Below are 144,179 nucleotides of genomic sequence, written 5' to 3'. Positions count from 1 at the left end.
AGAAGAAAGTTTGTGGTTATTCCCTACGTACACGGCCTGTCCCACAACCTAAAACGCATTGCTGGCAGGTGTGACGTCGACGTTTTATTCTCTGCCCCGGACAAGCTGTCCAGGTTGTGCAGAGCTGTTAACCCTTCTTCGAGGGCGGCCACGGCTTGCAGTACGAGGCATCGAGATCGCTTCGTCCCGTGTTCGGAGGGGGTTGTTTATTCTCTCCCTCTGACGTGTGGCAGGCGCTACGTTGGCCAGACGGGCCGCTGTCTCAACGACAGGTTGAGAGAGCACGCTTACAGTGTCTCCACAACCGTGTCTGGTCACCTGGGCATTCATTGCCGCGACTGTGGTTGCCTTCCCGACTTCCAACGGTGTGAGGTTGTTAAGCGTCATAGGGACCAGCTTACTCGGGAAATTCTAGAGGCTGTTGAGATAGCGAGGCTGGGTGCAGCATGTGTAAGCAGTCCTTCTGTGGCCCTATTAGGCAAAGAGATGAATTTTCTAGTTCCGTGACTTGCTCGATTTTTAGCACATACTCTGTACGGCTGTGTCATGGCGCATTTCATTATTATTTTTTTTCAATGTTTTTTTTCAATGTTGTTTTATCATTGTTTTATTTTTATTGGTGATACATCACATGGGCTGAATTTTTTATGTTCTTTTGTTCGTGACACCGCAAATAAATATTGCGAGTTTGCGTTCAATAAACTCAGTTGTAAGTCAGCGCTACGTCCGTGTCACTTCTTTGTCTGGTCCTCGTCTTTCCGCGCTGTTTTTAATTTCCGAAGTATGTACCAACTCGCCCAAGCCTCAACTTTAGCATCATTCATTTCTAGTACAATGGGCCCTTTTAATTGTTTCACTGTTCAGCCTTGTTTCATCGTCGCCGTCTACGCCATCGCCGTCTGCAACGCACGAAGATTCTCATTTCACGTTCGCCACCGGCAGCTTCCTCCAGAGATCATCCTACTCTTCGGCGGCTTCAAACCCTCGCAGGGGCACGGAGTCAGGATGTGCAAGGTCCTCAGTTCGGAATGGCATCGACAGGCCCGCTTCTACAAGGAGTGCCTTTTTCTCATGCTTCAAGGCACGACTTCCAACGGTCACGGAGGCAGGAGGTGGCGTGAGTACCGCGAACTCGCTGATGCTACTGCTGAGTTCCATTGGCGACGCATGCTTTCGGAGCTACGTGCTTCGGCTCCCAAGAGGGCTGCGCCAAGCAGGTCCACCGTCCACACGCTGGGTCAGGTCTCCCTGCCTGAGAGCATCCGTCGTGTTTTGGACCGGGGTCCAAAGTTTGCCGTGGAGCCGAAGAAATCGCGGGCGGAACTTCTGAGCCTCGTCCGGGATGTTGCCAGGAAAGTTCCGGAAGCGGAGGCCGAGAGGTGCGTCTCTGAGGGACTGGATGTGTTGACCAGACGCACGCCTGGCGCTAGCAAGATCCCGGTTAAGAAGGTGTCAACCTTTTTGAAAGATAACTCTTTGTCTTTATTAGCCTCAGATAAAGAAGGGGGGTTCCTTGTCCTTCCAGTTGACCTTTATAAATCCAAGGCACTTGTGGCTATTTCGTCTGTGTTCCTGCCTAAGGACAGCGTTTCCCTAACTAAACAAAAATCTGAGGCGAAAAAACTTTGTAAGAGGCTGAACCTCGAACAGCTGGTTAAGAAAATTGACGCTGGGAAACAGCTTAGTTTGGAGCTTTTCTTCGCAGCAAAGACGCACAAGGTAGATTGCCCTTTGCGTGTCATTGTTTCGGAGGCCGGTACTTGGCAGAAGTCGGTTGCCTTGTTCCTGCAAAAGAGTTTGAAGCTGTTTGAGATTCACGATCCTTTTCTCGTGAAGAGTTCCGATAATGTCATTTCTTTTCTTAAAGACAACCAGCGCACTAGCTTTACGGCCTGTTCATTCGATATTAAGGATTTGTATTGCTCCTTGCCACATAATGGACTCCTTACCTGCATTCGTGACTGCATCGACGTGTTCGGTGTAGTTGCCTTTCAAAATGCTGCGGGAATTTCAGTTGAAGGCTTCATGGAACTCCTTGATATGTATCTGAGGTCGACCTTTGCGACTTGGGAGGGTAACATCTATTTGCAACGGCAAGGGGTATGTATTGGTTCTTGCATTGCCCCCGTACTTAGCGACTTGTTGTTAGCGAGCCTTGACCGCCTCATCTTTGAACGGCTTGGGGGAACCAAAGTTGCAAAGGTCTTCCGGTACGTAGATGATTTTCTGATTTTGTTTCATGCCGATGCCGTATCCTTTCTTTCGTCAGTGACTGACGTTTTAGGCATTTTTAGTCATTGCCTTTCGCCACTTGTTCTGACTCATGAAGTGCCTGAGGCAGGATGCATCCGGTTTTTGGATTTGAATTTAACTATATGTCCAGGTCATCTTTGTTGGAGCTATGAACCCCGTGCTGGAAAGCCATTGTTGCCATTCGAGTCCGCTCACTCAAAAACTGTCAAGCGGGCGATTGCAAGGACTTGCTATACACATGCGCTGCGTAGGTCTTGTTATCATAAAATTAAACATAGCTTTGACAGGCAAACTGAACGCCTCGCAGATGCTGGGTTTCCCTCTCACGTGTTAACAACGGTCGCCGAGTCTTTGCTGAAAGATATCAAGAGCAGCCCTATGAGAAGTGAAGAAGAGGCCAACAATAGAAAGGGAAGGGAAAGAAGAAAGTTTGTGGTTATTCCCTACGTACACGGCCTGTCCCACAACCTAAAACGCATTGCTGGCAGGTGTGACGTCGACGTTTTATTCTCTGCCCCGGACAAGCTGTCCAGGTTGTGCAGAGCTGTTAACCCTTCTTCGAGGGCGGCCACGGCTTGCAGTGCGAGGCATCGAGATCGCTTCGTCCCGTGTTCGGAGGGGGTTGTTTATTCTCTCCCTCTGACGTGTGGCAGGCGCTACGTTGGCCAGACGGGCCGCTGTCTCAACGACAGGTTGAGAGAGCACGCTTACAGTGTCTCCACAACCGTGTCTGGTCACCTGGGCATTCATTGCCGCGACTGTGGTTGCCTTCCCGACTTCCAACGGTGTGAGGTTGTTAAGCGTCATAGGGACCAGCTTACTCGGGAAATTCTAGAGGCTGTTGAGATAGCGAGGCTGGGTGCAGCATGTGTAAGCAGTCCTTCTGTGGCCCTATCAGGCAAAGAGATGAATTTTCTAGTTCCGTGACTTGCTCGATTTTTAGCACATACTCTGTACGGCTGTGTCATGGCGCATTTCATTATTATTTTTTTTTCAATGTTTTTTTTCAATGTTGTTTTATCATTGTTTTATTTTTATTGGTGATACATCATATGGGCTGAATTTTTTATGTTCTTTTGTTCGTGACACCGCAAATAAATATTGCGAGTTTGCGTTCAATAAACTCAGTTGTAAGTCAGCGCTACGTCCGTGTCACTTCTTTGTCTGGTCCTCGTCTTTCCGCGCTGTTTTTAATTTCCGAAGTATGTACCAACTCGCCCAAGCCTCAACTTTAGCAAAACTTAACACTGGATGGTAACTCGTGATCCGGTTTAGTCACTGGGCTTTCGCTTTTTATTATGGCACCGATATTACTTATGCCGTTACTTGATGCGGTAGTCAGTAGGCAATTAGTGATATGGACATGTTTAATATGCCATTACAGGTTATGCATCTTAGGCTATGCAAAATTATTGTTCGCGTTTGATGAACCTACCTGTCATAAATATACTTAATCTTGGCATATTTATACTTTTTGTACATTTCAGGATGATACACGACCTGATCGAGATCATGACGTCGCGGTTCAAAGGTGAAGCGCTTTGGTCAGGGTCAGACGCTGAAGATACGCTCGTTGCATTCCTTGCTTACCTGGCCGACTGGGAGCTGCACGCCGGTGGACAGGGCGGCTTTCTCTCAACGTCAACTCCTACGAGCCTCAGGGTCACCATTTCCAACGTACTCTCCCTCTTGGAATATCTGAACACTCATGTGGGCTTTGACTACCTCATGACATCAAGGTTAAAAAACCTTTGACACGCAAAAAAAAAAAAAAAAAATTATGCTAGGCGTTGAAATGGCATGTCAGGACATTACAAAAAAATTGTTTCACTACAGAGGTGCGTAGTTTTTTTTTTTATAAAAATAGAAATACGAGGCCCATTTCAAAGTTCCCGCCAGTGAATTGTGACGTAACAGTGTACCGCAAGGTGTCGGGGCGGTCAGAAGGGAGGCATCGGCGGAAGTCACGTGAGTTGCATCCCTCCTCGTGGTTACCGCGAGCGCGTGTAATATTTTTTTTAAAAATATTTTTGCTGTTCTCCGCATTTCCACGAGCGATCCAAGCAGACAAGGTTTCCTCTACCTGCTTTTCAACGTTTAATGTTGCTGTAAAAGTAGAAGAGAGTCAGTGAATTGACGAGATCAACTACAATGCCTAGAAGGTTCTGTGTGAGGGACTGTCCCGTTATTTCAGCAACGGAAGAAGAGATCACACTGCATGCATTTTTGAGGGACGGCAGGCATCTGAAGCCTGGAGAGTGTACAATGATTCGACGACAAAGGTGTCCGAACCTTCAGCAATGCAATTGCGCGTGTCGTACGCAAACAATCCTAATTTCTGCGAGCGTTCTAAATTTTTTTGTCAAGACTTGATAGCTTCTTTTGCGCCCAGTATAGCTCTGTATCATCGGACTGATCGCATGCACTCGTACACTGGCTTGTACTCGCAACGCTTTCATCGCTGACCTTACTGACTCTTCGTCCTCAACTTTTACAGCACGCAAACTAATCAACGGTGCAGCGATAAAGAGCTAGTGGAACTGAAACTTCGTTTTCTACAATCGCTCGTACAAAGAGCAGAAAAAAAAAAGTCTTAGGCAGGGTCGCGGAGAGCACGAGGAGTGAAACTCACGTGACATCCTGCGAACCCACTTTTAGTGACGTAGGTCGATGCCTCCCTTCTGACCGCCCCGACACCTTGCGGTACACTGTTTTGTCACAGTGCACTGGCGGAAACTTTGAATTCGGCCTCCTATTTCTATTTTTATAAAAAAAAAAAAAAAAAAAACTACGCAACTCTTTAATGAAACAATTTTTTTGTAATGTACTGACATGCCATTTCAACGCCTAGTATGAAATTTTTTTTATTTTTTTATTTTTGCGTGTCAGAGGCTCTTTAAGCCAGGACCCTGTGGAACACTTCTTCGCCATCGCCCGCCAGTCATCCGGATGCAACAGTCACCCAACACCCCAACAGTTCCTCGTTACTGTCAGCTGCCTGAGTTTTTATAATCTCGCTAGGTCAGTGTCTAACGGGAATCCAGAACCAGGAGTATTTAATGTACTCGTTGAGCCAGACTCCCAACAACCGTCAATGCTCAGTGACAAGCAACTCCTGGTTGACAACCTCATCTCCGGTGGTGACTTGGACAATGCAGACCGTGATTTGCAGCTTATTGAACCGGCATCTACAGAGCACAGGTTGCAATCATCTGCAAGAAGTCACAGCAGGTTAATTTACTACATCGCCGGCTACGTGGCTCGGAAGTCAGTGCTCAAGACAGGTTGTGATGACTGTAAGCAAATGCTGCTCATGCGAAGAGAGTGCACTGAAAATGTTCCCATTGCAGCATTCACCAAACTGCGAGACAATGGGGGTCTGCTCTATACCCATCTGGCTCCCTCTACCGGTTTGTGAAGAACCTCGAGAATCTCTTCATCAGCTTCTTCAGCTCCAAGCAGCTGCACAAAGAAAGCATCCTGGACGTTGTGACTCTTATCAGGTCAAGGCCGCAGCAGTCTGTTGGCTGCTCGATTCACAAGGAAAGGTTGACGGCAGAAGTTACTGCATTTTACCTAATAACGCGTCTTCATTCCTTTGTGAAATCAGTCAACAAAAGTCGTGCTACCAAACGCGATGCAGCAAAGTATATTAAGCTGAGCCGATGCATATGACTGCATTTTGTTCGTAGACCATGGTCACGCAGTTTAAAAAGCCTTCTGAGTGTAGTGACAATTTTGCTCTCTATGCCGCAATATATTTTGAGTATTTTGTAGTCTTTTCACATAGTACGCTGCTGGGTATCTGTCATGTGCTTGCTGTGTATGTTAATTAAGTGTCTTGCCACTTTTGAGAGATCATGAACCAGTGTGCTGAGAATACATATTTGTTTCATATTAAGGTTTGTTTAAGTTTGTGTTCATATTGCATTTTAATGCTTCATGTACTCCCAATCGAGGTATTTGTCTTTATAGACTGCCTTCCACAATAGACAATTTGCTATATGTTTGCCAGGTGCAGTGGCACCTTGGCCGTTCCCTAACGCATTCGGCCCTGCACCTTCCACAACGCTGGTCCCCCCGCATTAGCAACACGATGACAAAAAACAATACACCAGTTTATTTTTTTCGCTCACCATTGAAAGTCTGCGAGATTTATTGAGATTTATTATTCTATATTTTCTTGATGTATCACCATCGCATTGTTTGTTTCGCAGCTATTAAGCCTGCAGCCCAAGTGATAGCGTTGCTGAACGATCTGTCAGTACTGGGGAAAGGGGGGGGGGAAGTCGATATTAATTAAATAATCTCCCTCAAAACACGCGAATATTTCAAGTCGAGCATAGCACACACTCTAGAGGCACTAGTCCAAAGGCAGAACTACAATTTACTACAGAACTACATTAGCAGTTGTTTCGTACCGCGAAAAGCTGCAGTCAAACCACAGTAGTAAGCGCCGAACAGTGCTGATGATGGGGCTGTCGGGGGCGCGCTCCTAGGGCACAGGCACGGAACAGCAGCGCCATGTTGTCGTCTACGCGCAAAATCTTCACAAAGCGGCCGCCGCTCTTGCCACTGCAACCCCCTCTAGAACACTGTACTTCCTATAAATGAAGGATTTTAAACTGAGTAACGGTTAAGTTAAGTCACGCCCCAAACAACAACAGCACGAGCTTGTGGCGGGTTAGTTCAAAAACAATAATTTGCTAGGAATACTGTGCAAATGATTTGTACATATTTTTGTATAAGTGTAAATATCGGGAGTGATCTTTATTAGTGGAATAGGGTAATTTATATAATAGGTTATCGTGCTCCACTTGGGACTCAAAAGGAAGGAGCAAAAGCGCAAGGACGAAGTTTACACTAAAACATCGTCGGTAGTCAGCTGTGTGTCATATTCTGTCCTTTCTGTCTTTGTGTTCTAGATATTTCTAAAGTTCAAGCTGATATAATTGCAAGCTTTTAAACTTTTAATAATTTGTTTTCGAAAGCCCACTTTCGCTCCGGGTTCGTGCTTCAAAGCGTGCTTCAAACGTGCAGCACGCATTTCCGCTACCAAGAGCGGAGCAGCAAAATATGATCTACTGGAACTCCTAATGTTGAATATTGTTAATGCTCGGTTTACCTTTTTTGCATAGTATTGCCAAAAAAAAACTGAAAAAAAAAAACATTCCGCTTGCGAGCCCTCTCGTCAAAAAATATGCAATTTGAGACGAATTTATTATTACTAGACCGATACGCTACACTCTCAACAAAAGGGTTGTCGTGGGGTACTAGCTTCGGGGTAGTCAGAAGCCGTCACAGATATTGCTACCCCACCTTCGTTATACTGACAACCCCACGGGTAATCACACGGCACGCAATCAACAGGTTGCCAAAGTGAGCACCCCCAAAAGCAACATGGCGGCTGGCAAGCGACAGTGGAGCAGTACGAGTAAGGCCTAGCGAGCTGGACTGCTTTTTGCGAAAATACGATTCTCAAGTGCGTGCGCCCGTTCGCGGCCTTCCGTGCGCACTGAAGCACTCCAAAACGCGCCTCGAACCACGGACACCGCACGTATTACGAGTAGAGGCGACGATGTGAAAGGAAGGGGGTGGGGGTGGGGGGTGGGGGGGGGGGGGGGGGGGGGGGTTATTTGAGGGGGTTGTCCGCGACTGCTTTCGCGCGGCCGGCTGCATTTCCTTCGCGACCAGAAAACATTCAAGAAAGGAATCGTATAGCGACAAATGGAATGATAACTTTATTGAACAGAGCGTCTCCTTGCTGTGCTTGCCGCAAGTGATCCGGCGGTTTCGGTTGACAGCGGCGAGGCGAAGCATCACCGATTTAAGCGGCGTCGGTTCCGATCGTTCAATGCTCCTGCTCACCTGTTAGCATTCGTTATCCACTTCCAAGTCCCTGGTAATCCTCACCGCGTTTGTGCACGCACTTCGCGCTATTCACCGCACGGAACACCCATTCAACTGGCTATGAGACTGATCCCACTGGGACGAGAGGCTGAGAACCGAACCCTTTGGGGCTGCCCCGTCAGCTCCGTAGAGCCATGGAACGCCTCCATGTTTTTCACTCAAATAAGTAGACACATAAACGCGCGACTCCTTGAATTGGGCGGCGCCACGCGCCACCTAACGGACAGGGCTCAAACTAGAAAAAAACGAAACCAACAGTCTTTTGTGTTCTGCGCTTCGCCAGACATTCACGTATGTACATATCCTACTACACACTTCACACATACCCGACATACAGACACCATAGCATTCTACACAGGAACGCGTTCAGACGCAGCACAAGGTACTATATGAGACATTGACACTCTACATTCCTATACACACGTCTAGTCGACACCGCCACCTTATATACTGCTGTATTTTCTGTGACCGATTAGGATGGTGACCACTGTCATATTTTGCATAAATACGAAAAGACTGTGCAAGGTTTACGCGTATATAATATTTTCCTCTACTGCCCTTAGGAAAGCGCTCGTATCTCTAATGTAATCCATTGCAAAAGTGAACTGCAGGTTATAAATAAATTTGAATAGTTGCTACACGTCACGTTTTGATTAGTTTCGTTTTCTCGCTAGCCTACACTTTAAGTATACAGAAGCCTGTTTAATTAATTGTATTAATTATTGAAAACAATTTCTGCAATCACAACTTTCTGAACACGCTGATGCATTTTCTTTTCTCTTTTTACATATCCGAATGACTTCAGCGGCGGTTGAGTAAATGTTGAGTACACTGAGCGCGCGCAGGTGATTCTAGCGAAGCCCGTCCGCCGGTCCTCCCCCAAGCGTTGTTTCAGTTTTCTTCTTTTCGCTACAATTGTTTCTGCTCAAGCGTGTGTCTTTCAAATATGCGTTCTATGCGCTCGCGCTCGCGCCAAGAGGACAGTGCAGAATTGTCGCTTTCGGGCCCGTGCCTTCACCTGCAACGAACGCGAAATACAGTGGCGTTTGACTGCGTCTGACTGCGTTGCGGCAGCGAGAAACCAGGGCATCCCTGCTGCTTACATCGCGTGCGAAGATGATTCCTTGAATTGGATTCCACGCTTCATACGAAGCACAGTCGTGCCGGTGAGTCGCTTTCGGTTCTCGACGCAAAGCTGTCAAACTCATTCAAACGCAAGTGTCTGAACCGGCCTTACCGCTCATTCACACTGGAAGCGGATCCGCGTTTGCAAAGCGGTTGCGAACGCGGTTGTATAAATATCCAGTACGATTGCACGCGCACTCCATGACATCAAGTGCGCGTGCAATTGGACTGGGTCTTTATACAACCGCGCTCACAACCGCTTTGCGAATGCGGAGCCGCTTCCAGTGTGAATGAGCTGTTGAGCATCAAAGAACGCCGAGAACATAGTTCTCTGCGCTGCACCTGCTGTCGTCTCCAGCAATACTTTTTCTAAAAAAAAAAAAAAAAATCTAAAACAAATAGCACGTTTATGTTCGTCAATGCCTTATTTTTGGAAATTTACTTGGAATCTTTTATATAGATAAAAGGAACGCGTGCTGGAAGGCCTGAAATCCTAGTCCCTTTCGAAGTACTCCGCCTTGGATGACACATACTTGTTTGAGCATTTTTTTTTTATCGAGAATGCTCGATGAAATCATGTATCCCGAGACATGCAATGCAAATCATGTATCCCGAGACAGAGAAATAGTGAAATACACGAACATGATCGCAGATATCTGTGTAGGTTCGTCCCGTTCGGCCTGAGTCGTGGTGTGCAATGCTTCATACTTCACTGCACTTGCAAGCAAAAAAATTGGGTACGACAGGAGCGCAAGTTCGGCGGAACGGGCGGAACCGAGGAGGCCACTTGCAACTGAACTGCACGCAGAACTGACCGATCACACCTTTATTGAGAGCACGCTCTTTACTGAACCGCACAATAAAAGACAAGAGTATCTCGTCCGACGAACATTCAAGTCAACTCACGCCTGTGCGTAGCTTTCTGTGCTTTTCTAGGGATTTGGTTAAATTCCTCGAGCACGACGCCAGCTGCCAGCTGTTGTTTACTGTTGTACATCGTAAAACCCGCGACGGAACCAAAAAGGACAACCGCGATACTTTTTATCTGCCTCGGGTTTTAGTAGGTGCGTACCAATGTTGCCTGTACTTATTTGTTTTCTGCCAGTTTAGGCGAAATGAGCCACACGCTTGTTTCGAGCGGTTTAAATTTAAATAAATAATAACCAACGCACAAAGAAAACAAGTTTTAAGTACTTTTTGAGATTTTTGAAGTGACTTTTACTATTAAACGACTGCATGCACTTGAATGTTCAATTCAAGAGTTTATAAAACGTGACTACCCCATGCTTGTCACCTTCCAACAGGGTGCTAACTCTCAATGGCTCGAGCCCAGTGGGTCGTTAGGTAAGCCTGTGGGGTAGTTACAGCCGTCAAAACGCACGATGACTAGGGGGGTGCTCACTTTTTCTTAGAGTGTAGCGAAGGGTTCGCAGCGGAGTCCGCAGGCACATGCAGGTGCAGCAGTCGACGCGGAAAAACCGATCGTGCGTCGACAACTGCGCCGCCGCTTCGCCCGCTACCGCAGCGGACCGCGCTCCCCCGGCAGAGGCTGCCTCAGTTACCAAACTGAGCCCCTCCAGTAGCGTTGCCTCAGAGGAGCAGATATTGAAGTTTTCAACCCGAATTTCGCAGTTTTTAAAACTTTTGTAACTAACGTGTGAACATTTTGCAGTGCATCATCACCAAGGCATCAAGCTGTTCACGAGCACAGAAAAGAAACAAAGGAATGAATGAAAATGAATGAATAGCGGGAACATTGGTTTCGGTTCCAGATTATGACCGAAATAGGCATGCTTGGTGCACGTGGAAATACAAGCGCATGTTTTCATCGCCACAAGAGATCGATGCCGTACGTGCTGTCCGGTACAGACATATTTCGTGCCCATAATTATGGTCATAGTGGCACACACTACAAAAGTGAGTATGTTCGATTCGATTATTTTCAGCGTGTGTCCGACAAAACACGGGAAACAATCAAACTCCTTGCGCCTTGCTATTACAGTCTCCTGTACTGGATTTGTACCTTTCTGGCTAACAATAATAATAACAATCATCTTTATTTGCAAGAGTCATGTTACCTCCAGTGGCTTGCGAGGCAAAGACAGAAAAAACAATAAAATTGCGTTGGACACCTCTGTGTTGTGTTTCTTTTTCATCAAATAAAGTTCACGTACAAAAAAATTGCTTGATTGATTGATTGATTTTGGGTTTTAATGGCACAGCGGCTGCTAAGGCCATAGTGCGCCAGACGAATGGTAGAAGAAAAAACTGCGGTGCTATTTAGTTAAAGGTGAGGCATGATATGAGAGTTTAATATATTTCATGAAATGTAGACAATACAAAGAAAATTCACTAACTTAAATGTGCTGTAATAGGCCAATGCTGTTTAGGAAGTTAAAAACTTGGTTATGAGGAACAAGAGGCTCCTCTCCCAGCAAAAGGGCTGGGTGGAATGGGATCTCTTTTTTTAAAAAACCGTGAAAAGTTGGTGCGACGCTCCTCATAATATTTCGGACATTGAATGAGAATGTGCAAGACGGAGAGTGTTTCACCACATTCTTCACACATTGGAGCATCCTCTGCTCGCAGAAGGAAGCCATGTGTGAGTTGAGTGTGACTAATTCTCAGGCGACAAAGAAGAACTTCATAAAAACGCTCGTTATGTCGGCAACTGGCCCACTCAGAAAGAACAGGTTTCACGCAATGGAGTTTATTATGGACTTCAGTGTCCCATTCCTCCTGCCATTTCGTTTTAATCGACTTTTTCAATGATGCCCTGTAATCCAGGTATGGGATGCAGGTAACCTCTGTGTCCATGTCCTGACATGTTCTAGCAGCCTTATCGGCTTCCTCATTTCCGACTATACCGACGTGGCTAGGGACCCAACAGAAATTAATGGTGATGTTGGAGTTTGTGCCAGCTACAATCTTGTTACGTATTTGCAGAATTAAAGCATATTTTGATCTATCTAGGGATGCAAGTGCACGGAGTGCACTGCGAGAATCTGAGAAAATTATGGCGGCCTTGATATTTCTTTTGATGATAGTATCCACAGCTACCAGTAGGCCATATGACTCTACAGAAAAGATAGTGGCTTGGCTGCTGAGCCGCGTTACAATACTGCATGATGACCCGACTACAGCACACCGTACACTGCTGCTCCCCTTCGTTCAATTCGTGTAAAACTGTACAAAGTTTTTGTAGTTTTCGGAGATTTGGAAGAACTTTTGCCTAAGATCTTCGGTTGGTACATTCTTCTTGTCATTCTTGGAAAAACAAAAATTAATCGGAATAGGTGTGATGTTCCAGGGTGCAACTGGGCTCGGCAACACTGCTACCGGACTCGATAAGTCTATTGCAAAATGCTTGGCCTCGGATTTAAGGCGCAGAGGAAAAGGAGGTATAACAGAAGGTTTGTTCTGGTACGTCCTTTCATACCGCGTGTCCAGAAACACTTCAAGTGCAGGATGTCTAGGCATAGAGCGAACTCTTAAGTGATATTGAAAGCCCAAGAACAGACGTCTTTTTCCGAGAGAGTATTCATTAGATTCAGCGTAGAGACTGGGAACTGGAGAGGTCCGGAAAGCCCCCGTTGTAAGTCGTAGTCCTAGGTGGTGGACAGAATCCAAGATCCGAAGAAGAGACGGCCGTGCCGAGCTGTACACCATGCAACCGTAATCTAATTTCGATCGAACAAGGCACTGATAGAAACGCAGCAGGCACGTTCTGTCACTACCCCAGGACTTGTGCGAAAGAACTTTTAAAATATTCAATGCTAGCAGGCATTTCTTTTTTAGTTGCAAGATGTGACTACGGAAGCTAAGTTTCTTATAATAAATAACCCCTAAAAATTTATGCTCAGGATGTACGTTTAGGGTCTGACCTCACAAAGTTAGAGTGGGTTCTGTAATGATACCCTTTCGAAGAGAAAACAGAACGCAAACTGTTTTTTCTGCTGAAAAACGGAAACCATTCTCATCTGCCCAACGTGTCATTCCATTAATACCTAGTTGAACTTGGCGTTCACAGATAGCACGAAGAGCAGGATATTTGCACATCATCAACATAAAGTGCATAGGAGAGAGATCGGGGAAGAACCTGTCTAAGAGAGTTCATTTTGATCAGAAACAAAATAACACTCAGCACCGACCCTTGGGGAACACCATTCTCCTGGACAAACGTTTCAGAAAGTGTCGTGCCCAACCTCACCTGGAACGAGCGCTCATCGAGGAAGCTCTTGATAAGAGCTAGCATTTTCCCACGAATTCCAGCTGAAACTAAATCACTTAAAATTCCGTACCGCCATGTGGTATCATATGCCTTCTCAATATCGAAAAACACAGATAGACAATGTTGTCTGTTAACAAAGGCATCCCTGACCGTTTTTCCTAGGCGAACAAGGTGATCAACAGTTGATCGCCCTGTCCTATACCCACTTTGAAATTTGTCGAAGAAGTTTTCCTGCTCTAAAAAATACACCAATCTAGAGGTCACCATTCGTTCAAACGTTTTTTCCCAGGGAACTGGTGAGTGCGATCGGTCTGTAGCTGGAGGGTAATGATGGATCCTTTCCAGGTTTTAGCAAAGGAATTACAATTGCCTTTTTCCGGAAAATGGGATAAGCTCCACTGCTCCATACAGAGTTAAAAAAGAATAGGATGGTATCTAATATTGCAGGATGTAAATGCTGAAGCATACTGTAATGAATAAGGTCTGGCCCCGGGGACGAGTTTTTTCCCTTGTCAAGGGCAATCATCAGTTCCACAAGGGTAAATGGTTGATTATAAGCCTCGTTAGAACCACCGGTACATTTTATTGGTACTTTCTCTTTGGCAGCCTTGTATTTTAGAAAGGTGTCTGTATAATGCTCAGATCCCAAAACAGACTTCAAGTGTTCACCGAGAATATTTGCCTGCTGTTTTAGTGTGGGAACACTGCAGCCATCCAATGTGAAGAGAGGAATAGTAAATGCACGGTAATCCCCTCCGATTTTATGAACCCTGTCCCATACGACTTTTATGTCCGTGGAACTGTTGACTGAAGAAGCATACGACATCCACGTGGTTTTTTTAGAATGGCGTCTTACATTGCGGGCCTTAGCACGTAGCTTTTTAAACTGAATGACATTTTCAACTGTTGGGTAACGGCGCACTATTGTCCACGCACAGTTTTGCCGCTTACGAGCTAGGCTACACTCCGCATTCCACCAAGGCTTCCGTTTTGATGGTAAGCGTCCTGACGCTTTTGGAATAGCGAGCTGTGGTGCTTGGACAATTACATTAGTCACGACTTCACAGGCTTCATTAACATCTAAGCTAACTAATGTATCTGGATGCAACTCTGACTCCTTTTTAAAAGTGGCCCAGTCAGCCATTTCCAACTTCCAACGCGGAGTTGGAGTTTGTAATGACTTAAAAGAGATTGTGCTTTTTAAAACAATGGGAAAGTGATCGCTACCATAGGGATTCTGATCTACACTCCATGAGAAGTCAGGCAGCAACGAGGGACTACCAATGGAGAGGTCGATGGAGGTGGATGATAAGGTTGAGGTGCTAAAATAAGTTGAAGTACCAGTATTAAAAAGGCAAAGGCTTCGAGAAGTTAAAACTGATTCAATTATTTTCCCGCGAACATCAGTTAGATTCCCACCCCAAAGGGTATTGTGGGCATTAAAATCCCCCATCAAAAGAAAAGACTTTGGAAGTTGATCTAAAAGAGAGTGAATTTCTGCACTTGTTACAGCTTGTGAGGGTGATAAATATATTGAACAAACAGAAATGTCTTTATGTACTAGAACACGCACTGCCATTGTTTCTAAAGGAGTGTGCAGGGGTATGGCCATACAAGCAGCCAGTCTTGGAACTACTATCGCTACTCCTCCAGATGAAATGGTAGCAATTAGGCGGTCCTTCCGAAAGACAGTAAAATTTCGGAGGAAGTTGGTATGTGTGGCATTTAAATGTGATTCTTGTAAACACAGGGCTGCAGGTTTGTGTTCCTGCAGAAGATATTCAACATCGTCGAGGTTAGTAAGTAATCCCCTGCAATTCCATTGAGGATGTGTTGCACCCATGTGTTGGAGATTCTTACTTCGGGGGTGTTACTTGTTTTTTTACTTTTATGGCGGGCCTTGGGGGTCTGCCACTTCATGTCGTCTGTGTCAGACGTGCCTTCTTCATGGCGCCATGAAAGACCCTCTTGAAGCAATGAACCTTTTCCGAGAAGCGTTCTGCGCACGCGCGAGCGCCCGATGCCAAGCGGCGGAAATCGGTACGAAAAATCGAGGAAATTCGGAAGGAGGCTGTTGATCAGCGAGTAGAACACGTAATTGTAGCATATATATAATTGTGTTACACAAACAAAGAAAGTGGACGGAAAGAAAAACACGACGTTTGCGTCCTGTTTTTCTTTCCGCTCTTTAAAGTCCCGTTAGGCACGCGCCGCAGCTCAGAGAGCGAAGAAACTGGTAGCGTAGCTCCCATTATCGATTCGTAGCGCAGGTAGGTCACTTCCTCGATTTTTAGTTCGTGCAGCCACCGCCTGGTGCCGTCGGTATGTGGACAAGGTCCATTAATTTACTTCAGCGCGTTGGCGTGCTCCTGGCTCCTGGGTTTTCGTGCGTGTCCCCCCGCAGGGGGCACCTGTGAGAGCAGGTGTTTGGAGAGTGGCGTCTCCACGGACCCCGAGCTCCGCAGGGGGCGCCTACACCTTAGGTGCTAGGTGCTTGGTGAGTAGCGTCACCACGGACCCTAGCCACTTTGACAACACCACAGACCCTGAGTAAAAGTGGCTAAGACCCACCCACGTCTGGCTGTGCGTGGCGAGCCCGTGTCCAGGGAAAAGGGCATCCTGGTGGTTGAGCTGAGCCCGGGGTAGGTTTGGACCCTTCGGGGCCCTCCGGGCGAGGCAACACACCACTTTGGCCCCTGCTTCCTGTAGACGGGTGTCCTGGCTTGGCCCGACCAGGATGATTCAGTCAGTCGCCACATCTTCTACTATCCCCTCTTATCTTTCTCTTTTCTCTGCTCTTCTTTTATTCCTTTTCACCTTCTTTGGCGGCAAGGGCTAACCTTGGGTGGCGATAGACCCCTTGTCCGGATCCACACTAGGTTATAGTGCCTGGGCAGCACTGGTAGTGTAATGTTGTCAGCAAAGCCATATTTGTTATGGCACATTGCCTACCCCCGCGTTGGGCTCCGTGGTGGGTGGTGCACCCGGGGCACCGAAATTCTCTCCCATCTCTATGGGTACTAAACAAAAAACATTTCTTGATCGGCCCCCCAAAAGGGGCCGCACCGAAGTACATGCGATTAATACTACTAGGACTGCAGAAAAATTTCCAAGATTCCTTGTGATGCACTCTGAGAGTGAGAAACCTTTGGCGAAACTGTCACCATTCCTTGTTTCCAAAACACTTGAGTCCATTGTTGGAAAGAACTTCTCTGCCAAAAAAATGACATCCGGAGATCTGCTCGTTGAGATTAAAACCAGTGAACAGAGTTCAGCACTCCTATCACTAAATCCAGTTTCTGAATATAAAGTGACAGTCACTCCCCACCGTACATTGAACACAGTAAAAGGTGTGATTTCTGAAGATGACCTCCTCGAAAGTACAGAAGATGAACTCGTAGATGGCCTCAGTGACCAAGGAGTTGTCGCTGCAAAGCGAATCTCCCTTCGTCGAGAGGGGCAAGAGATCAAAACAAAACATGTCATTTTGACTTTCGAGTTGAGCAAAGTTCCCGAGTCAATCAAGGCTGGGTACTTGAACTGTAGAGTACGGCCATATGTGCCGAACCCCAGGAGATGTTTCCATTGCCAGAGGTTCGGCCATAGTGCCCAGAGCTGCAGGGGCAAGACCACGTGCGCCAAGTGCGGTCAGAATGATCACCCGTCAGACAACTGCTCAAACCCACCACACTGCGTCAACTGCGGCGAACCACACGCGGCTTACTCCCGTTCTTGTAAAAAATGGAAAGAAGAGGAGGAAGTAATTACCCTCAATGTAAAAGAAAACATCTCGTTTCCTGAGGCCAGGAAGCGACTTTCTTTTCTACAGAAAGGATCCTTCGCTACGGTAACACGCACAGGGGGCGTGTCACCGAAAACCTCGGTGGGAACCCAGGTCTGTCCCAAAGACCTGGCAGCCCCACCGACACCCCCTGCCCCCCCAAGGTCGGCTCCACGACCACGTTTGTCGTTGGAGCCAAAAGGTTCACAGTGCCTGAATGGTGCTGCCGCGCCTCTCTTAAAGGAGGCAATGGACACCATGGCACCAAAGGAGGTATCCCCTCCAAAGGCATCAGGGGTGGTGCCTCTCGCACCACCCTCAGTCCTTAAAGAGGGTCCGTCGCGGACCACCTCCTCTAAGGAGCTGGAGCGGACACCCTCGTCGTCTGCTCGCTCTTCAGGCCGAGGCAGGGCTTTGCCCACTCCCGCCTCGACCAGCTCTCGAAAGCCTGGCCAGCTGGACGAGGCATACTCGACCGCAAGCCAGCAGTCAGTAGATGAAATGATGGATGAGAGCATACCACCCTCTGACGACGACCTGGTCCCTTCAGGTGCTGAGTCATCAGTACCTTTTCAGGTCGTAGAAAAGAAAAAGAAAAATAAACTTCCTACAATTTTGCACCCCAAAGGGATCGTAGTCCCTTTAGAAATGAATCATAAGCAAGTGTCCACTTAGTTATCTTGCGGTGTCCTAAAGGCCAGTTATAATTTTAATTTTAACCTCCAGTTTTAATCTTCACCATGTCTGTTTTTACAGTGGAACTGTCGTGGGCTTTTTTGTAATTATGATGATGTCACTTTTTTATTAGACGAACACCGCCCTGCTGCCTTCTGTCTGCAGGAGACGCATCTTAAAGAAACTAGGTCAAATGTACTCCGCCATTATCAAGTGTTTAGACAAGATAGGTTGCACTCCTCTGTGGCGTCTGGTGGTGTTGCTGTAGTTGCCCAGCGCACAACCCCATCTGCCGAAGTGGCTCTTTACACCACTCTCGAGGCTGTGGCTGCCCGAATACTGCTAGACCGGGTGATTACTGTTTGTTCAGTGTACATATCACCGGGATACCAGCTGCAGTACGAAGAGCTAGAGGATCTTGTTAGTCAGCTCCCGGCTCCATACTTAATTTTAGGTGATTTTAATGCACACAACCCATTGTGGGGGAGTGGTAAACGGGATGCTAGAGGAGCACTTGTTGAACGTTTTCTTCTTTCCACGGGACTGTGCCAGACATGTACAAATTACTCAAAAAAGGTAGTTAAGTTAAGTTAGTGAGTATCGGCGCCAAAAGTAATTGGAGTAGAGTAGAAATTACGCATTCGTAATAGTAATTGAGTAAACTACTAACTACTGTAAAACGTAACGAGTTACTTTGAGGTTACTTTCGAAGTTACTTTTTTATATATTTGTGGTAGCAAAATGAACAGCAGTTTTGATCAATGAAAAACCCTGCGAGCCTAAAATAAATGCAGTCTGTTTATGGCTTGCGTTTTCGCCAAAATAGTTTACTCGCTCGCAGAAGCAATTGACTTTCAAAGTTCTTGATAGGAAAGTTTTCCCCTTTTCCTTCTCAAGACGTCCCCAGCCCAGCTAAATAGACGTTCCGCCGACGGGCTGGATGGAACGGCAGCGTTGAATTTGTGAAACAGGCCGTGTGGGGTCGGGTAAGCGAGTGTCGGCATCTTAGGAGTCCATGACGAAACTTGTGAGGTTTGCCTCGGGTAGAGGGTCTTTAATAACAAACTTACCTCCTTTTTTTCTTCTTCGTCAAGTTGAGATTGTTATGACTGGCCCCTTTTCATTCCGACGTCGTTCTGAGAGTACGCTGGGCGAGTGCACCAGACCGTCAAGGGTTCAAGTCTCGCGCCACGACGATGAGATCATCCGGACGACTGCGCGTCACGTCCTAGTGCTAGTGCTACGCTACTGAAAAAAAAAATTGGGTCCAACAAAAGGATCTCCCAAGGGTAACTCGCAATCCTCGCCGGCGACTACAACATTCTGACTCGCCTGAATCATTTTTAACAAAGAGGAGGTCTCCCAGGCATGGATGGTCGGAAGGACGCGAAGGATTACGTGAACAAGCATCGTCGCTCGTATACAGTTGCAGCTGTAAGCGGGAACGTGCTCCCATGAACGGATTATCCGTACCAGGGTTTGTGCGCGGGAGATTCCGGCTTTGCAAAGGCGTATGCGCTGACGACAAGGCGCCCAGCTGCGAGGTCATTCCAGTGGCGCCTCCCGTGGAACCTACCGCTTGAGTCAGAACTCACTAAAGACAGACAGCATGAAAACAACAACTCTCAGAGTGTCCCTGTCTTTCACGGTTGCAGCTGGAAAGCAGCGCTTGCGTGCATTACCGGATTAGGTCATTACCCGACCAAGGCTTGTTCAGCAAGCATCTCTTCCTGCGTTCGTGCGTGCCGGTGTTATGTTTTGGCTGCTCGTCGCCACCTTGGCCCAAGGACGCCTTCCCGAACAAGGGGGCCCCTTGTTCGAGAATGCCACTTCATCTGCCGGCGTCTTATTCATTTCTGCGCTCAAACTTTCGTGATGGGCAAAATTAGCATTATATAATTTCGAAAGTAGTTAGTAATTTGAGTAGAAGTTACCTAAAAAAGTAGTTAAATTAAACTACCAATTACCCAAATCAAGTTGTAATTGAAAGTTACCAAGTTACTCGAAAAAGTAGTTAAACTAATGTAGTTTGAGTAGAGTAGTTGAACTACGTCCAAGTCTGGACTGTGCTTACTTAACACTAAAGAAGCCACACACTTTAGTTCAGCGACCAGGACTTTTACTTCCATCGACCTTTCTATCTGCCATCCTTCACTATACTCGCTTTTTTCATGGAGGGTCATCCCAAACCCATATGGAAGTGACCATTTTCCAATTATTTTAGAGTTTAACAGTCCTCCTGCTGGTCTTCAAACGCGTACCCCTCGTTGGAAGTTTGAGAGGGCTGACTGGGCAACTTTTAGCAGCTCTTCAGTTTTAGCTTGTTCATCACTTGATGATCTTTCCATCGATGATGTCACTCTGCATATCACTCGACACATATTACAGGCCGCAATCATCGCCATTCCCATGACGTCCTCTCATCTCCCAAAAACGCCGAAGGCATGGTGGAATAAAGACTGCCGCCAGGCAAAAAAAGAACAGAATCGTGCATGGGGTATCTTTAGGCGTTACCCTACTCCAAGTAATCTGATTGGTTTTAAAAGAAAAAGGGCCCAGGCAAGGTTTATTCGAAGACAAGCCAAGCGGCAAAGCTTTAGAGGATATGCCTCTTCAATCAATAGCAGTGCATCTATAAAGGAAGTTTGGGACCGCGTGCATAAAATTCAGGGTTCCTACGGCGCTTTCTCTGTCCCACTCTTGTGCCGGAATGGAATATGTCCTGCAAGCCTTGACGAACAGGCTGACATTCTTGGTGAGCACTTCGAATTTGTTTCTAGTTCCGAACACTATACGCAATCATTTAGGCGGCATAAGCTACATGCAGAAAAAAAGATTGTGCCTACGACCGGTGGTTTGCAAGAGCCTCATAACTCTCTTTTCATGCTGCACGAACTGCAGATGGCTCTCGATTCGTCCGGACAGACTGCCCCTGGACCGGACGGTATCCACTATCAAATGCTTCAGCACCTTCATCCATCTACACTAGAGCTCATCTTGTATCTTTTCAACCGAGTTTGGGTCGAGGGTCTTTTCCCATTGACCTGGAAGGCTGCCGTCATTATCCCCCTTTTAAAGCCAGGAAAAGATCCTGCCTGTGCCTCCAGCTTCAGGCCTATAGCTCTAACTAGCTGTCTTTCGAAGACATTAGAAAGGATGATCAACAGAAGGCTGATGTTTTATTTGGAGAGTAATAATCTTCTTGACAGGTACCAATGTGGCTTTCGTTCAGGACGATCCACAGTCGACCACCTAGTTCGCTTTGAGACTGTTGTGCGAGAGGCATTTGTAAATAAGCAGCATTGTGTCTCTGTCTTTTTTGACCTGGAAAAGGCATTTGATACAACCTGGCGCCATGGCATACTGCAGGATCTGTTCAGCTTAGGAGTACAGGGCCGAATGTTAAGTGGCATTCAGAGTTATCTCAAAAACTGGACTTTTCGCGTGAAGCTTGGGACAACTTTTTCTAGAGAATTTTCGCAGCAAAATGGAGTACCTCAAGGTGGTGTACTTAGCGTCACTCTTTTTAGTGTGAAGATGAACTCAATTGTCCGCGCAATAGCTCCATCTGTTCAGTACTCACTGTACGTCGATGATCTGCAGATTTCTGTATCGTCTTGTAATCCATCCATATGTGAACGTCGGCTCCAGCTCACAATCAACAACTTGGTCAAATGGGCTGATGTCAACGGTTTTAAATTTTCTCCTGAGAAGACCGTCTGTGTGAGTTTCTCACGTCGCCGCGGAGTTTTGCACGAACCTTCTTTGACTATGTGTGATGTTCCTATCCCAGTGAAAACTGAACACAAGTTTTTAGGTCTTATATTTTATTCCAAATTGACTTTTGTTCCGCATGTCAAGAGCCTTAAGATGAAGTGTTTTAAATCGCTTAATATACTCAAGGTCCTGTCGCATGTGTCCTGGGGTGCTGACCGTCTTTGTCTCTTGCGTATCTATCGGTCGGTCGTTCGATCCCGACTTGATTACGGTTGTATTGTGTATGGTTCTTCTCGGACATCGGTTCTCAAAATGCTGGACCCTGGTCATCATCGGGGGTTGCGGCTTGCTACCGGTGCTTTTCGCACATCTCCTGTTCTCAGTCTATACGCAGAAGCAAACGAGCTCTCTCTGGAGAAAAGAAGATCTGAACTGGGCTTCACATATTTTATGCGAATTAGATCGGTTCCTAACCATCCAACCTTACACTGTATGGAACGAATACGCTACGAACGAACCTTCAGTAACAAGCCTTCAGTTGTTCCACCTCTTGCTATGAGGGTTCGCAATTTTGCGGAGTCTGTAGGACTGAACGTGTTGCCTCCAGTTGTACAGTGTTTGAGTTCGGCAGCCCCTTGGGACCTAGTTCCCATTCAGTGCGAACTGGAGCTAACGAAATTCAACAAAAAAGACACTCCTCGCGAAGTCCTGAGACAAGAATTCCTTGAGCTCCAAGTACAGTATCACGACTTTATAAGTTTTTACACTGATGGTAGTAAAACTGATTCCTCTGTGGGTTGCGCAGTGATCGGGCCTGGGATGCAGCTTGTCCGGAGAATAAATGACAGTGCCTGTAGTTTTACGGCAGAGCTCTATGGCTTACTCCTTGCCACAGATAAGATCCTCAAACAAAAGCTTCACAAGTCAATTGTTTACACCGACTCACTTAGTGCTTTACGAGCTCTTGCCAGAGTGGGAAATGATCGCAATCCACTTGTAATAGAAATAAGGAACAGGCTAATTTCAGCCGCAAAACGGAAGAAGAAAATAATACTATGCTGGGTTCCTTCACATGTCGGAATTGCCGGAAATGAGGATGCTGACAGAGCAGCAAGTACTGCTAAGGATCGAGAAGTCGACCTGTGGAAAATACCTTACAGAGACTATAGGCATGTTCTGAAATTTTCCATAAGACGCAAGTCACAAGAGGAAGCGGACCGAGAAATAAACAATAAGTTGCGTGCAGTAAAACCACTACTTCAGGAATGGGAGAGTGCACGACACCGCGAGCGTTTTTATGAGGTGGTTTTGTGCCGACTGCGAATTGGTCATACCCGTCTTACCCATGGGCATCTTTTGCGTGGGGAGGATGCTCCGGAGTGTGAACACTGCTGCATTCCGTTAAGCATCCTACATATCTTACTTGTATGCCCTTTGTATGACCAAGAACGCCACAGACACTTTGCTAAGGTTTACCAAGAGCATACACCATTACATCTCGCCCTTTTACTCAGCGATGAGCCGTTGATTCCACACAAGTGTGTTTTCAACTTTCTTAAGGATATAAGACTCCTGGACCAGCTATAATTTTAATAGTTCATCGTATTCATTGCCACATCTTATGCGCTTGTACTTTCATGATCATTGTTTTATTAAATTACTAGCTACTATAGCTCTTTCTTCTCTTTAACCTTGATTTCAGCAATAGTCCTAGTTGTTGGCGCATTATAGCCTTGGTCGCTGCTGCGCCATTAAACCACAATCAATCAATCAATCAATCAATTCGTGCGTGTCCAGAGTGCGAAGCTGCGATGACAAGCTGCAAGCCCGCGCTAGATCTGCGGATGGCTATACGGTGGGGGGGGGGGGGGGGGGTAGGTGCGGTGTGTGGATGACTCGTGAGGTGCACAGGAGGAAGCCGGTCAATGTTCAGTGCCGGGGCGAGGTCTCTATACCGAGCGGTTCCTTTTTCGAAGGATCGCACCTGACGCTTCTCCAACTCGTGAAAATCATCCTCCGGATGCCGGAACCTACCGTGCGCCGTCGTTCAGCGGGAGGCTGATATCGCAAGTAAGACAATAACTGATTGGGCGAGCCTTTGTCGGGAGATTGTGGTAAATGCCGTCTTTAAGCATTCAGACATGATTGGTGGCGAAGGCGTGACTGTAGAACTAGACGAGAGCATGTTCGGTCGGCACAAGTACCATCGCGGGTATTTAAGGCCTGGCCAGTTGGTTTTCGGCGGTGTGGCGCGTTGCAGCGGGTGCTGCTTTCTTGTTCCCGTGGAGGCCCGTGACGCTAAAACCGTGCAAAGGCTAATAGCCGAGTGGGTCCGCCCTGGAACAAGAATAATCACTGATTGTTGGGCTGGCTATCGCAAGCTTGCAGATGACGCTCGCTTCACGCACCTCACAGTCAACCACAAGCTGCACTTTGTCGACGCGAACACTGGTGCGCACACCAATACGGTGGATTGCACCTGGGCCCACGTCAAATACTCTCTTCCATCTGGACGGCGCGAGAGCCACCATTTCACTGGTCATCTTGCAAAGTTCATATTTTGGAGGAGAGACAAGGCGCGCGGAAACACTGATAGATTCCAGTCGTTCGTCGCCGCGGCCGCCAAAATCTAGAGCCCCGACGCAGACAGGGCGAGGATTCTGACGGCCCCGGTGACTTAGAGTGATCCGCTGCGCTGAGCCCGTCACCTACCTGCATGCATAAAGACGACTTATGCGCCAACCGCTCGTCAAGTGCTTGTTACGTCAGTTATAGGTTCTGGTAGCGGTCTAAACGGTCCTTTTCAGGGCCCCCCTATTTTGCAAACGGAGCTGTGTTTTGAATGCGGCACCCCGTGTCTCTGTAAAAAGTTCACAGGAAAGACCCAGCAAAGGTATGTGGTCCCCAACTTGGATATCGGGTGTTACGATTCAAATAAAAATTGTTCTTGCTTATTTCGTGCCTTTGATCCGAATAAATGCCGCAGTTGCAGTCGTCCCGCGGTGCTGTTGCTCGCCCATTCGCCGTCGGCGTGCCTCAGCTTCGTCGTCTTTGCTAGCACCGCGCCGGCGAAGGCGGCCTTTGATCCGAATAAATGCCGCCGCTGCAGGGGGGATCGGTGGCCGAGTGGGCTAAAGCGCACACCCAGCTCGACGCGCGTGGAGCGAAAGCTTGCGCTGCCGAACCCAGGGATCCTGGGTTCGAGCCCCACCCCTGCCCGTTTCGATCTGGATGAGCATCGTACCGGCGTGCGGTCGTGTATCGCTACTGCGTGGTGCACGTTAAAGACCCCAGGCTAGCGGCTGTACCGCGCTGGCTAAATTGCTCATCTACAGTGGGTAACAATGTCTCCATGTTCTGGCAGACTAAACTCCTGCTGTATAAACAACTAACGACCAATTTGTTTTGTTTTGCCGCCGCTGCAGTCATCCCGCGGTGTTGTTGCTTGCTCGATCGCCGTCGGCGTGTCTCAGCTTCGTCGTCTTTGCTAGCGGCGCACCGGCGGAGGCGGTTGATCTGACACACCGCGTTCGGCTTTGGCTAGCAGACGGCGTTCGTGAAATGGCGTCAGCTGTTGCTGGCTTCACGCGGCGGTACCGTGCGTGCTTCTATTCATTCGGCGTTCGTTGCCATGGTGACGGCGAGGAAAGCAGACGAACTTTTTGATGCGGAAGAACGCTGCGGCGCAGCGATACCAGGTGCGTTCTAAGGCCCTTCCCGCATGCTTTTCAATGGGCGGAAGGCGAACAAAGAGTTCAAAATAAGGACTTAACGCAGAATGCTGCATTTCTCCAGCGCCTCATTATTTGACGAGCCTTGCACGAAAAGCATGTTTTTAGACCGGAGTTTGGAGATAGTTTTTTTTACAACAACATGGGTCTAAAGTATCAATGTGCCGGCATCATGTAAGTAAGAACTTAAAGTCATGGGTGTTTGAAATCTTCTAACAGAGCATGAGGGCACTATAGTAACTTACCACCCTATGATGATTTGTGGCTACCTGCTACTTTGGAACTTCCATGCTGAAATCCATCCTAGTTGCACGTGAAGGAAATCGAGCACCTCAGATTCTCCTTTCAGAATGGCATGCCGCAACTTCTGCCTATGTCTTCTTCGATTGTGAGCTATTTAGACAATCAAAAAGACTGCCCATCACAGTGGCGTACCAACTTGTTCTTGAGTGGGGGGGGGGGGGGGCAAACAAACCCCCCCCCCGGTCCGGGGGGCGGTGCCCTTGGTATCCCTTGGGCGCCGCCGGCCATGCAGTGTTTGCCCTGCGCAGTGGCGGCTGTTTCAGGGGGGCCAAATACATGCCTTACACCCCCGCTCTGAGAACTGGGGGGCAGACGCCCCCCTTGCCCCCCCACCCGGTTAGTACGCCCATGGTCCATCCTATCGCAGAAATAAGCTGTATATAGCCATGGCTGCCTCAGGAAGCTCCTTGGCATAAACAAAGGATAGGACTGCGAGACAGACTGAGGCACTCAGTACCTGTACGGCACGTTTTACTTTCATGTTACTCAAAGGGTTTTGAAAAATGTGTCTCTCAGTAAGTTTCGGGGCCAATCGCAACCTCATCTCATGGGTAGAACGATGAATTTCAACAATATGGGACTGCTCAATGACCTCATTTTCAATGCGAAATTTGCGCGCTTGGAGATGGTTCCTGGTTGTTTTGATGAGATGCGGAACATCAAAGGTAAAGTAAACACGTTTGTTGTCACTTTCAAAAATGGCTTTTTTGAATTTGGTTGGCCAAGCTTACGTTTGAAGCCCCCTGATCACAGACCACAGCCTTTACTGTGAAGCCAACAGTCTTAAGCTCCCGCAATGAGAGGAATGAGGAGACTGCGGATAACAGAAGACGGTGTTGAAGTGTGCACAACAGTGTATGCAAGGAACTGAACCCACCTCCTGGAAATTTCAGAGAGCACAACAACCACGGCTCTATCTGCAACACCATTCAACACCGTTATCTGTAAATCCATAGACAATGTCGTGCGCAGGGTCATAAGTCAAGTTCTTTTACAAGGCGATCTCACCGAAAATCGAGGTGCACACACGATTGCAGCCCGACAGCCCGACGGAAGCAACAGAGCTAGAAGCTTAAGTCGCATCGGCTCCACAAACTCACTCTAAGCATGCGAGCACGCGGGCGGTAATGCGTCACCTTGGTTGATACAAAGCCGATCGAACACGCTGCAGGAGAAAGCAGAGACGGACGGCACGCACGGCACGGACGAACGACGCACGGACGAGCAGAGGCCATGCAGAATGATGCAGAGGCGACGGCGTGCAGGCAAGCAGGCGGGCAGACCCATGGCCGGCCATGGCAGGCACCATTCACCACGTGGTTTTTGTGATGTGTTAGATTAAAACCATTTAGTCGTTTTAAGTACTTTACATAATTCTAAAGCATAACAATTTAAAAAAATTAATACTTCTCACAGAAAGAGTTTTCTGTCGTCTATCGACCGCCATCTGGGAATGTTGCGACCTTCCTTGAATTTCTTGAAAATTTTTTAAAGGTTGTTGGTGAAAATAAATCATGTCTTTATCTTGGCGGTGATTTTAATATAGACATGCTAACCTCCTCTAAACATCAGCTTGATTTACTGTCACTGTATCAGTCATATGGATTGTCTAATGTTATTTCACTGCCTACTCGTATAGCGCCTCTACATGACACGTTGCTTGATTTATTTTTAACGAACGTTCCCACCACAGAGATACTTGCTGGCGTGATCGGGGTAACGATTAGCGATCACCTGCCGATCTTTATGTTTAGTCATGTAAATTTCAACAGCAAAAAAACTAATGTTGCTCAGTCTTTTTTTAGAAATATCAGCACAAAAAACTTGCAACATTTTGAAGAACAGATATTTTCTGCGAACTGGAGTGCGGTGTTGTCTAGCGTATCAGCTGACGAAGCATTTGATTACTTTCTCGATAAGTTTATTATGATATACGACCGTTGCTTCCCCTATCAACAGCGAAATATTTCCCGCAAATCACGTAAACCATGGGTTACGTCAGAAATAAGAAAAATGATAAATAAGAAAAATACTCTTTACCATCAATTCGTACGTAGCAGAGACGTTAGCGTGTTGGCTAAATTTAAGGAACAAAGAAATCAGTGTACCAGAGATTTTGGGGGTTAATGGCGCAAAAGCTACGAGGCCATCTGAGCCAAACTAATTGTAAGGATCATTGTATTAAAGGAAAAGTTTTACAAAAGATTGACCAAAAGGCTAGAGTCGGTGTAAAAGGCCAATACTGCTAAGAAATTCCATTACCCGTTCAAAAGAGACTAGAGGATTCTCTCCCACAAGGAGAGCAGGATGAAATGGGATATGCTTATGGAAAAATTCAGGGAAATGAATGCGGCGCTTAGACTGAAGGCCGGGACACTGCCACAAGATATGCAAAACAGTGAGCCTGTCACCACACTGATCACACACAGGTGGATCTTCTCCCGAAAGCAGATACCTATGAGTTATAAATGAGTGTCCAATTCTCAGGCGGCACAACAACGTTTCATGAAGTCGGCTCTTGCATGAAGAACTTTCCCAGACTCCCAATGCAGGTTTGGTAACATGAAGCTTGTTATCGCACTCCATGTCCCATTCCAATTGCCAAGAATGAAGAATTGAGGACTTCACCAAGGGTTTAATATCTTGATAGGGTAGACAGGAGAGCGATTGTGGAAGGTTCCCGGCAGACCCTGCAAGTTTGTCGGCTTCTTCATTGCCATGAATGCCAGTATGACTGGGCACCCAACAAAATTTTATATTTTGACCCCCATGCAAAGCAGAGTTAAGTTTATATTGAATTTGTTGTACAAGCATATTTTTAGTATCTTTAAGAGAGCAAACTGCAAGAATCACACTTTGAGAGTCAACAAACAGGACTGCCCTCAGTATTTTACTATTGATAATATATTCAATCGCTATTGATACTGCATAGAGCTCCGCAGTAAAAATGCTGGCGATACAATCAAGTAGTTGAACCTTGGAGAAGCTTTCAGAGTATACGGCGCAACCGACGAAAGATGAAGTCTTGGCACCATCTGTATAAACATGAAGATAACCATCATACTTATTTTGCAGTTCTCCAAACTCTTGCTTAATTACAGCATGGGAAATGCCGTGCTTGTTGAACTTTGCGAGAGACCAGTCGGATTCAACTCGCTGTGCTTTCCAAGGTGGAATACCGTTCACTTTCCGAACGAGGCTGACCTGATCCAGAGAAAGATGCAGCGAGGAGCGAAGATGTTCAATGCGGAAGCTCAACGGTGTTACAATGCTTGATTTTTTTTCAAAAAGGCGATAGAACCTTGACCTTGTGAGTGAAGAGTAAGTCGGATGCTGGGGATCGGCCAGAATCTTGTAAGCATATGTTAGACTAAGATATGTACGTCGTTTGTTCAGGGACAGCTCATTGGATTCTGCATACAAACTAAGGACGGGGGATGTCCGGAAAGCTCCTGTTGCCAGTCGCAAGCCAAGATGATGAACCGAGTCCAACATCTTAAGGGCAGATGGCCGAGCCGACCCATACACTACTGCACCATAGTCAAGACGGGATCGTACAAGGGCATTGTATAGCTGTAGGATACATTTTCTATCAGACCCCCAAGACTTGTGAGATAAAACTTTCAGAAGGTTTGTTGACTGAAGGCATTTTTGCTTGAGCGCTTTAAGGTGGGAAATAAAATTAAGCTTTCTATCAAATATTAAATCAGTGTACCAGGGCCTTAAGGCAGTCAAAGCGTTCTTATTTTAACAATTAATTTCAAGGTGTAAACAGATCTGATGTTATATGGAAAAAATTGAACGGTATACTTAAGAATGGGCCGCACAAGGAGATAATCACGAAAATCAAAATTGAAGGCACCGATATAGAGGGGGAAGCTTTAGCTGAGAAATTTAATGAACATTTTGTTAAGCCTGCTCAAAGTGTGTGTTCTATGAGTGCCTCTAAATACATGCTTAGTGTTTCTGACAGCTTATTTCTTACACCAACCGACGAAGAGGAAGTATTCTCAGCGTTTCAAAACTTAAAAAAACAGTAAAAGCTTCGATATATACGACATTCAAATAAAACCAATTAAACATGTATTGCGGGCGATTTTACCCTATTTAACGCACATATTCAATTTAGCACTTAAGTATGGTACCTTTCCAAAAAAAATGCAGATAGCAAAGGTGACTGTAATATATAAAACCGGTGATAAGAATGACTTAGGAAATTATCGACCTATTTCGGTTTTACCCATATTTTCCAAGGGATTAGAGAAAATCATACATCAAAGGCTTAATAATTTTTGTGACAAATTTTCAATCTTTACGCCCTGTCAATATGGATTTATGAAAGGTCGCTCGACTGAGATTGCACTTTTAAAACAAAAAGAACTACTTTTAGGCAACATCGAAGCGAAGCTGATAACACTCGGCATATTCATTGATTTCACAAAAGCCTTCGACCGCATAAATCATAAAACGTTACTTAAGAAACTGTTCATTTATGGTGTTCGCGGGGTCGCTTTACAAATGATTACTAGTTACCTTCAAAACCGCCATCAGTGTGTTGAAATAAATAAGAAACGATCAAATTTCAGACCACTAACCGCCGGTGTACCACAGGGCAGTATATTGGGGCCACTCCTCTTCAACTTGTATATTAATGACCTTGTAAATATTAATGGTAATGTGAACTGCATTATTTATGCGGACGATACGAGTATATTTTTTTCCGGCGTTAACATAGATACAATTATAAGCAATGCGAACCATTATCTTTATCAATTAAATGCTTGGGCACTATCGAATTCCCTGCAAATAAATGTAAGTAAAACAAAGGCCGTGGTATTTAGATCTCGGAATACAAATTGTAGTCCTAGGTCTGTACTTTTGCTTGGTACAGGCACTATTGATATAGTTGAGAGTGTAAAAGTCCTGGGGGTAATCTTTAATCAGTACATGACTTGGAACGATTTGGTGCAATACACATGTAAAAAGCTATCGAAGGCTGTGGGTATAATATACAGATATCGCCATATGATTCCTAGTTCGGCCATGATACTCGTTTACAACTCTATTTTCTACGCTCAATATAACTATTGCTTTCTGGTATGGGGAAATGCGACCTTGACTAATATAAATCAAATGCATATTCTTCAGAAGAGAGTGATTCATATAATATGTTATACTAGCCATGACAGTCATACGAAACCATTGTTTAAAAAATTTAATATTGTGCAAATTACAAGTCACTATAGTTACAAATTAGCCCTTGCCTATAAAAAGTCGTTTTGTACCAACCGTTTACTTTTATCGATCTCAAATCTTCAGTTCAGGGAAACGCTCTACAACACTCGTTCTGAAGATGCGTGGGCAGTACCGCACTCCAGGACCAATTACGGCGATCAAATGCTGAGATATGCACTACTGCGCCTTTTAAATTGTTGCAGTGAATTGGATATAAATATTTTAAGTGGAACTCGGAAGGACGTGCTTTCTGTATTTGTTAATGATTTTCTTAAACACGTTCTGGAATAGTTAAAGTATAAATCGATTGTACGATTTACCTCACTTTTTTTCTTCTTTTTTTTTAGTGGTGTAGAGATTGTGAATTTGTATGAGTTTGTGTACGTGTATATATTTTTTCTCTCTCTGCTGCGGTAGGGAGGGGATTTAGCTGACTTATTTTCGTTTTATTGGTGTAGAGATTGTCAATTTGTATGAGTTTGTGTACGTGTACATATTTTTTTTTTCTGCTGCTGTAGGGAGGGGGGCAGAGGCTCGTCAAGCAACACTGAGTTGCTTTTTTCTCTGCCTCCCCTCTCCAAACGGAGAGAAAATAAAGACTTTTGACTTGACTTGACTTGAACTAATTTTAACCAAATTACAGAAAGCGCCACGTAGCGGAGGGCATTAAACGCACTATCTGGGCCGCGAATCGGCTTCTGTGTCCTCTCTTTACGTTGACTATATTACTCTATGGTAGTAGTTGGTGTAAAATCGCTTTTGATGGCGCGAATCTTTATCCGAATCGAGATTCGGAGCCAAATCTGAAGCGATTCGGAAAACTTCGAAAAGATTCGGAGAGTTGCCATGGTTGCCAGATCACGTTGATGAGTGTTTCAACATTTTGTGATATTAAATTCACAAAACTCAACAAAGTGCACAAAATTATATGGTGATATAATATCACAGTAATAAATAAAATGTTCCGCTGTGTTTATATTATTTTGGATGTTTGTCGAGAGCACTAGCTAGACATAGCGGAAAAATTAGTTTCGGTTCCGGATTACGACCAAAATAGGCATGCTTGGTGCACGTGGAAATACAAGCTCATGTTTTCATCGCCACAAGAGATCGATGCCGTACGTGCTGCTCGGTACAGACACATTTCGTGCCCATAATTATGGTCACAGTGGCACACACCACAAAAGTGAGTATGTGCGATTGGATTATCTTCAACGTGTGTCCAACGGAACACGGCTTTCTGGCTAATATTAATCATCATCATCATCATCATCATCTTTATTTGGAAGAGTAATGTTACCTCGAGTGGCTTGCGAGGCAAAAACAGAAAGAACAACAAAGTTGCGTTGGACACCTCTGTGTTGTGTTTCTTTTTCATCAAATAAAGTTCACGCGCACAAAACTTGCTGCCGAGAACCGAGAAACGAGAGTGCGGCGTTTCCCTTCGCCGTCGGTACGCGGTCGAAGTTGAGACGAGCAACATTCATCTTGCCCTCGCGCCTTACACGTACAGACATACGCAGCTCTAGAGAAGGAGACGAATCATTTCCTTGGCTGAATATATTTATTGCGCGCTGCGCCACATTATGTATAATACATAGCATTTCGCTACATTTTACCGATTACTGCAAAAACGCACAGAAACCGAGACCGTGCATAGCTCAGGCCTACGTGAACCACACCGATCAGCTCAGCTGGACATGGGCGCGTGCCATGGTTTAGAATGACAGTACAGTACATACCATACGTTAAAATAAACAAGACGGAATCTGGTGATACGCGGTAACAGTTCCTAAAAAAAAAAAAAACAAAAAAAAAACAGAACTGACGGCATTCGCAGGGTTTACGACAAGGTTCCTGCTGCCATCTGCAACCAGCGACGAATCTCAAAATCTGCCGAATATTCGTCGCGGGAAGTTCGGAAATTTCCGAATCTGTCCGAATCCTAATCTCCGGTGATTCGTCCCATCACTAGCTAAGATCGAAGTTCGAGCTTGTCGACAGTTGCTGCGCCAGAACCGTCTCCCTGTGGCCCGCGTCCCTCAGTCGCGCATCACGGGGCCCCTAACCTGCTGCCACGCTGTCTCGCTATCTCGATCAGTTTACGTTCACCCCCTCTTGCGTCTCCGGGACCGCGTTTGTACGTGGTCCTCGGTTTTCCATCCATGGCGTCCACGGTGCTACCAGGCAAGGGTATGTGTTTCTCATTCAGCGTCCCTTGCCGACACCGCCGTCGACGAGATTATGGACGCTTTCCAAGTAACCGCCGGTTCCAGAGGTTTGAAGTCCCTGCAACATTAAGGTGGAACAAGGTTTATTTGTCAGTTACCAGCGTCGGTGCGGCGAACCGCCTTGTAGCCCAAGGGAACTTGGTGCTCCGTGACATTGCGGTGCCACTCGAAGCAGTCGGCGTCCACGTCCTTCATGTCTCCATTTATCGTCTCCCGCCGTGTGTCACGGAGGAAGCCGTCGTGCAAGCCATCGCCCCGTTCGGAAAAGTAAAGTCCACCACGTACGTGTCACACCAAGACCGTTCCAACATTCTGACAGGAACGAGGGTGGTAAAGGTAGAAATGACGAGGCCGATACCAAACTTTATCACCGTCCAAGGGCACCGAGTAATGGTGGATTATCGTGGCCTGCGACGTGTATGCAGCCGGTGCGGACAGGACATCGGGCCAGCCTGCAAGACGGCACGCTGTGAACGTTGCGCTTTTTTCGGGCATCCAACAGCGGACTGCACCGCCCCTTGTTTGCGGTGCGGTCACGCCCACGCTACAGCGGACTGTACGCAGCCTAGGTCCTACGCCGCTGTGGCCCACCCAGCGGGAGCCTCTCGACCCCACCAGCCATCGCAGGGTGCCGCAGGCAAGAACCCCCCTGTTTCTGAAGAGCTCAATGACGATTTGGAGCCCTCCATCCGTCCGCGGGATCGTCCACTGGCCCCAAGTGACACGCCCTCCGGTGATTCGTCGAATGAGCTTTCCTCTGTCACCTCTACCGCTGTCAAGTCACCCGATGTGTTTTCTATGGAAACCCCTGTGCAAGCCATCGTCAAAACGCAAGTCACAGCAGCGACGCTCCCCATCGTATCAGAACAAGTCGCGGCCTTGACGCCCTCCATCGTCCCAGCGCAAGCCACCGCCGCGACGCCCACCATCGCCCCAGCGCAAGTTGCCGCCGCGACGCCCCCCACCGTCCCAGCGCAAGTCACCGCCTTGACGCCCACCATCGCCCCAGCGCAAGTTGCCGCCGCGGCGCTCCCCGTCGCTTCGACGTAAAGTATAGAGGTACCTTATCCCGACGCCCTCGACTACCAGGAGACGTGGCCAACTCGAGTCATAGCCCCGGTCGTCTGGTCATCTCCGACGACACGGACCTAACCCCAGGCCAACGAGAGCCTTCCACCCGTTCTGAGCTGTCGCCGTCAACACAGCGTGAGTCGTCCAAGTTTTCTCCTTCTGACGAAGGCGAGGACGGGCCCATCGCGTGTCCACCGTCAAAAAAAAAAAAGCGTTCCGAGGCTTATGACTTGGACTACAGCCTCACGTTTTAGCTATCCCGCAACCATGCTGCTTTGTCTCTATTGATTACTTTTTATGGGCCTGAACGTGATTACTCTGAATGTTCAGGGTTTTCGCTCCTCGAACAAACAACGCGAGGTTGCGCATTTTGCCCAGGCGCAACATTGGGATCTGCTTTTTCTTCAGGAATGATGATGACAACAACATTTAATTTGCCCATAGATGGGGTCAAGGAAGGGGGAGTGTTGAGAGAGCCTCCCCCTCTCCCCCCTCAGTCGGCGGCCAGGAGTTCTTGTTCCTTGGCGGCGGCCTCGGCCATCTGGACCAGACGGACCTGTTCACCCGGGTCCGAGCTGAGCAGCACGGTCTCCCACTGCTCGGAGGTTCTAATGTTTAGCATTAAAGTTTGAGCTCTATTTCTGTTGTTTCTATGTTTTTTAAAGGGGCAGGCCCAGACCATATGTTGCAGGTCGGCACTGTCCCCGCAATGCTTACATGCGCTGGAGTAAAGCCCCGGATAGCAGTGACTGTACGCCACGGGGTTTGGAAATGTATTAGTTTGAAGAAGGCGCCACGCCACTGCCTGCCATTTGGACAGAGTCCTGTCTGCTGCGGGGTATTTAGCCCTTCCCAGCCTGTAGTGGTTAATCACGTGCCGATAGGCAACCAGTCTGTCTCTGTCCGACCGGCGGAACGAGTGTGCGTCAAAGATGTTGGTGACGTCGGCCCGGTCGGTTAAGCCTCGAGCCGCGTCGTGCGCCTTCTCATTCCCCGGGAGGCCAGAGTGAGCTGGCGCCCACACGATGTGAACTCCCCTAACTCGATCTCCGTGGAAACCGGTCCGTAGAATTTTGAGTGCCTCGGACGATATGCGTCCCCTCGTGTAATTTAAAATTGTCGGCTTGGAGTCGCTTACTATGAATTTGATCCGGGAGGACGAGGTCATTGCCAGTGCAATGGCTGCCTCCTCCCCAACCTCGGATGAAGTCGTGAAGACCGTGCCAGAATTAATTAACTTGCCCTCTCGATCAACTACCGATGTGGCCATGGCGTCGCGACTACTGTAATCTGCGGCGTCCACGTAAACCACGTCCTCGAGGTGTGCGAACCTTTTATCTAGTGCTTGTGCTCTGGCCTGCCTGCGTTCCGTATTGTGTTCGGGGTGCATGTTTCTTGGTAATGGTGGGATATGTATATGCCCCCTGATATCGGGCGGAATGTCGTGTTTTTCCCCGAGTCTTCCTTCGTAGTTGATATATAGCGTCTGGAGGATGTGTCTGCCAGTCGGACTCCTGGTGAGCCTTTCCATCTGCGCTATCCTCTGTGCTTCTACTAGCTCGTCTAGCGTGTTGTGCAATCCTAGTGCTTCAAAGCGCTCGTTGGAGGCCGTGATTGGTATGCCAATTGCCTGCTTGTAAGCCCTTTTTATTAAAGCGTTGATTTTATTGCGCTCATCTGCCTTGAGGTCAAGGAAGGGAGCGACGTAGGTTACTCGACTCAGGACGAATGCCTGGATCAGCCTGATTAAGTTGCCCTCCTTCATTCCGTGATGCCTATTGGCTATCCGCGAAATGAGGCGGGTGGTTTGACACACACTTTTTTGGAGTGTTCGGATTGTCTCGATGTTGTGGCCGTTCTCCTGAATTTTCAAGCCTAAGACCCTAATGCTGTGTACTACCGGGATGGGCAGCCCCCCGCAAGCGTATAGATGAATTCGTGGTTTTTCGGTGGTTTCTTCCTTTTTCTGCCCTCTCCGGGTTGGCCGATAAAGGAGCAGCTCCGATTTTTGTGGGGAGCAGCTTAAGCCTTTCGGTTCCACGTACCCTTCCACCGCGTTTATTGCCTGCTGCAGTGTGTCCTGCACGTGCCCGTCGCTGCCGCCAGCCACCCAGAGTGTGACGTCGTCAGCATACAGGCTGTGATTTAGGCCGTGTATTTTCTCTAAGAGGCTGGGTAGGCCGATCATAGCGACGTTGAAGAGGAAAGGCGAGAGGACAGAGCCTTGCGGCGTGCCTCTGCTCCCCAACTCCAGCTCGCCAGACTCAACCCCCCCTACTGTCAGGGTGACCGTCCTGTCAGATAAAAAATCCCTGATGTAGTATTAGGTCCTTTGACCTACCTCCAACTGTTCTAAGTTCTCTAGAATTGCTGCGTGTTTTACATTATCAAACGCCTTTGTGAGGTCGAGCCCCACAATGGCCCTGGTGTCTAGCGGGGAACATTCCTCCCCATCTATAATTTGATGTTGGAGCCTCCGCATCACGTCTTGAGTCGAGAGCCTGTGCCGAAAACCCATCATGGTATGAGGAAAGAGTCCCTTCTCATCCATATACTTGTTTAGTCTGTTTAACACTATGTGCTCCATCAGCTTCCCCACGCATGAGGTGAGCGAGATGGGCCGCAAGGTCTCCAGATTTAGCTTTTTGCCCGGTTTCGGTATCATGATAACCTTAGCGGTCTTCCATTGTGTGGGGATTTTACCGTCCTTCCAGCACTTGTTCATGTACTTGGTGAGAGCCTCGATGGAGTCGTCATCTAGATTCCTCAGCATTGTGTTTGTTACCCCGTCCGGACCCGGAACGGATTTGGTGCGGAGACCTAGTATGGCTCCTCGCACCTCCGCCGTCGTAAACGTATGGTCAAGAGTCTCATTCGAGGCTCCAGCGTATGTTCTAAGTTGTTCTTTTGGATTGGTCCCGATGTATCTGTTGAGGACTTCCTTGATTAGGTCGTCGTTCGTGCCCTGGTAGGTGTGCAAAATCTTACTTAGATTGTTATTTCTGCGTGGTCTTACTTTTATCTGGGTCGATTAAGTACCTAAGGATATTCCAGGTTCTTGCAAGGCCCATCTGTAGTTCCATACCGTCGCACGTGCTGTGCCAGTTTTGGCGCGACAGCTGGTTTGCGTAGTCCTCTATTGTTTTATTAAGGATCGCTAGACGTCGACGAAGTGCGCGGTTTAGTTTTTGTTTGTTTAACCTTTTCTGCAAGCCTTGCTTCGCTTCCCACATGTGCAGAAGCTTAGCGTCGGCTTGTGTTAGTTCGGCTTCCTCCGGAATGGTCTTTGTTGCTTTCTGTACGCATGTGTGAAGCTGTTCGACCCACGACTCGATGTCCTCAATCTCGTGCGTCCCTGTTTTGTCCTCGCATGAATAACGTTCGGCTGCTCTTAGTTCCCTGAACTCGTCCCACTCGACGATCTTAAGCTGCGTGCCCTTTTCTGGTATGTGGGGGCCCGCTTCTAGTTTTGTGGCCACTATATAGTGGTCACTTCCTAGATTTTCCTGCGTGTTTAGCCACTCGGCTTCCTTTTTAGCGTTCTTTGTGAATGTTAGGTCCGGTGTGGTGTCCGCACATACGCTGTTTCCCAACCTAGTGGGGTACGCGGGGTCGGTGACTAGAGACAGCCTCTCCTGCTGGGCATCCAGCCAAAGATTCCGTCCTTTGATCATTTCCCGCTTGTATCCCCAGGCTGGGTGGTGTGCGTTGAAATCACCTACTATCACTAGCGTTTTTATCGCTTTGCAATGTCTAATGTCTTGCGAAACAGGTTCGCGAATCTATGTTGCTTGCGTGGGTTGCTGTATACGTTTAATACAAATAGGCTTCCCATGCCCCTTTTTTGGCTTGAGATGATCTCTACGAGGACGTGGTCCACGGTAGTTATGCCGGTATCGCGCCGTATAACCGGTAGATTACGTCTAACGAGGGTCGCTACTGTTATACGTTTATCGTCCGAGGCCGGTTCATCCTCACTGTAGTACGGTTTGTACCCCGAAAGTTTAGCCAAAGCTCCCGTTTCTTGCAGGCATATGACGTCTGGCGCCTCCCTATTGAAAAAACCAGCTTAAGCTGGTCCCAGCTTCAAGCTGGGTTATTGCCCCAGCATGCCCAGCTTGGCATGCTGGTCATGCTGGTTGATCTGGTCCCAGCTTCAAGCTGGGTTATTGCCCCAGCATGCCCAACTTGGCATGCTGGTTAATCTGGTCCCAGCTTCAAGCTGGGTTATTGCCCCAGCATGCCCAGTTTGGCATGCTGGTCATAGTGGTTGATCTGGTCCCAGCTTCTTGCCCCAGCAAGGCCAGTTTGGCATGCTGGTCATGCTAGTTATACTGGTCATGCTGGTGGACTTCCCAACCAGTTTAACCTGTTTAAATTAATACACAGGATAAACAAGCCAAGCTCTTCAGAAAAGTCAACTCGGCATCCAATTTATTATTTTCGTACTTGCAGCCGCCTCACATGAACTCAGATGCTACATATCCTCGGCGCTGACACAGTACTAACCGGCGCACAGACAGTGGTTCTCGGTGCAAAGCCAACAATGTTAATAAAACCATATTGTTTATCTTTCAACACGAAAATACTAGACACACGCCAAAACCAGGCAATAGCTAAAGAAAAAACTACTCGGATGAGAAGCGAACCTGGGTACCGCCAGCGATGGGGGCGAAGCGGCAACTTGCGTGGTCGGCAGAGGCGAGGAAATCCGCGTGGCTTGGATGGCATTGGCGATACTCCTCGGCACCTCCGTCATTCACGAGCACAGACACGTTCGAAGACACGAAGTGACGCCTCAGTCGGGGCGTCCGACATCTTCCCGCACCGAACGGAGTGCTGCTCGCTGTCTCCTCAAAACCCACTTCGCTTGCATCGTCGTTCAACTAGTCTCCAAACAACGCGCACACAGCCGTCCCTTCGAAAGTCTGCCTAAGATAGCCAAACGCGTCCTAAAATTCTCCGTTCCTACCACTCTCTCTCTCTCTTTTCTCACACACAAAGGTAGCTTGCAGTGCGCCTGACACGCCCTGTCGTCTACCAAAAACGAGAGGACAAAGAACAGGACGTGGCCTCGCTCTATCCTAAGCCGACCTTGGCGCGCGCGCTCCCAGCAATGCCAGTTCGGCTATCTCTAGCCGACCTTGGCGTCCGCGCTCCCAGCGTGACCAGCTTGACCACCACGCTTATTAGTTCCGCCAGATTCACCAGCTCGTCTCCCAACATGACCACCTTGTCTCCCAGCTTGACCACATTGGCTCCATGGAAAACCAGTTTGACCAGTTAGGACCAGACTGGCTCCCATCTACACCAGATTGAATCTAAAACCAGATTCTAGTTAGTCCATGCTGGTTTTTACTTAAGCCAGACTGACCACCTAAAATTCTACCTTGCCCAGCTTAAACCAGCTTGATTTCCAGTTAAACCAGTTTGATTACCACATTGACCAGATTGACCAGCTTAGTTACCAGCTTGGCCAGTTTGATTTTCATGCTGGTTTTTCCAATAGGGCTCCCCTGCTATTTTATTGTCTATGAATTGCTGTAGGTTCCCCCTTTTGCGGCAGTACCCGCGGCAATTCCACTGCCAAATTATGTATTTGTGATTATTCGGTGCCATAATCCTTAAGCTGTGTACTTTCTAGGCTTGTTCTAGCGCTTTCCAATGATACGGGTCTGGCGTAAGGCTTGGTGGATTTCATCGGCCCTGCTCCTCCTCCCCCGCCGGTGAAGCGCGGTGAGGTGGCCTCAATCGCCGCTACCCTAGCGTTAAGTGCTGCGATTTGCGTGCCTATGCTCTCGGCAAATTTCGCCAGCATGGCTTCGAATTTTGTGGTGAGCATTTCGCTCAGCTTCTCCCCGAAATGCTGCAGTGTCTCTGCGTCCCGTTTTTCTGCTCTCTTTGGGAGCCTTGGGATGTTTGTTATTGTTGGGTCTTTCGCCTTACGCTTCGGGGGAGGAGACTCGGGCTCTGAGTTTTCCGTCTCGTCACTGGACGAGTCCTCAGCTAGCAGGACCTGTGTGGGTCGTGGTGTGTTTGCCTTGCCCTGGTCTGGCGGTGGGGCCTGCGATTTCGAGGGACCCTGCGTTTCGGGGACTACTTTGTCGGCGTTTTCGCTTCCTCTTAGTTTTGCCACTTCAGCCTTTAGCCTTGTATTCTCGGCGACTACCATCTCTAGCATTTGCTTGATTTTGGTGAGTTCCCCCTGTTGCTGCCTGTCTGCCTGTTGCGCGCTAGTTTGGTTGCTAATCGTTTTCTTTGCATTCTGCGGAGCCGAGCTGTGGGAGACCGTGCTAGCCCAGCTCACCTTGTTCTGCTTGGTTCCTCCCGGACTCTCGTGTCGGCCGCCTCGGGATGTCGATCTTGACTCATGTCGGCCTTGGGTGTTAGGGCTCCGGCATCTTGACTTAGATCTTGACCGGCGCTGCTGCCGCTGTCCCGCGTCGTTGTCGCTCCCTGATCCGCGGTGGGGTAGACGTGGGAAGGAGCCCGAACGATCTCTCGTCCCCCTTTCTTTCGTTCTCCCGCCACCCTCGCTGCCACCCAGAACGGACGTCGACTCTGCGTTTTGGTGCCCGCCATATTGACCAGCACCATTCAGACGTTCTTTTTCTCGCTGTCTCTTCCGTAGTAGGTACGGCGTTTGGAACCGGTTCTCACAGTTTTTGTCTCCAGTGGGGTGATCCCCACAACACAGGGCACGCTTGGGGTCACATTTATGCCCTTCTCGTGGATTCTTTGCACCGCAAGAGCGGCATATTTTGTCTTCGGGCGTCGGGCAGACGTCCATGCGGTGTCCCACTTTTCCGCAGGTGGAGCACACTCCGTGCTTTTTTTATGTAAGAAACACCGGTACTCCGCTCCACGGTAATATACATAATAGGGCACTTTGTTGCCCTCAAAGACGATGACCGCCGAGTTGGTTTTTCCCATTCTTTGTGCCTGAAGGATGGTAGGGTTCTTGTTGTAGACAAGGCTGCGCGTAATGTCTTCCACGGTGTCATAATCTGGGATATTATGTATAACCCCCGCAGTATCCTCTGGCGGCGCCGCGTACGCGGTGACTTCATAGGTCTTGCCTGCGATGCAGATTTTTGAAATGGAGTTATATTTCTCAGCTCGTTCCATGCTTGGTGTGCTTGTCACGATGATGTTCTTCTCCGGGTTGACCCGTAGCAGGTCTCCCTCGGCTTCCTGCTCTTTGAGATCGATGGCGCAAAATACGCCGTCGCGTAGCCTCGCGGAGCTCACCTTGGTAACATCGAGGCCCTCTCGTGGCCGCAGGATGATTTTTATGTCCTCGCGTGGGAGGGCTGGTTGCTGACGCTGTTTCCTGTGTCTCTGACGTGGTTTTCGGTTTCCTGTCCGGCCACCTGCGTCGTTTTTGGCTGTGCTCGTCGCCGTGAGGCCTAGCTTGTTGAGGGCTCGTGTGCCCCGTTGTCGGTGGCTCACGAGCCAGCCGGCCTCTGCTGTACACTCTTCCGGTGAGATGTCCTCACCTGCCACTTCGACGTAATCCATCTCGGGTCTCGGTGCCTTGAGGAGGGCTCCGCCCCCGCCGCTGGCCTGCAGCAGGTGCCGTATTCCTCGCTAGGGTTAGTGGGGCGCCGGCCCGTCGGTAGGAGGAATTGGCTGAACAAGGCCAGGCGGTGGTCCGATTTCCATAAACGTGGTGTCCTCGGGTAGCAAATACCTTTAGGCACCCGGTGTTGTGGTTCTTACTGGAAGGTTTGGGGTATTTTTCGCCTTTGAAGCTGATTGTTCGCAGAGCGCCGATCGAAGCTGTGCACGCTCGCGCCCTTCGCTTCTTCTTCCTTCTTCAGGAAACACTTTTTTTTTTCGCAAGAGATGTAACCGAGTTTAAGACGAGATTTTCTATCCCCTGTTGCTTTTTTTTTTTTTTGCTGTGTCACGCTCATGCCGCGTGGGCGTTTTAATTTTTTTGTAGTTGTTTCCTTAGAGGCGCATTTCCTCTTTGTGATCCTGACGGCCGCGTCTTGTATACTCCTTTTTTGTGGGCCATGCTAAGTTTCGGGTTGTGAGTGTTTATGCGGATGCGCGTTCTTCGGCGTCTAACAGTTTTTTTAGTAGTCTTTTTCAATATGTCCCCGACGACGGTTCCTTTTTGCTTTGCGGGGACTTCAATTGTGTAGAAGATTCTGTTCGAGATGTTCGCGGCCCTGGACGCGGACGTCCCACTTCGAATGCCCGTGAGCTTGTACGAACACTTACCCTCTACAATTTGCGAGATGGCTGGCTGGAGTTGAATGGAACGGCGTACATGCCCACGGTGGTCGCGAGACCCCTCGTCGAGCCGTCTAGATCGCGTATATGTTCCTTCTGTTTATTAGTTTGGGGTTCAACAACTAAAGCAAATATTGATAGGTTGTTTCTTTTGCAAAAAAAAAAAGCGATACGTTGTGTAGAAAAACTTCAGCCAACTGACCACACAGCACAGATATTTTTTTAAATACGGTTTTCTTACCATTAGTCAGCTATTCCTTCTTAAACTTTCAATGCATATCTATAACGAAATAATAAGTGACCCCACCCGCGTTTTTGACGCACTTCTTCCTAGCAACACACGATACAATCTTCGTCATGGCTCCTATAGAATACCTTGGTCTAGAACAAATTATGGACATCACCAATTCGCATACTTAATTCGTGATTTCTTAAATAAACATCCCGCTGTTAGGGAAATAATTTCAGATTGTGTATCAAAACACAGCTTTAAAATTAGTATAAAGCGGTACCTTCTGTCATGTCACGTTGAGCAAATACTTTTAGATCGTATTTTCATTGCATATGAGTTGTATTATCTGTTTCATTTATTTCCAAAGTGTTAAGTGGATTAACGATTGTATGGGCTGTGTAGAAAATCTGCTGTATTGATTGATTTTGGTGTGCAACTGTATGTTTTCGTGCTTCTTTAATATTTATTGTTTTTGTTTTCGCCTGCTGGGCATTGTAAACGGGTGATAGGACCACGTCAGGCAGAGATAATCTGCCTTTTGTCCTGTTACCCTTGACTTAGTGTCTAAATAAAACCAATTCAATTCAATTCAATTCTTGCCTAGCTACTCACATTGAAACCTGCACGGTGCTTTCTTTTCCGACAGCCCCTGGCTACATTTCGGACCATTGCCCAGTGTCCATTGTTTTCGACGTCTCCAGCTTTTTGCAACCGCGAGGCGACACATGGAGAATGGACGTCTCCCTTCTGCGAGATGACCAAGCCCTTTCGAGCCTGCGACGATCTATAGGGGTGTCACTGACGGTCGTTCCCCTGTCTCACACTTGGTGGGATGGGATCAAGGCTGACTGCCGTTTCCTTGCAACAGCAGCGGGGAAGATGCTTCGACGCAGGACGACCGACGCCCTCAACGAGGTTGTAAACCGCATCCGCGCAGTGCATCGTTAAGGCGCGCGCACACACCTGATGTCGGAATACCTGGCGGTCCTCCATGATCGTCACCAGCGTCTTTTACGCTTGTCCTCCCCAACGGTTGTCGAGCAGCGACTGCAAGACCGGCCTGTGAATGCTCTCGCCGTGCACGCCGTGCACGGCGATAGCAAAGTTGGAAGCACAAATAAATTTTAGTTGCCAGTTAGCGCTTGTCCTGTGTTCTTATTCTTCTTTTTGTCCCGTCTTTTTTGCGCTATTTTTAGTATGAATGCCCAGTACCAACTTGCCCAGCAGACCAAGCTTTTACAATATGTCCCTGTCTCTCACGCGCGATCTGTTTTCGTACGCCAATTTTACAGACTTGTCAGGGTGCTTCGTCTCTCTCGATCAAGCCAAGGCCTTCGGTCGAGTCGAGCACTGCTTTGGATTTGAAGTATTGAAAGTTTTTGAGTTTCCTGACACCTTTAGAGCCCTGCTCCAAACCGTGTGCTGTGGGCTGACAAGCCATCTCCAAGTAAATGGGCGGATCCTTGTTCCCTTTTCCCTGACAATAGGAGTGCGGCAGGGTTGCCCCCTGCCTCCCCTGCTGATTTCCTAAGCCTGGAACCTCTCCTTCGACTTCTTGCTCCCGCATACGCGGCTCTCCGTTTCCTGGCCGCGGTGATGTCGCAGTTAGCGCGTACCCCGACGATGTCAGTTTGTTTCTGCGCGACTCGCAGAGCTTTGAGTTCGCTGCACAGCTTTTCTCAGAGTATGGTTTCCTTTCGGGAGCGCGTTTAAACACCTCCAAAAGCCAAGATCTTTGTTTTGGAAGCTCCCCTCCCTCCTTACATGCAGATATCCAAACTGTAGCCGTCGTTCGTCTCCTAGGTGTGTTTTTTTTTTTCTTTTGAGGAGTGTCGCCCCGCACTTGGGAGACTATAAACTCCGCGCTCGAACGCCAAGTTGCCGTGGCGGAAACGTCTGCGTTGTCGCTTCGTGACAGAGCGTATCTTGTGAGTGCAGTTTTTTTGCGGCCAACTTTTCTATGCTGCCCACGTCGGCCTCCCTCCTCCGCGATTTGGCCGGCGTGTAACGACCTGCCTTTTTAGGTTTTACTGGAGCCAGGGCACGGAGCTTGTGACCAGGGCCCGTTCGCTCGAAGCCGGTTAACATTAACCGCGGTTAAAAGTTAACCGCCCTTCCCTACTAGGTACCTTCAAGTACCTAGCCAAGTTTGACGAGGGCTGGATGAGCGATAGCTCCGTGTTTTATTATGGGGTGGTAGCGGGTGTCACCTACTGGCTGTAGCGAATATACGTGGCTTCCGTGAAAAGGTTTCCGAAATGGGGGGACCCAAAAATGGGCGCTGCCTGGTTTTCGCGACGCAGCGCGGCATACATTTGAGCTTAAGAAACAATTTTTATTGCTCGCGGTACAAATAATCGGCAAGGTAAAACAAAATAACTCTTGTTTGGAAATTTTCTAAATATTTGGCTGTATGAAGTGAAGAAAAGCCGCGTTGAAATTTCCTTCCAAGTTCGAAAGAAGACAAAGGAGTTGAGTCCTATAAACGATGAGAAAGAAGTGAGCAGTGAAAGGCGGGCGGTACACCGGCATCATGGTTGGCCAGCATGTAAGAACTGTATACAACACCGTCATAAATTGAAAAACCTGTAATTCGGCTCCACTGAAAATTGACCTATCAGTAGATTACCCGAACATCGAGAAGAACGCTGGGAGTGTCATTGTACGATCCGCGCGCGCTGGCCATCCACTTATAAAAGGTTTGAAGTAAATAATCATAATAAATCTTTGACGAACGTGCGTGCACGGCAAAATTTGTCTTGGGCTTTTTGCTTCAGAACAATTATTACTGCAGACGCCAGCAGGTGCAGCGCGTGTAACTAGACTCGTAGCATGCACTTGGTGCTTTTGAAATGTAGCAAAAGGTCTATGGGAACGCTCTCTGCTTTTTTGTGCTATCAATACCCGGCCGATCGAGTCAAGGCAATCCACTTTCCAAAGACGTTGCCATGCCGACAACTATGGCGTTCATTTAGGCTTAGGAAGGGCCAGAGTCGAATGTCTGTCTAAAAAATGCGGCGAGGTCATTGCTCATGTTTTGCGTTTCAAGTGAGGTAAGGCAACGCGAAAACCTCCTGCACCATTCATTGCTGACTAACGCGCCCGCTACTGCAGCTACTACGACGTATTAGTTCAGAAGCGAGCGGCGCTCACTTACCGGGGCACCGCCATGTTTCCCCGCCGTCCTTACTCTGCCGGTCACTTGACCCAAAATTCCCCCTCGTAGGGAAATCCGGTTAACCGCGGTAATTTCTCAGTGAAAGCAAGGAAGGCTAATGTGTAGAACCCGCTATACTTTGCAGGTGACGTGTCCTGAATGCAAGCGCAACTTAAGGGAAATGCATCACATGACGGAGCACATCAGTCCATGTTTAGCATTGACCAAGGAGGACTCAGCTATCCACGACCTGAAGCTGTCTGGCTGTGCAAGCTCGTCTGCACCTTTGTCAAGAGGGCTCTACAGTCGGCAGAGATTCGTGGTTGTGGAAGGATTTGCAAGGTCCTTTCGAGCGCTGTGCTTCCACACCTTATGGACTGCCCGCTGATGTGGTGTGTTAACTGCCAAGACTCCTACCACAGCAAAGAGCTCTGCGAGCTTTTTTTCAAAAAACTCCTCAGACCTTTTTTGGCAAACTGGGCTGGTGACCTAAACAGCCCACTAGAGAATATACTGAGGCTTTCGCGGAAGCCTCTTTCCCGAAAGGTACTCCGCTTTTGAACTATATGACTCCCTGGGTCTGTTTTTTGTCAACAATGAAGTTTATATTGCTAAAGTTATGCACGCGGAATCCGATTTTATATTGTCCTTCACATATGAATAAATGGCAGAGCTCGCGCGTGCTCGAGCGTCGGTTAAAACCGGAAATTATACGGCCTAGCTATGTCCAACTGTAACTCCTATATTACAGTGGTAATAGAAACGGGGCAACAGTTACGGGAACAAGAAAACGACAATTCGCTCATACTGCCAGCAGAATGCAGCTTTAACGCGCAGCCTGCAGCTGAGTGAGCTTTTCGCAGAAAGAATCATGTGCTTTTATTCTACACAGATTTGTCACATCATTCATGCAATCTGGCACTCGTTTCAAATAAAACTTGCGGCTTCACGAAAAAAAAAAATTTAAATAGCCACACCGGCCCGGGCCGGGCGTACTGCTCCTTTCTCACTATATTTCGTCTTACCTTAAGCCTAGTTCACATGCAGCGATTTTGGCCCTAAACCGGCGCGATTTCTGCCGTCGCGGCGCTCGTGCCGCTTAACCGCTGGTGCTGGCCAGAGCGCCGCGACGGCAGAAATCGCGCCGCTTTAAGGGCCGCCCACACTAGCGAGAAAACGCGCGTGGCACGCCGATCGCGGCAAGTAACAAAATGTCGCCGAAGCACAGTCAGCGCCACGTGCGCGTGCAGAGACACGCCCTTTATCTTGCCGCTTAACCGATTTATCGGCGCGCCGGGCGCGTTTTCTCGCTAGTGTGGGTGGCCCTTTAAGCGGGTTTCACATGCAGCGATTTTGGCCCTGAAGGGCCGCCCACACTAGCGAGAAAACGCGCGTGGCACGCCGATCGCGGCAAGTAACAAAATGTCGCCGAAGCACAGTCAGCGCCACGAGCGCGTGCAGAGACACGCCCTTTATCTTCCCGCTTAACCGATTTATCGGCGCGCCGGGCGCGTTTTCTCGCTAGTGTGGGCGGCCCTTAAACCGGCGCGATTTCTGCCGTCGCGGCGCTCGTGCCGCTTAACCGCTGGTGCTGGCCAGAGCGCCGCGACGGCAGAAATCGCGCCGCTTTAAGCGGGTTTCACATGCAGCGATGTTGGAAATAAAACAGCGCAAACAAACACAAGGACAAGTAGAAGGAGGGACACAGACACAGCGCTGACTCACGACTTACTTTATTTCTCATCTTTTTAAAACATTTCAACATAAGAAAAAAAAGAAATGAAAAATAAAAGAAGAATCCAGCATGTAGGATATCCTCTCTGTCATATGCCATCTGAGGAATTTTTTACACAAACTAAACATTATATACCATTACAACAAAAAAAACCAAATTAAAAAAAGCCAAAAACCACAGCGCGAGCCCTAATGCTCTGTGCGTACCTGTCTTGCACGCGGACTCTTGGTATGTCGGAACCCTTTCCTGGCTGCATGTAGGCACGCGCCTGTGGTTATAGGATCACTCCCATGGAAGCAGAAAGAAAGTGTTAAAGAGACGTGCCTAAACTCCGAAGAAACTCGAACTCTTCACTGTATAACGTCACTGACTCTGAACTGACGCATAGATCGGGACCGTGTTGCCGAATGTAAAACGCTTCATGAATTTCCCTTGCCATTTTTTGTGAATGTTTAGCCAAAATTTCAATGTCACTTAACCGAGGGGAACAACCACACCTATCACAATGAATGGCTAGGTGACCCGAAGGTGAAGACCTCAAAGACAGATAATGCTCCCGAGCTCGAACATTAATACATCTGCCCGTCTGCCCAATATACACTTTCCCACATGAAAAGGGTATTTTATAAACGACCCCCACAGCACAAGCTACATATTTGATGCGATGGTTTATTCCACACCCTACACGCTGAAGTCCTGCTCTCTCAATGGACGCACACAAACGGGATAGCTTGGAAGGTGCTGAAAAGACTATGGGAACTCCGTATTTAACCGCCACTTTTTTGATCCTGTGGGAAAAACTGTGCAAATATGGTATTACCACCGGTCGAGAGGCAGGCTTTTGCCTAACATTGTCAAGTATGTTAAGGGGATTCCTGAATAATTTTAAAAGTGACTCCGCTACCCCCACTATGACAAGTTTCGGGAAACCCGCTTTTGTTAACCTATCTACTTGACACAGAAAGCTGTTGAAACTTCTGTGAACACAGGATTTCAATAAAGAAGCTCTCAAACATGATTTTGCAATAGCTCTTTTTACAACTTTTGAGTGCGTTGATTCATAGCTAAGGAGGGACTTTTTTGTTCTAGGCTCATAAGCCCAGCATAGGTGACTCGTTTCAAGACGAATGTTGAGGTCCAAAAATTGCAAAGCTTTTTTAGTTGGAACCTCATTCGTAAACCGCAGACCTCCAGAGCACTCCCGAAAGGTGTCTAATAACTCTGAGACCAAGTCAGCACTTCGTGAGCCCTGCTTAGGTTTAAACACCACCAGGTAATCGTCAACATACCTGAAGACTTTCAAAAAACGATCATCTAACCTTTCTGCAATAGCACAATCACAACCTGCTAGGTAGATGTCACTCAATATGGGAGCAACACTAGACCCAATGCAGATCCCGGATTTTTGCAGAAACGTGTTGCCCTCAAAAGAAATAAAAGTGGACTCTAAGTAAAAGCGGAGAAGATCCAAAAACTTTTCCACAGCAATACCAGTCGAATTCTGGAAGGCAACAGAACCGTTTAAGTCAATGCAAAGTTGAACCGCTTCAATGAGACCTCCATGAGGAATAGAGTAGAAAAGGTCTTCCACGTCAATTGAAACCAGATCACAAGATCCAGGGTTGTCATTGCTTAGATAATCTACCAATTCGTCAGAGTTTCGAACTAAAAAAGGATCAGTTAACTTCAAAGAAGATAGGTGATGCTGGAGGTACTTCGAGACATGCAGCTGCCATGACTCTCTCTGTGTAACAATCGCCCTGAACGGCATAGTGTCCTTATGGGTCTTCACAGAGAAGAAAACCTCCAGATTGAGACCACGAGCCGCCTGGACAGACTTCCTGAGCCTTTCTAAACCAAGGTGCTTACAAAGTTGCTCAGCACGCGTCTTCACCTTGCTTAGTACCACATCTGGAACAGGTTTGAAATTTTTTGACACGGCTTGTGTAGACTTTTCCTTAAATATATGCTCTGGCACAACTACAAATCCTCCCTCCTTATCTGAAACCAGCAGCTTTAACTTACAGTGTTTGAAAAAAGAAACAATAGGGCCGAAATGAAATCGATGTACAGATTTCCTGGTGTTCCTACGTAAGCTTTCTACACAGTCTAGGATACACATGTCTTTTTTCTCAGCAACAGTCTTCTCAGCTATCCGTCTCACAAGGGAGAGCATCTCGGGGGGCTTCACGAGCGGCTCAGTAGCATACTTTGGGCCCTTATTCAATATGCTTGTGATAGAAGCAGGTGCAGTTGCATCACCTAAAAACACAACGCTATTCCCTGCAGGAGGCGGGTCTTTGTGTTTCTTAGGGAACGTGGAACGTAGATGCAGCAATAAGAACTCAGTAATACGTGAAGACTCCAATTGACACGCACGGAGTTTTCTCCTGGCGCTGTGTTCGTTAGTACACGTGTTATAACACCACACTTTTAAGCAGTCATGCAGAAGTCTGACTTGCCTCCAATGTTCCGAGCGGAGAATCTTGCATACGCGCTTGGCATGTCCAGATGACGGAGACGTCAATCCAAAAAGGCTTAATACCTCAGGGGGGTAATTGCCTTTCTTTGCAGCGTACCCAAGAGTCCGCGTGCAAGACAGGTACGCACAGAGCATTAGGGCTCGCGCTGTGGTTTTTGGCTTTTTTTAATTTGTTTTTTTTTGTTGTAATGGTATATAATGTTTAGTTTGTGTAAAAAATTCCTCAGATGGCATATGACAGAGAGGATATCCTACATGCTGGATTCTTCTTCTTTTATTTTTCATTTCTTTTTTTTCTTATGTTGAAATGTTTTAAAAAGATGAGAAAGAAAGTAAGTCGTGAGTCAGCGCTGTGTCTGTGTCCCTCCTTCTACTTGTCCTTGTGTTTGTTTGCGCTGTTTTATTTCTATGTTTACAATGCATCACCGACTAGCCCACCTCCAAACATTACAGCGATGTTGGCCCTAAACCGGCGCGATTTCTGCAGTCGCGGCGCTCGTGCCGCTTAACCGCTGGTGCTGGCCAGAGCGCCGCGACGGCAGAAATCGCGCCGCTCTAGGGCCAAAACCGCTGCATGTGAACCAGGCTTTTAGGGCCAAAATCGCTGCATGTGAAACCCGCTTTAGCGTGGATAAAATAAAATTGGCTTGTGTGTGTGTTTATACAGCCTAGAACTTGGTCTGCCTCACAGGGGCGACGAGTCTCCCAGCTGTGGATGAGAAATTTAGCCAGTGCGGTACAGCCGCTAGCCTGGGGTCTTTAACGTGCACCACGCAGTAGTGATACACGACCGCACTTTAGCGTGGACTAACCGCGAACGCTGTGCTAGCCCGAGCGGCTAGCCTTTACTGCCTTGACTGGAGCACTCGCTGCACGAGCGCTCATGCAGCCGCCGAGGTTTCCTTCGAAGCAACTATCTCGCGCTTTTAGCACGCGCGGCTAACAAGTACATACTAACGTGAAACGAAGTATAGAGTTCCTCGATATGCTCCCCCGAAAGGAACTCTATCTGTCACCGATAACGAGCGCCACGGCTGGCGCTGCGGGATAAAGTAGAACTATCGCTCTCACCGGCGGAGTGAGGCATACGGCAGGCCGCTCCCAAGGGGAGTCCTAATCGAGTGGCCGTGCCAGTTCCATTGAATTGATGTCAATAAATGTTTTCTAAACAGTATCTGTTCTTATCAGCTTAATATCTGATAGAGGCCCGATATGGATCCTCGATATTAACTTTATTTTTGTAGCGGGGTGGGGTACTCCGGGCTTGCCCGGAACCTGCCAGGGTCGGCCGCCGCACTAACAGCAGTAAAGCGGGGATTGGCCCAGTTCCTTCGGGAACAAATATCAAAATCCAAAATGAGAGTTTCTAATGTTGTATTGGCAGACCGTTCAGTCTAATACTGGAAACTATACTGAAAAGGCGTGGGGTTGGCGGGAGACACAGAATTGGTGCCATATCTTTACGGGCAGTGGTGACCTCGGTGCCGAAAATTAAATCAATATCAGTCTTGTGCTCCCGTGTTTTATCCTTTTACACTATCGTTAAGAATTATATAGTTACCGATTGAAATTGAGAAACACTTGGTTTTGACACTTTTGTATTAATTGATGAGTTCCAGAAAGTTCATATGCAAGTATGCAAACTTGTTTGCATATAGACCCTGTGTAGTTAAATGCCCATTTCAGACTATTATTCATTATTTGCAGTTAGTAGACAATTTATATTTTAGGTCACCTTTAACTCGTTATTAGCTAAAATTTCACTATATGGGGATATGCATATTCTTTAAGGTTAGATTGGCGTTAAGTGGCTGATATTGGTATTTGGGAACTATTCTTGACCAGATCAGGTTTACTTGGCTATTAATAACTATTAGAAACTATTATTCCCACTTCTGAGGCATTCGTGTTTCAGGAGGGGGGATTAACTTCGGTTACAGTTGAAAACGAGCGTGTTGGTTAATAGATACAAACTTGAAAGTATAAAACAGAGAGGACGAGGACGGGAACAGGACATCTTTCATTTAGCAACAACATAGAATGGCACAACGATAAAACCGCCCCCCAAGGGTCTCAACGTTCTAAAAGAGGGAAAGGAGATACTAGTTATAAAGGAAGGGGAATACACTAAAAGAAAAGTTTGAAAAGCGCATCAGTGATCTAGTTATTTTCGATTACTTAGAATTAACCTTGGTCATTGTCAGTGATAATGCGGAATTATTCTTGTTTGCAGTCCAAAAAGGGAATTGTACTATAAATATAAAAGTTTAAAAAGCTGTAGCGTGACGACGAGGTGTCAATATTCTAGTCATCTCTGGTGTTAGGAATTCGACCTCTGTCTTTGTCAATGATAGTGACGGTGCAGAAATTTGTTTGCAGTCCTTTTTGGACTGCAAACAAGAATAATTCCGCATTATCACTGACAATGACCAAGGTTAATTCTAAGTAATCGAAAATAACTAGATCACTGATGCGCTTTTCAAACTTTTCTTTTAGTGTATTCCCCTTCCTTTATAACTAGTATCTCCTTTCCCTCTTTTAGAACGTTGAGACCCTTGGGGGGCGGTTTTATCGTTGTGCCATTCTATGTTGTTGCTAAATGAAAGATGTCCTGTTCCCGTCCTCGTCCTCTCTGTTTTATACTTTCAAGTTTGTATCGATTAACTTCGATTGGGTATTATTGGCTACTGGAATATGTTCTTGGTCAGATTGACTTGAAATGGCTATACATGACTCTCAGTCGCTATTATTGACATTTTATGCAATAGAACCTTTGAACAAATCCCCAAAGCCCGCGGGCGCGCGCGATGAATAATGGGAGTTTTCGGTACGTCTCACCAATCGTCTTTCCTCCCGCTATCACGTGGTATACGCGAGCAGGCGCGGATTACCATGCCAAGAACGTTCGAGCGGCCGAGAGCCGAGTCGGATGAGCGCACGAAAATGGGAGAGAGGGTACGGCGTTGGCTATTTTGCGAGGCTGCCCCTATCTCAGTTCTCTCCTTTGTACCGCCTCTGTCGTCTGGTGAACCAACGCTTTGTCGAACCTGGTCGAAACCTTCCACGTTGCGGTGAAAAGTAAGTGAGTTAAGTGACACTGCCAGACGTGAAGGTAAGTTACGACGAACAACGTAATCAAAGAAGTCAATAGCTTCATCCGTCGCGATGCTTTTACGCTGCCACTGCGGCTCCAACGACGTACGACGTCCCGGCGGATGTGCGAAATCAGCGTTGCCACAGTGTGGAAAAAAATATCTGGTGAATTTTCGTTAAAAAATCTGTACATTTTTGTAAATATATGTAGATAGAAGTAATTACACTCTTTCTAAAGTTTACGTCTATTCGCAGCTGACTTTGTGTCGGCTTACCACTTGTTATATTCGCTAGGTGTCGCAAGCTACGGATAAATTTTTTGATCTCAGATTTGGCCGCAGTTCGATCTGATTTTGCGTGTTTTTTTTTCTTGTAGTCACGTTTGTGGTGCACTGCGCTCCTTCGCAGGCTTAGCTTTTTCTTACCTAGTTGGGATTCCCACACGTTGCTATTCTATGTAGCAGTACCGAATGAGAAGCAACCGGATAGCAGCTCTTCAACGCTACTAAAGAAGTAACGTTATGAGCAAACATATAACGTCGAGTGGGCCAAAGAAGAAAGGACAAGACGACGGCTCTCTTCTAGCAATAAGGGCTCCACCTTTGCAAAGAAAACTGTTGTTTGTATGTTTACGCAGCCGGAAGTTAGTCTGCCTCAGTGGGCGTCTGGTGTCTCAGCTGTAGAGGACCAATTTAGCCAGTGCGGTACAACCGCTACCCTGGGGTCTTTGACATGCACCATGCAGTAGTGATACACGACCGCACACCTTTGCCTATTGCAAAGTGTGCAACATGCACCTGTCGGTGAGAGTAGGAAAGTTAAACCTTGGCCGCCGCATGACCACGGTGAAATCAGTGTTGCACGCGTTCCTCAAAGAAAAGAACGAAAGGTTGTTTCTCGTTCCTTCAGATATTTGGAACGCGTTCCCGTTACAAGCTTCATATGTAAAAATAAAACTCGTTCCCGTTACAGGTAAAAAAAGAGAACCTACCGTTACATATACGTTACATTTGTATTTCTCTGATTACCATATTTAGTTAGATCGAAAAAAAGTTTTAATTTTTTTTGTTTTTGTCGATTTCATCAAATGGGAACATACGAATTTGAATGTCGCGATGGAAGAGCACCAGGAGACGAAAATGAGCGGTAGCAGGGTTTCATTTATTTATATATTCACCTTTAAAAATCTCAGCTTGTAACCATATTCATGTTTCTGGTGTGCGACTCAAACGAGCCAAATGTACTGCTACTCCACATTTCATGAGCGTTTTACAAAAACCTCACACGTTTCAATCTAACAGAGTCTCTTGTTCGAACTTAACAGCAGGTGCTTCTTGACGTTGCTGTGCGAAAGACGAGCAAGTGAAGAAGAGGGTGAGGCTTTTTGAAGGTCAGTCTTGAGCACTACAAGTCCTTCTTCATAAGGGTCGGATTCGTTCTTCAGTTTGAAGGTAGGGCACAAGGGGAGAAGAAATAAAGGTTAATTTTTGTGTATGTTGTAAGAGATCAATGTTCGGGATACAAGGGTGTATTCGATGTCTGGTAACCTGGCCTTTCGTTGCAACTATAGGTCTCGTTGTGGAAGTTCAGTGATGGCTGTAGTCGGCCTTAGATCTCCTGGTGTATGAAGATCCGTGGAAGCCAAGAAAGTAGCTGAAATCGAAACGTTCCTCTTTCTGTGTCTTTTCCTTCGACTGAAAGTTTTGCTTTCAATAGCGCAGCCTCAGGCACTGAAAAAAGAATCGATGTCCTCTAGTTCTCCAGCACCCGACCGTTACTAAGCGAGCGCCACAAAAATAAACCCTCAGATAAGTAACCAAAATGTTGCCGAACTCCTGCTCTTCGTAAAGATGTTGTTATTGTACTTTTCGAATCTCTCTTTTAGAAATAAAATAAAAATGACCCAACTGGACAAAAAAAAAAAAAAAAAAAAAAAAAAAAAGAACGCTGTCTTTTTTTACGTTCCAGTAAAAATGTAACAAGTTTCCGTTCCAATTCCATCGATGCTAAATAAAACAGCGGCGTTCCTTCGGTCCTCCTAAAAGGAACGCGTTCCAGGGGCGCCGTTCCGTGCAACACTTCATGTTACAGGGTGCCGTCTTTCGATCGCTCCGGCCAATGGGCATTTTTGGGTTGGTTGTAAAAAATTTATTAGGAATGTTCCCTTCAAAACTACCGTCCACCTCTGTGCTGTCAGTTAGCTTTTTCCTGACCACCCCATAGCCTTCGTGCGCTTTTTAATAATAATGAAATTGTGAAGTATGTTTATGTGCACGCACCATTTATGGCAACCGCGTTAGCGTCGATTTGGCCCTATTTCTCGCTTTACAACTTCAAATCCACACAAGTATTGCATTATGTTTTTGCAGATTCTGTCAGTGCTGTTAAGGGCTAGGAACGGACAGGCCGGAGACCAGGTTTGGGCTATATGGTGAAGATGTTTTAATGGGACATGAGATGATTGTAGCGTCCGGTAGTAAGTCCCATTCCGCTTCCGCGCGGTTGATTGATTAAAATGTTTATTATGTGAACCATACCCTGGCCTATTGGCCTCATGTGGCACGGGGGAGGGGAAAGAGGGGTTTAGCGATGACGATAGGTTAGATGTACCGTCCAGTCCCGGAGGACCGGAGGTAGGAGATGATTGATGAAAATACTAGTGTTCGGTAAGCAGGTGCTGACGTCTTCGGGTGGGTCTATTCCCGTAGGGTCGTCGGTCCTCCGCCCCTGTCCGCGTGTCCCCCCTTTATAGTCGCGGTGACGTGCCGGTGTTACGTCACCGGCGAAATCCTGGTGAGATGGGTGGTGGCTGCTGGCTTCGATGAAGATGAGGTACAACAGCCACTCTCATTGGCCCGGAGGTTTATTTCATCGCAGCAACAGCTTCTCTTGATGTTGGAGAAAGAGGAAAACGAAGACTTGTTGATGTTGGTTACTTCAGCTGATGTTCGAGAGCCTTGGTTCGGGGTCTTCGAGTGGGTCTCTGCCGAGCGATGGTGTTGCGGACTGTCCCTGTAAGTGTGCCGCAGAGCAGGAGGCCGCGCCGAGGTTTGGAACGTTACAGTAGATATTAGGGACGTTATTTCGGAGAATTTAAACTATATACAGGGCCACACACTGGCAAAGTTTGGAGACCTTAGCTTTTATAGATACGGCTAGGAAAAAAATCTTTAACCCAGAGCGTTATTGCGCAATGTGCCGTATTTGCGATTTTGTTTCTCGAAATAGCGACCCTAATTGTCGGTGATTAACACTTCTTGTCAATGGTTCCTATGCCTAATTTGTCAGGAAATATTTCTAAACCCGCAGCCAAAAGTTTTTCTTTTCTTTTTTTTTTTTTTGGGGGGGGGGGGGGGGGGGCGGGGGGGGGGGGGGCTCGGAATGCCACTCGGAATGCCAACATCGCCGGATACGAAAAACGCGCACGTGACTGTGGGGGTGCTTCCAAATTGTTTCCAAAAAGACATTTTTTTCTCTAAAACAAGGGTTGGTTTTATTTTTCTAGGCATGGAGCGAGCAAAATATTTTTTTTTTGTCGTCAAAATTAAAAATGGTCACCGGACATGGTTGTTCGATCTTAACTGAAAACGCCCATTATCATTTGAGTGTCCCTCTAAGCGAGAAGCGGTCTCCAGCGACCCATCTCTCGATATCGGAGTCACGTGAGTCATATAACGCTGTCTTTTAGATAAGGAAGAATGTCCCGTCTAATCGGGGCTTTGTCTTTGTCTTTTCGCGGTCACCCCCGCACTCTGGAGGAAAGAAAAAAGAATCGCCGACGGATACATTTTAACCACGGTTGTTCGGCGACGTCTCGCGCTTTCGAGCTCGCTGCAGCACGACTTGAGTGGTAACAGCGTTCAGTGTCTCTGTGCTGGGACCAGCGGTTGCTCTCGAAAATATGGGACAGGCGAGGTCTCGGTTCCTGAGCGTTTCGGTGCAGAGTTGCCGGCATTTCACGAGATTGGAGTCAACCTGCCGAGAGATCGGTATCCTGGGAGCCCCTCTGCGTTCTGGTCAGGTGAGGAAACCTTCGCTCAGAGTCCTTCTGGGGCAGATCCCTTTGGGAACCGTGTGTTACTACCGCGCCTGGCACGCGTCTCGGACTGGTGTGTTTAGCGTCCCGTTCCGCCCGTGCTTCGAAACCACCGCTGTTCTGACACCGCCAAGGGTCGGGACCGGCGACAGCATAACGCTTCTATGACATCATCAGTCGGATATCGAGGGACCGCCTTGTTAGAACGATTTTAAACCCACCAATCGCAGGCGCATTCCAGTGATACGAAAAGAGGCCCTCTGCCGCTAGCGCTATGTAGCGAGAAATGATGTACAATACCGGGGAAAAAAATGTCAATAACTAAAAGCCGACGCATCGCCTTGGAAGCTGAGAGTAAAGGCGAGATCGCCATATAAGTTGCGCGTCATCCCGCCGCAATAAAATTGATGGCGTCTGCAGAGCAGTCTTGTACACTTTACTCGAAAAAAGTAATCGATTACAGGTACTCTTTATTAAAAAAGTATTCAATTAGATTACTCGTTTACTTGAGGCGAAATATATTCGGCCATTGTTCGAATTTTCGGAACGACAGATTTTCTGCCGGTTTTGAAAAACTTGCCTTTCGTGGTGTCTATTATTGGATTTAAATCGGAAATTATAAGATACATATATTCTTAATTCATCAATTTTCTTAAACCCGTCCTTCTCTCGGAGACTTGTTTCTAGAAATTAATGGTTGGAAACTTAAGCGGAGCGCAAGATCGTCTGCTTCTTTTTCAGGGGTTGTTGTGACGTCAGAACGCCGAGCTCTGACTGGTTCTGAATAAAGAATAGTGGGTAGAGCTCAAAGCGTGCTGCCTTCAGGTCTACCCACTATCTTTCATTCAGAACCAATCCGAGCTCGGCGTCTTTCTGACGTCACCTCAACTCCTGCAAAAGAAACAGACGACCTTGAGCTCTTCACAGAAACAAAGTCCGCCATTAGAATGGGGAGGGAAGGGAGCAGTAACGGCTATAAGTAATTTTACTACTTCCAAAAGTAATCAAATTACTCTTGAGATTTCTTCCTAACAAATGCATTCGAATGATCACAAAATTACTAAAAAAGTAATTGAGTACCAGTAATTTGACTACTTGTAGTAAGTACCGTACAAGTGTGCTGCAGAGTAAAGGCCGGCAGCGAAGCGCTCAGTTAGCGCTTCATGATCGCTGCAAGCAGCGCTTATGTGGCAGCGACTTGCGCGTGACGTAGCGCTCGGTTCGCTACAGTAGGCGCTCAGTTAGCGCTTCAGAAGCGCTTCAGTAGGCGCTCGGTTAGCGCCTCAGCAGCGCAGAGTAAGCGCTCTCACACTCCTTGCGCGATGCTTGCTGCTACGGAACAGCGCGTGCACGGCGATTCCTTTGGTGTTGTTTTTCCTTTGGCATTCAAAGAAGAGGAAGTAAAAGAGCCACTCTCCAAGCAAAGGGTCGGGCAGACGGTTCAAATTTATGGACTCTGAGCGACTAATTGATTGGGTACGACCTCATCGCTTTCTATTCCATATGCGTGACCCTGGCTTCAAAGTCAAGGAGTTATAAAATAATCACCTTCGAAAGAGCTCTGTGTCTCGGTCCCTCAGCCGGGAAACAAGGTTCGCCCAATACTGGTCGGTATCTTGGTGGCGAAAGATTTCGCGCACCCAGAAGGCTCTTCTGGGCGTTAAGTCGTCCACACACATGTGCAGTAATTGCGTGTGTAAAAGCACTTGTCGCGTTTTTATTTCAGCGTCCCACATGTCCGCCACGGTACTGTTGATGCACACCCAACCACAAGAACCGGAACCGCAGTGCACGTGCTAATTCGCGACAATAACCGCCTTACAAGAAGCGCTAACAAGGCGCTACTCAAGCGCTAACAAGGCGCTACTGAAGCGCTAACAAGGCGCCCAAAAATTGGGTTGTGTGTATGTTTCTACAGCCTATAGAACTTGCTCTGTCTCAATGGGCGACGAGTCTCCCAGCTGTAGATGAGAAATTTAGCCAGTGCAGCACAACCGCTAGCCTGGGGTCTTTAACGTGCATCACGCAGTTGTGATACACGAGCGCACGCAGGTACGATGCTCATCCAGATCGAAACTGGCAGGGGTGGGGTTGAACCCAGGATCCCTGGGTTCTGCAGCGCGAGCTTTCGCTCCACGTGCTCCGAGCTGGTGTGCGCTAGAGCCACTCGATATGGCAGCGTAGCTGCCAGAGTAGCGCCACGCTTTTCCCTGTGCCGCCTCTCACTGTGATTGGTCACACGCGGTACCATAGCAACGAGCTGAGCTGGCTCCGTTTCCTTAGCAACCGAGGGACTACTCGTCACGTGACCTCGCAAGAGCTGTGATGTCACCGGTAAGATGGCAGCGCCCAGAGCTGGTGGATACGAGTTTGTTCGGTCCGCGGTAGTCGTAATGTGCCGCTGCTGGCCGACGATTTCGGACTTCTTCGTGCTCTCTGACGCATGTATAACGTGAAGATCTGAAAGAATGTGACTTTATACCTTTTCTGTGCAAGATCGCTCTGGATATTAGCACCTGTGCGACAGCATCAGTCATACCGCCGTAGCTGTGCTCGTATTCCTGGATGTGTTCGAGGATCGATAAGACATTTTGCATGCAATTTTCGCATACTCCTAGCCTTGTTTGAACGTTGGAATGTCTGAGAATCAATGGGAATAGTATGCGCCGCATGTTGGACCTTGGGGAAGTTGTTTCAGCCCCAGGTAACCGCGTAATCACCAACTTTTAGCGAGGAAGTTCCTGCGATCTTTACGTTTTGTACTAATCAACGATCTTAGGATATAGCTTTTAGGATAACATTTTCAAATTTTCTAGCTTCCTTTGAATGTTGGAATTTCTGAGAATCGAAACGAAAGGTATACGTCGTGTGTAGGGCCTAGGGGAAGTTGTTTCAGCCCTAGGTCACCGAATAATCACAGCAACTTTAAGCGAGGAAGCGCCTGCGACCTTTAACCTTTTGTACTAATCGACAATTTTACGAATAGGGAGTTTTGAAGACTTTGATAAACGCCCTTTCGTTGCAATAGCTTGCATTTGATCGCAGTGTTTTTTCATTTTTTTTTCAAGTGACAAGCTGGCGTTTGCTCAAATGACGTATATGAAATGACCTGCTCAATAAGAATGCATCAACACACACTAATAAATTTATATCTCAGAGGTGTGTTCGTTTTTGTAATCAACAAGTTACAGAAAATTATTTTTTACGAGTGTAATATTTATTTTCTGTAGCTGGGCCCGTTTTGTACTCATTAATATCCGTGTGCTATGATGCTATCATCATGTGTGTATGTTTCTAAATATCCTCTTCGCAATGCCTACAAAAGCCAAAATGACGTCAGCCGACCCCAGCTCACGCATTTGACACGAAAACTGCGTCACTCGGACGTATGCGCTCGTAAACAATCAATTCGTCGATGAATATTTGAATTCGCGTTCGTGGCCAATGAGTGAACTTGCGAATGCCAAGTTCTATGGTGTGCTTAAAAAGCACGGTGGAAGCTTGGGGTCATCGCACCGGTGCCCTAGCATGTCACGACCGCGTAATTTTACTGTTCTTTTTTGAGTTGAGGATTAAAGCTAAAGAAGAAGAAGTTAAAGAATCATTTCATGGCCCCTTTAACACGGGTTTCCGTGCTACACCAGATAAAAATATTGGCATTTTGCATGCCGGTAAACTTCCGGACGACCGCTTGGCCTGTCGGCAAGAACACCTCACGTCCGGCGTCCGTCTCTTTTGATGGCGTTAACAATCCTCTGTAGACCACCGTGCTGTCCTTCTTGGTTTAACCCCGTCGACTGTTCATCGCCCAAAACGAGGGTGATACCGTCGTCGACGTCGCTCCCCACCAGTCGGTGAGATAATCTCATCTTGAATGAATGATTGGGTCTTGAAGAAGTATGGTGCTAAGCATACATTTTCTTACTATGGGGCAGTCGAGGAGCAGTCATGTCCCAAGGCAATCGTCCTGTTGTGGCCGGCGTAATCAAATTTTGTTCCATAGGAGCGAAGTCCGAAAGTACAAGGACGATACGTTCGTCCCACGAAGCCGCCGGCATCCCGGCGGCGCGGAAAACCATTGGCCTTCTCCGTGCACGCTGCAAATCGTCTCATTTCACAGAAGAAACAGGCACCGCGCCTCCAGAGGCCCGTGCCGTACCGCCATACAAAGCGTCTTTTAGGTCTTTTACCACTTTTCAATTAACGAATGGAGATATCAGCTAGATAAAGGTTGCCGCCTGGCGTCGCTAGCAGTACGGTTACCATAGAAACCTCCCAGGCCCAAAAAGAAGATCACTATAGGCGCTTCTGACGTCGTGTATCTAGATAATTTTCCGTCGTGTCGCTACTCTGGCAGCTACGCTGCCATATAGAGTGGCTCTAGTGTGCGCTAGCCCACTTCTCCACCGATCCCCCCAACAAGGCACCACTGAAGCGCTAACAAGGCGCTACAAAAGCGATAATCGCGCGCTATATTAGAACTAAGTCACGCGCTAGGAAGCGCCACATGAGCGCTCTTTGAAGCGCTCACTTAGCGCTAGCTTAGCGCTGCGCTGTATGTGTGAACAGGCCTTAAGGAGAGAGCAGAGCGCCTACTTTCGCAAGACTGCTAACTGACTGAAAGCCTTATAGCCACGGATAAGGAAGCACTACACAAGATAATTCAGTTTATCTGAGAGCGAAGCCAAAGCTACAAGCACGTGCATGTTGCCCTTAGCGATGCTCGTGCATCAGGAATGGAGAAAAGCCCAGAGTTCGCTCTTGTAACTTGTGCTGCGATTTCAGTAGACACATCATTTTCATTATAGTCGTCGTCTTTTCTCGAGAATGAGAAATTAGGTATTAACGTATCTAGTAGTCCCTTAGCGAATTTCTGATGAATATCGACGAAACTAATTTAAGAAAGCAAGCTGGATCAGGAAGTTTACCGCCGGTGGGGAAGCCTTGTGAACCAGATACTGGAACAATCCACTTTTCCAAAATCATGGTTCCAGAGGTTCTGGTACGAAAACAGATGTTTTCATTTCATGAATCTGTGAGCAATCACGAGAGGCTTTCAATATACAGGATGTTCTTCTTTTAGGCTCTCAAGTTTGTTTCTAAAAGATCGTGAAAGCTGCACTATAATCTGGTCTGTGCATGTGAGTTATGCGGCCATAGGGACATTGTATAGGGGGATAATGGTCCCGATAAGTCAGATAATTGGCTAAAGAATGCTGATCATCTTTATAATTAGTGAAAATAAGTGAGCGTCATTGAAGGCCCCCGAGTCAGTAAATTTCAAAAAGTTTTGCAGTCGTGCAACAGGGCTCGAGAAGCAAAGACACGGATAAGATTATCATTCACGTTTTCGCAGACTGTTACACGAGTTGTAACTTCAGTGCATCACATGCACTTCCTATTCATCCCAAATATTTGTAAATATTACCGATTTCGTGGTTTTCAATTACGCTCACGTAATTTAGATAATCTCAAAATTAATAAGCATACCTTAGTTATTGATTCGATATATTGTGACGAATAGCCCAGTATTGATATCCCCCTGGCCATATCACTCACCTGCACAGACATGATTAGTCTAGCTTTCACGGCCTTTTCTCAACACATCTGTAAATCCTATGCGCCTACTCGTGTTTACAAGCAAACCTGAACGCCCCTAGCGACACCCCGCCGGCGCTGCGCATGCGCGATGGGGTGTGGTGAAGAAGCGCGTCGTCCTGCATCAACAAACCATTGGAATGTGAGGTTGTCAGCGTTGAAGTAAATCCCCGTGCTCTTTTTTTTGTTGTTGTTGTTGTTGGAATTGTTGATTCTAGGTCTTCCTAGCAATGTCCTACTACTTTATTGGCCTGAGCGAAATTAACGAGACTTGTTACACCACAAAACTTCGCGTAAATCATCTGACGTGCGGCGATTCATACCGTGTGAACGCCACAGAATGGACACTAAATCCCGATTCACGCGAGAAGATTCTGCTCGCTATTTTCATTCGCGACGTCGCTCAGGCTGCAGAAGCGTGGAGCTGAGACGCATTTAGCGCCATTTTGCGTGAGTGTGACACTCTTCTGCGCTCGGGCTTCGTATCATCTGCGAGAAATACTGGGAAAAATACAGCAATTCTCTTCCGATCGTAGGGGATCGTATCTCAAGCCGGATGCTCGAGATACGACTTCTGGCAATCGCTCGATTAGAGATAAAGGACCTCCCCTTTCTTTCAGCGATAAATGCTCGCGCGACTAACTCTTGGAATAAAAAGCCCAGCGCCTCCAAACCAGGGTTACCTAACAAAAAGCACCTGTTAAAGGCCAAAAGTGCGATAAAAACACTCCGTTTAATTTTCTAGATTTTACGGATCTGAATGAACGCATTAGCGTCGCTGAATTAAGTGTGCATACTAATTTTGTGCACAGCTCTCTAGACATGTGGTCTTATATTTGGGATTCACTGGTGTACTAAAACCCCATTTCTACGGGCAGGCTCTGGGGGTACGTAATGGGACTAATCATTGATTTCACGCAACCTGTGCGCGACTTTGAACCGGACTGCACGAGCCTTTCAAAATTCAGCTGGGACAAATGCAGCTCACAAGCTCACGCTCGCTCGTAGTTCTGCGTTTAGAATGTCAATGCATTACTGTATTTTCTGTAATACTAAAAGATTCGTCCGAAAAAAAGACAAAGAAAAAAAGATTATGCATCGTCGAACGGCCAGACTCCGACTAATTGTTGCGCTAGCCGGTCCAAATCATATGTAATGTTTTTTTTGTTTTTTTTTTTAGAACTGAGCGTTTTTTAGTAAAAGGTTAAAAACTGTTTTTGAAAATTCTCAATTGAAAAATGCTAACCGATATAGTCCAAGGGTACGGGGGTCGGATGGCGTCATGTACCCAAAACGGCAGCCCTGAAAGTGGCTATTGATATTTTCAGTAAAATACATAACTTTTAGATGAGGAAACGGTTAGTTGTGTAACTTTTGGCATTTGGTTCGGTCCGCTAGTGCCACAGCGGGGCAGAAACTAAGCCTTCGGCAAATCGTGTTCTTTTTTTTTGTTTGTTTTTTATGTGCAAAAAGTTATTTTTGTTATTTTTGTTTAAGGGGACAGGTTGAATGCGATGGACTAGACACAGGTATTAGATATCTGATCGGCGATATGGCACGCCTAATTATGCCTATTAATATGTTTGCCTACTCGCAATATACAGTACATTCACTCCCGATATGATTGCCATCGCTGTCTGCAACTCCGTTCAAGCAGACGTCATGAAGTGTCTAAAATATAAAACTCTCCTACGAGGGCACTGCGGTACGCTTTATCGCTGCTCCATAGATGCCTACAGCACAAGGTGGAACATGTCGAGCGATGCAGATACTATTGTAGGCGATCACGCCAACTCAGGTGGATGAAATAAAGTTAATTGATAGACCGATTTCACCGAGCGTTTGGCCCTTGTGTTTGGACTGCAGAGGCAACTTGCATAAAATTCGTATTTGTCGTATCTGGCACAACGGCTCTAACTTTACGTTACAGCTGTTTCGTTCACACTGATCCAAGAGAAAGTCGAGAGTTTACCGACAGGCCAATCAGAGTGTAAGGCGTCTAAATGATGTAGCTAAATGTGTTTCGAGTACCCAATCGCGGTTTTTTAATTTTGCATTACAACATGGATAACACTGTACTCTGTCACCTGTTGAACTCAATTTGAGGCGCATCGGCGCTTTACGTGCTACATACGGCTCTTTGTGTTTCGAGGACTGCGCTGATGCGTTCTGGAATATTTTTGGGAAGCCAATTTCAGCTGCGTTTTAAATGTGAAAAGAAGTTGAGAGGCTAATATTGGATGTCCTGACAATGAGTAGCGTATAGGAGCAGTTCCATAACTGAGCTAATCTAATAACGTTGTTAAATGTTGACCACCCTTTAACACCCTCACCCACGCCCTTTTAAAGGATACAGCCATTAACATCCGTTCATACATCCATCAATCCAATGAATGTTGCGTCAGTTGAGCACGTCGCGATTACTTTTCTGCGTGTTATGAACGATCGGTACTTTGCGTCCTTGGTGTGTACTTAGCGTAAAGCCTGGCTCACACATCTGCGTCGGTTCCGTCCACGGCATCCAAAATGACAGCAATGACCGGGACATCGGGAGAAACGTGGCACAATTATCACTTCTCCAATCTACTTTCTCCATTACTAGCCACGTTGTTTTTGGGGAACATTTGTCCCGGTAACTTCGTCTTTGCTGTCGCTTCTGTCGCTTTGAACGCAACCAGCGCATATATCTGAACATAGCCTACACTATCTACACTGACAAAGCCTGGCAGATCGCCACGAGACGCTGCCGCCGAAAGTGAAAAAGTAGAGCTGCAGACAAGAGGCATTAGGGTGCCTTCATACACTTTAGGCCTGTAACAGGAACCCCGCTGCGGCGAGACGCCGAAACATACTTGTCCCGAGCAATGGAATGTCCGCTCGTGCTTCTCGCATTTGTCGGGCTACCGCTTCTTTTCTCGTCGGGTTTCAAAGACCATGTTTCGAGTCCTAGCTGCTGCAAAAGCTGTACGCTGACTACAGGCTCCTCGAGAAATGATATGTGCTACCAGATCCTCGCGCTCCAAATCTGCAACCGTGCACTCTATGGCTCCGTCATCGAACTGCCAGGCTTTGTGAGTATAAAGGAGGCTATGGTCTAAACCAACCTTGACGCCGCTACATCTTTAGTCCGCAGGATGCTGAAGGCAGTACACACGACGGTTCGTGCCGTCTTTTGTTCTACGTGCGCAGAGCTGCAGTTAAATGTTGTCGCACGTGCAGAGAGACTAAAGTTGCCTTGATACGTTGTAGCAGCTGCGGTGAAGCCAAACTGACTTGTCAGATCGGTCTGTTTTAGTTACATTACTTTTCAATGCAGTCCCCCTACTCTAATGCATTGACACCTACAAGACCCTTTTCATGGTGAACGCCACCAGGCGGTGCTCCAGCCTTTGACGTCCCAGAAAACTTCCGGTTCATAAAAGGAATAAACAATGTTCATCTTGACACCCCTGTGGAAATGTCGATGAAACATCTAACGACGAATTCTCCAGGTGAACGCCAAAAAAAAAAAAAAAAGCGTGACATCTCTTTAAATTTTTCGAATATTCTTGTACACCGCTTGTCTCCTCCAAGACGTTAAATCGCACAGCACAAGGCCCTCGTCAAATCTCCGACTTTGTTGTCCGTGTAGCATTTATGCTTTCTAGCACTGGTGACATAAGTAAGCTCGACAACCTTGCAAAGACGGCGAGACCGAAAGCCGCTTGGAACTCAAGCGGCGATTCATGTGTGTAAACATTAAAGGTCTCTTATGTGCGCTCCGTACGGGAACTATACGGGGCACTTTGAAAAACGCGCGTAGCGCCACTAGCGGGGGATCTGGCGTTCGACAGTGAGACGCGTTCAGCAGCCTGCGGCGTCTTTTCGCGTACGAAACTGTGGCGGCACAAGGGCGCACAGACGGAACGTTCATTCTTGGAGCTGGTACGTTGAGGGTGACTTTGCATGAGGGCTGTGGAAGACCCAAGAACGTAGCTGTTCTCTTTTACATCTTCTATCAATCACACTGTATGTTGGCTTCCGACAAGAAATCTTCCCGGCATCTAGAAGGTGCAACCACTGCACTTTTTCACGAAATTGACGAGGCATTGCTATACTGAAATTAATCTTACACGAATGATTGAGTTCAGCGTGTAGAATAAACAATTGAAAGATGTTTACAATTCTCTGTTATGCCGAATTAGAGCGCATCTCTGGAGGAGGAGGGGAGGGTATGCACCTCCGTACCCTCCCCTCCTCCTCTCCCGCTCTCCTCCCCTTTAGCGGAAACTTTACGCTAAGTTTCCGGCTAAACTGAGCGAAAATTTGCCTACTAAATTTGGCGGGGAAATTTTCCCGCTAAACTTAGCGGAAAAATGAACTGGTGTTGGGGTCACGTGACGTCAATTTACCCGCTAAATTTAGCGGCGTAATCATTTCGAAAAAATTTTGCGGAAAGTTCTCTGCTAAATTCCACGTGACCTCAAATTCGTCACACGTGGCGTCACGTGACGTCACACGTGACGCCAGGTGTGACGTCACGAGGGCAAAACTTCCCGCTAAATTTGGCGGGAAATTTTTCCGATAAATTTAGCGGACATATTTTCCCGCTAAATTTAGTGGAAAATTTTTTTCGCAAAATTGAGCGGAAACATTTTCCCAAGTTGAGTGGCGTCACGTGTTACGTCACGAGGGGAAAATTTTGTCGTTAAATTTTTCGAAAAATTGTTCCGCTAAATTTAGCGGAAACTTTATTTTTTTATAATTCGTGCGTATGGCGCGTGATTTTCTCGCTTTTTGAAGCGAGAAACATGCGTGTGCTGGGCGGAGGAGATCGCACGCTGGGCTGAAGGCTTGGAAGTATGCGGAGGGCAAGATCGTCTGCTTCTTGCGCAGGGGTTACGGTGACGTCAGAACGCCGAGCTCCGATTGGCTCGAGTGGAAAGATAGTGGGTAGCCGAGACCCCCTCTCTGAGCGTCGTCTGCTCCTTTGCAACGTCGTCTGCTATTCAACAGCTGTCTTCCCTTTACGAGCGAGCTCGACTTCGCCTTTTAGAGAGGACAGACGAAATAACTCGAGCGGTGCGATGTGTTTTTGTCAAACAACTAGCAGACACGTATCAAGGAGCGAAGCCAGAGGACCCACGGGTGAGGTGGCCGACGCGCCGAGCCTCCGCAAGTTCCTTCCTTTCGTGTGTGGCGTCGAGCGTATCGCGGAAGTTATGTCGTAGACTCGTTGACACCAAGAAGTAATTATTGTTTTTTTGTTTTGGCAAAATTTTATGGAAACTTATTTTTTCGTGCCCTGTTATTCAAACAGACGAACACTTGCTCGGGGGTACTCCGATGGACTTCAATTAGACCTCTGTATTTGCTCAAGCCACTTTTTTCTAAGCTTACTGTCTTAACAAACACGGATAAAACACGCTGCTTCCTTCATTGTAGCGCGCGTGCGGCCCCGAGCATCTAAGGGCACCACAGACCTGTTATTGCTCTGTTTCGTGCGGCTTGGAGCCGATTGTCCCTCTAAGAGGGGTGCAAGGTGCAGAGAACCACGCACCTATTTAGTAGGCTAGAGTCTCGTTCGTTATCAGAAATAACAGGACATATCGCTCCACCAACTAAGAACGGGCATGCACCACTACCCAAAGAATCAAGAAGGAGCTCTTAATCTGTCAATCCTCCCAGAAATTTAAAATGCGACACATCGTCGTGAAGGCGCCCCCCACATCTGAAGACGCAGCACGTTTTTATTTCTCCTGGTAACACTGCCCCCTGGACAGCGTCTGATCGGAGCCGACATCTATATCACAGAGGACAAAAGCGAAGCGTTCTTTTCTCTTTTTTTTTTTTTTAAACCAGCAACCACGCAAAGGACTCACGGCTACAGCCGCAGTTGTCACAGCACTTCCGCCATTGCCGACGCCGAGATGTTTACATCCGCGCCTCCCCCACCTGTTCCCCCCTCCCCCGCGAGGAGGCGGAGCTTAGTATAACCTCCTCTCCCACCTTCACACCTCCTTTCCCATGTGCAGAAGACCGAAATGCGCCCACTTGCGAGGCGCATTGGAATTGTGTATAAAGGCAAAGGTACAGGCGAACGTCAACAATGGGCTGAATAGAGAGTCACGGGCAAAAATTACCCAACGGAGAAGAGGAATTTCGGCGAGGTAAAAGCGCTAAAGAACGTTTTAGAATGTAAAAAGCTAGAGTTGGAGGGAACTCACGAAAGTGGGAAGTTCGCAGGGACATTGGGAAGACGAGGAAAGTTTTATACGGGCTTCTAAAGGAGGAAGAGTACGCCCAGGAACTTGTTGTATGCAAAGCAATCAACCTTGAGCCTGTAGTTCTCTTTGAAATACCACAAGGCGGAACTTCCTTTCCGCACAGTTATTAACTAAAAGGGGACGTGACAAAAGGTGATATCCAGGTTTCTGCGACAAGGGTTAGAATATGTTCAGCTTGAGAATTCTCTTTCATTGAGAAACATTAATGAATTAATTTATCTTGCAGAGTCATCAAGGCCGAAATTGCTCGGCTTTCTTTAATTACACAAGGGACAATTATTATTCTTTGTATAAGAGTAGACTGATGGAGAAAGTGAAAAGAATACCGGAGCAAAATTTCGCGAGGCTACAATCATATTCAGGCATCTCTGTTGACAGTATCTTTTTTTAAAGAATATTGAAGCCGCATCTTCAGTCAGCTCTAGTAGGTTATGAGGGAAGTAAGTACGCGGGGACAGAAAGAATAGGCATAAGTTTTTTAATGGCACCGATATGAGCGAAAATTTACTTGAACTTTCCGGATTGCGCCACTCTAAATGGACTGAAAGAGATGCCATCATATAGCTTTGTTGTAAGGCGGCATGTCGATGAAATCTTGATATGCTCTTTTCAGAGAAGAGTGTGTGTGTGTTTGTGTGTGTGTGTGTGGGAGGGGGGGGGGGGGAGGGGAGCGAATATAGCTAGGTCGGCTCCTGAACTGATATTTACTTGAGAGCACCCAGAGAGGGTGGTGTTTTACAATTTTTTAATCTGCAAATTCACGGAGGTGAAGCGTTACGTTCGAAGTGTACGTAGTAAATCCAATCCAAAGCCAGTTCTTCCAGAAACGAGCTGTAAATTTAAGTATGTGATGTGGCGGGTGTCGTTATGGCCGTTGTTCATAAATGGCTTAGACAGGCCGGTGTCCATTTCCTAGCGAAGGCAGTCAAAGGACTGTGGGATACAGGGGAGCGCGGGTTAGAAGGTTTTATAAGGAGACACGTGGCCCTAATGGCCGAAACAAAAGAAAACTGAAAAATAAATTCGAAAAGAGGTATGCAGTAATGTCTCATTATTACGCTGTTTCGCACAATGTGAAACGTAACGCGAAAACGCCCAGTGTAGACGTAATATTTAGAACAGATTTCAAGTTAGGTAAGCTCATACCTTTCCAAAGAAAGAGGACGGGGTGCCAAAAAGCCGACAGGGAAAAGTCGGTGCCGTGTGAGAGCAAAATAGAGTGGCATGGTTGGCAAGGCAGAGATCCTCGCATCCTCAGATCAAGCTCCTGCCTAACGTCTACAAAGAACGGCGATCGTGATGGTGTAGAGGGCACGTTGGAAAAACAGTGTGGATGTTAGCAGGTACAACTTAGCAGACCCGTTAGCGTTCTCCGCCAAGTCGGATTCATGGTTATGTAACTCCACGAGAGAGCGATACTGCCGCGAACTGGCGCTGCTTCTTACAGATGACCTGGCGGCATTCCAACGGAGCTTCACAATCTCGAAATTTGTTCATTCGTTTAAAAGTTACTTTTATTGACTTTTCTGCCGGCAGCCCAGAAGCAATAAACTAGAAAAGTGTTTTCTAGGCTGCTGTCACAACACAGACCATATCTAAATAAAAAAATAAGGCCAAACATTTCGTTTCCGTACTTATTGAAGGCATGAAATGTTTTTAATGCTACCCCAAATCCCAAAAGTTTGTCCGTGCGGCCGTGCATTTTCCGCCAAATTTAGCGAGAAAAATGGCGTCATCTGACGTCGCGTGACTTACACGCCTCGGGGAAATCGACGGCACGTGACCTATACGCCAACTCAGTTGCCCCGCTAAATTTAGCGGGAAGATATACGCCACATGACACAGCGATTCCCTATAATGCATTTCATGCATTCTACAATTTCAAAAGTAAAGGTCGCTGCCAATTTTTTATATTGGTTTTGTTTTTTTATAAACGTATTAGAATGATTGGTTTCTCGAAGAAAAATGAACGCCATACCTGAAGTCTCCTGGCGCACAAAATACTTTGGCGGCCTCGTGATATCAACTCCTTCCGAACGCGGTGGATAGTGCTCTTCCTATGTTCCAACGGACTATATTATGCATATTAGCATGGTTTTAATATATACTGTTTTCCATGAGCGACGTGCGTGAAGACAGAAGTTTTAGATCACGTGGTGTCAAACGCTTTGCGTCCCCCGAGCAGCTTGAGGCGGCGCAATGCGCATGCGCCGAATGTTCTGAGCATGCTCTGTGCGACGTCCCGAGCTCGGGGTACCCAATGCGTTGGGGCTCCCTATTCTAGAACTTACCAATAGAGATTGTTTAGAATAGGGGGCCCCAGCGCTTTCGGTGCCCCGAAAAGCTTGGAACGTTGCACTGCATCTGCGTAGGGCCTCTGCGCAGTGTGAAGCACCAAGCTGCTTTTGGGGCTCCGAAGCTTGGGGCCGCCTAAAAAGCTTGGGGTGTAGCCCTGCGCAGTGCTCTCCAATGAGGTTGTCCATGCCAAGCAGAAGTCACTCTACCCGGGAAAGTCGTATAACCGCCTTGGGTGTCGTTTTAGGACCGTCAGACCGGCTCGTGCTGCTTCCGTTCAATGCTCCCGCTCGGTGACAACGCGTCGGAGGAAGACGCAGGCGCGCAATGAACGGTCTTAGTGCCGATAAGAGTTTTACTGCTTTTAGCAGCAGGCAAGAAAAGATTAGAAGACCCTAAGTTAGTTTGCGCCGTATTCAGAAGCATTACCAGAAGCCGAAACAGAAAGGGTTATGGTTGCTGCGAGTTAATAATCTTGAAGCGTAAAGCGGCAAACATCGCAATCGGCGATGATATTGGTGTCGCGGCTACTACACAATGCCACATTGTGCCATATCCAGAACAGCCGTGCGGTAAGAAATATTAAAATATATTTTGTATGGGTTGTTTTAGACTTTCATTTTGGCGTACTTTATTCTGTTGTACCCTAAAAAAATAAAAAAAAAATAATGTTTTTCTTTTGTTATTATTGATACATGCAAATGTTTATCCTTCTTTCTGGTAATATATGCGGTGTTCATCTGCTTGACGTTAAGAAATGGTGAAATGCCGAAATTAACCACCCGTTGATCCTCTATTTCAAGCCAGCGCTGATACGAAAAAGTAACAAAAAAAAAATTTGCATATTTATGCGAAACATTCCACGAAAAATAATAGTATCAGCCCAGAGACCCAATATCTACGCGTAAGGACATTCTTTGAAACTCATTGGAACAAAATAGTAGAAAATATAATATACTAATATAATAAAATTTATTCACATGAAGTAGTCCACACAAATTATGCTGGCCAACGAGAGCAGATGCTGCTTGTGTTTAGGGCCAAAGAATCAGCAGGAATGCATACACACGCAAAGAAACATTTACAGTTGCCAGCAAGTCGTCAGTCGAAAGAAGAAAAACTGACACGTGAACATTTTCTTTAAATTGGATAAGGTACCAGCAAATTTTCTAAGCGCAATACCCACTTGGCATTACATGATTGGATGAAAATATGTAATAAGAACAATCTTGTCTTTCCGGCTCATCTTCAGCAAAACGTGCGTGTACCGACAGCCGCTATGCGTACACGCTGCTGTAGGCAATTAGTTCCTTAACAGCTCTGTATGCCGGGTGTTTCTGCACTTAATATTAATGAAAAAAAAATCCCTAAAGGTTTTTTGGTTGAGAAATAAAATAAATATATTTTCGGGAACAACACATCCAGTCACGGCGAACATGATCTAACTTGACCTAACAAAGTTTAAAAAAAACTACTAGTAAAAAAACTAGTTTAATAAAATGTATTAATCGACTTTACAATTAGTCAAAATAAACATATGGCTTTAGTTAAAAATTTGCTGAGGGTCATTGAAAAACCCTAAACCAGTCATTTAAGGACGGCTTGAAGATACGTGGGAAGAACGGTGATGGCACTAAGTTTGCCGCCCGTGCAGCAGGCGCAAGGCTGCGTTGTGAAAGCGCGGGTCATAAAAATATCATCCGCGTTTTCGCTTTGAGGTCTTTTCCTTTTAGGCGCCACCATGTGGCACGGCGGCGACGGCCGCAACAGAATCTCTTCGGCGCCGTCCGCCGCGGCTTTCATAGTCGCTCTCGCCGCCTAAAATATGGCTCTGTCCCCCCTCCCCACCCCCCCCCCCCCCCCCCCGCACCAAAATCCGGAATTCGCCCCCACGTTTAAAAAAAAATGTCTGGGACCGCATTTAGTGTGCATCAGATATGACCCAGGCAAAGCGAGCAGACAATAGATTGCGTCGTCTGCTCGCTGCGCCTATCGGGATATGGCGCCTTAAGTAAATAGCGTCGCTAACTGGGCCGTCTACGAACGCGCCCAACCTTGCCTTTGGCAAAAGTTTTACTTAAATTTTTAACCGAAAAAAATCTGCGTCTTGAAATTTCACAGGGTAAAACTGACCTGCTCGGTGCACATTCGGTCAAAGTTGGAGTTATGTGCAGGCGCCGATTTTTCCGGCTGGTTTTGTAGCGGATTGCCCGCTTGGAACACCCTATATACATTTGAGTGAGAGAATGTTTCGAAAGCCTTGTAAAATTTGAAATCATTTTCTCAACATCCCAAATTTTTATTTGTAGCAAGGTATACTATTATAAGAAAATTAAAATATAAAATATAGTATTTGTTTGCATGACCACATTTAAAACTTGAATATTTTCAGCTGTGCGTTTCAACTGCGTCCTCGCCTTGGTGCTACTCTAGCCAATATTGCGGCATGAATATAATTAATTACCTAACATTAAAGCTTAACATGTAGATATCTCAAAATGTGCGTAATGTAAAGTAAAACGTTCACACCGCAACAAAGCTTGCCGTTTTGCAATGCACATTTGAGAAAATTCAAGCTTTATTTCCGTGTATGAAAACAAAATGTTATGTATGATATTTACATTTTATGTTATATCACTTTATATGATGGTTATATCTGTTGACATATCAATATTATACCTTGCTTTTACTAAAGAAATGAAGCAAATAAAATAGGACTTTTGACAACATGATCCCGAATTTGCTAAGTTTTAGAAACAATCGCACATTCATATTTCTAGCCGATTTTAGTTCTTTCATAAATTATTGAATTAGTATGAAATAAAAGAAAGCAAAGTTTGAGTTTCTAGTGATACCAAGCTCAATAAAATACCTTAAATCGATCACACGTAAGAACTTGTCAAAATTTGAAAAGAAAGTCATCAAAGTTCAAGATTTTTTGAAATTTATTTGTAAAATAGAAGTTTATTTATATATTCGTTAGGCGCAACAAAATATAATATGAGAGTGCCACCAATTCTTTTTTAGTTCACTAGTGTGAGAACTGACAAAATGGTGAGCGGTCCAACATGCCGTTGTCGAAAGGTGCGAGAAACATCAACTTTCGCCTCGGCCACTGCAATAGTAAATAACTTAAAGGGGCCCTTCAATGAATTTTTTACTAATTTTTAGTTTGCACCGAACCTGAGCGCACTGAATGTGGTAACTTAATGAAACTTTTCTTTTCTCGAAATTCCCTTTATTTTAAAAGTTATAGGCAAATTAAAATTACAAAAACAAGCAAAAAATAACTTCCCTCATGACGTCCTTGGTTGCTTGAGAGTGGCCGTGAACTAGAAGAGAAGTAGTGAGCTCATCGAGCGCTCACGGTGGCCGCACCCCGTGTCGACGGCGCGAGAGGGCGCCATTAAAGCGTGTTCTGGATAGTCTGTATGCAGCGGGCAGCCACAGCGGCTCTCATTGCATTTGCTGCGCGATTAAATACCAATTCGGCATGACACTTCATTGGCCACAAACGACAGCAAACACGGGGTAAAGATCCGTTCAGAATGGGAGCTACTTTGCGCTGCCATACCGCGAAACGGCCAAACCGCAAGACAAAGCTTCTCGCCGAAGGACTTCGGAAAGCTCGGAGCCGGTCGGATCCTCCTGCCCATTAACGTCCCTGGATATTTTTTCGTTTTTACAGGTAGCGACAACTTTCCATCTACGATTCCTCTTTCCCCCAAAAATTTTCTCCTCTCCCTCTCTAGCGCCGCCATTCGCTTCCTAACGTCAGACGGGAGGGCGGTTCCGCTTTGTTATGTGGTTAGCAGTAGCGTAGTCTTCCTTGTTTTGGTCATTTCCAGCGCGCGAAATTAATTTGGATATCATCGGGTTACTTACGTGAATCCAAGGTACGCTGTTATTTCCGCAAAAGCACATATATATATCAATATTTTGCCGCAATCCCTATCATACCGCAGCGAGAGCTTTCGCGAGCAATGCTCTCGGCGATGCTAGATATGTGCGCGCCTGCGTTACAATAAACTATTTATATTTGTAATAAAGACAAATGCCTTGTGAAAATTTCGTTCAGTCGTCGATAGAGCCGCATGGTTAAGCTATTGTGAGAACTCTATTTTGTTTGCAACCATTCTCCCTCGTGACGAGCGTCGGTAATGGTACGCAAACGTGTGCACGGTGTAGACGCAAACGCGTTTGGAACTCATTTTTTTGGGGTGTATCTACATGACTTCAACACACATTTTGTTATAAGTACTAGTAGCAGTGTTTAGATGGAAAACAAACGTCGTGCGAAGTAGTGACCTTGACAAGTTTGGACGATGCGAGATCCGTGCGGATGAATTTACAGCACTTAACTCACCAGTCCCAAACAATATTTCGGTGAAGTTACACCATCGCACGTGTTATTCACACATGCGATAGCGGGATATCTCGTCCTCGAACCTCTACTGCGGAGCCGTGTTTGGTCTCAAATAACTCTGTAAAGGATTCTAGCTGGCAACTTTCGCTGTTTTTGATTGCTAGATAGCATACCCTCAGCGTGCAGTGAAGAAATCTTGCGTACAACTTTTATTATTTTGCCGCATTAAACAGTGAATCCAAGACCAATTTTATTAGATCGCGTTCAAGGAATTAGCTATAAACGTGTTTAATGTCTCTGTCTACTTTTTTCTGCCTAGATTCCACTGTAACATCCAGTAGATATTTTTTAGACAAAACCAACGAGACTGGGGGGAAGGAAGGACAACACAACACGAAGCACATGCATTGTGCAGACATTTTTGTTTATTTCAGCTCTTGTCGTGCGATTATATATATATCTCAAAAGGCAAGTGTTCTACTCCCACAAGCTCCATTATTCCTCAACTTCGCTTTCTATTCCTAGTTCGAACCACAGCTCTCTCAAACACAGGTGGTAAGCCAAAGAAGCATGAAAGGCGTTTTCGGCTCATACTGTCCTCGGTAGCAGCTTTTCGTGTTTCGTAGAGGTTCACTGCGGGACACTCACAGCTGAAGCGGCCAATCGGCGGCTTCATCCATTCATATCCTGTCCCTTAAAAACTCAGATTACGCAAAAAACTTTGCCGGCGAATAACCGGGTTTTCGAGTGAAAAACAACAGGCTAAAACGGCAGAGCACCGATGCCGCATTTCAGCTGAGACCGAGTTCGGCAGTTAGGCGCGTCAGGAAAAACATTGCATGTGTACCTATGTGAACGTGTGTGGAAGAGGTAACTAGTTCAGAAATGCTCACCTCAGAAAGCTTGCTGCTTCTGGTAGGGACAAAGTTTTTCCTCCCAATCATGGGGAGCCATGCCTTCTGCCTCTTCAGATCGGCTTTCCGAAGCGGAACGGCGAACAACTTTTTTCCACTACCAGAACCCTGGCTGCACCCAAAAGCGCAACACCCCGTCATCTAACACAAACGCTTACTACTTGACTTGCCTCATTACGGTCGAGAAACACCAGGACGTCGAGCTAAAGTCGTCGGCGAGTATCACGAAACACGCGAGCGGACGGAGCAGCCGAGCATCTTGGAAGCAAATGGCGGACGGAAGGGGTGACAATTCCGGAAATCACGTGACATCGCTCTCCTCCAATAGAAACAGATGTCGGCGCGGCAAAGAATGACGGTACTTGTAAAACGCAGTGAAAAAACATCAAGGGACTTTACTGCCCATACGATCGCAGCGCCGCCGCGTACATCCGGGACCTTTCCGTATCAGCGCCTGATCCCACTACTCCTTTCTAGTATGCGCCGCCTTTTCCACCGCTTGGTGGCGGGTATGTCGACGGGTCATTTCTTGTTTCCGTACTTTATGAACTGCATTCGTTTCTTTTTTTGACCTAAAATACTGAACAAAAACTACTTTTATAAATGAGTGAAACGGTTCGCGCCACTTATATTTTGTATTTTGACTAAAAAGAAGCTTTTAGCGGCTCTGACCAGTAGTAAGCCCAGGACCCAAAACGTCACATTTTGCGCGCTTTCGGTACCGCGGGTCGCCCTCGTCGGTGGAGGAGGTTTCCGCGTCGTCCGGTTAAAATATGACGCACTGATATTCAGTTACTCTCTCCGTGCCCGCTGGCTTGCCCGAACCCCAAGGGACGTGGAAACCGCAAAAAAGGTAGACGCTTAAATATGATTGCAGGGCCCCTTTAAACAAAAATCCGCCAATCATGCCGTTTGCAGTGTTTCATTTCAAGAATGCTACTATAAACATACTGTTACGAATGGCAAATGATGAGGCGGCGAATAACTGAAGAAACTTACCGTTTAATGGGAAAAACTTGTGTCCAAAATTAAGTAGGGAAAGGCAAGCGTCGCAGGTGTCGATGTTGGCGAAACCACAGGATCGAGCGCTGGGTCGAGACTTACTCCGGCTTGCCACGCGGAGCGCCTTTTGTAGCCGCGTGGGTTTCTGGAACATTCGGCCTAGAACGTTAGGCGCGTAGAACATTTGCAAATCGATGAGACGAGAAAGTTCTCGAATTTGCGAGAGCGCCAAGTAGACAGAATAATTCCGGATTCAAACCCAGATCCTTCGCGCGACAGGCAAGCATGGTAACCATTCGGCCACGTACGTGCTCGGTCAGCGACGCGCGTGGCAACATATTTTTTTGGTCAAAATTAAATATTCAACCCCAAATTTGGGCGTCCATTGAGATGAAAGCTCACATATAGATTTATTATTTTTAAAGTATGTTTGGGTTAACTTTGCTTTTTTTAGCAAAAAAATTTAAAATTATGCCGCAAAAAAAAAAAAAAATCCTTTCCTCTTTTCGGTGAAATTTACAAACTGAGAATGAATTCGTTTCGGCGTCAATCCTTTATTTGTCTTGTGAGTCAGATCAGATCCGTTGCTTGGAAATCATTATCTCAAACTCGGGCAACAGAAACTAAAGATGTGCAGACGAGAATTGTCATTTTTTTCGACCGCTATTTCAGATGTCAATTTTATTCTGTTTTTTTTTTTTTTTTCACAAAGGTTCCCTGAAATTGTTTTTTATAATGAACAATCAGAACGGTGATCTAAAGTGTTTGTACAATGCGGTAAACGAAATCGGAGAAAATAGTACGCCATCGGGCGTGAATAATCCATGTCACATCGTTGGATTGGAAATCATTGTCTTTTATGTTGATACTATGTGTATTTTCCGTCACATTTAACGCACATAGAATCGCTTTTTAATAACTTTTCTAATTCAGGGATAAAGTCCTTCCGCGACTTGGCTATTTTCAGGAAGCTGGTGGAAAAGCTTTTTGCCACTGTGAATTGAGTCTATGTTCGGTTCCTGATATTTTTTGTTTTTGTTGTTGGTAGTGTTGCACTCGTTCTTTAATTATTTTTTTACGAAAATCCTGTGTGCACATCAAAGTGAAGACTAGCTGCTTGTTTTCAGGCACACAAGAAGTAACATTATTGTCTTTACTAATATTATTAATCTGAAAAAAATAAGGATGGTCTATTGGTGGATTTATACGGAATGTGTTAGATTATCCTTGGAAAACGCCAGCGGCACCCGCTGCCCTGACGATGCTTGCACTGTTCACGGCTTTCGGCAGCCCGTCTCCTTCGATGACAATTCGTCTTCGTTGGCAGCCTACCTGGACCGGCGCTAGTGCTTGGCTCACACTCCATTTTGTAGCACAAACCAAGGTATACGCGCCCCGCACACCGGCAAGTTGAGACTCGCCCCGGCAACCGCGCGCGCATTGGCTTCCGCCCCATGACGTCACTTGCCTCTCGCCGTTGACCTTCACTACTTTCCTCCTCTCTACGCGGTGCGCTTCCCTTTCCACGCTTTGCACATACCGGTCGCCGTGAGGTTTTCTATGTCATGTGAGTGCTAATGCTAACGAATTAAAAATATTAATCAAATGCAACGAGTAACATAAATTGATAGGCAATAGTCTAGAGCAGTAACAAAAATATTTTAGTCGTTAGTAATTTAAAAACGAACGAGTACGAAAGTAGGTCACTAAAACACAACGCAACGGGTTACTAGTAAGGTCGTTACTAATGACGCGCTACACCCAACAATGATTTTCGGTGGTGATTCGTGCCTTGTTTCTTGTCTTGTAGGACTGCGTTCATGCCGACGCAGTTAGAGGTGATATCGTGCGAGTAAATAATTATAATTGAACAACGAGCATTCCAACGAACAAAGGTTAGACAAATCCTTATGATTCCGCTTTCGCCAGTGTCTACAACTTCATCATTTGACGGGTCTGCTATACATACGGAACTGATCGTCTCCCTGGTGGTTGATGTACGTTCTGAGAACGGCGATATTTCCGGTGTCACTCGTAGAAAAACTTTTGTAGCTACACGGTTATAGGCACCTATAGCGCTTGCACGAACGCTGACAAAAGCTATGCACGCGCACTCCTCTTCTAGTCGAAAATGCCGTAGAAAGTTCCACGGGCACAGTTGTAAATATGACGCTTTCACTGAAGTACTACGCGTGAGTCACCGGGTCATCTGTGCTTCGTAGGAAGCGTGGCAACCGGTTCAACGCTTGGCGCACGGCATACGAGGCACGAAGGTCTAGGTCACTCGCAGGCACAAGGCAGACAAAGGCATTCAAAGGCAGCTGCGCGTGTGGGCTTGACGGTCTTGCCATAGCCTCCTATATACCGACAAAGCCTCGCAGACCGCCACGAGAAGCGGCCACCGAGATGGGCAAGGTGGAGCGGCAGACAACGGATGAGTAAAGCCCCTTCATCTTACAAAAGTAGCGCAATGTGCGTTGATGGACGACGCACGTGCAACGTGCAGCCCTTGGAGAGATCATGGCGTCATAGCCCAGCACTGTGCGAGATTTTCATACACCATGTTCTTCCCAGAAGTGGCGCGCGCCACGTGTCTTGAGCATTTCCACAACAATAAATGTGTCACGGGTGGTGACCAAAAACAATAGATGAACAGGAAGAAATAAACGATCTCCCGAGGGCGTTCACCATACCTGGGGCGCGGGTCGCTTGGGTGGAATCCGCGCAGCCCGAGTCGTCGGTAAGGGCATCGGCGGTACACATGATCAGCTTCCCCGCAGTGGTAACACAGCGGGCGTCGGTCGGCCGTCCTCCAGACGTCTGTCTTCCTCGGCGCAGGTCGGTCTGGGTGAACGTGCGCCTGATCTTCCTGTCGTCGGGGATACTGCGGCGTTGGGGCGTCTCTTCGGGATGGCGCCGCGGCTTGGCGGGGAGCTTGCGGCGGTCGTCGGGCTATGGCAGCGTAGCTCAACGTCGGTTCCTCTGGCGTCGTCATGTTGATCGGAACCTCAGGTTGGAAGGCCCGGTGAACTTCATCTCGCACGACCTCGGCGAGCGACAGGGAGGACGGGCGATCCATAGCGGGGAGCATCTTGCGGATTTCTTCCCGGACGACTTCCCGGATAATTTCGCGGATGTCCGTGCCGGGAGCGTTCTCGCCGCCAAGCAGCGCGGTTGCAGCGACACTTGGATGTCGCTGGTAGTGTGAAGCGCGCGCTTGGAGGGCGCGCTCGATGTTTGTCGCCTCGGTGACGAAGGCTTCGACGGTGCCCGGCGGGTTGCGCACGAGGCCTCCAAAGATGTCGTCTCTCACCCCGCGCATGAGGACCCGCAGCTTCTTGTCGTCTGTGGCTCGTGGGTCGGCACGGGCGCTCAGGCGGAGGACATCTTCTACGAAGCTTGTGACGCTTTCGTCGGGGCCCTGCATTCGCATTCGGAGGAGATCTTCTGCCTTCTCCCGTCGGTGTAGGGTGGCGAACGTCCGCTGCAACTCGGCCACACAGATGTCCCACGACGTAAGCGAAGCCTCGTGATTCTCGAACCAATGCCTCGCAGTACCCTCCAGCGAAAAGTAGAGGTTCTGGAGGCACTGCTCCGCAGTCCATCCGTTGTGCCGCGCCACACGCTCGTAGTGCTTGATCCAGTCTTCGACATCCTCATGGATCTCACCGTGGAAGGGAGTCGGCGTACGGGGAGCGGCGGGCAGGTAGACGACGGCAGGAGCGGCGGGGGTCGGCGACTGGTCGGCCATCGTCGGCTTCGTTGGCTGCTTGGTCCTGGGCGGCAGAAGTCCGAATTCCGGGTGTAGGCCTTGAGTGCGACGACTTAACCGGATCTCGGTAGTGCCTTCGTCGGTTCTTCGTGGGCTTGGCGTCGGACTAGCACTGCGAACCCTCGGAGGGGAACGCTGCACGGGCATGCGTTACCCCGCACCTCCACCAATATGTCACGGGTGGTGACCAAAAACAATAGATGAACAGGAAGAAATAAATGTTTAATGTGGCGAACTTGTGCCAAAAATAAAAGAGTACAAAAGATAATAACAAAGCGTCGCGGGCGTCGAAGTCGGCGAAACCGCAGGATCGAGCGCTGGAGCGAGACTGACTGTGGCTCGCCACGCGGAGCCCCTTATGTACATGAGTGGTCTTCTGGAATAATCGGCGCAGAAACTTCGACGCGTAGAACATTCGGGCCTGGAACAAGCAACATGATTCTCGAATTCTCCAGAACACTAAATTGCAGGAATAAACAAAAGACACGTCACTCCCAGGATTCGAACCCTAGCTTTTCGCGTGGGAGGCAAGCGCGATAACCGTTAGGCCACGCGCGCGCCGCCTACTTGGCCAGCTGCGCGCGCGGCAAATGGCGCCACTTCTGCCAGGATAGAAGTGCTTTACGAATGAGAGGAGAGCCACGTGACTGGCGCCCCGCTGCGGCGAGACACCGAAACACACTCGTCCCGAGCGAACAAGTGTGTTTCGGGTCCTCGCCGCTGCAAAAGCTATGCGCTGACCGTCCAGGTTCCCCGGGGAAAATAAATGGTTCTGTGATGCTCTGTGCTACCAGACCCTCGCGCTCCAAATCTGCGACCGGTTATTCTATGGCTCCGACGTCGAACTGCCAGGCTTTGTGAGTATAAAGGAGGCTATGGTCTTGCTTACACTCCGCTCTAGATTAAATCTGACCGCAACCAAAGGTGCTGCGATCCGATAGACTCAAAAAACAAAGCGCGAAAAGTGCATTGTCACGCTGCTTGTCGTCTTTTTTATTAGTTGTCTAACACCGGCTAAAAGAATCACGCGTAGGAAAAAAAGTCATATGTTTCTTCCACAATGTGCGAAGAAACGAAAGCGACAGCTGTAGTATGGTCGCGCTGTGCGGGTGGCACTGTGCCGTCACGTAACAAAGGACCGTGGTACGACGTGGTTAATTCTCGTAGCTGTCGTGGTCGGTGTCGTGGATGCCACTGACGACTGCCACCAGTGATTTGTGAAATAACAAAGTAAGCGCGGAGGAAGTTTCTAAAACCATCCAACATTACGCGAATAAGTTGCGAATGGGGAAGGTAATGGCCCCACTTGCTCGGTAAAGTGAGAAAACCACTATGTTGACTGCAAGGTTCGAGTTGTTTACGAAATTTCGCCTTCGTGTAAAAGAACCTATATTGGGCAAACGGGCATATGTGTTAACCACAGATTGCGGACGCATGACTTGTCCTTACAATCGTAAGTGGGAACGGTTGCTAGCTGATGGTTGTCGAACCATTTTTAAAAAGACACGAGATGATCGGTAAGGGAAATTTTAGAAGACTATGAAATATCAAAGAGGCACGAAAATCGTCAGCCAGAAGTAGCTGCATTTACACGGCAAAAAGTCTGACTTTTTAGATACTGTATTGAGTGACCACCCCATAATGTGTTCGGTGTTGCTGATTTTGCTTTTATTAAAGTTCAGTTGAGAGTAAGTGCTTGTCCTGTGCGCACTTCTTCTATGTTGACCTTGTTTTATTGCCCGCTGTTTTTCCTATTGTCATGTAATCCACCTGATCACGAGCGAGCATTTAGAAACACCCTGTAATCTAGACACACTAGTGTTAAGCGGCTATACATTATCACATCGCCTTAGGTCACGGACAGACGCAAGTGTGTGAATCAGCCTTTGCGTTCTGGCACCTTGACAAAAGTATACTGACCTAATACTTGTATGACCTCGCTTCTGTTTCGCAGCGGAAGAAAGGCGTAGAAGAGGCTCCAAAGTTCCTCCGCAAAGCCGGCGTGATCCAGAGGCTGGAAGCTCTAGGTGAGGCCATGGAGCGCACTTTCAAATGAATGGAATCGGTGAATAGTTATGTACTATTCATTCGATAACGATGGTTTTGTTACAGTGCCTGGAACCTCTCTCTGACTGGTGCGTCATGCGTTTTATCACACCCATAACTCGAACGCGGTCCCGCTACAAATTACGTCGCAGAAACCGCCGTGTCACGCTGTTGAATGTCGCGATCATGGCAGTTGACTGTACACAGACGCGTTGTAGCATGAAAAAGACGAACGAATGCCCTTGTCGTTGTCGCCGCAGCGTTCCGACTCATGGCTGCTGAAGCTTCCGTGTACGGTGAAGCTGGAGAGTGATCTACAGCAGGACAGGCGTCTGCCATGTTCGTCTCCGCTGCTGGACCACAAGTTAGGACGTGATAGATACTTCTGTCAAAGGCGCGTACGAGGCACCATAGTTTCGGGAACTACTGATCGGTTGATGCGTATCGGCTTTTAAGGTGTTAGTTAGGACCTTAAAGCCTTTCTCTGGAGCACCGAAAAGCTTTTCTTGTTGTAAATAATGCGGCGAAACTGGTGATTGGAGCACATGAATAGAAGCTCAAGGTCATACGGCTACTGAGAAAACCATGGCAGGCATCGATGACAGTACGCGTGGAAATGACACGGCCTGTTCCGCAGGAGCAAGGGAAAAACGCTGGCTTTTCAAGGAGCCGAGTGAAAGACTGGAACATTGGGGAGCATGGCCGATTTTCTGGCCATTTGGTGGAATAGAAAACTTTCAAGCAAATATCAAAATTCTTTTAATTATAATGCAATTAAATGCAAAGGTGCAAGCGAGCTGGACAAGAAAGACGAAAATGATCCCTGGAGAAGGGGAACAAGAGGAACAAAGGAGATTTGTGTTTGTCCTTTGTCCCTCTTGTTCCCCTTCTCCAGGGATCATTTTCGTCTATCAAAATTCTAATTTATTTGCGATCTATGATACCCAGACAATTGCAGTCCTTGGGAATTTAGCTATCTTTTGTCAAGAAAGCAGAATTTAATAATTATGATAAAAACATGTGGAAACAAAAAAAAAAGAAAACATTTATTTTTCACAGTTTGGTTGGAAAAAGGATAACATAACACGAATATACAAAAAAAAGTTACGAGCTATATTTACCGCAAAAGAAAAGGTCAGCTAGAGCGTTATGGACCCAGAGAGACGAAACCGACACACGCAACGCTGACTCTACACTTGGTGACGTTCAACTTTCAGAAAAGACCAGATCCATTCTCGACCAGGGACCTAAGTATGCTGTCGCACCACAGCTGGAGGCCGTTGACAAGGTTGCCCTTGTTCGGACCAATGCGTCCCGTGCTAACGAAGAACAGAAATCACAGAGTAATTCTGAAGGCCTCGAATGCGTCGCAAGCCAAATGTGCCTGGGACCTCCAGGCATATGGGCTTCGGCCCTGCTGTGCAGGAGGCACGAAGAAACTATCTCCAGCTCTGTGTTCCATTTAAAACGATTAATAGTTGCGGATGCTGCTACACAATTTAAAAATAGATCAGCTTGAACTTTAAAATTGTACTTAAACATAAAGAAAAAATACACTGTCATCTTATTGCAGGATATGCCAGTGCAGTGCAGCTTTCAACACCACAACCATCCTTGCCAGTAAAAACAGTCCCCATGCACGCGAAATACTCGAGGCGCTCGCTATCGAGGAGCACGCGGAAGACTGCGACCCCATCTATCAGTGTTCACAAAAAAGAAAGACAATACCTAGGAAGTGTAACGCCCGGACCAACAACAGCATGAGCTTGTGGCGGCTCAGTTTAAAAACAATAATGTTTAAATATTTCTGTGTATTTGTTGGTATTGCTTTATAGGAGTGTAATTATCAGTAGTAATCTATTAGTGCATTAGGTTTATTTATGTGCGTAATTAATTTCTCGTTCTCCATGTTCGACTTGAATGAAGAAGAATTTTCGCAATAAAGTTTACTCTAAAACACCGTTGGTAGTCAGCTGTTTGCCCTCTTCGGTCATTTTTTTTACTTCGTGTTCAAGTACATTTCTAAAGTTCAAGCTGATCTATATACAAGTCTCAGATAAAAAATGGAGGTTTCGTTGTCCTCGATGCCTGGACCTACGGGGAGAAAGCTGCTCAGCGCTCCCCAAGCTTCGGCAGCGCGCCTCTTAGCACGCTGAAAGCTATCACCGCTATCTTTGCTGGCTCAGCGCGTGCGGCGCGAAGGAGCTCGCCGCACGCGCTGAGCCAGCAAAGATAGCGGTGATTGCTTTCAGCGTACTAAGAGGCGCGCTGCCGAAGCTTGGGGAGCGCTGAGCGAGGGGCGTGAACACATCGGAGTAGGCCACGCACCCTCGCCCCTCGGCTCACTTCCAGGTGGCGCAGCCTGTACCGCAAGCCACGCGCTCCTCTGTTCGCATTTTATGTTTCCCCGATAGTACATTTTATCTACCCTGAAGGACGCCAGAATCCAAGTCATCTTTAAGTACGTAGACAGCTTCCTGATCTTGTGCAGCATAGAAACAGAGAATCAAGTTAACGAGTGCAGAAGCACGGCCATGGGAAGCCTCCAAGAATGTTGCCCGGAGTTGGTGTTTATTTACGAATAACCCGTTCACAAGTCCATCAAGTTCCTAGACCTTGCACTTGAGTTTAAAGAAGGACATGTGCACTGGAAGCACGAACCCCGCTCGAGCAAAGCTTTTCTTCAATTCACATCTGGCCAATCGAAAATAATCAAACGGAAGTGTTGCTAACACGGCTCTCGTACCCGCACTGAGCACGTAATGCCACCATCAAGTTGACAAAAGTTTTCAATAAGAGATCTCTCGGCTTCGCGACTCCGTGTATCCAGGTGTCATCTTATAAGACGTGTGTGAAACAATATGCAGGAAATTATACCGAAAATCACCAAGTACTGAGCGACAAAAACAGACAACACGAAAGAACATCGCGGTGGTACCTTACATCTAGGCTGTCACCCACTGACCCAAAGAGATCACCTCGCAACAGGACGTCGTGCGCTCCGACAGGTCGTGTGCTTGGCACCAAACAAAGCCAACTCCATGTGCCGCAGAGTAAATCAGGCCAATGGCCAGAACCCCTGTAACACCGCGCGCAGGACGCAATACGCGACTTGTCAAATTGGTGTTGTGTACCAGATTTTCATGTTATGGGGGGATACTGCATCGGGCAAACGGGCCGCTACATTAACGACCGAGTCAGTGATCGCGCAACATTGGTGAAAAAGCAACGGCTGGGTATCTTTCAGCCCATTGCCTCAAGTGAGGGTGCCGTGTAAGTTTAAAAAAAAAAGCTTCGTTCGATTTACCTGTACCTCCTGCACTGGACAGAAAAGTGTGGGGCAGTGTACTTCCGGTCTGTGTAATGGGGATCCGACCGGAAGTACAGTACTTACACTTTTCTGCCCGAATGCAGGAGTTGCAGGTAAATCGAACGAAGCTATTATTTCCATCTTTACAAGACAAGAAATGCCTTTGTGCGCGAGATTCCTGTGGCCATCCACGGCCATTGAGGAAAGCGTGGATGGATGTGTGAGCATGCCCTCCATCGCGGTGAGCAAGAAAGAAAAAGAATTCCTGCGGTGTGGCACGTCCCCGTGAAAGGAAATAAGAGGGATGGGGTGTTAGAGCTGTTAGGTGGGTTGGGGTGAGGTGGAAATGTGTAATGTATCATAAAGTAATTTAATTTATTGGTAATATCTTATGTGCAGATTAAAAATAAGTAAAGGAGGAAACGAATAGACCATTTGCAGTCCTCCCAAGCGCCCCGGCGCGCGCGCGAGGAATCTTGGGATCGGTGTTCTGTCGGCCCCCGTCGTCTGGCTGCTCTCCGTTGGAATCGCATCACCTCGCTCTAGACATACTTTTCATCTTCGTTGTTTATACTTAATAATCCTCTTTTTTATCTACTCCAGTGTATTTTTCTTGTTCATAAGTGTATCTATTTCGTTCAGCGCTTTGTATTTCTTCTGTATATTACGTGTTTTTGTGCATATTCCATCGTTTTCGACGCGGCCGTCGACGGACACCACGCCGCTTCGTTCGCCGCTCCCGGGGTGAGTACTGACTGTTGCCGTTACGCTCTATCCCGCTCCTAGGCCGTTCATTTAACTCGTGTGCGGTCGCGAGAGAGCAGTTTCGAACATCACTACAAATGTCACCGCTGTAAGCAGAGAAATAAAGTAGTCATCACGAAGCGAAGGCCGACATGCCTTCGCTTCGTGATGCGCTCGCCCTGTGAAATGTGAGCGTGGGATATCGAGTACTGCTTGCGTGCTCAACATTCGGGACGGTGCTTTGTCGTTGCGATCTTTTTGCCCTTCGGACGCTTGCGAAGCTGTACCAGCGGTCGGCGTGCCTCGGCAGCGCTCGTCAACAACCGTCCGCGCGGCGTCACTTTTCTCGCGTTCGCTGACCGTCCGCGAGCGCCGGTGATTCATCGTCGCGGCTGGTATGCGTATGTAGTACATCGCATAGCTTCACAATCGCTCTTAACAGCGGTTGTGAGTTGAGCGGGCCCTTAGCAAGCGAGTTATGTCAGCAACTGCAACTTTGAAACTGATGGTCACTTCACTTATTTATTTCACTATTCGAGATGTCAGCTGAATGTAGTATCTTCTTAGGTCACCCTCAGAAGCCACATGACGGGCGGTACAACCTGCTGTGTACCGGGCTGTGCCCACACCACTCTCACTGCCAAGCATGTGTCCTGGAATCGCTTTCCGAAGAACAGCCATCTACGCAACATTTGGGTACAGCGAATCAACAGGAAAGGTATTTACCATATTTTTTTACTTGTTATCTACACTTTCCTGACAATGATCAGGAAGGTACAGTGTGTGTACTGTCCGACGTGGCCCAAGTCATTTTACCCATATGTACAACATACCTGCGAAACACATTTTTTTTAAAAATAAAAATAGCATTCATTATTTTTGACCTATAAGTGCAACATACGACTGAAACAAAAAAGACAATCTCAAAGAATCCCAGATGTTGCATGTGCCCTTTTCACTCTCTTGGCCACTTCCACCTGCACCGACATACCAATATTTGATTGCATCGCAGGAATGTCGCTTCATCTCACTACCCTACAGCTAAAGCAAAGATACTCTCACAGTGCTTCTATCATTTTCAGCGTGCATCCACTCCAGGTTTGTTAGGCATAAACTATGTGCTTGTTCTTAGTGCCCGCTGCACAATGGTACTGGAAGTGTTTAGAAGGCGGTGGGGTGACGATGGGGGAGGAGGAGAACTGAATTCTACCCCCTTGCCCGGATAGTTTACTGACGCCCCTGTTCAGACGCCACGGCTGCTGCATCCATTCTTACCACTGAGATTGAGTTGCACTTGCTCCAAAGTTGAATGGGTGAATCTTAATATGGTGCTAACTGCTTCTTTTGCATGCAGGTACCACTGGACGGTTCTCTCTGTGGACGCCAACCTCTGACAGCAGAATATGCGGCGCTCATTTTAACGAAACTGGGAGAAAGAAGTACGAGGACAAAGCTCCCCGGTTTTTTCCAACCAGGACATTTCCGAAGTGTATGTTATTTGCCTATTTTTGTTTCTTTCTGCAATAGTTGTTTTTCCCTGCTTATATTCTTGCTTGTGATCACTGTATACATGGGTCGTTTCTCACGTGAGCTACGTCACTGCTGGTGGCGTCTGGTGATTTGTGGACAGCGGTGCTACCCAGTGAGCATGGCGAAATACGTGACCTACGGAAGCAATCATCGCTCTCATAGAAAAAGACGGAGCTTCAAGCAATCGTAATGTCAGATTTTGTAGAGCTGCAGACATAATAACAATGTTTTGTCTGAATACATGAGATCTCTCAACGGCTAGACGACGCAAATGGACTGCAATCGAAAAGAGGTTTTGCGACGTGCGGTTAAGTAGCATCAAGGATATCACTGAAACTGAAAAAGTATAACATTCTCGTCCGTCATTAAATTTGCAGTGGGAATAGGTGGCATATAAACCTACTGACTGCCTTTTTCAAGGATTTGGCTTGGCTTAGCTAGCTTGCTGCTCAAGGCACCAGGGGATGTCGCTCTGCTGCCTTCATCTCTGATGGCCCCAAATGACAGCTTTTAATCCAGCTCTCTCGTTGTGGAAAGTAGTGAAGGCTCTGCATGTTTCCTGTCGTACATTGAAGTGCCAGCTCATCTCGACTCTAAATAACAGCAGTGTGTTTGAACGGTACCAGACGATGCTTCTTTATATTTCCGACTGCTCTATCTGACACAGTCGGTCACAATGCAAGAGGACTTCAGCGAGCTGGAAAACACTCTCTTAGCACATAGAAAAACATTGGAGAAAATGTACCAACATGAATTCTAGAAATATTTTGAGCGAAAACTGACGTCAGGTGCAAGGACTCTATAATTACTGTCCACCGTGTTTGCTTGACTAGGCAGCTTCCTAGTGACCATTCAAGCAGATAGAGTTGGACATGCCTTGTCAGGAGTTTGCGGTCGTAATATGCTTGAGCCAACTGCTTTGTAAGAAGTTGCAGCTGTGCATATCGTTCGTGTCACAAATGGAAACACATATGAATGCGGAAATATAATTATGTTTAATAAAGGGCCCTTTAGGCAAGTATGGACAGCCTAAGATGGCACCGAATATAGTCGATTTCACAGTAACATGGCAGGTGGCAGACTCTATAACCCCTGTGAACTGATTGAAGTGTTGAAGTCAAATGTATGTGACAGCTCTTTACTAGAGAAGTGTACTCTGATTGGCTCGCTTGGGACAAACCTTTTGTTGTGTGCCAAACTATGTTGAATAAGGATATAAACTTTGTTCCCTTCTTTTATACGCCGGTGGCTGTTGAATGCACTTCGTCTCAGAAAGAACTGCAACAATCGCTATTTGGCTACAACATTCCAGACCAGCTACCAAAGGGTAGAAACAGTGACCGCTATTGATCCAGCTGAGCTCTTGGTTGTTTGACATGTTATGTGCTCCGTACAGTGTAAGCTGTGCCCTGTGCTAGACAGAATTCCAGCCGGTATGTAATGCTTATAAAATAATTGCGTGAACAATTGCCTTATCCTTGCCTGCAGATGTTGCGGCCTGCCCAAAGGTCCCAAACATGATCTGCGCAAGGAAGCGCCATGCGCTGCAGCCGCTGCCGGCCTACTTTCTGTCGGACCTTGACCTGGCACAGACCGTGACCCTGCCTGCTAGCCAGGAGCCAGCACAACCCGGCAGCCCCTTGGCCTCCGCTGGTGCCCCTGACACTGATGATGTAATAGCTAGCGGTAAGCTCCTAACATTGAGCATCAGTGTTGCTCGTCTGTTTATTTGGCATCCCTGTCAACTGTGCAGCAGTCCCGATAGGTGCATGGAACACTTACATGCAGTACGTCGAACTTTACAAACTGTACTAACTCAGTCACCGCTGGCTATAGCACGCAAGTTGTGGCCGTTCCATACTCGCAGCACCATATGGCACGGTGCACTCTAAGATACCGCACATGCAAGGTACCCGCGGAGTTGTTCTTTCAGATTGCGGTCACACCCTCACTTCATTGTCTGCCAGGTACAAAGGAGATGCTGCCACAGCCCTGCTTGCATGTTATTTGCCTCAAGATCCAGATTGAAAAGTGGGGACACATGCTTTTGTTTATCCATTGTTTCCTACAAGACAAGCGGCGATTCTCTGGCGTCCACAAAAAAACCATCCCCACTTTTGTTATGGAGCACGGGCAAGGCTATGCATGCTCTTAGAATTCGCAGTTGACTCCAATGCATGCGCACGAACGCTGCACCGGAGCCTCTCAGGGCTTCGAGTTAGCGTCCGCAGCATTCTCCGTGCTCCAAGTAAGTGTAGAACAAAGCTTAGTTCCGCATTTCCCCGCAGCACCCCTGACGATCGGATCTCAAGGCGAATAGCCAGCATTCCCATTATAGCTCCTTCGTGTGGAACAGAGCAGCATTAAAGAGGTCATAAACCGACTCAGTTACTTCTGCTAAATGCTGCTGTCGCACAATAAAGCTTGAGAACAAGCAATATTCTGCTCTTCCTCACAGCCAGGTAAAATAATCACATGATTACTGTTAGGGGTTAGCTGCTACTGTTGGCGCAGTGATTAGACACAAGCCCAAGCCCCAATAGTTACCATGGCATTGATTGTAACCAAATAGTCAGGTGCTCACTCAGTGCTTGGGTCCAGTTCATAAGCCGTCTGTATTCAAGTGTCGTCACCCTGGTGTGAACCCTAGGCTTTCTCAACATTGTGATTTCTGACTGTAAATTAGCCTTCTATTCCTCAGAATATAACCTTGGCAGGGGAGCCTCTGGTTTGTGGTATATAGATTATTATATAGATTATATTTGTGCTACAGACGTCAGTATGCTTGTATGAGGTGCAGAACATCCAAATGCATATCGTTTCTTGGCCCCTTTAACATGTGATGCTTTTTTTGTATGGCACATGATATGCTATTTGGCAGAGCCAAGGCAATTACAAGGAGAAAGCCTAGTTTTTTGTTTTGATATTTGACTGCAAAAATGATGTGATATTTATTTTGCTATCTCCCCATCTGGCAGACCACCAGTACAGCATCACAGGATGTATCGATCAAGCCCTGCGTGATCGCATCAGGCAGCTAGAGGAGCTCGCTTCTGCAAACGAGAAACTGCGCAAGGACAACGACCGTCTACAGAAAGAAAATGAAGCTCTGCGGAAGAAAGTAGCCCATCTTGAGGAGATGTATGACAAAGCAGAGGAGGTCATCGATGCTACAATCCCCTTTCAGAACTTCACGCTCACAGCCGTGCAACAGGACCCAAAGAAACTGGCCTTCTACACGGGATTCGACTCCCTGGAGAGATTTCTCGCCTTTTACAAGTTTGTTCAGGCAGGTTATGAAGCTCACAAGGAAAGTCAAGGTCCGCAGAGAAGGTCACCTTATCTATCCATGGATGATCAGCTGCTGCTCGTGTTGTCCCGCCTGAGGGTGGGACTTTTGGAGCAGGACCTTGCATACCGGTTTCGTATCCACATCAGCACAGTCAGCCGGGTGTGGACATTCTGGATTGGTTACCTAGCGGACTACCTTGCTCAACTCAACTACTGGCCGTCGCGACAGGTTGTGAACAAGCACATGCCGGAGTGCTTCATCGAGGCGTATCCATCGACGAGAGTCATTCTGGATTGCACGGAAATCTTCATCGAGACACCTAGCGACTTCAGGGTGCAGAGTGATACCTACTCAAGCTACAAGTGCCACAACACTGCCAAGGGACTGCTGGGCATCACCCCCAATGGGTTCGTGTCGTTCGTGAGCGACCTTGCCCCTGGCCGCGTCTCTGACAAAGCCCTGACCGCATGTTCCGGGCTATGCAACCTTCTTGAGCCCGGAGACTCTGTCATGGCGGACAGAGGCTTTTTGATCACTGAAGAGGTCGAAGCTGCAGGGGCTAACCTGAACATTCCACCTTTCCTTGGGGGAAGGCTACAGCTCTCCCTGGAGGACGAAGCGAAAACTAGGGCGATTGCGAAGGTCCGGATCCACGTGGAACGAGTGATTGGACAAATGAAGTGTTTTCGAATCTTGAGGGGTACTTTCCCAAACAGTATGAGCAAGAGCCTGGACTCTATCTGGAAGGTCTGTGCTTTGCTGTGCAATTTCACGAGAGAGCCACTGCTCAGTCGAAGCTAGAGCTGCAGTCTTGTGGCTTCGTAGATGGTCGTGGAGAAAAAAGAGGCCATATCTCTCTATCTAGCTCACTTCAGCTCCGGCAACTTTTTGTGCCCACACGCCCTCATGACCCATGACGACCATTAGCACCGACTACGGCCCTCGGGACTTTCCTCTACCCAACGAAATGGACTCACAACCCACCGAGGCCACGCTGGCTTCTCCCGCTGTCTGAAGCTTACCGCTCAATGCACCACCCACAGCCGGTGCAACCACTCCTGCCGTCACGTCGCTTCTTGATGCACCACTTGTTGCCGCGTGAATTCAACCTGCGGTCTTTACTCAGAATCCATTCTCCATCCTCGGCGACGATGATCCCGAAAGCAAGTTGTCGCCCCTCAACAACAGTTGCCACATCCGCACTGCCGCCAATGAAACGAAGCGTGCTCGTGGCATTTTTTTCTTCGGCGCCGCTGCGACTAAGCTTACCACCTCACCCCGGTGCATCCAACGTGACTCGAACCCTGACTCGTTCCCCCTGGAGGACGGATGGCATCCTGTCTCTCGCCGACGTAAGGCGGCCCCGCCCGCGGCGCCTCCAGCAGCATCGTTCTGCAGTGAGTTCTCCCACACTGTCATTCTACGGCCGGCCAAACCATGCCGCATCATGGACGGGGTCTTTCTTGCCATTGACTCTGCAGTTGCTGCACAGATAGACCTCAGGTCTCCTACACCATTGCAGCCCCCTACCAAGTGAGGTACCTCGACTGCAGTAATCAACTTGCAGTTGATGCTGCTTTGTCTCAAGTGTGCGATGCATTCCTCAATGTAACATACATCCCGATCGGCACTCTGCAGGTCTCCGTGCAAGGCTACGAGGCCATTCGCCGTGGCCAGGTTCGCGGATTCATAAAAAAAGTCTGGCGACCTGGATTCTGCGTCCTAAAAAACCTTCATTGCCGGAAATCTGCTATCCTCCAGGCCGGTCCTCTCACAAACTCTGGGTCGGCACTCATTACATTCGACGGCACCAGCCTCGCGTTGCCCAGTGCCCCAACAGCACCCAAGCCAACGGCACAACACAGCGTCGTCAGTTGCCTTCATCAACATCCAAAGAGAAGCCGGCGTCACCACCAGTGACGCCTGAAACTAGCTCCTGCTCAGCAAGCTGTGCTGTTATCTGCGCCCAAAGCCCTCATCGCAGCACCGAGGTCTGCGAAGCAGAAGACTGACTCCCGCCCGGTGCTCGCCACAAAACTCCTAACGCCGGCACACAACATCACCGCCGACCTCACACAAGTCCCAACATCAGAACCGCCTCGGACCACCTTCGCAGAATCAGCGAGAGCTGTCAACAGCACTAGTGAGACGCCTGCCCTACTTCCGTCAGGGTCAGACTTTACTGGCTTGCAACAACAAATCACCCTTTTCACAAAACAAATGCTGGCAGCCACGCAGCGAATTCCGACGATGCAAAACTCGCTGTTTACTCTCGTGGATACCTGCACCCGTGCAGTAATCGGGCGCCTCGCGATGCAGGGCATCATTCCGTTCGGCGGCCCCCCACTATCACCACGCAAACATGGTTAGCGCCCCCAGGATTGTTCAGTGGAACTGTTGCTCGCTTAAACAGAAGAAGGCAGACTTCATCGAAAAATTTTATCTTCACTCGTCATCCGACATGGCCGCTGCGTTTGCTCTACAAGAAATCAACGGCCCCCTCCCTTCTTTGCCACAGTACGATGGACTTGCTCCGAACATTGAGACTAGTGCCCCCTTGCCTTGGATTCGTTCCGCCCTGTACGTTCATCGATCAGTGTGCTTCACTCTTCTCGACACCTCACAGAGGTGCTCTGCAATGACCAGCGTTACGGGTTGCCGCCAATTCCTCAACGGCCCGTTTTTCTCTTCTCTGTCTATGTGGCTCCAGACACATCGCTAAACCGCTGGACAAGGCAGCCGCTAAACATCCCTTTTTTTAAGCACTTCGCCCGTCTTTATCCAAAAGACGACGTTCCCGTTTGCGGTGATCTTAATGCCAAACACACGCATGGGGCTACGACATTGACCTTCCCCACGGCACGCGGCTTCTTGCAGACCTCACAGGGCTGAAACTTTCGTTCCTCAACATCCCAGACACCCCCACACGTATCAAACAATCCTCCCAACAGCAGGACACCTGCCCCGACTTTACCTGTGCTCGTTACCCTCGACGCTGGAGATGGCATGTCGCCGGCGACCGCCTCGGCGGTGATCACCTCCCCATTATTTTACGCTACGACTTCCTATCCGCAACCCTATCTCACTGTCGCGCCTGCTGCGACACATTCTTCACTAAGTGGGACAACTTCCGAGCAGCTCTTTCTTCTGTCATGGAACTTGCTGGCTTTTCCGACATTATACAAGCTATCCAGTCCGCCCACAAGTCTGCCACAAAGCGGCTAACCGTACCGGACGATGCCGCTTTGACGAGCATTTACTTACTGGACCGCCGCATTCACCTGTTGGCCTGTTACCGCCGTTCTCGCAGACCACGACGACTCCTCAAACCTTCACATAAACTCCAAAAGACTATCTCGTGCTACACTTCGGAACTCGCTTCCAACTGCTGGACTTCCCTGTGCAGATCCATCTCCGGCAATAGCCATCTTTCGAAAGTTTGAAGGCTCCTCCGTTCTCTCCTCGGGGACCACAAACCTAGGCAATTTGCTGCCACTGTTGCCCTTCGCAAAGGTGTCTCTCCCGAGGAGCTAGCTGAACGGGCCTCGGACGTCTTTTTTCCGCAACCAGCGCAACATGACTCTGGATGCTACACTTGTGTTCACCCTGTCACCAAGCTCTTGGGATGGATTGCCCGTTCACCCTCCACTCGCAGTGCACCTGGCCCCCAACAACGTCACAGTCGGGCAACTTCAGAACCTCCCTACGGCACTCAAGGAAACCATACTCGCCGAGATCAACCAGGTGACTCCAGACTACTGAAGCCCCAGGAGTCCCTGATCGCTGCCACTTGTCTCATTCGCCCTGGAAGCTCCCGAGAAGATTAAAAGCTTTTCCTCTTTTTATGCCCAAACAGCAGGGCAGATATGGTGGCCACTTCTTTGGTCGTTAAATAAATGTTTCAAAGCAAAGGTAGATGGTCATGATGAAAGAAATCAAGGACGTTAGGATTCCTGTCAGAAGTACTCAACGCAATAAAATGTTGTCCAAACTTGCCAGGTTTTAATTTTAGATTGGTTGCACACTACACGACAGAGTAGCGAGCATTTGATTATTCTTAATTTTTAACTAGGACTGATTAAATTAATTTCAATACTTTTGGATGTTTTATTTTAATACACACATATCCTCTAAAAAGGGCGGAAATGTAGTGGTTAATAAAGAAAAATAGACGTAATGGTGGGGCCACAGTCGACTCCTAGCAGAACTGTTTGGTGGGGCAACAGGCAGACTGAGATTAAAGCCCCTCTATCCTGGGAAAAGTGGCGCCATTCATTGTTGTGGAAATTCTCGAGACACGTACCGTGTGCCACTTCTGGGAAGGACATGGCGTCTGAAATCTAGCTCAGTGCTGCGCTGTGTCGCCATGATCTTCCCAAGGGCTGCATGTTGCACGTGCCTCGTGCATCGACGCACTTTGCGCTACTTTTAAAACATGAAGGGGCTTTAACTGAGATGCCATTGCGTGTGCCACAGGCAAAAATTCAAGATGTTGAAAACAAGCTGTTGCATTGTAAATTGTGCGAATTACTAAAATTCTCCGTCAATATGCCCCAGCAAATGAAGATTAGAGGGTTTACAGATTAAACCAAAGGAAGATGTCTGTCACCCCAGAGGAAGAACATGTGGGGACCTTGACGTGCAACCAAAATTTCACCATCAATAGCGCTGAAATCAGTAACGACACTACCGTAAACCAATTTTGCTCCCAGGTGGGCCGCCGGAAGCGGCGTTGGTAGCCACAGCACATGGTCGTTGTTGGAACTTTCGCGCATAATGCAGAAGAGGATCATGCCCTCTTTAGGTGTCACACGCTCCCATACCATCTTTAGTGTTTGTGTGTATGGCGCGTGCTTTGGACGGTTTCACAACTGACGACCACGCGCATGCTAGGCTGTGAAGATTACACGCTGGGGCGTGGGTTTGTAAACAATGGAAAAGTGTATGAAATTTAGCATGCACAGTGCACAAACTCTATTTTCAGTACACAAATATTGCGACTACTATATCGGACAGAGGTACGCGCTACAGTTTGCAACAAATTCTTGTGCCGACATGAGCAGTCTGAGGCATTCCAACTACTTGTCATGACAGCCACTTTCAGTTCACAAAAGTTGGTTTATTATATGTTCTCCAAGTCTTTGGCATTAAAAATGAGGTTGATTCCTTTGTGACACTGCCGTGCCGGGCTGTGGCCGGCGGTGAAACTGCACAGCCCACCAGCGACGGCAAGCAACCAACTGAGCGTCCAGAGCTAGGAACCAAAAGGCACCTTTATCACACGAGGCAATGGCTTTTTACACAAGACGTGGGCACAGTGTTTGCAACCCGATTACCGAAAGTGTCCAAACTTGGCACTAGCACCGCCCGCAAAATCCCCCCTTTAGAATGTTCAAGGAGAGTATCGGACACCTTGGCTGTGAAAAAAAACAAAGTTTTACAGATTGAGTCTCTTGGGAGCGACCACTTGTCTTCCAGAATGGGTTGAGTAGTGTCGGCCCGTACCATCACCACGAACACGTGGTGGTGATGCTGGACGAGGCACATCACGATGACGCGAGTAGACAGGTCCACCTGAGGCCGAACCGTCGACGGAAGCTAGGGGTGACGCCGGCCTCGGAGAGACACAACAGCACCTGCCGCAGGCGTTGGTCATGTTCCTTTTTCGTTCTGCCGAAGACTAGGATGTCGTCGACCATGTTGACCAATCCGTCTAGGACTTCCAAGATCCACGCCACCTGTCGCTGGAAAAACTCAGGGGCCGACGTGATGCCAAATGGGAGTCGGCAAAAGCAATAACGCCCATACGGCGTAATGAACATCGTAAGCTCTTGAGAGTCCTTGGAAAGCTTGACCTGATGGAAGCTTGAGGTAACTTTGAGCTTCGAGAAGACTGCCGCATCGCCCAGAAGTCCCAGGACTTGATCGACGGTGGGGAGCACATGACGTTCTCTCGGGACAACTTGATTTAATTTTGTAAAGTCGATACAGACACGGTAACCTCCCGACGACTTTGGAACCATGAACAGTCCAGCGTCCCGAGGTGTGGGGTTGGTGACACGCCGAATGGCTCCGTCTTGCTCCAGTTTGGCCAGTTCTGTTTGCACCACCTCGCGCAGGGGTATCGGTATGCGGCATGGAACACTAAGTGAAAACGGAACCGCATCCGGGCGTAGCCGAATCTTGTACTCCTCCTTGAGCGTGCCGAGACCTCTGAAAAGTCCCTGCGGTGCCGGCACTTTCATGTCGTCCAAGAACTTTACCACACCCAGAGCCTGGATGGCTGGGAACCCGAGCAGGGGCATAGAGAGGGACTTGATCACGTACAGACGCTGATGACCGGTCTTGCCTCGCCACAGGAGGGTAGCCATGAAGTACCCAATGACTTTTAGCGACTGGTCTCCTGGTGCTGTCAGCAGGTCGTCGACCTTGTCCAGATGATGAGGTAAGTTCGGGAAGGCTTCCGAAACAGCAGACGCCTCCGCGCCGGAATCTACCTTGAATATCGCCGTGTAGTTGTCGACATTGACCTCAACGTACTTGGCCTTGGCCTTCTCAGTCTCGAGGATTGCGTGGAGCGGTAAGGAACGCCACCTTGCTCTGCTTTCGTTTCCGAGCGCAACAGACGTCCGCGAAGTGGCCCTTCTTCTTGCAATAATTGCACAGAGACTGCCGAGCAGGACAGTCTGAGCGTGTGTGGGGGGCCCGACTGCAGTAGCTGCAGGAACCTGGGTCGTTATCGCCAAGTGAAGACACTGCTGATGCGTCGTCTGACCGTTTTGTTGTCTTGCGTTGGTGCGTCGGACCATGACAAGACTTGGTGGCGTCAACGTTGACGGTGACCTGGACACTCTCGACTCCCGCGAGCAGTTTTTTTCTTTTTCGGCGTCTTCGATCTGCCTCACCTGCGTCCACGCGTCCTTGAGGCTGAGCTTGGCTTTCCAGCAGAGCTGGCCGGACAGGCGTTCGTCGCAAAGACCAACAACGAACCGGTCGCGAACCAGGCGTTCTTCGACTTTGGGGGACGGGTAGTTGCACCACTTGACAAGCTTGCAGAGCTCGGCGTAGTAACTGTCGACGCTCTCTCCCGGCTGCTGAACCCGCTCGTGGAACCTCGAGGACTCTTACACCTCGTTGACGGGGTACAGGAAGTGTTCCGAGAAGCGCTTGACCACCGTGTTGTAGTTGTTCAGGGAGGCGGCGTTCAAGCCGAACATGTCGAGAAGGACCCGAGCCTCGGGGCCCATGCAGTAGAGAAGTGTCCGCACCTGAATGTCCGGTGGTGCTTGGCGAAGTACGGAGGCATAAGCGTACTCCTCGAGTTGCGTAAACCGGGTAGGCCAAGAACCGGTGTTGTCGAAGTCGAAACCAGCAGGCTGACGTACGGAGCCGCCCACCCACGCGGGCAGTGTTTGCAACCCGATTACCAAAAGTGTCCAAACTTGGCACTAGAACCGCCCACAACAGACACTACAATTTTATGATCAACACTCAGTCTTTCCGATATTTAAAAAAAAAGTCTGTCAGGCGTGGCACCATAACGTTCACCCAGAGTGCCTCATCAAAGGGCACCCGTGTGACCCAGCAGTCTTTCGCCCAGTCAACAACAAGGTCACACCACTCCAGTCCTGTGAGCGCAAGTTGTCCTGTCACCTGGTAGTAGTGCTTGTGCTTTTTGTCGACACTCTTGTCCGCATGGATAAACTCCACAAACCCTCTGCTCATCACCTCCTCGAAGGTCGTCAGGTTCGCATCTATCGCCCGTGACACGGTCTTCACTTCGACTAGTCCGTACTCCTGTATATCTTCGTCCCAGACCAGCCCGTCTGGTGATGCCCCCAGCATGGGAAGGCCAGGGTTGATGCAAAGGCCAACACTGAAGACTTGGACCTTTTGCTTGGCCTTGTAGCGCTTCAGAGCAGCCGCCTCATTCTGAAGTCCCGCCCTCATGTGACGTGTCGTGCCATGTCCGCCCGAGAAAATCGTCCTGAGAAACTTTTCGTTCACGGGTGCTTGTCGTTTGACGATGTCTCCGAACTGTGATGCCGTGATCCTTTTCTCACGTTCCGTGTGCCACAGCATACTTCTGCTTTGGCCACGTGTCTGTTCCTCCAGGTGCTGAGCTTGTGTAAGAGTCAGGGTGCATGGATCGCTTGGTGGCATCTGGTGATTCCAGCACTCTTTTATGGGCAAGCTGATCCGTGCTGCAGAGGCCCCATCATCCGTGTTCGAGTGCTCCTGAACCTTCCTTGGCAAGGGTGTGAAGGCAGCTTCTTCCATCACGTCCGCAAACATTGGGAATATTCCCTTCTCAATGAAATCTGTATGCAGCCTCTTGACGGTTGCCTGCGCCACGTCCACATGCACTTCCGTGGTTTTTCTCGCACTCTTCGCCTTGTTGCTAGAGTCGTGCTTGACGAATTCTAGTTCGTTGAACGACACCGTACTTGCACCTCTCTTTGAAGATGGGCCCCACTGCCTTGCTCCCTCAGTGCAGGCCAGAGCATCCGGGATGTAGGACCTTCCCTCCCTTATCAGGTCTAGCATGTGCCAAAGCAGTGCTGCCACATGCTTGCACACACCGCCTTGTCCAGCCTTGCAGGAACAGGAAGCCTTGCTGACCTGCCCATCTTGGCAGAGCACAGCATGCACTGCGTATCGCTTCGTAAGGGTCATGGAAGCCTCCACGTTAGCCTTGACAATTGTCTCTGATGCACTTGTGGTGTGGAGGAAGATGTTCTGCACTTTGTGGGCCTTGAACATTTTGTAGCCAGAACTTGTGTGCTTCTGTGCTCCAGCTGCTTGGCCATGCCCTTGGATGTGGCTTTCCGAGAATGCGGAAGGAAAGTCCTTCAGCTGCTTGGTCCAAGGTCCTGCTGGAAGTGGTAGCTCTTGCGGCTCTGGTACATCCCGTGTCGCCATAGCCTTCCCTGAAAAAAAGGCAGCTCAGTCAGCGTTTTAAAAGGAGGACGGAAATTTGACCAACACAGTTTTTTAATGGGTTTGGTGTTGTTTTGACAGAATTAACCTAAACTTGCGAAGTAAGAGTTCATCTAGGGTAACAACCCCTCAAAAAAAGCCTGCTGTAAACTTTGTGCTAAAAAAAGAGCGTTTGCTATTAGGCAAACATGCCAGCTTTTGTAATCTACAACTTCTTGTGCACTTTCGAACATTACACAGTCGAAGGAGCATTCTGAAAGCAAGCCACGCACTGGCATTGGGGACAAGCATCTCCAGTGTCACTGAGCTGCTTGTTGCTGCTGCCCTGTCAGTGTCCATGATATAGTGCAGCTCTGAATACGAAGAACGCGTTTTGACCATAATCCGTTTCGTGCCAGCAGCATAAAGCTGCTGGCACGACCGTGAAGTGTTGTACAGGAGTGGCAAAGACACTCCAGCTTTCAATGCGTCAGTGTTCGTCCAAAAGAAGCAGTTCGCAGAGCCACTAAAAAGTGTCTAGCATTTCATATGCACGCGCTTGCGTGAAAACGGGATGATCAATAAAGATATGCACTCGCGGGACGCTGTGTTAGCGCGGTTCGCAGGGGCAATCTTGCCTCACCACAGTGAGCGCGCTAGCTGAACTGTAATTTCGATAAACAATGGAATCTCCCCCATACTATGCATAAAACGCAGTCAGAACCCCTTCTCCCGCCGCGACGAAGAACCGAACGCGAAGGATGTGATGCTGCGCGGACGGTTGTTGACGAGCGCTGCCGAGGCACGCCGACCGCTGGTACAGCTTCGCAAGCGTCCGAAGGGCAAAAAGATCGCAACGACAAAGCACCGTCCCGAATGTTGAGCACGCAAGCAGTACTCGATATCCCACGCTCACATTTCACAGGGCGAGCGCATCACGAAGCGAAGGCATGTCGGCCTTCGCTTCGTGATGACTACTTTATTTCTCTGCTTACAGCGGTGACATTTGTAGTGATGTTCGAAACTGCTCTCTCGCGACCGCACACGAGTTAAATGAACGGCCTAGGAGCGGGATAGAGCGTAACGGCAACAGTCAGTACTCACCCCGGGAGCGGCGAACGAAGCGGCGTGGTGTCCGTCGACGGCCGCGTCGAAAACGATGGAATATGCACAAAAACACGTAATATACAGAAGAAATACAAAGCGCTGAACGAAATAGATACACTTATGAACAAGAAAAATACACTGGAGTAGATAAAAAAGAGGATTATTAAGTATAAACAACGAAGATGAAAAGTATGTCTAGGGCGAGGTGATGCGATTCCAACGGAGAGCAGCCAGACGACGGGGGCCGACAGAACACCGATCCCAAGATTCCTCGCGCGCGCGCCGGGGCGCTTGGGAGAGACTGCAAATGGTCTATTATGCAAAAGTATAAAGGTACAGTTGAGTTGATAGTCAGCGGTGTGTATGTCTGTTTCTTTGTGAGTTTCTGTCCCTAACGTTCCACCTGACGTTTAATTTTGCATCAATGTACCTGTACCAACTAGCTCAACTTCAGCCCGTTATATTTGCGGTGCGAGACGATTATTTTTCAAGCAAGGTGTAACGGTCCTCCTTTCCACATTTTTTCTCTCGCGCCTGTGCGCTCCGCGTGGAGGAGATGTAAGCCGCTCGGAATGGCTTGGCTGCTCGTCTGAAAAACGTACGCAAGCCTCGAGCGCTCAACTTCGGCGCGCGCTGTATTCTTGGGTTTTTGTGCTGGTGAGGGGTTGGTAGCAGTGGTAGTCTGCGTTTTTTGCGATGGACTCAGAGTTGAAGCGTAGACTTCTCGACCGTATCAGGCAGCTAGGGCTTCGCCCCTACGAGGACACGCCTCGAAGACAAGCGAACCTCTTAGCGGAAGCTCCGAGGCCAACAATGTGCCTGCGGACAGCGGTACCGGCGGGTCGCAGCTCCCGCTCGAGTCGTATCTGAGTCTGAATGGAAGTTACCATTTTCTTATACTTGTTGTTTTTCGAACATCAAAATATTCTGGTAAAAAAACTGCAACAAAAACACCAAGATTAATAAGTAACTTCTAGAGCCCATAGGAAGTTTCCGAAAGAGCGTAAGCACCACGAGGCTATAGTGGCCAGTCACGTGACTGCTAGTTGCCACTTTTTCGCAGGTTCCGGCGGGCGCGAACTACGAAATCGGTTTGCGCCGTAAATATAGCTTTTTTTTTTCTTGTAAATTCATTTTATGGCATGTTTTTTTTTTTTATCCAGTCTGGTACTTTTTTTCCTTTGCACATTAAGGCAATCTATAAGTTTTAATGCAAAAACAAAAAGCTTTGTTGAGTCGTTGAATAAAACGTATGCGCCTCCGAAAATTTAATTACTCCTTAATATTTTATGTCTGTCGTCTAAAATATTCCCGGGTAACATTGAAATGCTTGCTGTTGTTGTGTTTACATTTCAATTTTAGTGAATTTAGCAGAGAAGCGCCGAGACAGGGATGCCCAAGTGTCTGGGGAATGAATAAAGCCGGGGTCAATCTTCTCATGCATTGTACAAAAGACAGTCAGCATATGTAGGAGGTATTCACTGGACGCCATATTTGTGGGTGCTGTTTAGAGCGCATGCTCAGAACGAGCTCCGATTAATAGCCTGCTAAGACCGGCAACCTTGATGGTGCTAAATGCACACTCCAAAAGGACTGTTGAAGCTCGCCGTCAGCACGCGCTCAGCAGCAGCGCACACGGATATGGCGGCCAGTGAATACTCCCCATACAAATTCGAACGCCAGTCATCGCGAGATCTATGCTTTGATTGCCGCATGTGAATGAGTTCAAAGGTCACTATTGACATGCGGTATTCGAACGATGGTTATTGCGGTGATTCGTTTTTGCAGACTCTGCTTTGTATGCTGTATGAGCAGTGTGACCCAGGCCTGATACTGCCAAGGGTGCCTTAATGTCCTTCTGTTTAGGGGGATGCCACCCTTTATTGGCGGCGAGATGTTTCGGTAACGCCCTCGTTCGGTTACCTTTCGTGACGTCATTACCTTGTGAACAACAAGTTTCATGCTGTTTGTAATGGGCATGGTGGAAGCCTGAAATCATAGCAGTTTCAAAGCAACACTGCCAACACCGTCAAAATTCAAGTTCTTGCATTCCTCTTATTTCCGTCGATGAGACATCCTTTGCTGACGTCATATTCAACATTCGGCCAATTGTGGTGGGCCGACCACAGCGACACTTTTGACCGCTCATGTCGCCAATAGTACCAGATGCCGAGAGAACGCGCTCACGGGGAAAATACAAAGAAATCGACGAAAACGAAATGTCGCCGTAGCACAGTCAGCGCCAGAAACGCGTTCAGGGACACGCTTTTTCACGCGCTTCTGAACAAAAAAGAAAAATAAACGAGTGCGACAAAATGGCCAGGGGTGTCCACCCTAAGCAAAGCGCACATGAAGACACCCTAATACTGCCAGCAGGTTTCAGTGCTCTATGTGCGCGTTGGCTTGTTCTAGAATAAAAGGCACATGTTACATATCCAGTAATTATTTTCGATGGTGTATCTCTTAGAAAATGCAACAGCTCCTTCGACCGTAACGAATGATCACCCAGCCTATAAAGTTAATACAGGGGCATAAACAATCTGTCTTGATGATGCATCGCTCACCGACGAAATATTAGCCAATTAAAAATGGGGTTTCGACCTTTCTCTTTGAAAAGCTTCACTTATAATATTTCTGAAAACGATATAGATTACCGATTGCGCAGGCTGCTATTTGCTTGTTCAAACCCCATCTATAAGGGCACTTCATTTGACATGGGAAACAAGCAGTGTAGGACATACGGTTGTGGCTGGACCCTCTAATCAGTTGTGGGCCGTCTTAAGTAATATTTTACTACATCTCTTATAGATATTTCTCTTGTCTAGGACACAGCTATTTCTCGTGTAGATGACTCGCGTATTGATTAGTCCCAGTAGCTCGTAGCGTCTGTTGCGTCTGGACTTAAGCTGAAACAATGTATACAAATGAAGTATTTTACTTGGTTCGGATATAGCCGACGCGAGTGCCTTGTGATATGTTTAAATGATTTCCTTATTGTGCAAACTTCAATTGTGATTCTTAATTATTAAAAGCGATTGCTTTTCGCGCCCATGGCGTTTTGAACGATTCATGTTCAGGCATACATGCAAAAGGCTGTTTTTACATGTTTTAAAACTTGATAGATATTTTCCTTGGTTGGCGTCTTTTCTCGCAGGCTACAAGGTGAAAGATTATGGTGATGTCGCAGTAGAGGGCAATCCAGACCTCATAGTGGACAAAGCAATTGAAAGTGACGTCGTTGGCAAGACTACCAAAAACGTAAGCCACTTTCACTCTTGCTGCCTTCTTTGTTGTATCGCGGCTGGACTAGCGACTTATACGCCACAAGTAAAACCGCGAGGCACTGCCACGAAGCTCTTTAGGATAACTGTTTCTGACTATGCACTCAAAGATATGGCAGCGCTTGTTTGAATGATGTTCAAAGCTGCGCACGCGAACTCCTCCTCTCGTCGTAAGTTCTGCGGAAAGTTGGCCTTGAGTATACATTACTTGCAAGTTGCACGTGACGTTAACGTACTGCGCCAGTGAGCATTCCCTCATTTTCTCGTTGAGAAATGTTAAATCGGTGGTGCGAAATGCATGCTGCAGTAGGTTAATCGGTGGCAAAAAGGTCCTGCAGAATAGGTACCGATTCGGCGTCAATGCAAAGCCGTGTATAGAAATTCGAGCCAGCTTTTGCCCTTCCTTTTCAGATCCGCGACGCTGTGGCGGCAGCGGTGAGCTCGGGTCGGCTCACCGTGAACCTGGGTGGAGATCACAGCTCGGCCATCGGGACCGTCACCGGGCACGCAGCTGCCACCCACTCGGACGTGGCCCTGATCTGGATCGACGCCCACGCTGACATGAACACCGTCAGGTCGAGCGGCTCCGGTGAGCTCCGGCCATCCTTCTGCCCGATACTATCGTGCAATTCGGATCAGTGCCGCCGATGGTTTTTCTGGCATGTTCCATAATGTTCTTTTTCTTCTATTTTACATGCTATCGGTGCTTTTTGCTAAAACCGATTTCTATATTTTTGAAAACGACAGAAGTTTATCGGTGTTTTTCGGTTAAAACCGGAAAGTCTAGACCCTAGCTCAAATCAGGCAGTCAGTGTAATACTATCAAAAAGTGTAATTTGTCCAACCTGCCCGGTTTGTTAGAAATGAACTAAAATGCAGGGCTCACCACTGCTTCGGTGCGAATGTTATGAAAAAGGTTTCCACAGTTAAAAATAGTCAATGTTAAAGACTTCGGGTGGAGTAGTAATTACAATTACACTTTTGAAAAACAAGAAATATGACAAAAAGGCCAACAAAGCACACGCTAAACGTCAATATGTAAAATACAAAACAATATAAAAACCGGCATTCAAAGTACAAAACAAGTACGCATTGCCCTCTACAACAGTTATGCTGCGTCGTGGCATGCAATGAGCAGAATTCCATCGTACGCCACATGCTCGCACTCGCAGCATTTGTATCTAAACTATGTGACTAAAAAAAAGAAACGCTTATCCTAGTAGATTTATAAAATGGGGGTTAAGAAGCATAGAAATTACGTCTGTTTTTTTTTTATAAGGAATTGAAGACATTTGAATTTGTTATTATTTGGAAGCGCATGACTGGCCTATCTAGATAACGGCGGTATTAAGCTGTCGTCATTTCATCTGCACGGACTTCCATTCAATTTATAGGTGATTTAAACTGAGGTATGTGAATAAAATAATAAAAGTTGTCATCAGAATAATAATAATATTAAGTGGTATTTATTGGCGAGTGCTTCAGTCAGACTGGAGTTTCTGGTCTGGCTAATGCCTTAAAGTTCCTGTGTGGCCAGACTCAGCAATATAAGTCGATTAAAAGGATTCCCACATAATCAAGTGCACACATACACCGACACACACGCACAGGAATCACAATCTCAGTTTTAGAATAAAGACGCACTCCCATCGGAGGAACAAAAAAAAAACTGCACATGTACGCATATGCACAGCACTTCAAGAATAATGAAGAAAAAGGAAAACGCACACCCACACCTTAGACACTTCCGACTCAGGGGCCAACTATCAGAGGGAAGTTTACGTCCTAGCCGGAGAAAGTGAACAATTACACGGACAAGTACATTTACTTTTTAAAAGAAAAACCCAACCCTTTCAACGCCGCTCGCTGTCTATGCCGGAAAAAAGGTTTTCTTCACAAAATTTGTTCGTGAAGAAAATGTTCGCTTCATTTTTTTTGCTGCCAAACATAGAGTATAGAATTACGCTGAAATTGTTTCAATATACAGTATATTAAAAAAAAACGAGGATTTTAGGTGTGTGCATGTGCGTGCATAGCGTTTGAAAGGGTTAACCTAAATAATCAAGTGTAACTACGCCACACACGCGTACTCAAGGCATTTTGACATGAAAAACCTAAATACTCATTGGTTTCTGGTCACATAAAAATAATTCTATATAGTTGGTTTTCAATGATCACTAAGTACATAATTTAAAAAGGGTAAGATAACAATCAGAACAAATCATATGAGTAGTTAACGACAAAAATAAAGTAGTTATCACTCTGTGCGCGTCAGAGAACATTCCTTTTAGAAATGTTTTCAACGTTTTGTTTAAATAGAGAGCCGTGAATCTGGGAAGTCACTGAAACTTTTCGGAGCATAAAATCTGTACAAACGTTCTCTATAGTGAGTTCCCACCTTCGTAAAAAGAATGCTTGGGGCAGATGTGAGCGCATGGGATGGACAAATCTCGATCTTGAAGACATTTCACAATTGTCGCCAGATGACAGCTTCAAGCAAGCGTGCGTAAAAAGGCGGCCGCTCAGGTGATGCAAATATGTTGGCGCTCGATAAAAACTGACTGTTGTATTCGGTCAAGTTTCAAATGCCAAAAAAGCGAACAATTAAAAAAGACAATTTGCCATAGTTTGGTATGCTCTCAGCTAAACCGTGCATAATGTTTGTTCGAGTTGACAGTGAAAAACTATGATGCGGTACATCTGACAATAGACACTTTTCAACCTTTAGCATTAGTGAGACATGTGACTGTTTCATGAAATATCACGAATACTTTACGAAGTTCAGATATTCGACACGACTACATTAGAAGATAGAAAACTGAGTTTTTGAACGAATAATGGTAATGTCAAACTTAACATTTTTCAGTGGACTACGGAAGCATATGAGTTTTTTTTTTTTTGAAAGCATTATTTCGAAGCTTATTAGCTGAAAAAAAAGTAAATAATTTAGTTAAATCTGTCTGGAAGCATTTCCATCGCTCACTGGTAGACTAGAATATCGAGAGAATAAAACGGTGTGATCCGCCTATTGAAGAATTGTGTAATTAGTTATCACCGTAGAGATATCATTTACAAAAACGTTAAACAGTAGAGAATAGAAAATAGGTCCGTGCTGAACTGCGGATATAAGGTAGACTTATATTCAGAGCTACAGTATTACTACAACATTACAATGTTACTTCCCACATCAAATGTGGAAAGTACTATTGTAAATTAGGTGATGGAAACCCTCGACAAGTGCGGCTTAGGCCTCAAGTTCACTTTCGATCAAACCAAGGATACGTCTTTGCAATTCATGTACCTTCGCCATCTGTCCCGACCAATCACCTTTACTGGTGTTTTTCTTCCTGATCAAAGCAAGGCCATGCTCCCCCTCTCATCCTGAAGTGGTAAAAAGAGGCATTGCCATTGCCATCTTGGTTCGGCCCTGGTAAAGTCGTCTTAACATGCTGTCAAAGATGGTTGAAGTTCCCAGCTTGAACAGCTAAGGGCGTCTGGGGTTCCCCCACAGGTACTTATAGAGATTTTTGGGACTATGTTACAGAAGTTAAAGGTGTTCACAAGAGCAGACCAAACGTACAAAGAAGCGACCGGCGATAGTCCCTTAGCTGCGTAAATTTTCACACAATTGGAAAGAATTTGCCAACCGGTATGAGTACCCAGTGGTATTTTCTGATTGTTCTGATCTCCATCAGATGGCCCAGATTCGTCACGGTGGGATCGATAATTGACACTCGCTCAACGCTCGGATGCCAAACGCGTCACAAGCACAAGTTATCTCCCTGATCGGAGGGTGGCGTGTACAAGATACCCTAACGTGTGGTAGTTGCTATATAGGATAGACCGGAAGATGTCTAAACGACCGACTCCGAGAACATTTTTATTCCCTTCACGCCAAGCTGGGAGGCCTCGTGCCCTCATACTGTTTCAAGTGCAAGTGCTTACTGGCTTTTTCGAACACAACAACAATAGGCAGATCACAAAATTACCAAACCAAAAAAATTTTGGATGCCTATCATATAAAAAAAAAAATTGGCCAGCGATGAGTGAGCCACTCCTCGCTGGCGAATCGCGTGTGTGTGATAAGGAGGTAGTTGTTCCAAGCTAACCCCTACAAGGATTGATATGGGCCAGCCTAGTCTTTGATTCCTCTTATTTTTCTTTTTCTTTTTCCAAATTGGGTTTCCGTTTGTGATATTTTTTTCCCTCTTACCTTTCTAGCGCAATTTATCAATGCATCACTTTATTTCCTTCCTTTCTTACGGTGCCTACAACGTTAGGTGCGTGTGTTAATTTTTGATGCATCGTCTACCTATTTCGTTCACAATACATCAGTTGAGAGTTGGGAGTCAGCGCTCTGTGTTCTCTTCTTTTCTCTCCCTCACTGCTTGTGCGTTGCTTTTTCATATAAGTAAATCAGCTTATTTTAAACCGTATTTTTAGATGTATTGCCTAACACCAAGTGCCCAGATTTTTTTTCGCCTCCATTAGATCTTAAACATAAAACACAAGCTATGTAAAAAGTAATGCTAAATAAAAAAAAAAAGGTATCAAACATCAGAAACTGTGGATATTTTTTTTAAATTAAGCTATATTCAATATAAAAAAAATCGTTTTCCTGACGCCTGTCCCTCTAAGTCACGTATTTAGAACTCAAACCTGAAGCTGGATATTCCGCAAACTTTTTAATTTGCACACATTGTATTTTTTATACACGACGTGACACATTTAGGAGATTAGAAAATAAGTTTCTCGAGCGCATGCGGTATGCTATAAACATGGCAGTCAATGTAATAATGTCAAAAGTATATTTCGTCCACTCTGTCTAGTTCGTTAGGCACGGTACTAAAAAGCATGGCTAATCTTTACTTCAGTGTGAATCCTGAGATAACTTTTTCACAATTAAAAACAGCTAACGGTATAGACAGTTGGAAGCATGGTGCCTTGACGGGAGCCCCATGTGTGCATGTACAGATTTGGCAAGCTTGCAATAGAACGGGCTTGTCCGCACGAGCAAAGATGTGGCGTCGGCCAGTCGCCTTGCTTGCAATCGTCTGAGTGACAAAACTTATATAATGTTCGTGTGCCCCCTTTGAAATAATGGGGAAAGAAACCAGAAACGAGTGATCGTGTTTTTTATGTGTTTTATGACGTTACAGAAGTGTGTGCCAATGACAAATCTTAGAACGTTGCCGCGAGCGTGGCGAATGGGCAGCGCAAGTGGATACTGCGGAGGCGCGGGGTTTGGACCCTGTCGATATAGTTTATATTTTAGCCTTTCGCTGATCTTCGGTAGCATTCCAGAAGCTTCTGGGAAATTATCGGGTGTTCTAATTTGAAACCTTTCTCAACATGGAACGTGTATAAAACCAGCCCTAGCTCACTGCTTCAAGACAGTCGCTTTATCTCTGCGGTCACAGGATGTACTACACTGAGGGCTGTAAATGTTACTTCAAAAATGCCCCTCAGAGACAGTTACAGTTACTCATGCAGAAAGTACCTAAGTAGTTTCTGCATGAGTACATTCTTCGATATTCATTGAAGAGTGTACCCCAGATAGAGTTAGGGAAAATATACTTTCTATTCTCATGAAAACGGCAAATATTGCTGGCCTCGACCACCAAAGAAGACCTCGACCAACAAAAACGTCGCGCGACACTTTGATAAGGAAACCGTACATAAAATTAAAAAAAAAAAATTGAAGACGTTTACAATCCCCTGTAATGTTAAAATTAAAGCGCAGCTCTTAAAGAGGAGGAGAAGGTATGGAGAGGATGTTATATGCCCTTCCTTCTCATCCGTACCCACCCCTCCTTCTCTCCTGTTTCCCTCTCTTTTAGCGAAAAAGTTTCCGTAAATTTCCCGCTAAATTTAACCGGAAAATGTTTCCGGTAAATATAGCGGGGAATATTTTTCTAAATTTAGCGGAAAACGTTTTCTGTTACATATAGCAAGGAATATGTATTGCTAAATATAGCGGGGATTTTTCGCCGCTATATTTAGCGCAAAAATTTACCGGCTAACTTTAGCGGGAAACCTAACCCGCTAAATTTAGCGGGACAACTCCGACGTCTCACAGTGCGACTTGAGCGGTTACGCCGACGCCACTCAAACCGGAGACGGGCGCCTAAGAGCTGCGCTCTAATAAAATATTTCTCGGCTTTACAGATAATAAAAAAGTAGATAAGTAAACGAGTTAACCAAAATTAAGTTCTGGTTGGCCGAGCGTTTGCTTGGCTTACCGCGTGCGCTTTCTTCCTTCTTTAAGTAGGGAGATACGTTTTGAGCGTTGACCGAGCGTAATTGCTTTTCGTCGACTAGCACAGTTTTGGACTTTGACAGTTTGACACGTGATATAACGCGTGACGTGACACAGGTGTAAAAACCGAAAACTAACAAATTTCGGCAACCAGTATAGAAGAAGGCTTGTCACAGGCCGCAACGTCGACTCACTAAATGCTTCAAAATACCAACAACGTTGCGAAGTGCGCCTTCATTACTTTATACTCTTCGGCACCCTACGATATATTTTCTTTATATATATTTAGAGAGAGAGAGAAAGATAGAAAGAGAAAGGAAGGGGAAGAGAAAGAGAACATGGTCAGTTAAAAGTCAAAGTCGCTGTCGGATAAAAAAAAAAAAAAAAAAAAAACAACAACATTCCACGAATAAAAAAAAAAAACGAAAAAACCGGGAAACTAGAAAGCATGGTGAATTTGGGAAAAAATACCACTCGACTCGCTAAGCCACATTTATGCATGCCATCTCACACCTGTTCGGCAAAAAAAAAAAAAAAAAAAAAAAAAAAAACAACAACAAATACTTATGATCATGAAATATATCTTCTCTGCTAAAATTTCTGAACGACACTAAAATTTCTGAACGACTCCATGTCCAAATGTATCTTCTCAAATGATAAAAAAATATTCGTAATAAGGCCTCCTTATTTACTCAGGGGATGCGAAAGCACAAGTTCGAAGCATCTGCTTTAGTAGTGCGTCAACGCAAAAATAAATAAATAAATAAATAAATAAAAACGCAGTTTCTCATAAATAAAGCAGGAGGTTTTTTTTTCTTCTTTTTTTTTTTTTTCATTTTGCTGCTTTATTCGCCTTTAGAACCAGAACCCCCTCGAAGTGCTTGTTTGACATCTTCGATCGCAGTTTAGAAGCGATTCGCCCCCCCCACACGTTTCACATTTTTGAGCCCCGGGAATCAGAAACGACTGATAAAATTTCTCGCTGTAGGGTCCTAACGAAAGAAACATCGCGCTATATGTTTGAAGCGGCGTTGCGCGCACCACTCTCTTGACCGCACTGGTCGGCGTTAGGACGTTTTGTGACCAAAGTCTTGTAACACCTAGGCTCTTGCTGAAGGTTAACAATACTTTTCTAACCTTCAAAGCCTCCTTTAAAAAAGAAAAAAAAAACGCAACTTAATGAGAAACAAAAACAAGACAAAACACAAATGAATGGTAGTGAATGCGGTAATAACGTGGTGATATATTATCACACTAAAAAGTAATGGCAAAGTAACCTGCATTACATTTCATTGTTCTCTGTAAAGTATTACTTTTATTTTTAGGTTATGTAGGAACGGTGACGCATCACTTTTATTGACAAGGAACGAAGAACGTATTTCGTTACTTCTTTATGACGATCAAATGCCACCTGAATTTATCTCGATGTTCGTTATCTCTGACTGAATGTGCACTTCGGCTCCAACTCAGCGCATCAATACTTACCAGTTCTTGCTTTCTATAATTTGGCAAGAGCGAACAAAAGGTACCTGCAAAAGGTTACTTAACTTAGTTGCAAGTTACTGGAAAATGTACCTAAGATACAGGCACAGGTATAGCATAGTAAAAGTACCTAGGTTTGTACCTTGGGTACAACAAAAGTACATATAGTTACCGATTTGCAGTTATTCGTACCTAGATTCTTTAAAGGCCTGCCTACGTTTTTTTTTTCTTTTAAATTTAGTTACAGGCATAGGTTCCACGCGTTTTACTGCTTTTTACTATCCGTGGCAGCACTTCTAAAAGAGTTTAATGTTTTTTTTCCTCTCGTTTAAGTGAGAGATAAGGGTTCTACAGAAGTACTGAAAAATTGTCAGATTATCTTCTCATAAAATTGTAAACGCAAAGAAGTACCGAATATGCCAATAATATTAAACGCCGAAAACCACCTGCCGATTTCCCCTTAACAAATGAACACCGAAAACGCGAAACGGGAGATATATTCGGGACAAGTGGTGAATAAAAGTAAACCTTTCATTTGTATGCAAACCGAAACCTTTCAGCTCCGGACTCAATGTGGAAAAGTATCCGTGTATTAAGCGTTGTTTGTGATCTCGCAACGCAGGTAACCTCCACGGAATGCCTGTGTCGTTCCTCTTGCACGAGATGGCGCCTTTCGTCACGAAGCCTCCAAGTCTGGAATGGGTGCAACCCTGGTGAGAGAAACAAAAAAACAATTAGAGCTATCCGAAAATTAGAATAGAGTATGAAATTAGTTATCGTTATACTCTGTGTTCCACCTAACGAGCGTACAGCAGCGGACGCAACAAGCCACTCCAGCTAATCCAGCGCTTCGAGCGTGTCACGTGACCATGCACCCCGTGAGTCGGTGCGTACTCGCGTGGGATTTGATTGCCTTTGATCAAAGTCCCTGTATAAAGAAAATACCGCCTTGCTCTATTTCCCCTCGAGAATTTCTCGCTTTTTCTCTGGCACTAAGATATTAATGGAAAACCGTATTATGCCCAAGCTAAGACCCTAGGATTGTCAAGCTTATGCAAAGATATGCGCCTCTCTGGCGAGCTATCTAGGCAGATACTTTATGCGTAGATGGTACGTAACGTCCTCTGTGGACTATCGTAAGGTGAAATTAAGCGTTAGCCGGTTCATGCATTACGATTTCACAAATTTCGGCAGAGAAGCTACAGACAATTTGCACGCTTTGACTGAGACACTGGTCCCGGATGGTTGCTCTCCAATAGGTTTCTAGGAAATATTTTTTTTATATATTGACACTGTAGACATTTTATGCATGGAAAAATAAGTAAGACAAGAATCAGTCTTGAAATTTTGTTTTGCTCGAAGTTTTACTTTCTATGTTCACTTTATCGCCTGTGATCAGCTCTTGACTCTTGACACAGAACATCTATCAAGCTTATTTATTAAATCATGAACTAGACCGCTTATCTTTTGTCTAGAAGGAGGACCGAGATATAATATTGATTTACATTGTAAGAAAAAAAAAGTGTGTCTCTGAGTACACTTCAGCAGCAATCGTAGCCAGTGATAAGCTCGCAGAAACCACAGAAGCAGCCTCTTCCCAGATATGCGATAAAGTACTTCCTTATGTCATCAAGTTCTCTCGTCGGCTTATCTCAGTTATGCAGAGGGGAGGCGTTATCTGCCGGAGAATTTTTTTTCTTTGTCTTAACGTGTCAATAAAATGTATAGGCGCGCGAGACCAAGCATTTGGGCCGCGCAACTTCCTATTTACGTTATCCGATACGCTGTTTCAACATCGTTTCAGCAGCCCTTCTTACGTTTAACCGTCGCAATAAAAAGACAGACTAGGTTTTTGTGCAAAATGTAATCCAGGTCGTCAAAATGCCATTTTTGTAATGTGAGATGATGTTTTTCTTGGACTCGTGGCCCTAGATTATTAGAAGTTGAACACATTTGTGAAGACTCAACCGCATTTTACAGGTTGTGGTGTCCTTAGATTTCCTATAAAAAAACAGAAGATCTTTATCTTACCTTCAATTCCTAACCTCGGCATGCGCTCAGAGATGCTTTAGTGCTTGGCTTGCGCGCCAACAAAAACTATTTTTTATTTTGCCTTTCAGTGTTTTGCTTTATGTAGCTACGCATATTTAGCTACTAAAAACAAACAAACAAAAAACAAAACCCATAAAACGCATTTGTAGAGCACTGCGGCCTCTTAGCTATTTAACATTGCATATTCGAACATACTTTGTCATTTAAGAAACTGCTTTGAGATATGGTTGGGAAAAGAGCGTGTCGGTTTAAGTCATGGATGCAGAAAGAATAAAACAATTAAAACAGGGACAACACAACCATATCTTTCAACTAGCAACAGACGAGTAAACTTTAAACAGCGAGCAGCCGACTATACCCAGTAGGAGTAGGGGAGAGAAGGGGGAGAGAAGGAAAGATAAGAAACGCGCCTATTCGAAGTCGGTAAAACACGGTATCATCAAATAGTTATTTTCTTCATCCTTCACGAAGTCTTGCTGTCATCTTTCAGAAGGCAGCTTCAAATTGCAGCACATGAGGCTCGTCAGGGCAGGGTTTCCCGTCGACCTTCTCCGATCTGTAATGGAAAGGATGATTCGCGGGCCTGATCGCCAGTCATCAGCCACAAAAAAGAAAGCCCGATTCGCCGTCATTGCTTACGTAAACAATTCAGCCCACCGGATAAAATCCATTGCCTCAAAGTTCGACACGAATGTTGTCTTCTCGTGCCGCATGCGTCTTAAACAACTCTGTCAACAAGTGAACAACACCCGGATTCCGATTGGCTGCACTGTCAAACACGAAGAGAAATTCATTCCATGCAAAGAGAAAAAAAGTTTACTTCATCCCCTTGAGCTGCGGCCATCAATACATAGGACAGACCGGCAGATGCACCAATCACAGACTCCGCGAACATCACAACGAAGTTTCTAAGGCCTCTCCAGATTCTTATCATCCCATAGTCATACATGCCCGTTCGTGTTTGCGTTGTCATCCCCTTTTTGATGACAAAAAAATCCTGGGGGGGGGGGGGGGGCATGACAGCAGATTCGGCAGGGAAATCATAGAATCATTCGCCATGACCACAGCAAAAAAACAACGTGTCAAACCCTTCCCTCCTTCTGACGAAAACTGAGGTTGAATTTTTAAAATCCGAGATAACCCTACCACCCTGACTTGCACTTCGCGTTTCTTATCTTTCCTTCTCTCCCCCTTCTCTCCCCTACTCCTACTGGGTATAGTCGGCTGCTCGCTGTTGAAGCATCTCCATCAAGGCTGTATAAACATAAAGAGCAAGCCAATTTTTTTTTTTTTTTGAATGTTTACTCGTCTGTTGCTAGTTGAAAGATGTGGTTGTGTTGTCCCTGTTTTAATTGTTTTATTTTTTCTTCATCAATGACTGCTTTGAGGGAGCCGTAATTCTGACGTGTTTACTGTCTGGTTTAATATTATCTTAAAATGCAATAAAAATACTACGACCTCCGACCTGTTGCCTGCTATTGGACCTGCGACGAGCATGGTCGCCATACCTGCAGAGGTTCAGGTTCTTAAATATCGTTGTTTAAAACAATGAAAAAGAAATCTTTATGTTTGACAGAGACATTCCTGGTTGGGGCAAGACTAAATTAAAAAAAGGGGGACGTCCAACCAGGCCCTAATTAGAGATCAAACATTTATGTATTTCTTTATTTTGTTGTTGTTGTTAAATTTAGTTTTGTTTGTTACAGGAGTGATGGTTAATAAAACTCTCATGGTGCACCTCAGAGGATCGTGAAAAACTACGGTCCTAAAGATCCTCAAACAAAACAATCAATATAAAAAGAAGAGCACAGCGGGACAACAAAACATTACACCAACAAAAGTACTGAAACGGCTTGCATAAAATTCTTAGGATAAAAACACCGGAAGAATAACCTTGAACAAAAAAAGCACCACTACAAAAAAGAACCTATACCAAAAACTAATAATAATCAACTCGTGCAATGTTAAACTCACAATACGCGAATGTTGTTCTTTTCTAGCGTCCACAAAGAAAACTTCGCCTTCATCGCGCTGAGAGATGTAGACTCATATGAGAGGTAAGTCATTACAGAGCGTACTCAGACCTATGAAACGATTGAATCGTAGGAGTTAAAATCATCAATATCGGGGAATATAACTGTAAAACTGGCCTATTAGAAACTCAGTGCGTGCATATATCTAGATATGCCTACAATTGTAGTTTGTTCATTTTCTGCACCTGATAGCACGTGACCTTTGTCTTGTGTTAGGTACTTCATCGACCACCTTGGCATAACGACGTTTGGAATGGCCGAGATTGATCGCGTAGGGATAAGGGAAACCATACAGCGCGTGCTGAAGAAGATCAATCCCACGTAAGTCTGACAACAATGTAAAATGTTTAACATAGGTGGCGCAAGCCACCACCCGTTATAAAAGGAATATTCATAAGCATAAAACCAGTTGATAGAAAGGTGTCAAGAGTAAATACAGAACCCATTAAAGAGTAAATAAGGACAATATTAAAGCATGAAATGCTAGTTAACGAAACCCCTACCCCGCAGGGGGCACCTGTGAGAGCAGATGTTTGATTAGTAGCGTCACCACAGACCCCGAGCCATGCGGGTTCGCCCGCCCATGCTAGGCTGTGCGTGGCTCTCACGTGTCCGGGGAAAAGGGCGTCCTGGTGGTTGGGTCGAGATCGGGGTAGGTTTGAACGCTTCGGGGCTCCCATGGCCAAGGCAGTAAAGCACTTTGGCCCCCGTTTCCCGTAGACGGGTGTCCTAGTAAGGCCCGACTAGGATGATCCAGTCAGTCGCCTTTGTTCTACTATCACCTCTGATCTTTCACTTCTATCCTTTCTTTATTTATTGCTCTCCTATTTATGTTATTCCTTTTGCACGTTCTTTTGCGGCAAGGGCCAACCTTGTGTAACCATAGATATTCTAATCTATAACCACAACTTCGGCATCGCACCTGGGCAAGTGCTAACAGATCAGCAGTTTCACCAAAGCCCAGTTCGTTATGGTCTCTCGACTGTTACCTCAGTTGTGCTCGATGGTGGGCGGCACACCGCAGGAGCCGAATATATTTTCTCATTTATGTGAGTACCAAAGCTAAGTCTTTTTCTGATCGGTTCTCGAAAAGGGGTCTGAACGAAGACACGACAAAAACAAACGCAACCCTGCGAGATACAATTTTATTTCCCAAATTTATTTCCCAAATTTATATTATTGCACTCGGAAATTGAGGACCAAGGACTTGCGAAACTTTTCCCGTTCTTGGTTGCAACTAGAGACTGTCATCCTAAAATGCTTCATAGCAAAGAAACTTCCATCTGGTGACCACATTGTGGAAGTCACCACCGCAGAGCAGAGCATGGCACCTCTTGAACTCAATCGAGCAAGGAACTACAAAATACCGTGATTCAACACCACTCACTGAACAGTACACAGGGCGTAATCTCCGAAGATGATCTTCTTGAAATTCCAATCGACGAGATCCTCGGAGAACTAATAGATCAAGAAGTCCCTGTTGTACGACGTATTACCCTCCATCGCGGTGGTGAGGAACGAGATACGAAACACATTGTTCTAAACTTCAACTTGTCAACCAGCGGTCAAGGCCGGGTACCTGAACTGCAAGACCCGTTCCTACATCCCCTAACCAAGGCGTTTCTTCCTCTGCCAACGCTTTGGGCATGAGTCACTCACCTGCAGGCAGAGGAAAGGCCACCTGTGCTAAATGTGCAAGCACCGACCGAACCAACAACTCTGGTAGTGACAATCTCTTATGTGAACTGTCGAAAAGCTCACCCACTATATTCCCGTTCCTGCCCCCTCTGCAAGCAAGAGAAGGAAATTTTTTCTCTGGCGGCCAAAGACGACATCTCGTATCCGGAAGGTAGACAGCGATACTGTTTCCTCTCTAAGGGCTCGTTTGCTGATGTCCAGCGAAGGTGACTTGCGCGGTCGGCGCTGTCAACAGACGACCTGCGCTGTCCTTCCCAGTCCTCCGCCACCTCGTCCAAAGTGGCGCAAGCCTTTTCGGCCTCAGAGCCAGAGATGAATCTTTGTTCTTTAGGATTCATCCAAAGGCAGGGGTGTGCACCCCCTACGCCTCCAAAAACCGAGCCGCCTCAAGGTCGGGGATTACCCCTTCGCATCTCTGGCTACCCTCGGACTCCTGGTCAGCCGTCGAAAGCGCAGGCCCTAAGGGCGAGCTTATGGTGGCACCAGCAAAACCTATGGACGAGACTTGGCCTAAGTTCGATGATGACAGATTCAGAGTCTTCTGGTGGTGACACTAGTAGGCCAAAGGATGCTCTAAAAACATCTCCTACGGATCAAAATTGGCTCTCAGGTCTAGACATAGGCTTTTCGTCTTGTCTCATGCATGATGGCAGAAGTGTTCCTTGAATAAGTGCCGCGGGTTTCTTCGTAACTATGTCAATGTATGCTCTCAGTTAGACCATCATGATCCATTAACTTTTTGTCTCCAAGAAACACATTTGAACGATAGTCATTCAAAAATCCTCATTCATTTTCAGGTTTTTCTTAGAAATCGTCTCTTTCTATCCCACACCTCTGGTAGTATAGCTATAGTTTCCCAGAGGTCTAATCCACGTTTCGAGGTTCCTTCGAATACAGCAATAGAGGTTGTTGCAGTTCGTGTCCTGTCTGACCGATTGATAACTATCTGTTCTCTGCGTTCACACAAGCTATAACCTATAACTCGCGAAGAGCTCGAATCTCTTCATGACCACGTCCCCAACCAGCCCTAATCGTTGGTGATTTTAGTGCCTATAACCCTTTGTGGGATAGTAAAAGACGTGACACACGTGGCTCAATGATAGAACTGTTTCTATCCTCCCCAGTTTTACGCTTGCTGAACAAAATGGAACCAACATACTTCAGTCCCTCAACTCGACCCTTGACGTCCATCTATCTCTCCCTTAGCGACCCCAGATTGTTCCCTTTCCTCTTCTGGGCTCTCGATCACCATCACTACGGGAGTAATCATTTTCCTATGAATTGAAAACGAGTAAATCCACCTGTCAGACTGCCCACACGAACTCCCCGGTGGAAGTCCAAGGATGCAAACTGGTCTCTTTTCAGCCAGGCGACGCAGCTTGCTTGTAAATAATTTAGCGGACTGTCTGTTGACGAAGTTATTATTCTGCTTAGCAGTCACATACTTCATGCTGCAATGTTTTCTACCCCCATGATGTAACCTCACTTATTTCGTCGGCCTAAACCATGATGGAATGCCGACTGCAGAGAATCAGAGATATATCAGAACGGAGCATGGGGCATTTTTAGGCGCTATCTGACAGTGAACAAACTAATCAGCTTCAAGATAAGGAAGGCTAGCACAAGTCACATCCGCCGCCACGCAACGCGCCAAGTTTTCAAGGATATTGTTTTTCAATGTACGGTACTGTCATCAACATATAAGTATGGAATAAAATTCATAAAGTCAATGGGCACTACTGCACTTTTTCAGTACCACTTCTTTTTTCAAATGGACTGCGCCCTGAGAGCCTTCAAAAGCAGGCAGATTGCTCGGTAACACTTTCAGCGTGTATTGAGTTCTCAGTATTCTTCAACGAATATTTTGAAACATAATCTCAAGCCTAGCGACAATCTGTCCGAACCTCCGGCGGCACCCGGGAAGCTGAAAACTCTCTCCTTACACTGAATGAGCTAAAACGGGCACTTCAAGAAGTAAAGCGTAAGGCTGCTGGACCAGGTAGAATACACTATAAATGGTTACACACCTTCATCCCTCTAGAATCGATTTAGTCATTATCTTTTCAATCGCATTTATAGTTATGGAATTCGAGGCAGGATGTTAGCGATCATTGAGAGCTATCCGGCGACTCTTACTTTCCTTGTCGATTTAGGCAAAGCTTACTCTCAAGAGTTCTGCCAGCAAAACGGAGTCCCTCAAGGAGGCGTCTTGAGTGCCACTTTTTTATGGTAAAAATAAACTCGATATCCCGGGTCATCCCATCGTCTGTTCAGTATTCCCTTTGTGTTGATGCCCTCCAAATATCGGTTTCATCTTGCAACCCTGCTCTGTGTGAACGTAGGATTCAACTAACGGTAATTAATTCAATAACATAGGCGGATCAAAATGGGTTCAAATTTTCTCCTAAAAAACTGTGTGATTACTTCTCTCGCCTACCGCAACCCTTAGCGGACCCCCCAATTTCTATACACTCCACCCAAATTCTAACAAAACCAGAACACAAATTCTTAGGGCTTATTTTTGACAGCCAATTTGTCTTTTCGATCTCATATTAGCACTCAAGCGGATATGCGAAAAAACACTAGACATTTCTAAAGTGCTTTTTCACACACCTCAGAGCTTTGCCCGGCTCTGCCTTCTACGAATGTATGGATCAGCGATTCGCTCGCTTTTGGATTATGGCAGTACGTGTATCGTATATGGATCGGCGAGGCCTTCAGCTTTAAAAATTCTTGGTCCTGTCTAGCACCAAAGGCTGCGTTTAGCTACTGCTGCCTTTCGCACATCGCCTATTGCTATCGTATTTGCAGAACCAAAGGAATGGTCGCTGGAGAGACGAAGGTATGTGTTAGGATTCATGTACTCAGTCAGGATACGTTCAGTGCCCCTACACGCTTCCCAAGATGCTGTAGCAGAAACAAGATGCAAATGCAGCTTTGTAAAACAAGCCCACTGTTCTATCTCTGCTCAGTCTGAGAAACGCATGCACTGCAGAATTTATTGAACAGAGTAGTGCAATGCCCATAACCCCTATTCTACAAACCGCAGCCCCGTGTTATTACAACCTTACTTCCTATGACTTCTCAGTAACCAAATGCAATAAGAAAGACACTCCTCCAGAGTGCTTGAGACAATAATTTTTTTAACTTCATAGTAGATATATTGTGCACAGCTCATACTGCACAGATGGTACGAAGACAGATGCATATGTTGGATGCGGCATGGTTGGACCCTCTGTTTGTTGTACCCAACGAATTACATCCGCAGCCAACATATTAACGGAAGAACTATGCAGTTTACGGCTTGCGACTGACCATGTCCTGAAGACATACTGCATGCACACCGTTGTCTTCACTGACTCACTTATAAAATTTGAGATTTTCGAACTTACTACGCTAAGAAATTCGACGATTTTCGAACTTTCGAACCTGCTGCGTTAAAAAGTTTGACGAACTTGGAACTTCTAAACAAAAGTTCGACAAAGTTCGAACCAAGGCCACCAGCATAGGTTCCAGGCTAGGAGCATTTGCATCACTAAAAGGTTCTAAAAACCCAATTATCATAGAGCCGCAGAAAAAAAAAAATCTTGATTTCGGAAAAAACAAAACAAAAATAAAATATTGAAATAGTTTTATGTTTGGTTCCCAGCCACGTTGGTACATCCGAAAATAAAAAAGCAGACCGCGCAGCAAGTTCTGCTGGTGAGAGGGAAGTGGACTTGCATTATATCCTTTATGAGGTTTACCTTAGACTCGTAAAACGACGTGTCACCCAAAACTGGCAGAAAGAGTGGAGAGAAAATATGAATAGCAAGTTCCATACAGTAAAGCCAGTGCTCGGTGGGTGGGACTGTGCACGGCACCGTGAACGTTTTTATGAGGTTGTCTTGTGCGGACTGAGGATAGGTCGTACGCACCTCACTCACGGCCATCTTCTGCGCAGGGAAGAGGCTCCTACTGTGAGCACTGCAATGAACCATTGACTGTTCAACACTTATTGCTTGAATGTTCACCGAATTGCTTTGCCCGACGCAAACATTTTTTTTCAAATATGTCACGAGCATGCACACTTACACCTTACAATCCTAGTCAGTGACGAGCCACTTATCCCACATAGCTCTTGTTCTAGCTTTTCACGAGATATTGGTCTTTCACACCGATTATGATTGTATATTCCAACTTCATGCCCATACGTATTCACATATCATGCATAGAGTTTTTCTGTGATAGTCTGTCCTTGGCGCCACAAAAACACAATCAAATAATCAATACACTACTTTTAGGCATTTTTACGGCCGTTCGTTTGTACATTTCCCCGCTAAACTTGGCAGAAAAATTTACTTCACGTGCGAGCCCCACTTAAAACCGTGACGTCCATTTCCCCGCTAAACTTGGCGAAAAAAGTAATGTCACTTGACTGGATGTCAAGTAACCTCTGGTCACGTCATACCGCGACGCCTGGTGTTACGTGATATCATGACGCCACGTGAAATTAAATCAATTGTCATCAACAGTCCCGCTTAACTGAACCGGGAGATGAACAACAAAGCAATTGTTAACTTCCTAAAATAAAAACTGTCTAATGTATTTTAGACAAATTTAGACGATTTTTCCTTGCATTATAGCATTTAGAGGAAAAGGCGACGAAATTCTTAAGCCGCTGGCGCATGGCGAATTCAGTGTAATATCCATCAAATGAAAATATCTGATCAGCGAATCATACCGCAATCCTGACTACGAGCGTGGCGCGTGTGCACCGCGCTGCGCCAGGTGCGGCACGCGCTGATAAGCAGATAACATGATGTTATTTGGTGGAAATGAGATTAAATTTGACGTTTGGCTGGGGTATTAGCAGCCTGTCTCTTATTTTCGAGATAGTGTAGCAGGGGTTCCGTATCTGAATGTCCAACAAGACTGAATTTTCAACGAGGAGGAATAGTAAATAATGGACGTTCAGGCACGTTGGATATTCAGACGCGTTTCGTATTCTTAAGAATATTTAAACGTTACAGTGAGATATTACATAAGTTAGCAATACATACGATGCGCGCCACTAAACGGATTTGACAATTTTGCTCGCACGAATGCCTAAGGGGCCGCTGAAGTGTTAGCAATTATTCTGGATCAAATACTGAAGCGTATAAACACGGGCAATGGCCAGACGCTGGAGTTTGGTGAAAGGCATCATGACTATACTCGGTGACAGGTTAAGAGTTCGGTGGAAGATCCTCCCCCCTCTTTCTATTTTAGCAGAGCGAACGTCGGAGAGGAGACGACATGCTCTCCACCGCTCTCGCTGCTAGAGTGGAAAGAGGTAGGAGGAGCTTCCCCTGAACTCTTAACATGTCACCGAGTATATACCTTTCCAGCAGCTATCACAAAGGCTGAAAATGCCGAGTCACTGAGCTATGGACGCAGGCGCAAAATCAGACATTTCGCGGAAGACCGTTAGTGCGCATGCACGGAACGCGTTCCTCAGACCAGTAGGCAGAGATGGCCGCGCACACAAGGCGGTTATTAGAATGGTCTATTGTGTGTCCTGCTTCTATTAACTACCGGTAAACCTCAACACTTAAACCCCCAACCGGTAGTAGAAACATTGTGGAAAAAGAAAACACCCGAAAAATCCCGAATCGGGGCGAAAGTTGAATGCGAAAAAAAAAAAAAGAAGTAATCTTTGCCGGCAGGTAATTATTATCTTCAGCTTCATTTTATGTTAAAACGCATCACAGCCCGAAATGAACTGTTGGCGACGTTGCTCCTTTATTTTTGAACTAATAACCTTATCTCGTTTCCTTCTCATCTCGACACAGAGACGTTTCTCGAGTGTTCGGTTTACCCATATGTTTTCTGCAGTCTGGGGAATCCCATGCCCGTGTCAGACATTTTTCAACCAAAGCCCCCCTATTCCCCAATATTTTGCCCGACAAAAAAACAAAAACAAAACAAAAAAAAAACACCGTGTCTGCGATTAGAAATACACACATAAGAAATACCCCCGAATGCGGAGACAAATAAAACCGCGAAAAAACGGAACGCTATCTGTAACGAAGGAACTATCTGGAATAAATAAACATAAATTGGGGTCCTTTTTTTTAATGCGGCCTTTGTAGATTACGCGGAACCTCCAGCGTGTCAATTGAACATTCGGCACGATCAATTTGACTGGCGAAACTGACACGCCTACTATTCGATCTGTTCACGTTGAAATGCATCACAATATTACACGTCGCTCTAAGAGTGGTTTTGAAAGTAATTACACATTTACTTTCTCACTGCTGCGTGTCGTAGAATGGTGTAGCATCTTCGTACATAGTTCGTTCTAAATAATTTTATTGGGAAAACGCATATAAAAAATAAAAGCCGTTTACAATTCCCTGTAACGCCGGTTAGAGCGCAGCTCTTGAGGAGGAGGATGGAAGCGTACTCAGCGATAGGTGACTCCTTGAGGTCACGTGACGTCAGGGGAGGGGGGGGGTTCGTGTGACTTCAGGGGGGGTCGCGTGACCTCGAGGGAGGAGGGTCACGTAACCTCAAGGGGTCACTTGACCCCGGGGGGGCGAGGGGGGGGGGGGGGGGTCACGTGACCTCACGGTTCCGCCGACGGCGACGGCGATGCCGCACAAGCCGGAAACGAGCGCCTAAGAGCTGCGCTCTAATATATCAGAGCCATACACTAAAAAGCCAAACTTCCTCGACTTCGCGAGATGCGGTCCCCGCGAGTGCCCGTGATGTTTATTCGTATTACAATTCGCTATTGCAGTACCGTGTACAATACTGCGAAGTCTGATGTGCTTTTTCTTTTTTTCTTTAGTGGAACAAAATCTCTACACGTAAGCTTCGACATTGATTCCATCGATAAACTCATCGCTCCGAGCACTGGAACTTCAGGTAAGCCTACTGAGACGATATGGATCTTTTTAATATATCACGTCGGCAATGAAAACGTCGAATTGACTCGAATAAAAAGCTGAAGTTTTCATTTCTGGAGAGTTTTAGAAATATTTGTGTGATCCGTTTAAGTCAGACTGGAGCCCAGGCTACGTACGATTTGAAGGCACCAATCAAGCACCATAAAAAGTGTATCGTCATAGTGCTTATAGTATGTGCATTCACCGACCAATCACGCGAAGTGATGCGCCGCCAAACTTTCTTCCGTACGTGATATGCGGAGCTGAGTAAAGCATGTGACGTAATTTATTTTTATTGACAGGATACCCTTGCCTTCCTGGGCTCCCCAGGGCCGGTTTGCTCATCTTGTGGACGCGGCTGCTGCTGCGGCTGCGGCTGCGGCCAAGAGGGATCTTTCTGTCACGTTGCTCCATGGGGTCAAGGAAGTACGTAGCGTCCCTGCCTATAATGGCGGAGAAATCTGTATCGTTTCAAACACAAAAACCTAATTTTGCCCCGCTGAAACTGACTGCAGAGACTTTCAACTGGAGTCCAATTGACCGCCCCTTTATACTGTAGGAGCGGCAGGTAAAGTTACGGTTAGGGAGGGTAAATATGAGCACAAATAAAGAAAAGAAACCACGCGAGATAAAAGCGGTGGCAGTATATTTATCTACCTCCGCGAGCGCCGCCGGCTCGCGCCTTCTGCTGTGATCGAGAGGTTAGAGCGCCGGTACTTGACGTCACGGCGTGGAAGTCCCGGGTTCAAATCGCGCCAGAAACCCTTTCTTTTTTTTTCTTTTTTTTTTTTGGATGCGGAGCATTTTTTGCTCGGGTCTATGTCCCGCAGCGTCGTAGTCCGCACTCACACTACGCATGCGCAACTCTCCTTCTTCCCTCTCTACAACAGCTGCGCGTTACTCTCTCCGCTCTCTCTCTCTACCAGCCGCCTGCACTTCGCGTGCGTTCGCTTCTACTCACACCGCGCGCGCATGCGCAACTCTCCTCCTCTAGTTTCTTCTCCTCTAAGTTTGAATATAAGCAGCGGTAGCGCGCTGCGCGCGTTCAGGGGAGGAAGTGGCCGAGTGGGCTCACGCGTCTCAGCTCGGAGCGTGGAGCGAAAGCTTGCGCTGGGAACCTCCTGGGTTCGATCCCCGCCGCCCCGGCCCGTTTCGATCTGGATGAGTTTCGTACCGGCACGCGTTCGTGTGATCTCTACTGCGTGATGCACGTTAGGAATCCCGGGTTAGCGGTTGTACCGCACTGGCTAAATTTCTCATCTACAGCTAAGAGACCGATTACCCGTTGAGGCGCATCTCCATCAAGGCTGTATAAACATAAAGAGCAAACGCAATTTCTGCGCGCGTTCAGTTCACCGCTGTTGACTCCACTCCGTTCTTCCGATGAAGTGTGATGGAACGATGCTCCGCATCACCCCATGGTTCCCCCCGGGAAGATGGTGTAATTTTTTTTTTCTATTTGACTGCACTCCCACTAGGACTGTAGACAAGGCCCTATGATCTCTATAGAATCATTCGGCGGGGAGTTCTGACTCACCTGTTCGTTGTTCATGAATTCGGAAGAGCGCATACATGTCTCTGGCTTCCTTTACCAACTTCCGCCACGCCTCCTGCATCTGCCGTACACTCCGCGGAAAGTTGACAATATCTCCCCATGCTCTCTTCGTTCGCCAGGTAACTGTGCTGCTGAATTTCTCTAGAATTTGTTGTTTCCGTTTTCCAACTGTTCTAATTAATTCCATTTGTTGATCCAAAGTCATTTTAGGTGTTTGCGTTAAAGAGAGGGTTTGCGATGTCGACGCCTGATTCATTTTTGCATTCGGTTGTGATTGTCTCCTATTCTAACTAAAATTCAACAAGTAATTTCTTAATATTACAAAACGATTGCCAAAGCAAAATGTAAAAAGTAAAAATATACCTTTTATTACATTCCATGCAAGTAAAAGTATGATATCTTTAATTTCGGTTATACTACTCAGACGTTTGACTTGCTGCTTTGCCTGTAGGATTTCGCTCAATAAATGCATCCACAGCTGCTAGTCTTTTTTTTTTTCCGCTTATTTCGTGCAAGTTTCTTTTTTTTTTCTTTTAATTGTCACAACTGCAGTTTTTAATAGTTTTAAATAGGCGTCTCCTGTTATTGACAGGAGTCGTAGCAAGAGCATTGTATAATTAAAGACAGATAAAATTATAGTGGCTGGGGAAAGGATGGTTGTTTCGGCTCCGTTTGCGTGAAAGCCATACCGGTGCTGTTACCTCGGTTTCCTTTTAATGAACATTACGAAACGATTGTATTAGCGCGTTAACTTGCCTTTATCTCTCTTTTTTTTTTTTTTGCCTGGTGTTTCGATTGAACAGGTGGGACTAACAGTAAAAACCGTGTAAGGCGCGGTAGTGATTCGCAAAAAGGATCACAGTTATAAAGTGAGACACGCGCAAAATACACACAAAAAAGGAGTGCCTAGCGCGATTTGAACCTGGAACTTTCACACCGCGACGACAAGTACTGGCGCTCTACCCTCTCGACCACAACAGATTTTTTTTTAAACATTTATCTACATCTATTTACACAATATCAACACTGTACAATTTTGTACATATTATGTACAATATATACAGGTGATGACTTTTGTCAATGACGCAAAAACCTTTAAGCAAGCGACACGTAAATTAACTAAGGTGGTACGGCACGTGCGTGACCATAGCAAGGGAGACATCTTGCTACGCTAATATGTTCTCCACGAGTAGCTGTCTGTTATATAATATCTGGCGACTGACTGAGGTTTTTAACCATTTCTTTCCATTTATCGTTCTCTTGGTATGCAAGTATGCTCTGGCCAACTTGAATTGCTATGTGTTTAAAATTTACCCAGCAGGGTTTTACAGCTCCCGCTTCGGTATCGACTTTTCGCGTCTTCCATAAGCTATAAAGCCCTAGTACAACTAAAACATCTTGGATTGTGTCCAGGATTTCGGCAAAAAGCCAATACTTGGGAGGGTACTTGCCAGTACTTGGGCGGGTGTCGACCACAGCAGAAGCAAGAGCCGCCGGCGCTCGCGGAGGTAGATAAATATTTCGGAATTAAAAACAGCGCGAAAAGACGAAGACCAGACAAAGAAGTGACAAGGACGTTGCGCTGCATAAAGCGCTACGTCGCTACGTCCGTGTCACTTCTTTGTCTGGTCCGCGTCTTTTCGCGCTGTTTTTAATTCCGAAGTATGTACCAACTCGCCCAAGCCTCAACTTTAGCAGATAAATATAATGCCGCCGCTTTTATCTCGTGTTTTTTTTTTCTTTATTTAGGCTCATATTTACCCTCCCTAACCGTAACCTTACCTGCCGCTCTTACAGTATAAAGGGGCGGTCAATTGGACTCCGGTTAAAAGTCCCTGCAGTCAGTTTCTACGAGCGAAATTAGGCTTTTGTGCTTGAAGCGATATGGATTTCTCCGCCATTATGCAGGGACGCTAGGTACTTTCTTGTCCCCATGGAGCTGGTCACGTGACAGAAAAATCCCTCTTGGCCACAGCCGCGGCCGCGGTTGCAAGATGAGCAAACCGGCCCTGGTAACCTGCCGATATCTAGGAAAGACGAAATTTTTTTTAATAAAATCTTTGGCTAGTGATTGATGAGAGTGAGGGGCGCGGACGCAGGAATCACTGCCATACTATTTCACCAGGTGTGCTACACGTGTATATCTGCTGCTATTTTTAATTGCCCATTACGTTGGTGTTTTCAAATTTCGAGCTGCATTCACTGCATTCAGAGTGAAGAGCGAAGCGACCGGACGAGGTTGCCTGGCTGTCAAAACGTGTCTTTTAAGGGTAAATTTGCGTAGGGCTTTTAGCGCGCTCTAGCGTACTCTTTCGAGAGCGCGCCAGATCGGGTAGGTGGAAAAAGAAGGCGGCGACGTGATCGCGTGGTCTATTCCGAGGGCTTCCCTTCCTCCAAGAGCGCTCCCTGGCAGCCCAGGAAGCGCTCTCGGAAGGACCTTGGAAGGGACCTCGTGATCACGTCGCCGCGCTCTTTTTCCATCATCCGATCTGGCGCGCTCTCGACTGAGCGCGTTAGAGCGCGTTGAAAGCACCATGAGAATTCACCCTAACGTTTTCCGCGTTTTTTTTTATTTTGTTGCTTAGTGTTATGTTTTCCAAGGCATAGTCTGCTCCCGGCGTATACACAGCAGAAATAAATTTTGAGGGAAAGAAAAAAGTTTTTCCTTAGATAGCCCATACGTTCACCCAAGCAGCACAGAGTTGGCCAGTCGTCGGCCAATGGCTGGCAATGGTCCTTGGCCAAGAGGCCAGAGAGTGGCCAGAGACTGGCCGGTGTCTGGCCTTTATCTGGGCACTGGCCAATGGCCACTGGCCATCGGCCATCGGCCATCGGCCAAGCATTGGCCAATGAATGGCCACTCTCTGGCCACTGGCCAAAGGACCATCGCCGGACATTGGCCATTGCTTGGCCAAAATCCGTGCTGCTTGGGCACTGTCCACATTCAGGTTATAGTCCGCACGAGAAACGTCTCATACGAAGCGCGTCTTGACAAATGGCTTACTTTGTTAAAAAAAATGTTTTTGTGCATGAATCATCACTAATACACGCCGTCATTCACAAAATTCGTCACGTCACGCCATCATGAGACATCTAGAAAACAAAATCCTCGTATTATCCGCACCTCCTTGCACCCCGTAGCAAGTCAAATTTTAACAATGTATATTCCATGGACTAAGGTTCGGAAAATAACGGTACGTAAAAGATGAACGAGAACGAAATAGCTCAACTAGCCATCTTACCATACTTATACCCATGCAACACGGGCAACTCGAATGCCGTTTACATCGAAAGACATTTGAGCGGACGGCCAACCGGGCGTAGCGTGTGCCACGCGCGACAGATTGCGAGCTGATTCGCCGATCACATAAATGTCATTTGTTGTAAATGTCATTCGAGTTGCCCGTGTAGCACGGGTATTAGTTTTCCTGTTGTTCCTTTTCTGTTCTGCCCTTGTTTCTTTTCACAATATTATGTCTCTGCAGCATCTCTGTCATGCCATGGGACGTTTTTCTGTGTCAGTGATCGAAAAGCTTTTGGTACCTGTGCGCTTGCACATCTTGAGCGCCGATCAGAGATGTGCCACTGGCATTCTTCTCTTCACGCCCGAGTACAGATATAACTTTCTAAAGACGCTAAGACAGTGGCGCGCCGTCTTTTATAACTGACGTTATTTGCATTGTGACAGGAGAGTAAGATTGCGTCGCGTTCACTCTGAATAAAATATTTCAGTTATCGGGGGCCTTACAATGAGAGAAGCCTTCGTGATTGCCGAAGAGGTACACCAATCAGGTGAGATTGTTTGGAGTGACGTTATTTACACCCAAAAGAATACTGAGGTTTTATGTTTTCGATCTTCATCCCGAAGCACCAATATACGCGCACCTAACACTCGCTATCTGCAAAAAAAAAAAAGAAAAAAAGTGAGTTTTTGAGGGATAGATTACCATTTGTTTATTATTATCTATAAGTAATTACATTTTCAAACACAGTAATTGCAATTTTTCTCACTTCGGTGGAAGTACTATATGTTGTTCATAAACATGCTGGGATTTTGAAGTAAACTAGTACGTCGCATTTGTTGTTGAAGTGTGATCGTGGGTCACACTTTGTCTACAATTCGTATTACATATCATGTTTTGAAGCGTAGTAATTTTATTCTAGCTCAGTGGAAAGACTGAAGAGAAGAAGAAAGATTATATCCGATTGTTTTCCGTTTCTTCTATACCGTCATGCACCTTGTAGCTGATTTGTCAGGACACCCTTTAGTCAACGCAGGGCCCCGATGGTCCATAAAATCGAACTAAAATATCTCATCATCGTTAAAAAATTTGGGAGGAGCAGGAAACTTACCAGGAGCTTCATTGGTGTCTTTATTACATAGAGAAACTGCCGCAAAGGCTACTGCTTGAACACGGTTCATCAAACATATCCCGAAGACAGTAACGCATAAAAAGAGCATAACATAATTTAAGAACAAAACAAGCTCTGTAGGCGTCGTGATTTCTTCCTTTATTTCAAGTTGTGTCTCGTTGCAAACGTCTCTATGCGAGATTACGCTTTTTCGTTCAACGTGCAGGACAGCTCAGGGTCCTAGACCTGACAGAAGTGAATCCTCTGCTGGGAACCGTGGAAGAAGTCACGCGAACCGTCGGCTGCGGGGTGGACGTCATCAGCGCCTTCTTCGGAAATCAGAGGAACGGAAATCCGCCTCTCGAAGTGGACTCTGCCGTCGTCGGAGAAAACACTGTACACAAAGGATCACGATAGTACAAGACGTTGTGAATCATCGGGGACGTTTAGTTCAAACAATGGTGCCTGCAGTGCCTCTCCGACTGGTGTGTTTACCACGTCCTCAAGTGTGGTCTTTCTGTTTCCCCCTGATGACGTCATGAAAGTGTCACGCTGCTGCTCGTCGCGATGCTTGCAGTGGCACAGCATCGGAGGTGGATCCGATAAGCGAGCGCACGTTCTGCGGCAGGTCGCCCGAGCTGCGGCTAGACAGCCGATGGAAACCACAGCAGACACGAGTTGGGACGCCGCGACGACGGCAACCCTTGCGTTAGGTTCTATATTTTGACGGAACTTTTACAACCAACCGCCAGGATCACGTCATTCGACAGCATGACACGCCAGTTCCTAGCTGCGGGGCAATTTGTTGCCACTTCGGAACCACTTACGCTGCATCGACAGGATAAAGGACGGTGAACACACCATTCGAGGACGTGTTCCAGGCATCGCGGTTAGAACGAACTTTGGAGGATGAGCGCCATGTCACGTTCCCAATCTTTGTTTCTCAGTTGGTGGGCTAGTTATCTCGCTTTCAACGCAGAGCATCATTTGAATTTCATTGTCTTAATCAAAGTGTTAAATGCGTTTGATTCCCCCCCCCCCCCCCCCCCCCCCCCCCCAAAGAGGGTTGCCTAAATAACCTGAGCGACAATCTTAGCGCGAACTTCATGTTTTTTCGTTAATGATAGTCTTTAGTATAAAAAAAGGACATCGATTTTTTTTTCGCGTTAACGGTGTCGCGCTTTTTACATCAATTAATCTGACCGGAAAACAATATATTCTTAAAAATCTCACTCCGGAGCATCATCAACAAACTGCACTTTCGAACTCGGTTTTGGGACGCTAAATGCAATAAGCCGGAGTGCAAAACGGTGCCTGTAAAACGTACCGCAATTTACGCGCCAGGGGTTGATTTAAAAGTTTTGCTTTAAACCATACGTGAGGGGCAAAGAGCGAGGCGATTAATCCAGGGCGACAAACCAAAAGTTAACTCTGAGCGAGGACTTGACCGATTTTGCTCCTTCCTTTTGTGTTCTAATGAGTCGCCGCCTCATAATCGAAAATAAATAAATAAAAACGGGTGCCCCTTACCTGAGAATAAAAGCTTAATATCCCTTTTATCACTACTACATTTCTTCTCCATCCTTTTTCACTTTATTGCCACTGCGCTATGAAGCCTCCATCTCAAAAACCACCGCCCTCGCGGATTTTCGGAGCGTCTAAACCATGTACACTGCTCGACCTCGTTAACGCGAACAAGCGATCAGCGGATTTTCCACTTCTTATAATAAAATCTAGAACCCCAGGCACAGTGCTCATACATCACGCAAAAGACAGTCTGGAAACACGTCTGAGGCATGTGTCTGTATGTGTTTATTTTGTTTATGACGGTCCTTTTGCATTGGTCGTGCAAAAGCTGCCTGCGGACATGTTCAAAGCACACATATATGTGTCAAGCAAACATATCCTTGAGGCATGTCCTCACATAATTCTATCATCATGTCTGCAATGAGCAAAGTGTCTCTCTTTTTTTTACACTGTGCGAGTAGTGTAACTGCGGCTTAAAGGTTGCTGTCAAAACTACAGCGGCGGTGGAAAGTACTGACTTACTGGACTAACCCAAGCGGTCAAATTTGGTGCTCGACAATGTCCTTTCAAAATAACATATTAAAAATGTCCGTGTTCGCACTAACCGTGTCGCTGAGTGTGCATATAGCAAGCGAAAAACTTGCATCGCCGTCGCCACTAACCTTCTTATGACATCCCTAAGCTACCTTCAATTGATTCGAAGGGACAGATTAGTTTTGGTGCTTTTGGTGTTACATCTTTTTCCGAGCTTTATTTAGGCAACTTGATTACTGCGCGAGGAAATTAATGTTGACGCTCCCCGATGAAAATATATTTTTTGCACATTTAAATATTTGGTCCGTGAGCTGCAGAACTCTAATTCTTTAATATATATATATATATATATATATATATATATATATATATATATATATATATATATATATATATATATATATATATATACATACTTACAATTCGTGCTGACAGAAACTGCGCCACTGCTTTTTTATCATAATAACGTCACCAACAATTGTCAGAGTTTCTATATAAGACAGATATAAACAGTCATTTTTAGCGGTACAGTCTTTTGAGTTCTTTTGAAACTCTCGATAAGAGTGCTCTCAAACGCTCTAAATAAATAAAACTATATGCCTCTAACATAGCTCACTGTTGCAAAAAATATAGATATATATATATTTGTATAAACATAAACAGCGGCATTAAACAACTAACCGCTGAACTACATGTAATGAAAAGTAACTACAACAGTCCTCATTTCCCTTCCTCCAAAACAAAGTGTTTGATTGGTACTTTTAACAGAATTGCAAGAGCGAAAAGTGGTCGCGATAGCAGACTTTCATAAGAAAAATGCTTCAGTTTTACCATATCATAAAATGAACACGAAACGACTAAATGATATCAGGTATTCATGTTCAGAATGCATATCTTAAGAACACAAATTAAGCAAACGATTTTCAGGTGTAAACTCGCGAGAAAAGGGACCTGCCTAAATAGGCCAGGTTCCCTTTCATTATTACAGTTGGAAGTTTTAGGACATGTTCCGGTTTCTAAAAATATTAAGGACTTAAGCTGGATAAGTTGTTTCTATATTGTGGAAATGACCAGCTAAACTGAATAGACAAGAAAACTTATAAATACACATTCTCCAGCTGTGTGAGTGTATTAATTTGTGTGTGCGTGTGGTTTGGGTCGATTGTGCTCAGCTGGCCAGTTCAACAAGTATTGAAAAATGTCCCGATAATACCGCCAGCTACCAGTACGCCTCTACTAAGCAATTTCACCAGGCTTTTTTCTACTCTGTTGTCCCGAATTGTACTGAATTCATTTTGAGCGTTCCCAAACATTACACATGGTCGCGATTGTCCCGATGTTTTATTAAGCGGTTTGTTGTTTAACTTACACGCCTCTACACCATGTGCGTTGCATCCTTCGTAAATAGCTTTGTATCAACAAGGATCGAGCAAGGCGTTCTTTCGCCATCGCATGTTCAGGCTCATACGAGTATCTGCCTTCATATAATGCGCGCCCCTGTGGAACAGAACCTCGGACAAAAGCTCACCGGACAAAAGCTCACCGGACAAAAGCTCACCCATTTTTTCACAGACCCGGACAAAAGCTCACCAGGAGAAAATTTCATGTTGGTCTTAACACGTGTGCGGACAACCTAGGTGCATGCGTACGACACTAAAATAAAACGATAAATTATATTAAAGAAGACCCATGCATTCGCAATGAAGAGACATTGTGCCTAATCTTTATGTGCGCGTTTAGCGTGACATAAGCGCAATGAAAAAGCGAGGTCAAGAAAGGGTGACTTCGTTTCTTCGGTCACTCTTCGGGTTCAAAAACTTCGGTTCACGAAGTTTCTTGGGCGTGGCACACGGGTGCTGCGACATACCTTGAGTCAAGCAAGCTTGATCTTATCAGCTCCATTCAGTTTCAGTGACCTAAATGTTGGTCCCAAATCGTTGCTTCTCTGCCTGTAATGGCTTATCTGTCGACACCTTTGCATGGGATGGGATGCCAGTTCTCATAAAAATGGTGGAATGTCCATCGCGTCCGTACTTTATCCCAACCAGAGTTTCACCCGGGGTAGCAAACAAAACAACAAAAAAAAAAAGAGGTGAGCTTTTGTCCGCGTCAGTGAAAAAACGGGTGAGCTTTTGTCCGGTGAGCTTTTGTACGGTTACCGTGGAACATGGGGCATATCGAAGGGGTCCTGTATGGAAGACTGATTGTTGGACAATTGACCAAGCTTCGTATATAAAAGCCGTGTTCGCGAGTCGCAAATGCAGGTCTGTTAACCCAAAGCTTGTCACTTCTTAATCTGTGCATCGCGTGACCGATCAGGCAGATTCTAGAGATGCACCCAACGGTAAGTTTGTTTGCGTCTGACAAAAATAGGGCTCACAAACTGTAGTGACCTGATGAGAAACATTTCCAAGACCGGCGATGTGCGCTACGCACAAAACTGCAGAAAGTTGGCAAAATTTGTGAAGCAATTAATGCTGACAAGTGCTGCTGCAAAGCTGCTGCAAGGAATTGTAACTAGCGACGCTCTTGGCAATACGCTGTACAGTACCGAGAAGTACGGAGTTATTCCGAACGCGATTGTAAGGTTGGAAACGGCAGTGCTTATCCAGAGACACAGCATGCTAACTTGGATTTTGTGGAAGATAAGTTGGACGGCCCTGCGAAAGACAAACTTTGTAAGTCGCTTGAGATAAGCCCTGAATAGAGTGTTCATACGTGCACTGAGAACTTCAAATGCCACTTATCCATTTCGACAAAAACCCCGAGACTGGGACAAAAAGGGACGGACAAACACAAAGTCTCAAACACAGCTGAATTTTATTTGACAACGAAGGGTGCTTATATAGGCGTCAAATCCTACACAAATCAATAGAGACGAAGGAAAGAGGGAGAAACCTTCACAAAACAAAAGAGACGAAAGAAAAAAGGGAGAATTGGGAAAACCCGTGCCACAAGCAGTACAACAAAAAACAAGCATTACAATAGAACAGAAGTTTATACAAAAACAAAAACTAAGTAGAAGGACTAAACTGGATTAGTCCCCAGGAGACCCCAACACTACAACAGGTCGTTTATACAAAAACAAAAACAAAAGCAAAGTAGAAGGACCAAAGTGCATTAGTCCTCAAGAAACCCCAACACTACAACAGGAAGGACGCAACGAACAAACGACTAGGAAACAACAAAGCGAAAAGACTTAAAATCGGACAAAGGGCCTCAACATAACAATTGACAGGACGCGCAGACATCAAATTTGTAAAAACTTTCTTTGTTCTTTACCTATTGTGAGGGATGGCTTATTTACCGCATTCCCATGATTCATTATTGTTATAGATTCTTTTATCAAACGCTTCCGATCATCCTTTTCTGATAAGATGACTGTTGTTGAGTCCCAGTTGGGCAGACAATTATTGCATTCAACTACATGTTTTGATACTTTCGAATAAGGATCTTTGTTTTTGACACAACGTTTGTGTTCGGTGAGACGATCGTTTATACAGCGCTTGGTTTGTCCTATGTAGCATAATCCGCAATCAAACGGGATCCTGTATACTACTCCCGACATGCAACTGACCTCTTTTTCCTTGTTTTTTTTTAGTGCACCCTGCTCAGGCGGAAGCAAACGGAGTCAAACGATTCAGTTTGTAATCATTGCTGAAAACCGTGCTAATACCATACTTATTACCAATAGATTTAAGATTATGCGAAATCGGGTGAAAAAACGGAAGAACTACACGCTTTGTGGGTTGAAGAACACTTTGGCACTTTTTCTTGACAGAGATGAGAAACAACAACTGATTGAACACATAATCTTGAGGGTACCCAGCGGCTTTAAAACGGTCAAACAGGCGCTTGAGAGCAGACTCAATAAAGTGGGAACAAAATTTTTTCAGAGCACTGTTGACCAAATTGCGTACTATACCAGCCTTTACATGTTTTGAGTGACAACTGTGAAACGGAAGGAGAGGTTTTGCATTTGGCTTGCCGTATTCCCAGCACGAATTGGATGGATGTTTCAGCTGTAGATCTAAAAATTGTAAGATACCCCCCTCGGGTCTATCTACAGAAAACTTTAATTCTGGAGAACTGTTAAGGGCAGCGTTTTCAAGTGATGACGCTAAATTAGGATCGGTACTGCATATCAAAAGGTCGTCGACGTACCGCCTTACAAGAACGTCGCTAGGAGAACGGTTCCGGACGATATCATGGAGCTTGAGATCTAGATAGCTTAAATAAATCTCTTACAAAATTGGAGCAACTGCCGAACCTATGCATATTCCACGTTTCTGAATGAAATCTCCATTATTGTGTTGAACAACAGTTGCTTTTAAATATAGTTCAAGAATCCTAAGGAAGTCGGCTACCCCTATCCCAGAATGTGACTGGAATATAACAAGATTGTTTTCAAAAAACTGACCTACGCGTTCAAGTAACATCTTAGGTTCTAGCGAATAATATAAGTCTTTAATATCCATCGAGAAAAGAGTGCAGCGCTTACTATGAAAAGGCTCCAATTCTGTCACTAAGTCATCTGAGCAACGTAGGGTTTTAAAGCCGCTGGGTACCCTCAAGATTATGTGTTCAATCAGTTGTTGTTTCTCATCTCCGTCAAGAAAAAGTGCCAAAGTGTTCTTCAACCCACAAAGCGTGTAGTTATTCCGTTTTTTCACCAGATTTCGCATAATCTTAAATCTATTGGTAATAAGTATGGTATTAGCACGGTTTTCAGCAATGATTACAAATTGAATCCTTTGACTCCGTTTGCTTCCGCCAGAGCAGGGTGCACTAAAAAACACAAGGAAAAAGAGGTCATTTGCGTGTCGGGAGTAGTATACAGGATCCCGTTTAATTGCGGAGTATGCTACATAGGACAAACCAAGCGCTGTATAAACGATCGTCTCACCGAACACAAACGTTGTGTCAAAAACAAAGATTCTTATTCGGAAGTATCAAAACATGTAGTTGAATGCAATAATTGTCTGCCCAACTGGGACTCAACAATAGTCATCTTATCGGAAAAGTATGATCGGAAGCGTTTGATAAAAGAATCTATAACAATAATGAAACATGGGAATGCGGTAAATAAGCCATCCCTCACAATAGATTAAGAACAAAGAAAGTTTTTACAAATTTGATGTCTGCGCGTCCCGTCAATTGTTATGCTGAGGCCCTTTGTCCGATTTTAAGTCTTTTCGCTTTGTTGTTTCCTAGTCGTTTGTTCGTTGCGTCCTTTCTGTTGTAGTGTTGGGGTTTCTTGAGGACTAATGCACTTTGGTCCTTCTACTTTGCTTTTGTTTTTGTTTTTGTATAAACGACCTGTTGTAGTGTTGGGGTCTCTTGGGGACTAATCCAGTTTAGTCCTTCTACTTAGCTTTTGTTTTTGTATAAACTTCTCAGTTCAATTGTAATGCTTGTTTTTTGTTGTACTGCACGGGTTTTCCCAATTCTCCCTTTTTTCTTTCGTCTCTTTTGTTTTGTGAAGTTTTCTCCCTCTTTCCTTCGTCTCTTTTGATTTGTGTAGGATTTGACGCCTATATAAGCACCCTTCGTTGTCAAATAAAATTCAGCTGTGTTTGAGACTGTGTGTTTGTCCGTCCCTTTTTGTCCCAGTCTCGCGGTTTTTGTCGAAATGTTTAACCACCACCAGCTCGTTTGCGCCCTTACCTTTTGGCCACTTATCATTTGGATACAAAAAGAACATTCAAGTTTTTGCCCGGCGTCTCCGTAGAAGTGGAGCAATCGTTATACGACTTCATGAAAGACACCGCCCAAGCAAACATACGCTTGAGATACCATTGACAATTCCTTTCAGTACACGCAACGCAAGGTTTAATGATAAACATCAAGTTAAATATTTTAGTGTAAAATCAAAACACGTTGAGCCTATTCACCAAAGCACAAATTCTCGCAAAGTGTCTCAATCTTCTGACATTTCCGGTCCCGCCCGGTTTTGTTCTGATTTCAGTAATAATGTTGTACCTGTATTTCCAGCTGTATTCATTACCATTAGAAGACACTTGTAGAGTCAGGACTTGTGCTAACTTATGCTGGGATTATCCTGATATAGGCAAATGAGGGAATGAGTTTGCCGAAGTATCTGCAAAGTGTGACAGGAAGCCGAAGCCGTTTGTGTAACGCATCGCTACAGACGATTGCAAGCAAGGCCCTAGGCTGCCGCTATATGTCTATGCTCGTGCGGACAAGCCAGTGCAATTTCAAGCTTTCCATGGCTGTGTTCACACGCAAGCTACGCGTGCTCGCACTCACGGGGCACCAGTCGGGGCGCCATGCTTGCAATTGTCTATAAGCCTGCAGAGATGTGATTGCTGCGCCAATTGCACCAAACTGCGCAATGGGCTAACCCTGCAGCATTCTGCTACATTTTGTTCAAATATCGGTAATCTGCGCCCAAGCCTGCGCCAAACAAAAAACAATTTCCGTCGACTTTCAAAACCGAAACTAAATTGACTACCGTAACTGAGCCTGCATCTGTTATGTGGCGCAAGCAGCCGCCCGACACAAAATATCCTCTGGGCCGGTTTTCTTGAAGCGATGGTAAACCCATTTTCGTAAACCACGGTGCCTAGAAAGGAAAAAGTACCTACACACTACACGAAAATATACCCAGATGGGAGTAAATCGCTTGTCCTCTAGCGCATTCCCATCTGGGAGTTTTATATACTCCGCCGGGTGGGAATTCAAAGTTCACTCCCATGCACGCCATTTTTTTTTTTTTTAGGGGGGGGGGGGGTGCAAGGGAGTACATACAGACCTCCCATCAATACGGGAGTTTGTACATGAATCAATGGGAGTATTTATTTACTTCCATCAGAGTGTTTCTAAGTGGACCGATGGGTGTATTCTTTCACATCCATATGGGAGTTTTTACAAGAACCCACGGGAGTATTCCTTAACATCCACCTGGGAGTTTTCACGTGGACGCACGGGAGTATTCCTTTACATCCACCTGGCACATCTTACGTGGACCCACGGGGGTATTTTTTGACATCCATCTCGGAGTTCTTGCGTGAACCTATGGGACTATAATTTCACATCCATCTGGGAGTTACTACGTGGACCTACGGGAGTATTCTTTCACATTCATCTGGGAGTTTTTACGTGGTCCCACGGGACTATTCATTTACATTCATTTGGGAGTTATTACGTGGACCTGCAAAAGTATTCCTTCATATCCATCTGGGAGTTATTACATGGAGGTACGGGGGCATTTTTTCACATCCTTTTGAGTTAATACGTGGATCTACAGTAGTAGTCTTATACATCCATTTGGGAGGTATTACGTGGGCCTACAAGAGTATTCTTTTACATCCATTTGGGAGTTATTACGTGGCCCCACGGGAGTATTTTTTCACATCCATTTGGGAGTTATTACGTGGACCTACGGCAGTATTCTTTCACATCCATCGGGGAGTTTTCACGTGGAGTTACGGGAGTATTTTTTCACATACATTTGGGAGTTCTTACGCGGACCTACAGGAGTAGGCTTATACATCCCTTCGGGAGTTATTGCGTGGCCCCACGGGAGTATCTTTTCACATCCATTTGGGAGTTATTACGTGGACCTACGGCAGCATCATTTCACATCCATCTGGGAGTTATCACGTGAACATACGGGAGTTATCTTCTACATCTATCTGGGAGTTTTTACGTGGACGCAAGAAAGTATAATTTGACATCCACCTAGGAGTTTCTATGGACCTTTTTATTGGCTTATGCTGAGCAAGTTAGTTCATTGCTTGTGAATGGGGCCAGCTGAACGTAAACAACTCACAGAGAAAAAATATAACATTCGCACCATTGGACGAGCAACGTTTAATGATGCTTCTTTTTTCTTTTCTGCTAATCCTTGATTCCGTTTTTTTCTTTACACTAACTTAGATTTTTTTTTAATTCTTTACACTTGATATACGTTTCCTTTTTCTTTACACTTAATTCGGAATTTCTCTTCCTTAAACGCATTGTCCTTTCTGCTGTCGGAATATTCTTATCCCTTTTCTTCAGTCTCCCTTAAGTGGTCTTCCTCTTCTTCTACCTTTGCCTGGACCTCATGCCAGTACGCAGAAAGTAAGAAAACGTGAAAGGAAGGGCATAAGCAAGTAGCATCATGCACGAAATAAATTTATTGAATCGCTTGTGCGCGAGAACACGCAGTCAGTGCAAAACAAAATGCTTTACACAAAAACAAAAAACGAAAAATCGCGAATATGTCAACCAATCTCTCTTCAGGCAGCAAAAAAAGGATTGGCAATGATCGCGTACTTTTTAATAATAATACACAACACTTCAAGGAAAACTGAATTAACGGAATGTCCATAACTATTAGCCGTATAGAACCATTTCTATAAGCAAAACTTTTTGTAATAATACACTTTTAAAAACAAAAAAAAGTAATGAAATATCCGCAATTATTAGCCCATAGTACATTCATTTTTATGGCGCCTAGGCCTCATACTGTAAAACGAAATCAGAAATAAAAATCTTAAAGTGTATAAAACACAAAGAACATTTTTAAATACAGTATAGGAAAACTGCAAAGTGGTTTATACGAGGTATGATCAAAAAGTTCCGGGACTGATTTCGCAGAGTAAAAAGAGAGGGCACCACAGTGATTCGCGCGCAGCAGACGAAAAGAAGGACCTTCGTGTCCCGTTATACTAAACAGCGTCGCTCTGTTAATATTTGGAGCTGCGCTACACGAGTTTTCATGACCACGTGCACCGGCGCAATGGTGATTTCACTATAGACTGCAAACCAGAGCGAGAGCGAACATCAATACTGCGTCAAATTCGGCAAATATAAAACAGACATTTGAAATGATTCAGCAGGCTTATGTCAGAAAGCATTGAATTTTGCAAAGTGCTGGAGGTGTCACTGGCGCTTCAGGAACGGCAGAACATCGCTGAAAGACAAAGAGCGGTAGGGCGACCTTATCTGACCTCTAGACTTCAGTGACGTTCTGCCATTCTTGAGCCGCAAGTGCCACTCAGACACCTCGCACACCTCACTGTTTTTTGACATTAGCCTTCTAAATCATATCAGAGGTCTCTGTTTTAGATCTGCCTCATTTAACGTAAAATTGGTGTTCGCTCTCGCTTTGGTTCGTAGTCTGTGGAGAGATCGCCACTATGCTCGTGCATGTGGTCAAACTAACTCGTGTAGCGCAGCTCCAAATGTTCAGAGAGCGACGCCCTTTGATATAACAAGACACGAAGGCCTCTTCCCACGACTGCTGCGCGCGCATCACTGTGCTGCCCTCTCTTTTTACACTACAAAATAAGTCCCGGAACATTTTGATCACACTTCGTACCCTGTCAGACGGTCATTTCAACAGGACTTCTGTGTAACCTCCTTCAAATAATCTGCGAACAAGCGCATGCCGAAGGGCACACACAGAGCCACGGGCTCATGCTGATTGGCCGATTCTTTGAAGGAGTTAATTCTAAACGATTTAAATGCCCGTCTGACAAGAGTATTACAGTGTAGGGCACACTAGGCTGACTGTGCCACACAAGTCGCGTTCGCTCTATAGAAATTGATCAGTTCCAGAGCCTTGACCCGCGGCTTCGTGTAGCACAGTCCCAAAAACGCGTGCTCAATAAAGGTTAGCATTTTATGAGCCATCTTCGCGTACTCGATATGAGAAACCCAGTAAGCAGCAAAAAGGCACGCCACACCCGAGAGTAGCGACGACACTGGGAAAAACAACTGGCCGGCGATCCAGAGGGAGACCGCTCCATCTTGCTCCACCAAGCACGGCGTCAGCGTACTCTCGTTCTGGGAAACAAAAGCAGATAGCGGAAACAATTCAAATACAACAATTACAGGGCTACATAATTATGATGCAATATTTACATTCTCCTAATGCCAAATCAATAGGTTGGATTTTTGCATCAACAGGAGGTACAAGAAAGGAGGGCCACAGAACAGTTTAATTAATTAAACTGTGTAGCTTATACCTCAAAGGCACAGGCATGCTGTGACAACAATGATAAAGGGCCCTGAATTATGGCCACCTGCGGTTTTTCAACATGATCCCAACGCTGGATACACAGCTGGGGCAGATTATT

The 144,179-nt window shown here is 46.4% G+C and overlaps 1 protein-coding gene and 2 pseudogenes across 1 annotated transcript; 2 read left to right on the top strand and 1 right to left on the bottom strand.

Moving 5' to 3' along the window:
• Positions 1–34,544: 34,544 nt before the first annotated feature.
• On the bottom strand, positions 34,545–37,937 carry LOC120836572 (annotated as a pseudogene).
• A 13,329-nt stretch (positions 37,938–51,266) lies between these two features.
• LOC115322895 lies at positions 51,267–51,444 on the top strand (annotated as a pseudogene).
• A 5,521-nt stretch (positions 51,445–56,965) lies between these two features.
• Positions 56,966–134,409, top strand: LOC8041943 (arginase-1). The gene is made up of 10 exons (XM_029983272.4): positions 56,966–57,227; positions 83,410–83,482; positions 105,558–105,661; positions 106,096–106,273; positions 114,048–114,138; positions 117,478–117,534; positions 117,727–117,831; positions 126,023–126,099; positions 131,407–131,466; positions 132,254–134,409. The coding sequence occupies exons 1-10, from the start codon at positions 57,108–57,110 to the stop codon at positions 132,442–132,444; spliced, it is 1,056 nt and encodes a 351-aa protein (XP_029839132.2). The 5' UTR covers positions 56,966–57,107; the 3' UTR covers positions 132,445–134,409.
• Positions 134,410–144,179: the final 9,770 nt, after the last annotated feature.

The sequence above is a fragment of the Ixodes scapularis genome, unplaced genomic scaffold (assembly GCF_016920785.2).
Source record: "Ixodes scapularis isolate PalLabHiFi unplaced genomic scaffold, ASM1692078v2 PGA_scaffold10__122_contigs__length_95168666, whole genome shotgun sequence".
NCBI classification, from domain to species: domain Eukaryota; kingdom Metazoa; phylum Arthropoda; class Arachnida; order Ixodida; family Ixodidae; genus Ixodes; species Ixodes scapularis.
This window is presented reverse-complemented; position numbering and strand designations above follow the sequence as displayed.

Bases quoted from the DNA above. Each gene is read 5' to 3' on its own strand.
- LOC8041943 (XM_029983272.4), top strand. From the start codon at position 57,108: ATGGGACAGGCGAGGTCTCGGTTCCTGAGCGTTTCGGTGCAGAGTTGC. The intron at 114,139-117,477 runs GTGAGAGAAACA...GTTCTTTTCTAG, and splicing joins CTGGAATGGGTGCAACCCTG to CGTCCACAAAGAAAACTTCG. The intron at 131,467-132,253 runs GTGAGATTGTTT...TTCAACGTGCAG, and splicing joins CGAAGAGGTACACCAATCAG to GACAGCTCAGGGTCCTAGAC.